The following is a 144,179-nucleotide window of genomic DNA, read 5'->3' as shown; positions in this document are numbered from 1 at the left end:
TGCGGTCCTGGCCAACAGGCTGTGATCTGGGGTGGCCTCCCCAGTTTTCCCTTCCCTGCTTGGGTGAACCTCTAGCCCTGCACTGAGATGGTGAAGCCTCCATCAGCTCCTCTCTGGCTGACCTTGTGGAGCAGAGCTCCCCCAACCTCCTCTGTAGCCGCCGCCCTTCTGAGGTTAACTTGTTCCCACCGCATAACCCTGCAGGTCCTGCCTAAGACACTCCCATCAAGGTGAGCTCCTTGAGTGTAGTCCACGCCATGACTGCCTGCTAGAGGAACACATAGCTGGGTGCGATCTTCCCTTCTGCTCTAGAACATCAGGAGACAGAGGGCATCAGCAACGCAACAGAGATGGAAGCCTTCTATGGCTCGAGACTTTGCCTTTCAGTTTATCATTTGGGAGAGACTCTGATTACATTTTTTTGGTTTTGTTTGGGTTTTTTTGTTTGTGTGTTTGTTTTGAGACAGAGTCTCACTCTGTCACCCAAGCTGGAGTGCAGAAATGCGATCTCGGCTCACTGCAACCTCCACCTCCTAGGTTCAAGCGATTCTCCTGCCTCAACCTCCCGAGTAGCTGGATTACAGGCGCCCACCACCACACCCGGCTAATTTTTGTATTTTAGTAGAGATGGGAGTTTCACCATGTTGGTCAGGCTGGTCTCAAACTCCTGACCTCAAATGATCTGCCCACCTCAGCCTCCCAAAGTGCTGGGATTACATACATTTTTTTTTTTTAATCTGAGAATCTAAACACCAGGAGCCACCAATGGACTCAACAATGGCGTGCTATGGCTGTGGCTCCTCGGCAGAAGTAGGTCCCCTTCTGTGTACCGTGCACAGGGTGGCATGGATTGCAATGTGCAACCCAGAAATGTCACCTGCTCTTCTTGGTGACACGGGAGTTGTGATTATCCTTGGTCTTTATGTTTTGGACAATAGCAATTGTGTGGAAAGGTTGAATCATAATTGGGCAAATAATTTTTTTTTTCCAGCCCATTCCTTAATCCATGTCATAGAAAGAAAAAACAGCAGATGAAATCATGGTGTTGGGACTACACCAATTTTTTTAAATTGCTGTTTTATTTTAAATTGAGATCTAACTTGGAAATAGACTTAGTTCAGAAAAGTTCAGACTTGGGACGTTATGAATAAATAGGTAATACTGTAAATTGTAAGTGTCGTACTAACAACACATAGAAAAGGAGATGGAAGAGGACGAAAAGAAGAGGAAGAGGATAAAGAAGTGATTATGATTCTCACCCATCTGCTCTAATTCTTCAGTTTGGAAAATGCAGATAATGTCCTTGGAAACCCTCAGCTTTCTCTCCTCCATTCTAAATGTTTCCAACTCCGTCAACAGCTCCTGATGCAAGGTTTTGAGGAGCGTCTGTGATGTCAGAGAAGACCAGATGCCCCAGAGCTGTGGCACCTGTGGCTGGCACCCGGAGACCTGGGCTAGTGACACTGCTTCCTGAACCTCAGGTTCCTAATCTATAAATGAGGTCAGTGTGGTGACTCACGCCTGTAATCTCAGCACTTTGGGAGGCTTAGGTAGGTGGATCAATTGAGGCCAGGAGTTCAAGACCAGCCTGGGCAACATAGTGAAACTCTGTCTCTACAAAAATTTAAAAATTAGCTGGGAATGGTGGTGCACACCTGTAGTCCCAGCTACTGGGGAGATTGAGTGGGGAGAATTGCTTAAGCCCAGGAGTTTGAGGCTACAGTGAGCCGTGTTTACACCGCTGTACTCCAGCAACAGAAATCTGAAGGGGTGGCCAGCCCCTCCACAACTGTGGGCGTTTCTCGTCAGGTGGGACTAGAGACTGAGAAAAGAAAGAGACAGAGACAAAGTATAGAGAAAGAAAAGTGGGCCCAGGGGACCGGCGCTCAGGAGGACCCGCGCCCCACCGGCACTGGTCTCTGAGTTCTCTCAGTATTTATTGATCATTATGTCTACCATCTTGGAGAGGGGGATGTGGCAGGACAATAGGGTAATAGTGGGGAGAGGGTCAGCAGGAAAACATGGGAACAAAGACCTCTGTGTCATAAATAAGTTTAAGGAAAGGTGCTGTGCCTTGATGTGCATGTACACAAACATCCCTGGCATTAAAGAGCAGGATTGCCGCTAGCATGTCTCACCTCCAGCCCTAAGGTGATTTTTCTCCTATCTCAGTAAATAGAACATACAATCGGGTTTTACACCAAGACATTCTATTCCCAGGGACGAGCAGGAGACAGATGCCTTCCTCTTATCTCAACTGCAAAGAGGCCGTCCTCTTTTACTTCCTCAGCACAGACCCTTTATGGGTGTCAGGCTGGGGGAAGGTCAGGTCTTTCCCTTCCCCAGAGACCATATCTCAGGCTATCACGTGGGGAGAAACCCTGGACAATACCTGGCTTTCCTAGGCAGAGGTCCCTGCGGCCTTCCGCAGTGTATTGTGTCCCTGAGTACTTGAGATTAGAGAATGGTGATGACTTTCCCCACAAGATCCTGTCTGTAAAATAAAAAATAAAAGTAAATAAATTTTAACAAATGGGCTCACACCCTCACTGCACAGGGCCATTGTGGGGTGAAGGTGAAGGTGAGAAGGTAGCGTGTGCCAGCCAAGCCTTCCTCTTCCTCCCACCTTCAGCTGGGGACAGCTGTCATTTATCAGAGCATTGCCTGTGGGGCCCTTACCTGGGATGTGTGAGGACAACAGGACACACTGTCTTTGATTAGGATGTTGTCTTTGTGGTTAATATGGTTTAAAATCTCTGGGCTGTTTTATCTGACAGTGGGATCCTATGAAGCTTGTTGTCATCTAAAATCAGGTAATTTCAGGCTGGGCACAGTGGCTCATGCCTATAATCCCAGCATTTTAGGAGGCCAAGGTGAGTGGATCATTTGAGGTCAGGAGTTCGAGACCAGCCTGGCCAACATGGTGAAACCCTGCCTCTACTAAAAATACAAAAATTAGCCTGACGTGGTGGTGGGCACCTGTAGTCCCAGCTACTCGGGAGGCTGAGGCAGGAGAATTGCTGAACTCGGGAGGTGGAGGTTGCAGTAAGCCAAGATCGCACTACTGCACTCCAGTCTGGGTGACAGAGCAAGCGAGAGTCTGTCTCAAAATAAATAAATAAATAATAAAATCAGGTAATATCAGATGAGATGATGGTGTGGGGTTGGGGGGATTTAGGGCAACAAAACACCAATGATGTCTTTGAAACTCACTCATTCTTTCATTTACTAAACAAATACTTACACAGCACCTTCTATGTATAGGCCACTGCTCTAGCCTCTAGAGATCTAGAGTGAATACAATGGACAAAGGTCAGCACTTGTCTTGAGTGGGTAAAGACAGGCAATAAACAGATGCACAGACAAGACAAAGACTAAGGCAGGTGAGTGAGAGTGAATAGAGAAAGGAGATGAGGTTTGAGCTGGCAGAGGCTGATGAGAAGGATCCAGGAGAAGGATCCAGGAGAAGAAGCAACAGTCCTGAGGAAGGGAAAGGCTTACAGGAGGCCGTGAGTGTTGAACCAGGAAGTTCGTGGCAGAAGTCAGAGAGTAAGGCAGGGCCCAGAGCACATGACGCTTTGCAAGGCAATTTACAGATCCTCAAGTGCAATGGGAAGCCATCATAACATTTTATTTATTTGTTTATTTATTTGTTTTTAGAGCTGGAGTCTCACTCTGTCGCCTGTGCTGCAGTGCAGTGGCATGATCATAGCTCACTGCAGCCTTGACCTCCTGGGCTCAAGTGATCCCCTTGCCTCAGCCTCCTAAGTTATGACTATAGGTGTGCACCATCATGCCTGGTTAATTTTCTCATATTTTGTAGAGCTGGGGTTTCACCATGTTGCCTGGGCTGATCTTGAACTCCTGGCTTCAAATGATGCTACCACTTTGGCTTCCTAACGTGCTAGGATTGCAGGTGTAAGCCACTGTGCCTGAGCTGCTAATTGACTCTATCCAGAAAACAAATCTCTCATATCTTTATGACAGAAGGTAATTTTGCAACTTGGACAGATATGCCCACTGGAAATTAGGCTTCTTCCCTGTCACAGGAATTAGAATTTGGGGGTGCATTTCAAAGAGATGACACCCCAGCCCTTGAGAAAGATGTCTGGCTCATAAAGCTGACAAGAGTCTTATTTATTATAGCTCCTGAAAAGACTTACACACATTTCAAAGAGACAGAACTTATAATGACATGTTTTCCAAAGTAGGTGCTCTAAGACAAAGGAGGGGAGAGAAATCTTTTATTTTCAACAGAGAGAATTAAGGCTCTTTTTTCTATTTTTTGAGATAGAGTCTTGTTCTGTTGCCCAGGCTGGAGTGCAGTCGTATCAAAACAGCTCACTGGGAGGGCGCGGTGGCTCAAGCCTATAATCCCAGCACTTTGGGAGGCCGAGACGGGCGGATCACGAGGTCAGGAGATCGAGACCATCCTGGCTAACATGGTGAAACCCCATCTCTACTAAAAAATACCAAAAACTAGCCGGGTGAGGTGGCGGGCGCCTGTAGCCCCAGCTACTCGGGAGGCTGAGGCAGGAGAATGGCGTGAACCCGGGAGGCGGAGCTTGTAGTGAGCTGAGATCCGGCCACTGCATTCCAGCCTGGGCGACAGAGTGAGACTCCGTCTCAAAAAAAAAAAAAAAAAAAAACAGCTCACTGCAGCCTCAAACTCCTGGGCTTAAGCGATCCACCCACCTCAGCCTCCAAAGTAGCTGGGACCACAAGCATGTACCACCATGACCAGCTAATTTTCATATATTTATAAAATATAAGATGGCATCTCTCTCTGTTGCTCAGGCTGGTCTTGAACTCCTGGATTCAAGTGGTCCTCCTGCCTTGGCCTCCCAAAGCACTGGGATTAGAGGCATGCGCCACTGTGCCTGGCATGCCTCTTATTTTTGCATTTCTAACTTTGCCCTAACGGAGATTTTTGTATTGGGAATATCATCTGGGTGCACAGTGAAGAATGAACCACAGGGAAGCAAGAGTGGAGGAAAGAAGGCCACCTAGGAGGCATTTGCTGGTGCTCAGGCCAGGGACGTGCGGGTGAAAATGCAGAGTTGGACACATTTTTGTGATAGTTGAAGGTGTTCCCCTGGGGGCTTGCGGAAGTCTTGGACATGAAGGAAAGCCGGGGAGTAAAGGCTGACTCCTAGGTTTTGGCCTCAGCCACTCTGCAGGGTGACACGCATTGGGAAAGAATGGCTTAAGCCAGGCACGGTGGCTCACGCCTGTAATCCCAACACTTTGAGAGGCCGAGGCAGGCAGATCACGAGGTCAGGAGTTTGAGACCAGCCTGGTCAATATGGTGAAACCCCGTCTCTACTAAAAATATAAAAATTAGTTGGGCATGCTGGCACGCTCCTGTAGTCCCAGCTACTAGGGAGGCTGAGGCAGGAGAATCACTTGAAACCAGGAGGCAAAGGTTGCAGTGAGCCGAGATCACGCCACTGCACTCCAGCTTGGGCGACAGAGAGGGAACACAAGAACTGGAGCTTGTGGGGTCCAGGAACCCGGAGAACAGAGTGCTCGAGGGAGGGTGGGGTCAGATGGAAGGAGGTGGCAGGGCAGCAGAGACACCCAAAGTGGCTGTGAGACCCTGGGGGTCTGCCCACACGAAATTGTGCCTGCCTGGTGGAGAGCCAGGGGTTCCCCATAGGACAGAGGTGAGGGAGGGTCAGCTGGTCAGGCGGAAGTGAGTGGGGGCAGGAAACGCTGTTTGAGAACACCCATTCAGATGAGTCTTGCTGGGAAGGAGCGTAGAGGGATGAGGCAGTCGCCGCAGGAGGAGCTGGTTAGGAGAAAATATTATTTTGTTTTGTTCTTGGCTTTGGGTTTAAAAATTTTTTTTTTTTTTTTTTTTTTTTTTTTTGAGACGGAGTCTCGCTCTGTCACCCAAGCTGGAGTGCACTGGCCAGATCTCAGCTCACTGCAAGCTCCGCCTCCTGGGTTCACGCCATTCTCCTGCCTCAGCCTCCCGAGTAGCTGGGACTACAGGCGCCCGCCACCTCGCCCGGCTAGTTTTTTGTATTTTTTAGTAGAGACGGGGTTTCACTGTGTTAGCCAGGATGGTCTTGATCTCCTGACCTTGTGATCCGCCCGCCTCGGCCTCCCAAAGTGCTGGGATTACAGGCTTGAGCCACCGCGCCCGGCCGGGTTTTAAAATTTTTTTAGAAACAGAGTCTCACTCTGGCACCCAGGCTGGAGTGCAGTGGCACCTCATAACTCACTACAGCCTCGAACTCCTGGGCTCAAGTGATCCTCCTGCCTCGGCCTCTCTAGCAGCTGAGACTACAGGCACACACCATCGCACCCAGCTAATTTTTTATTTTTAGTAGAGACAGGGTCTCTATTGCCTAGGCTGGTATTGAACTCCTGGACTCAAGGGATCCTCCCACTTTGACCTCCCAAAGTACTGGGATTATAGGCATGAGCCACCACTCCCAGCCAAGATTTAGTTCGGCTCAATTCTCTGCGTATACTATAAGTCACAGGTCCACGCGGGAAACATCCAAACAAAACAAAAGAAAAGTTTCCTCTCTGACCCTGTTCCCACCCCCTCGCTGGAGGGAAGGAAGCACAGGTAACAGTTAACGACTTTTCTGGTTGCATTTGGGGTCTGGGGGACTTGGAATAAGGCGCAAGACACTAGAGAATAGGAATGGTCCAGGACAGAAGGGAAGACTGAAGATGCAGGAGAGAGAGGAAGGTCAGGAGTGGAAAGCGGGTGGTGGTGGCAGGGCACCGACCAGGTGGAGGGTGGGCTTTTATTGGGAGCAGCCAAGTGGCTGGCGGCAGGCGAGGGTCCCAGGCGGGGCCGGGCACACCTGGTGGTGACAGCACAAAACTCTATGTTTTCACAAGGAAATCTCAGCAAACGCTGGGAAGGTGTTGCTGCATGACACCAGAAGAGTCTGTGTAAAGGACCCAGAGGGACCGGCTCAGCCTCAGCAGGTCTCCCCCAGCAGCCTCTCCTTACCTGCCAGGCCCAGGCTGGGAAGCTTCCTGGCTCTGGGTCTAACCAGCCCCCAGAACACCCAGCTTCAGACTCCCCTTGCCGGACCCTGTCCTGGCTCCTCAGGCCTCTGGGACGGGACTCTGGGCCAGCTGCTGCCCAACGCCACACCGTGGAGGCACCGTGGGTGCTGGTGCTGCCTGGCCTGGGGTCCTTTGCCCCCATGAGCAGCACTATGCCATAACCAAGGCGTTTTGTGTTGACTACTGCATCGTCTCACAAAGTGATCCCTGCCCGAGATAGTGAAGCTAGTCTGGGAAGAGTGAGCATCAGCTCTCCGTATCTGAACCACTGTGCCAACAAGGCTCAGCCTCCTCAGGCTCTCCTTGGCTGGACACACCAGAGATGGAGCTGACCTCCCCAAGTCTAAAAGGAAGATGAGTGTCACCCTGACACTGTACATGGTCTCCTGGCACAAGGCCCCACCAGCTGATGAGAGGCCTTTGCTGGCACGTCAGTGACCACACTGCGTGGGGCAGTGGGATCAGGCAGGACAGGTCGGTGGGTTCAGTGCTGCATAAGAAGCGCCATGTGCCTGCATTTGCTGAGTTAGAAAATTGTATTCATCTCTTTATTGGTCTAGAATGGGGTGGGGACTTGGAGTGGTGAGGCCCAGGCCCATGTGGGAGTGGGGTATGCACAGGACAGCAGGTCAGCAGAAGAATGGGGCTGGGCTGGGGCTGCAGGAGCGACTCTCCCAGGGCCAGGAGAGCCAGCGACAGTGGTCTGCACTCCAATGGGACACAGTGTGGCCAGGCCAGGCGGAGCAGCCCCTCCTCAGTGCCAGGTCATCTGTGAAAGGGACACGGAGCAGGCAGTGATCCCCAGGCCCTGGTCCCACACAGCCTGATCTCCCCCCACGCACAGCCCCTTCCCCCTCTCACCTTGGCCGGGCTCGGGGGGTATCTGACTTTCAGGGCTTCATCATTCATCAGAGACCTCACCAGGCAAGAGCGGCGGTGAGAGAAGGTCTCAAAGCTCTTCTTGCCGTGGTAGGACCCCATGCCACTGTTCCCTGCGGAGGAGAAGTCGGCTCAGGGCTCAGCATCCTGCCCCCAGGATGCCCCAGGCTTCCCTCTCCACCTTGTTGGGTGTATCCCAGAACCACAGGGACAGAGAGGCAGAGCCCCGACCATCATCACCCATCCTTCCCTCAAATCCTGGGGCCCTCAGCACCCAGCCCCAGGTTGTGGCCCTTTTCTGGGCCTCCTGAAGGTGGCCAATGTCCAGGGTGTCCCCAGGGCATCCACGCTGGGGACAACAGTGGGAGTGCCCAGCAAGGGTCTAATCCCAGCTCTGCCACTAAATGGCTGTGTGACCTTTGGCCTGGGTCACCTTTCTCAGGCCTCCATGAAACAGGCCGGTGCACCAGGTGACCTCTAGGACCCTCTAGACTCCCAGGTTAAGTGTGTCTGATGGATGGCAGGCAGAGGCCAAGGCCCAAATGGAAGAGGTTAGCGGGAAGCTGCGGCCTGGGCCACAGGACGCGGCCCCTCCCGAATTTGCTGAGTGAGGGTGCCCAGCCCTGGGGGCCCCAGAGGGAGGCAGGGAGGCAGCAAGCTCAGCCCGACTCACCCACTCCCCCGAAGGGCAGAGAGTGCAAGGTGATGTGGACGATGACATCGTTGGCCGTCACCCCACCGCTGGATGTCTCTGCAATCATCTTCTTAATCACCTGCACCAGGACCCAGCCACTGACCTCAGTCTCCTGTCCACAGGATGCCCCAGCCCCCCACCCCACCCTGCCTGGGTACAGCCTGGAGCCACAGGGACAGGAGCAGGTGGAGGCAGAGCCCTAGCTGCCGTCTCCTGCTCTTCCCGCAGACCGCGTGGCCCTCAGCACCACACGAGCAAAGAGTGACAGCAGCCACCCCCAAGCCTGTGTGCAGGGCCCTGGGCAAGGATCACTCATTCAATGTCCTCAGGTGATGCTGCTGTCCTGATCTTAGAGACGAGGTGAAAGGAGCTCAGAAAGATCCAGTGACTTGCCCAAGGTCACACAGCCAGAGAACAGTGAAGCTGCAGTTTGAACCCAGGTCTGTGGGCCCCAGGACCCTGGAGGAGGGCATCCCAGGCCCACTGCCCACCTTGTCGTTGCTGGAGAACACGTAGAGAGCCAGGGGCTTCTCGCGCTGGTTGATGAACTGGATGGCCTCCTCCAGGCTGCGCACGCACACGATGGGCAGCACAGGCCCAAAGATCTCCTCCTGCATCACTGGGGACTGGGGGTCCACGTCCGTGAGGATGGTGGGGGCTGAGGCAGGAAACAAGCCAGAGTTGGATGGCATAGAGACCCCCACGCAGTCGGAAAGTGCAAGCACCTAGACCCCTGCTCCAACCCTATTCCAGGCGAAGATGCCCAGGCTTGGAAAAGGGCAGGGACGAGGCCCCAGAGAGGTGCCCCAGGCACCTGCGTCCGGGTGCCATCTGGGCAGACCACTGGGGACAACTACAGGTTAACCTGTATGGAAGGACCCGAGATCTGTCTCCGAGAGCAGGCACTGCACCCGCCGGCCACCTGATACCTTGCCAGAATTCTCTTGTCTCCTTGACAAACTCGGAGCCAAGTGGGCCCCATCTGGTGACCCACAGCCTGGGCACTGGGGGCCCCTCATGGCTTGGCACACCTGGGGCTCCTATGGCCTCTGCTGTCCCTGCTCCTGCTGCTACAGAGGGGTGGGGAGATGAGGCCCCTCTTTCTGGGCCTTTGTTGGGAGAGGGGATTCTGAGGCTGGAGCAGGGGCTGTCCTCAGCCCCTGCCTGCTAGAGTCTACCCCAGGCTCCCTGGTGAAAGCTATTTATACCTAACCCGAGGTCATGTCTGCTTATCAAGTATCTGTGCCCACTTGCTGTGAACTTGCTGGGGACCCCTGCGGCCTGGGCAGGTGGGCTGTGCTGTTCAGGGGTCACGCACCTATGTAGCGAGTGGCCGCATCTCCGGTGCCCCCATAAGCCACCTTCTGGCCCTCAATCAGGCCCATCACCCTCTGGAAGTGTCGCGCACTAATGATTCTTCCATAGTCCCGGGACTTCTTGGCATCTTCCCCATAGAACTCCTGTGGAGAAGAGGTGGGGGCTTCGGGTAAGGACGCAGACCTTCGTCATGGCCAAAAGCTGCACAGACACAGGCCAGCAGTGGCTGTCTTTGGGTGGTGGGATTCTGGGTGGAGATTTTTCTTCTTCTTTATGCTTTTTAATCTTTTCCAAATTATCTATAGTGAGTGTGCATTATCTTTTTTTTTTTTTTTTTTTTTCTTAGAGACAGGGTCTCACTCTGTTGCCCAGGCTAGAGTGCAGTGGTGCAATCATAGCTCACTGCCGCCTCGAACTCCTGGACCCAACCAATCCTCCAGCCTCACTGCAGCCTTCCAAGTCGCTGAGACAACAGGCATGCACCACCCATCCACCATGCTTGGCTAATTTAAAAACATTTTTTGTAAAGACGCGATCTTGCTATGTTACCCAGACTGGTCTCAAACTTCTGGCCTCAAGTGATCCTCCAGCCTCCACCTCCCAAAGTGCGGGATTATGGGTGTGAGCCACCATGCCTAGCTTGCATTATGTTTATATTAGAAGAAAATAAATCCAGTGTTTCCAAATCCCTAGAAGTTGGTTAAGGGGCCAGGCCCACCTTGTGCCTTACAGCCTCCCATCCTACCCTGCCAAGGGGCCAATACTCACTTTCAGTGACTTCTTGAGCTTCTCCACAATTTGGTTCTGGATCGAGGGGTCACAGAGGATGTAGTCCGGGGCCACGCAGGTCTGGCCACTGTTCATGAATTTCCCCCAGGCGATGCGTCTGTGAAAGTCCCAGACTGGACTAAATCCAAAAGGTTCCCCAAGAGCTGCATCTCGTTTTGTAGACCCTTGAGCTCTCTGGTCAGCAGAAGCCATCGGCTGTGACCTTGCCACCAGTGAGTCCTCCCAAGCGGTCTGCTTACTTCTAGACACTGGACCAGGAAGACCCACTGCCCCTGATCATGTTCACCGGGGACTGGTAGGGAATTTCTAGAGGACGTCTGTTGGGGGCAGCCTCCGTGCTCCCTGATCACGCCCTTGCCCTGCACAACCAGATGTCACTGCTACTCAGGCTCCCCTACATCTCTGGGGGCCACAGATGTGGGATAGGGAGGTGGCCAGAGACCTGGCTAGGGTCGGGAGGTGCAGATACGGGTTCTTCCCCTTACCTTGGGAAGGCAGAGGGGTGAGGACAAAGAAGACCCAGCCCCAGCTAGACGCCCTGACAGTAGGAAGGCTGGGCCTTCCTGAGCATTCTGACACTGAGTTCTTTTTCAGGCCAACAGTTGCTAGACAGACAGAAAAAAATATTTTTCTTTCTAGTTCTGCCGTGGCTCTTCTCCCCTCTGGGCCTGCTCTCCAGAACTCAGATTGCCCTGCCCCAGCAGAGGGCTGGACCCAGTGCAGTTCCTTGTGTCCTGAACATCCCACAGTTGCTTTTTCTGCAGCCTCTGCTTGGAGTACCACTTCCCCAGTGATGCCCACTCAGTGAACAGAGCTCAGCCTGGACCTCTCCCCCTCCAGGAAGCCTTCTGGGACTCCCCACGCGTCTTCTGTGCACGTGGTCCCCACCCCTATCCCCATGTGAGTTTCTGCCAGGACCACTGCTCCGTAAGGCAGGGGGTGTCTGTGCTACTCAGAGTGGACCCACAGCGTGAGGTGCAGTCATGTGTGCTGGAAGGCAGAGTAAGGGCTGCTGCAGCCAGCAGGCCCGAGCCTCTCACCGGCAGGCCACGTCCAGGCCACAGTTCTTGTCCACGTAGCAGGGGCTCTTCCCTCCCAGCTCCAGCGTGACAGGGGTCAGGTGCTGGGCAGCAGCCGTCATGACGATCTTCCCCACCCCCGTGCTGCCTGTGTACAGGATGTGGTCGAACCTCTCCTTGAGCAGCTCTGTGGTCTCAGGGACACCCCCATTGATGACTGGGTACAGATCCTTCCAAGCAAGGAGAGAGGGGGGCTCAGCGAACACCAAGCCCCTCCTCGCTCTCGCAAGTGTAGATGGGCAGTGGCCGAGACCAGCAGCCCCAAAGCCCAGCACCCCACCTTGGGGGCAGGGGGCGGGAACCGGCAGTAGACCCCCTTTCCTGGCCCAGGGGCTCTGTTCACCCCAATGAGAGAAGGCAGCTGCTAAGGACCATCTTCAGGGCCACCAGCTTGGTCCCTTGCTGCAAGAATTCACTATTTCTCATCCCCCAAAGACCTGGCCCCAGCTCAGTCATGAGGCCATGGAGTTATGAGGCCCCGGAGGGCACCTCACCTTGTCCAGGTACTGGGGGATGATGGTAGCCAGCAGGCTCGCCATGTTCTCACTCAGCTCCGAGGGCTTGAGGACCACCGCGTTCCCTGCAGAGCACACAGAGCCAGGCCTATGCCCAGGGTGTCTCACCCAGAGCCTCTGCCCTCCCAAGGACCACACCTGAAGCCTCCCCTCCATCGTGTGTCCTCGGGAGAGTGGATGGGAGAGTTATTGGCACACAAGCACATGCCACGGGGCACACCCAGGAGCACACACGGGCACATGACAGAGGGACACGCACAGGCACATGCTGGCCAGAGTTGCAACATCTGGCCCTCTGAGTTGCTGAGATGTTGGAGGAAAAGCAGAAAGGGGAGAGAGGCTCTGGGGGCCTGGATGGTAGAATAGCGCTGGCCCCTTCTAGGAAGGAAGCCCTGGTGCATATTAGGTGACAGAAGCTCCAGGTCCCCAAGCGTAGGGGAAGGCAGGCCCTCTCTCCATCATCAGGTGTGAACACCTGAGCCTGACTGGACCTCAGGCACCAAGAGGCCTGGCTAAATAGCGTGGTCCCCACAGCCTCCTGTGACAGACCCAGCAAACCCTTATCTGACCCCAGGACTCTTCACACAGGCCTGAGCCCGTCCTGGCTCGGCTCCGTGGTGGTGGACGGTGCTCCCCCAGCTTCCCTTCCCACAGGGCCATGCACCTGCAGCAATGGCGCCCACCATGGGCTGGATGGTGAGGTTGAAGGGGTAGTTCCAGGTGCCGATGACGAGGACCACGCCCAGAGGCTCCGAGTGGATGTAGAGCTCGTCCTGCTGAGTCTGGGGCGTCTTCTCCACCGGCTCATCCGCAGCCCACTCAGGGAGCTTCTGGATCATGTACTCTATCTCCTCCAGGACGTACACCACCTCCTCATAGTAGGCGTTCCATTCGTTCTGCAGGGACACAGCCCCCGTGAGCTTCCAGGGGCAGGGCCTGCCTGCAGCTGGGGCCAGTGGGGAGCCCCACTGCTCAGCTGCCAGGGTGACAGGAGGCCGCTCACTCAGCCCAGCGTGGGGGCAGCCGCAGAAGGACCCCGGGGGAAGCAGAGTCAGGATTACCCCCTTGGACCTGTGGGTCTGAGAAGACCCCTTTCTGCCAGAGGGGGGCCCAGGTAGGTTTGGATGTGTGGGGCCCCAGGGGAGAGAGCGGGTGAAGGGGCCAGGCATGGGCAAGGGGATGGATCCAGGTAGGGGGAATAGAGCTGGGCAGGGGAGAGTAGATCCAGGCAGTGGGGATGGATCTGGGGAGGCGGGGATGGATCCGGGGACGGGGGATAGATCCGGGCACTGGGAGATGGATCCGGGCAGGGTGGACGGAGCCAGGCCCTTCAGATGTCTGGAGGGGGATGCAGGACCAAGGGCTGCTGGGCGCTCAGGGCCTCCTGCGGGGAGCAGGGGTGAGAAGAGGGGATACAGACGGCGGAAAACGCGTCTCTTTTATAAACTTGGGCTGTGAGGAGCAACACAGAAGCTGTAAAGTCAACGGAGTGGGTTTCCTTATTGTTTCTGGTTTAAGATGAGAAGTCCTGGGCGATTTCTTTAGAAGTGCAGGAGCAGGCCTGGCGCTGTGGCTCACGCCTGTAATCCCAGCACTTGGAGAGGCCGAGAACTCCTCCTGAGGAACTCCTGAGGGCAGGAGTTCAAGACCAGCCTGTCCAACATGGCGAAACCCCGTCTCTACTAAAAATACAAAATTAGCCGGGCACTGTGGTGCACGCATCTGTAGTCCCAGCTACTCGGGAGGCTGAGGCAGGAGAATTGCCTGAACCAGGGAGGCGGAGATTGCAGTGAGCCGAGATCGCGCCATTACACTCCAGCCTGGGTGACAGAGTAAGACTCCATCTCAAATAAATAAATGAAATGAAATAAAAATAAAAGTGCAAAGTAAAGAGGGTAGTCGGTGGGAGGATGGTCTCCCGAGCGCCGGACCCCAGGCAGGATGTGGGGACAGCAGGGGTCTGCAGATGCGGAGGCGTCTGATCTTGCTCAGGGCGAGGGACGTAACAGCCCCTGTGAGGACTGGGAGGGAGGGAAGAGTCCCCCACGCCCTCTGGGGTGCCAAGCTGCTCTGGTTCCTGGTGTGGAGAACCAGGTGGTCCTGCGTGGGGCTGAGGAATGGGGGGACCAAAAGTTCGGGGTGTCGGGACAGCAGGAGAGTTGAAATGGGGGACGCTGCGGGCGGGACGCGAAGGTCGGGCCAGGAGGAAAAGGCCAGAGGGTGAAAGAAGCAGCGGGGAGTGGGAGGGGCGCTGGGCCCGGCGGCGGGGAGGGCAGTGTGCCCCTTCTCCGCGACCGAGAGGCCAGGTGGCCCCAAGTTCTTCCTTAACCTCTCCGGGCCGCACTGCCCCCAGCCCCCCGCCCCACCGCGAGGCCCCGACACTGGCAGAGGGCGGCCGCCCAGCTCGAGCACCTTGTGCAGGTCTGCGGCCAGCGCGCCCACCAGCTCCTGCTCGCGCTCCTGGATCAGGCGCCGCAGCGCCTCCAGCTGCTGGATCCGGAACTGCAGCGGGCGGGTCCTCCCCGAGCTGAAGGCGGCGCGGGCGCGCTTCACGGTCTCGCTGATCTTGCTCATGGTGCCTGGGGACAGAGAGCACCTGCAGCTGACGGAGGGGCACAAGCGCGCCCCGCCTCCCACCCCGCCTGAATGCTATAGGAAAGGACTTCCCTGGGCCCGGGCTCGGCCTTGGGGAAAACGGCCTTCCCGCTGGAAGGTCCGCTTTCTGCCTGGCCTCCTCTCCCGCCGCTCACTCAGACGCCTGGTCCCCTGGCTGCCTTGCTGGCCCCTGAGAAGGTGACACCCGCAGCAACACGCATCCTAAGCAGAACTGCTTCTGGGGGCTCTTGGCAGCGTGCTGGGGCAGGGCCTTTCCCGGCCTCTCCCGCTCCGATACTTGCTTGCGAAGCTGGTGGCACCATCCCAGATCAACACCCCCAGAGCTCTGCACACACAGTCAGCCACTCTCCAGATCAGATCGGAGGGGCACAGTACGCGATTCCACACCCAAGCCGATAAAGGAAAACCCAGCACCACCCTCCTGGCTAAGCCATTGTTCTAAAAAGCGCTGGTTTCTTGGCAGAGCTGAACCAGGCTTGGTGTGTAAACTCATGTGTGCCACACCTGGGAGACGCACGCCCATGCCCGCCAAGGATTCACAGAGCTGCAGATTTCCACAAAGAGGTGTGAAGGTGATTCCTGCTACCAATACACGAAACCATAGTGGCAAATTGGGATGGCCCTTCCGGGGGCAATTTGGCAATATGTGGCAAAAGTTTTTCAAACGTTTTTCTCTGTGACAAAGAAGTCCTACAGCCTTTCCTAAACATTCACGAATAAGAAAGTCATCACTGTTTTCTATAACAGGGAAATATTGGAAACAACCCAAAGGTCCAAAAGAGGAGACGGTTTAAATGACTCCTGTCACACCCACGTGAGGGATTCCTGTGCAGTATTTAGGGATTAGGTGGAGCAGGCTATTCAGAGCATGTTTGTAGGGGCTCTCTCTTCACCAGGGGTGTCCCAGGCACTGAGGATAAGAAAGAAAACAGGTTACAGGCTGGGCGCGGTGGCTCATGCCTATAATCCTAGCAAACACTTTGGGAGGCTGAGGTGGGCGGGTCACCTGAGGTCAGAAGTTCAAAACCAGCCTGGCCAACATGGTGAAACCCCGTCTCTGCTAAAACTACAAAAATTAGCCAGGAGTGGTGGCAGGCGCCTGTAGTCCCAGCTACTTGGGAGGCTGAGGCAGGAGAAGTGCTTGAACCAAGCCGGGAGGAGGAGGTTGCAGTGGGCTTAGATTGGGCCGTTGTACTCCAGCATTTTGACCAGGAGAATGGAGCCATAATCACAGAGGTCTCCTGTTAGATTAGTGGTAGGAGGTAAGGCACGGTTAGGGAGATTTGCTAGAAGTCAAGAGGCTATCAGTGGAAGCGGTATTTGAATGCTTCGGGTAAGTAATATAATTACTTTTAGCGAGACTTCATCAAGAAAGAAAAGAAAAGAAAAGAGGTTATGGAACAACTCCATCAACAAAGAAAGAAAGGGGAGGGTAGGAGAGGGGAGGGGGGAGGGGAGGGGAGGGGAGGGAAAGGAAGGGAAGGGAAGGGAAGGGAAGGGAAGGGAAGGGAAGGGAAGGGAAGGGGTGGGGTTAGGGAACAACAGATGTACTAGGCGTGTGTGTGTGTGTGCACGCGCGTGTGTGTGTGTTCTAACATGCAAGAAAGGACTAGAACGGTAGCCCCCAACGTGATGGGACAACTGCTAGGGGTGGAATTATTGATGATCTGTTTTCCTCTTACGCAATGTTTGACTTTTTGCAATGAGCTTGTAGTTTTTAAATTTTGGTGCATTTTAAGATAGGCAATACATGCTCATGAAACAAAATGTAAAATATAGCAAATGGACACAGAAAAATGTCCACCACCCTCATCCCTGCTCCATCAGCTGTCAGGTGCTGCCCCACAGAGGGGCCACCGCTACCAGTTCCTGACTCCCCTTCCAGAGATACTCAGCCCACTTGCAGACCTGGCATAGCTTTTAACATCAGCAGAAATAGGGTATTTCCATTTTTTAAAAAAAAACCCTATATATCATAAGTAATATATAATTATATTGTATATAGATACATGGTCCTGCCTACATTCCAGCGAGTGGCTTCTGATCCTTTCTCTGCCTCCCCTCCTCATAGGCTGACCGCTAGCCCCAGGCTTTCTGCACAGGGAGGAGGGACCTGCTGGCTTCGAGGGTGCTCTAAGCCTGGCCCTTCCATGGCCCCTCCCTATGATCTGATAGGAGGCTGGGGAAGCCCCTTCTCTGGGACCTTCTCAGTTCCATGGGCCAGGCCCCTCCTGCTGACCACAACCCCAGCCCTGCAGGAAGGTCCTGCTTCTCTCCCGAGCCTTGTACGGTAAAAGCAGGGCAGCAGCCTTAGGGACCAGCCACCAAGGCAGGCCGCCCAGGTGGGAAAAGCCTGGTGAGCGTGGGACGGGACTGGTCTTGCACCCCAGCATCGCCACTCGGAACGGTGGTCTCTGGGCAGGACGGCCTTCCCAGGCCTTCCCCGAGAGACAGGTTAACAAAGATGCCACTTCACAGAGATGAGTGGAGACCATCACGTTGCAGCTGCACCCGAAAGGGAGCTGCTGCTGCATGCACTGGGGGCCTCCCCAGAACCCGTCGCCTCACACCCCACGTTCCTGCACCCCGCTCCTCTCGCCTGTGCCGGTGTTGACTTTGCCCCCCAGTGGCACCCCCTCCCTTCCTCACTGCCTTCTGTCCTCAGAAAAGCTCTATAGTGACGCCTATGAAAAAGGAACAATTATGAGTGCGTTTTACAGATGAGGAAAGGGAGACTGAGAAACGGTCAGTGCTCTGTCTGGTCTCATAGGTAGTAAATGGCATGTCAGGGCTTGAACCCACATCCATCTCTGTTGGCAGCTCATGCCTTTACCACTTGGCCCTGCTGCCTTCCCTCCAGTGATGGAGTCTGACGGCCCATCAAGGCCTCTCACCCCACGGCCACCTTAGTGTCTCTGCTCCGCGGATTCCTGGGACCTCCGCCTCCAGGTTTGGGGGATGGCAAAGCTGCCAGAGGTCCAGGAGGATGATCCAGAGATGATGGTCCCGGAGGCAGGGACCAGCCCCCTGGGAGATGATGTAGGACTCTTAACACTTAGGGCCCCCGCTCTGAGGGCGGGCTCCACCTAGACAAGAGAAAAAATAAGGTAAGCAGGGAAGAGGGTTACCTTTGACACAGCCTCTCCTGGTAACCCGGGCTCCTGGAACAGCAACAGCCAAGAGGGGACGTATTTAAGGACCCTCCTTCCTGCCCACTGAGCCCTTGGAGTTCCTGCCCAGGAAGTTTGCGTGACAAGAAAAAAAAAATATTCAAATGTGGGGTGTGGCATCCTCTGGACCTCTGCTCCCTACAGCCCTGGTTTTGGGGATTAGGCCCCGGGCTGTCTGCTTTTGTTTGCTTCTGAAATGCCAGAATGTTTCTGAAGGCTTGGGCGGGGCACACATCCAATCTTCAAAACAGTCTGTGTTTGCCCTGGGCATGGGGGCTGCTGATTGATTCAGCCTGGCGTGGAGCTCTTCCAGCTTTCCAGACTTGCCACCGCCAGATGCGATTCTCTGAGTTCTCTGGTTACATAAGATCGGCAGGGGTCAGCCACGAGCCACAGTGAGAGCATGGTCCCCTCCCAGCCAGCGCTGCCCCGGGCCCTTCACATCCCCCAGTGTGCACAGGGCCCCATTGAGGCAGAGACCCTAGCCCTGGGGAACCACAGGCTGGGGGCTTTTGATGGGCGTCTCCAATCCATAAATCTGCCTTCTCATTGAATAGCTGAGAAGAGGGCCAAGGAGGGTGAGAACTCTGTGTGGTCACCGAAAACCAGAGATGCTTGGGAAGGAAGGAGTCTGGAGAAGCCCTTCCCATGCCCTCTGATCAATGTTTGCTGGGCTCCTGCTCTGCACCACGCTGTGAGGAAGAGGCAGGTGTGGAACAGACTCTCACCAGGCACTTCCCGCCACCCTCACCTGTCCACAGGCTGCTTACCAGCATGGGGTCCCTGCTTCCCATTTCATTCGAGGCAAACACAAGGTCCCCGTCATGGCCTACGAGTCCTGAGGATGTGCTCTGGCCCTCCTGCTTCCCTCCACCTGGAGCCCCTTTCCCCTCCATCCACCCACGCAGCTCTCCTCCAATGTGCTGTGGAAAATAGCGCAATGCTGTCCTCTTCCTCCGTTATTTTTTCTCTGGAGCATTTATATCTTGTTTGCTACCTGTCCCTTAACTCCTGGCTGCTAGAATTTGGTTCATTCACTGCTGTGATCTCCATACAGCATCTATAGTAGATGCTCAATAAATATTTATTGACTGACAGAATAAACAGGAAATTTCAAAATCATGTGAACACTGCAATGACCAGGTAGTCAGAGGATGCTAGAGGGGCTGGGGTGAGAGTCCGTGGGAGGGGTCATCATCTGAGCTGAGTGAGAAGCATTTGAGCAAGGAAGAGCAAGGGGGCTGGAAGAGCAGAAGAAAGGCACAGAGGCATGGAACACTATGTCATGAGAAGGTGCGACGTGTCCACTGTTGCCAGCAGGAGGTGTGGAAGTGAATGACACTCCTGGGGTGGAGGCTCACAGAGGCCTGTAGTCCAGGCCGGCTGTGGGGATGCGGGGCACTGAGGAGCTTATCAGACAGACAAATGTCTGTTATTTTTGGTTTAGAGAACCCCCTGGACACGGCACAGTGTGAGACAGGTCTAGCCCTAAAGCCGCAGCTTCCAGCAATGCAGGCAGGAAATGACGAGACCCCCAATAAGAATGAGAAACATTCCAGAAACAGCAGAAGGAAGCATCTGCAGGACCTCACACCTGGTGGGGGGGCCTGGACTGGGTGGTAGGTGCAAAGTGGGGTGCCTCCTGAGAGGGGGAAGAACAGGCAGGGCCCAGGCCAGTGCCAGCCTCTCCCCTTTTCTGGTGGCAGCAGCTGATTCTTTGCAGGCAACCCCTTCCTACTTGGTGAGATGGCCAGTCAGGTGCCTGCTCCAGGCCAGCCATGGGTTGGGGTGGGCTCCCCACAAGGCCTCCCCAACTCCCCTGGGAATTTGGATCCTGAGTAGAGGGCAGAATGCAAGGCCGAAGGCCATTCGGAGCTGGCTCATCATGGCAGCGGCCCTCCCCTAGGAGAACCATGGAATCAACTAGCAAAAGCCAGCAATGCAGCAGTGAGTACACCAAGTGACCAGAACAGTGCCTGGCGGGCCGAGGGCATCCTGGAAAGTTTAGGTGGCATGCGTGTCGTCGAAAGTGGCAGCAGTAGCGGTGGAAGCGTCAGAGCAAGGAGCCTAGAAGCAGTTCAGATCTACAAAGAACAAAATCCTTGTTTGCGTGTTTGGGTTTTGGTTATAGTTTCAGTAGTGGCAAAAGTGTGGGTTGTGATAGAAACTTACAGATACTTGCTTTTCGGATTTTTTTTTTTTTTTTTTTTTTTTTTTTTTTTTTTTTTGAGACAGGGTGTTGCTCTGTTGCCCAGGCTAGAGTGCAGAGGTGCCATCATGGCTCACTGAGGCTTTGAATTCCGGTGCTCAAGCGATCCATGCCTGGCTAATTTTAAAATTTTTTGTAGAGATAGGTCTCTTTATGTTGCCCAGGCTGGTCTCAAACTCCTGGGCTCAGTTGATCTTTCCACCTCAGCCTCCCAAAGTGCTAGGATTGCAAGCATGATTTAATCTTTGCAAGTCCTAATACTCCATCCTCGCTGCCTCATCCTTGCCTGGGCTGTCACTCTCTCTCTCTCTCTCCCAGGCCACTGTTTTTGCCCTCTGCCTACTCTCCTTGAGTCCAGGCTCAGCTGCCCTCTCCAAGTGGCTGCCAGAGAGACGTGCGGACGATGAGGACCTGAGCATGTCTCTCCCCTGATTCACATCCTTGGGTGGCGCCCCCTTGCTGTCGGAAAGCTTCCTCCCACTGCCTGTGAGCCCCTGAGGGACCTGGCTCCTGGTTGCCTCACCGGCCTCACTTTGCACCACTTCCCACCATTCTCACTGCACTGCAGTCCACTGGCATTCCTTGACTGAACCAGGCAATTTCCTACCACAGGGCCTTTGCACATGCTGTTCTTGCTCCTTGGGACACTTTATCTTCCACTCTGCACCAGACTCTTACCCATGTTCAGATCTCAGCTTCCCTGACCTCTCCCACCCCCCAAATAAAACCTTCCTTGCTTCCAGGAACCTGTCACAACTTGCAAGCATATCTTTGCTTGTGTGACTATGTGTTGATTGTTTTTCTTCTCTCCTTGTCCCCCCCATGGACTGGAATGTCCACAAAGGCAGAGATCTCAGTTTTTGTTCAGTACCATATCCTGGCGCAAGGGAGACCTCGTAAGATATGGAAGCAGTCCACTATGCCAAACCATCCCTCGGACAGAAAAGCAATCATTTAGCAAGACAATTTTCAGCAAATTCACCCAAAGCTAACAAAAAAAGGGTTGAATGAATGAATGAATGAATTAATGAATGAAAAGTGAGTTTGCTTAAATTTCAAGGAACGTTTAGATTAGAAATAGTTTTTGGGAGGGGAAACCACTTCCTTTATATGAGTAGAAGGAGCCTGGGCATCATAGAGAGACCCATCTCTACAAAAAATAAAAAATTAGCTGGGCAGCTGGGCGCTGTGGCTCACGCCTGCAATCCTGGCACTTTGGGAGGCTAAGGTGGGTGGATCACTTGAGCTCAGGAGTTCGAGGCCAGCCTGGCCAACATGGCAAAACCCCATCTCTACTAAAATGCAAAAATTAGCTGGCCATGGTAGCGCATGCCTGTAATCCCAGCTACTCAGGAGGCTGAGGCAGGAGAATCAGTTGAACCTGGGAGGCGGAGGTTGCTGTGAGCCGAGATCCCGCCACTGCACTCCAACCTGGATGAGGGCAGAGCGAGACTCCATCTCAAAAAAAAAAAGAAAAAAAAAATATTAGCTGGGCATGGTGGCATGCACCCAGTTACTTGTGAGGCTGAGGTGGGAGAATTGCTTGAGCCCAGGAGGTTAAGGCTTCAGTGAGCTGTAATCGTGCCAGTGCACTCCAGCCTGGGGGACAGAGTGGAAGACCCTGTCTCAAAAAAAAAAAAAAGGAGGCCGGGCGCGGTGGCTCAAGCCTGTAATCCCAGCACTTTGGGAGGCCGAGACGGGCGGATCACGAGGTCAGGAGATCGAGACCGTCCTGGCTAACACGGTGAAACCCCGTCTCTACTAAAAATACAAAAACTAGCCGGGCGAGGTGGCGGGCGCCTATAGTCCCAGCTACTAGGGAGGCTGAGGCAGGAGAATGGCGTAAACCCAGGAGGCAGAGCTTGCAGTGAGCTGAGATCCGGCCACTGCACTCCAGTCCGGGCAACAGAGCCAGACTCCGCCTCAAAAAAAAAAAAAAAAAAAAAAAAAAAAAAAAAAAAAAAAAAAAAAAAAAAAAAAAAAAGGAATAGAAAGGAGAAAATTAGGCAGCGGGTCTCAGGGATCTCCCCATTGGTTAAAAGTGTTATGCCTCAGGAAGACAAATACCACGTGTTCTCCCTCACGTGTGTGAGCCAAACAAGTGGATCTCATGAAGATAGAGAATAGATTGGTAGTTACCAGGGCTGGGAAGGGTGGGGAGGTGGGGGAATGAAGAGAGCTTGCTTAATGGGTACAAATATATACTTAGATAGAAGGAATATGACTTAGTGTTCAGCCAGGCATGGTGGCTCACACCTGTAATCCCAGCACTTTGGGAGGACGAGGCGGGCAGATCACCTGAGTTCAGGAGTTCGAGACCAGCTTGGGTGACCAAGCAAGACCCTATCTCTACAAAAAATGTAAAACTCCTCTGGGCACGGTGGCGCACACCTGTAGTCCCAGCTACTCGGGAAAGTTGAGGTGGGAGGATCTCTTGAGCCCAGGAGTTGAAGGCCACAGAGAGCTGTAATCCAGTCACTGTGCCCAGCCAAGGGCAGTCAGTCAACTACTGTTACAGAGCCCCTCTTTGGAAAGGCACGAAGTCAGCAGAACTGGCTGTGTCCGGGACACTTTCCCCCACTGTGTCCGCACCTCCTGGGGACTTGTAAGAAAGGACTTCTGGGGCTTCTTCATCTCTTTATCTGCCGCTAGTCATAGTGCCTTGGGTCAGAGAAGCTGCAGGTTTGCAGCCTCGGGAGGTGAGTGCGAGCAATGGGGAGCCTCCCCTAAGATGCGGCAGAGGCCCCCAGTCCTCACCCCATCTCCCTTGGACTTTCCTGCTCCCAGGAAGCTGTGGCTCCCAGGCCCAGGCCCTGGCTCCCAGGAAGCCTCTGCCGAGGGCATCTTAGTGGGGCAGAAGGCATGAGTGCTGGCTGGGGGGGAAGTGGGCACTAGGGCCATCCTGGCTAAGTCAGCCTGCCAGGCAAGATGGCAGCAAAGTGCAAGTCATGGTGAGTTAGGCACAGGCAGCCTCACAGCAGGAATGCCCGGACCTCCCAGCCCAGGCGGAACCTGCCTGAGTCACCGCCTGGCTGCAGCCCCAGCTGCAGAGCCTCTGCAGACCAGCCCATGCCCCGGCTGTCCTGAAAGGGACACAGGAGGGGCACTCCAGGAGGACATGCCAGGGCACGCTTGGGTTGGTACTGCCAGTCTCTTGGGGCCTGGGAAGCCCCATCCTGCATCTCAACAGACATTGAATGCACCCTCATCACACAGGAAATATAATGTTTACTCGAAAAATGCAAACAAAATTTAAGTTTCATGTCTTCACAATAATCACACAAATGTAATTTTACAAACATAATACACATTGTTTAGCTCATTTTCTTTTGTGTGTACTTGGTTTGCCCCTTTCTCAATGTGAGTGTCTCATCAGTAATCCACAATATTTTCCCTAAGTTTTTCTCAGTGCTTATTTAACACACACAAAAATGTACAGACACATTGGGAGCTGTCAGCATTTTAAAAGCAGAGCCTCATCATGCACCCTCTTCTGCATCTTCTGACCCCACTCCCTCCAGGGCGACCGGGAGCTGGAGTCCGTTCCTCCTGGTGGCCGTGGGAAAGCAGTGGCAAGCATGTTGAATGTGCAAGTAACCACAGTGTTGCCTGTGGATGGAAGACCACCTTGCCTTCCACTTTGGATCAATGCTCCATGGGCCACTTTGCATGTCCTGGCGTGTGTATTTCTGTGTGTTAGATCCCGGGGATGCTGGCTTTGTCAGTCTTCACAGGTGTTGCCGGTGACTGTCCACCAAGGTGGCCCTAAGGGGCTGTTGTAGTTCCAGCTGGCCTGGCGGTGTGCAGGACTCTGCAGTTTCCCTGCCGTCTGGTGGCATTCCTCACCATGCAATGGCCATTGGCATTTGCCCATTTCTTGGAAGGCGTTTGTGTTTTCCTTGTCAGTATCTAGGAGCTCTTTGCTTTGTCCACAGACTTTATTTATGGTATCTTTTGTTATATAAAAGTTTTTTATAAAGCTAAATGGAACTCTCTTGTTTAGTTTAGATTAGGAGGGTTTCCTTGCCCCAGGATTAATTCCTAATTTTCTGTTAACATTTTTTTTTTTTTTTTTTTTTTTTTGAGACGGAGTCTTGCTCTGTCGCCCGGGCTGGAGTGCAGTGGCCGGATCTCAGCTCACTGCAAGCTCCGCCTCCCGGGTTTATGCCATTCTCCTGCCTCAGCCTCCAGAGTAGCTGGGACTACAGGCGCCCGCCACCTCGCCCGGCTAGTTTTTTGTATTTTTTTTAGTAGAGACGGGGTTTCACCGTGTTAGCCAGGATGGTCTCGATCTCCTGACCTCATGATCCGCCCGTCTCGGCCTCCCAAAGTGCTGGGATTACAGGCTTGAGCCACCGCGCCCGGCCTTTATATATATATTTTTTGAGAGGGAGTCTTGCTCTGCAACCTCTGCCTCCCAGGTTCAAGCAATTCCCTGCCTCAGCCTCCTGAGTATCTGGGATTACAGGCACCCATCACCATGCACAGCCAATTTTTGTATTTTTAGTAGAGATGGGGTTTCACAATCTTGGCCAAGCTAGTCTTGAACTCCTGACCTCGTGATCTACATGCCTCGGCCTCCCAAAGTGCTGGGATTACAGGTGTGAGCCACCATACCCAGCCCGCACATTGTATTTTCTTGCAGATGCACAGCCTGTGTGCCGATACCATTTAATAACAACTCCACCCCTTCCTGACCCTTTGTTGTGTGCCAGGTCTGAGCACTTATGAACTCCTTTAGTTCTCACAAGTACCCAAGAGGCAGGAACTATCATTATTTCCATCTGATAGATGATGAACTGAAGCACACAGGGGTTAAATGATTTGCATAAGGTCACACAGCTAGTGAGTGATCGAACCAGGTTTCACCCGAGAATCTGACCCAGCGTCCCCTTGAGGAGACTCATATCCTGGGGAGTCCATCCCCCCAGGTTTGCAAACATATTGCCAGAGTGTGGAATACAGTTTTCTCCAAATTCTGTTCTCATTTCTAGTCTTGAATGTGTCTGCTGCCCCCATCCCCCTTACCGGGGAAACTGCAAGTCACGATGTGCTCAGGTCTGTTTCATCAGCGCTTGCAGAGACCTCGTTGTCGTCCAGCCCATTGCGCATGCGTAGATGCGTGGGGTCGCTCATCCATTCTAATAAAAGTATGAATGGGATGCGTGTTGGTTTCCTAGCTCATTGATTTCTGTTTTAATCAATTCCTAGTTTCTTTTGGTGCTTAAACTATATAGGTCCCTTTATTTTTGTTTTCCTATTATAACACAGAAGGAACGAAAGTCTTTCCTTTTCTTCTGAATTTGCTGCTGGAGCTCAAGCGAGAGTTCGCCTTCGAAGATGCCCTCTGCATGCGTGAGGTCACCTGAAGTTCGCTGCCCCCTGATCCTCCTGAACATGAGGGAGAACAGGTTGGGTCCCGCAGCCAAGTGGCAGACACTGGTTTTGGTGGCCACGGGGCAGCCCGTGCGACAGGCACATGCTGAGGCCTGCCAGTGGAGGAGGTAGTACCTTTGAAGATGCCATTGACCACCTGGCCACAGCCAGCAGGGGGTGTCACCTGAGACGAGCCATCCTGGATGGCCTCCAGCAACTCAGGGATAACATGGGCTTCAGGAGGGATAACATGGGCTTCAGGAGGGACCCTCTGGTCTAGCTGCCCCACCCAACCACCCTTATTAGCTCCAAGTCCCTCTCCAAGCCTTTGCCAAACTTCCCACACCCACTGCTCTCCTCCTTTTCCCACCCTGATTCCCCATCTTCCTCATCTCCACCATCCAACCACGAGGTGTCTGCCCTGGTAACAAGGCTGTAGGCTCCCTCTTGATGCGAGAGGTAGGCTCCCAGAAAGACCCTGGAAAGTCCCTGCCACCCACAACACCAATGGGGCTGCCCCTACCCCAGGAGTCTGGCAGGGGAACCCATTTATGCTATTCCTCTGCCTGGCCCTCCTGCTGGAGCACCATATCATGAGCAATGGGCTGGGTGACGACGAGCTGGCCATGTGCTTTGACCGCCTCGGGCGACCTGGGGCATGTCTTGTGCTGAGCCGGGGCTCTCTTTGCAGATTACCTGCAGTCAGAGGTGGGGGACTTGGAGGAGGGGACTGAGGCCACAGTTGCATCTTGATCAGGCTTTCTCCAGCCCACCATCAGCCCCACTAGATCTCCATTCTTTGCGATGAGGGCCAACACATGAGAACCCACCTCCCTGCCTGCCAATCCTAGACCTGCTGGAGCATAGAGCCCTTTCTCTCCAGGTCTAAGTATGCAGGGCCCTGCTCCGGCACTGCCCCCCAGGGGCCACAGCCTCTTTACTCTGTTTCTGTTGTTTTAACAACTATACTTTACACACATGGAAAAAAAAAATCTCCACCTATTAAATCAAATGTATTGGTTATTCTTTGATATCATTCCTTTTTATTGATTGGCTTGAGAGCTGTGTATTGAAATCTCCCACTGTAACTGTATTTGGATCAAGCTCTCCTTACAATTCTAGTAACTTTGGCTTTGTGTATTTAACCAACATTTTGCTTAGTCCATACGGGTCTATGACTTTTTTCCTTTATAAGTTTTGCCTTTCATCATCACGTGTTCTAAGCTGAAGCTCCGCCTGTCTGTGGCTCACACTGCTGGCGCACCACATTTGTGTCTTGTCTGTCCACACACGGACCGTCCCCAGCCCTTCTCGACCTTACTGCTCCGCAAGTATCCCGTCAATCGTGCATAGCTAGGGCTTGTTTTCAAACAATATCCTGACAGCCTCTCTTTGTGTAATGGCTGAAATACTTGGGGTTATCCTCTCCATTTCCCCCTGTGTGGAGCAGTTTACTTCCCCTGGTTATTTCCTCTCGCCTCCAGTGCTGTTCCTTCCACTTTCCCTGGCTTGTCTGCGAGTTCTTCCTACCTTCCCACTGTGCTGATGGGTCCTCCCGTCTCTGCTCCCGTCATCACATGCGCATGTCTGTACCCAGTTTCCCACTCTGGGCTGCCCTCCTTTGCCAGGACATGAGCTTCAGACTCACCTCTGCTCCACTGCCACCCCAGGCCCTGGCTGTGGCATTTGGGATGGACACCCCTTCCCCTCCCCACCTCTGGGCCCCAAGGTTTTTGCCCCCCACTTAAAACTAAAAGTACAGAGCCCTCCTGTACTTTCAGTTTTACACTATTATTTGGCCCAAGTGTGAATACAAAATGACTTCTTTCCCAATTACTGCCTCCCACCGTCCCTTGTCCAACCTTTATTTTCCATCCCTGAGACACCCCAACAGATCCCATCCCTTCCTGGCTGGTGTCCCACATCAAAACGCCAGGTCCAGAAGAATTTAAGCAGACCTTAGTGAATGCGCTTCTGCCCAGCCAGGGTTGGGCCTATGGCCCTGAGGAAGGGGTCAAGGCCTCACTACCCCTCCCACCCTGGGTCTAGCTTTCCCTCTGGAATATCGGCTGGTAGGAGAAAAATGGGCAAGAGCGAAGGACTTCAGACTTAACTGGCGCTCCTGGGAGGTGCGGCTCTCAGCAGCCTCTGCAGTGCTTACCCGCCACTGGGTTCCTGGAGAGGGAGAGAGATTCCTGCTGCCCCCCACACCCTCCGCCAACTACCTTCCATGGGGCCCCTCACCTCGCCAGCAGGTCCCTGGCCATGGCATTGGCAAGGCAGCCCACCCAGCAAGCCTCTGGAGGTGTAGCTGGCCCAGAGGGAGTGAACGTGTCATCCCCATGCAAGACGCGTGTGCAGGCGCCGCGCTCAGCCCCTCTCTGCCCAGCCATCTCTGTCTCATTCTTTTTTCTTGCTCAACCAGCTCCAATGACACAGAGGGTGGCTCAGCTAGTCTTTTGTATGAGAAGACATCCCAATGGGCAATGAAACGCCACCCCTTTCCTTGCAGGTACCTCCATCTCCATCAGGGAGTCCCTTGGAGCCCCATGGTTGGCACAGAGTGGTGGGGAGCCCATCTGTGTGTGAGGGAGGTTCCAGGGAAGGAAGGAAAAAGGTCCCATTTCTCTCCCCTTAGGTTCATGATTCGTTCAACTCTCACCAGCTCTCCAATGTCTAGTTTTCTGTTTACATGGCAGAGATGCTGGAAGATATGGAAGGGCTGGCTCTGCTCCCTCATCCTTGGGAGAGGTCTCCATGGGGCAAAGGGCCCAGAGCACACGAAGGAAGTACAGAGCCCAAGAAGATGGCATTTCAGGCCTTGGGACCCCTGGTGATGGGTGGAGAGTGGGTGAGTCCCCAGTGCCTCCCAAACTGGAGCATGCTCCATTCCAGCTGTGTCTATCCACCCATAATCACTGAGACAACCACAGAGCCCCCAGAGTCATTCAAAACCATCCACACAATTCACATACAATGGAATATTACTCACCCTTAAAAAGGAAGGAAGGCCAGGCACTGTGGCTCATGCCTGTCATCCCAGCGACCCAAGAGACTGAGGTGGAGGATCACTTAAGACCGGGAGCACAAGACCAGCCTGGGCAACATAGTGAGACCCCCATCTCTACAAAAAAGAAAATTAGCCAGGCATAGTGGCACACGCTACCAGGGTTGCTTGAGCCCAGGAATTTGAGGCTGCAGTGAGCTATGATCGAACCACTGCACTCCAGTGGTGGGCAACAGAGCAAGACCTTGTCTCTGAAAAAAAAAAAGGAAGGAGGCTGGGCATGGTGGCTTACACCTGTAATCCCAGCACCTTGGAAGGCCAAGGCGGGCAGATCACTTGAGGTCAGAAGTTTGAGACCAGCTTGGCCAACATGGTGAAACCCTGTCTCTACTAAAAATACAAAATTAGCCGGGCATGGTGGCGGGTGCCTGTAATCCCAGCTACTCAGGAGGCTGAGGCAGGAGAATCACTTGATCCCGGGAGGCAGAGGTTGCAGTGAGCCGAGATTGTGCTACTACACTCCAGCCTGGACGACAGAGCAAGACTCCATCAAAAAAAAAAAAAGGGAGGAAATCCTGACGTGTGCTACAACGTGGATGAACCTTGAGTGAAATAAGCTGGTCACCAAAGGACAAATCCTGTCTGATTCCACTTACGCGAGGTACTGAGTGGTAAAATGTATAGAGACACAAAGTAGAACGGTTAGAATGATGGTTGTCAGGGGCCGACTGGAGGGGAATGGGGAGTGAGTGTTGAATGGGGACAGTTTCAGTGTGGGGAAGATAAAAGAGTCTGGGCCAAGTGCAGTGGTTCACACCTATAATCCCAGCACTTTGGGAGGCTGAGGCGGGCGGATCACCTGAGGTCAGGAGTTGGAGACCAGCCTTGACTAACAAGCACAAATGCGTTGCCTGACCAGGTCTGTTCATGGAGGCCTGAGAGGGTGCGATGGGTAGGGTGGAGCTGGGTCACCCTGAATGCAGGGCAGAGGTGCTTGGGCTCTGTTCTGGGGGCAGTAGGGAGCACAGAGTAAACTTCAGGTTTACGTGTATTAGTTGGCTTCTCCTGCAAATGACAAGCACCAAGAGAAGACACTGCTTCTGCCCGCTGGGAGGAGCCCGGGCTTCTGCTGCGATGCAGGTGTAGAAGCAAGAGCTAGGGGCCTGAGACCTGCTGCAGGAGGGTGTGGTCTGTCTCTCTTCCTCTCCCTCTGCCCTCCCTGCCCTCTGCCTGTCTCTGCACATCTGCCTCATTCCTCCTGCCTGCTGGAGGAGAAGCGGGAAGGAGACAGGGAGTGTCCATGAACTCCCATGCCTGGGCTCAGTGAGGCCCCACACTCACACACACAGCCCTAGCCCTGAGGCCTGCTTGCCACCAAAAGCAAGCATCTCAACACGTAGCCTAATGCCTTCTGTGTGAATCCATGGGGCCTCACGCCCCACTCACCTGTCATTCCGAGATTTCCGCGCTCCCGTTCCTTGGCTGCCCTGCCCCTCACCCCACCCTTCCGTTCTGCCACCCCTTTGTCCACCCATCCCTCCAAACCCTGCCTCTGGGCCCTCCGGAAAGCACAGTCCTCCTCCTCCCTTCCTGAACCCCAAATCTGTTTGTCCAAAGGACCAGGGCGGCTTCCCTGCGGCCCTCCTTTCCACGGGTGCTGCCTTCCTCCAGGCCCCTCATGCCTCAGGACCTGGGGTGGAGAGGGCTCCTCCTACCCCCGTGGTGCATCCAGGCCACAGAGCGGAACTTTTCTCCACAAATCCCAGCTCCTCAGAAGCTCACACCATGACCCGAGGCCCCTCCTCTCTCCCTCTCCCTCAGGGAGGCCCGCGGGGCCCTCCTCCCAGAGATGCTCAGCCCCAGGGCCCTCGGCTTCTGATCTCATCTTCACGGATCTTTCCTTCCATGCGCCTTCAACTCGCGCTGCCAAGGTCTCACTGTGAGCGACGAGCTTTATGCTGTGACAGCCCTGGCCAAGAGAAAAGTGCTTTCTCAAAACTGATGATGCCTTTCTGGGACCAGCAGGATCAGAGCTGGAACTAAGGAACAAACACTGGCAAACAAGTACCTTACTCTTCTCTGTAGACCTATTTTTTTTTTCATATTTCTTTTGTAGTAAAAATACATAAAATAAATTCACCATTTTAACTGTTTTCAAGTGTAGCGCTCAGTGGCATTAAGCACATTCACACTGCGTGCAGTCTTCAGCTCTATCCATCTCCAGGACTTTTTCATCTTCCTCAAACTGAAACTCTGTGTCCATTAAAAAAAAAAAACTCCCCATAGCCACTGGAAACCACCATTCCTCAGTCTCTATGAATCTGAGGACTCAGTGCCTCATGGAAGTGGAATCATAGAAAATTTGTCCTCTATGTCTGGATGCTTTCACTCAGCGTGATATCCTCAAGGTGCATCCTGTGTTGCAGCACGTCAGGATTCCCTTCCCTTTTCAGGCTGAATAACATTCCACCGTCTGTCTATGCCTCATTTTGCTCCTCCACTCACCAGCCTGTGGACACTTGGGTCACTCCCACCTTTTGGCTATTGCAAATCACGCTGAAATGAACATGCGGGTACGAGTATTTCCTCGAGACCCTCTGTAGCTTCTCTTGGGTTTATAATCAGAAGCAGAATTGCTGGATCATGTGGTAATCCCAGGTTTAATTTTCTGAGGAACTGCCAGACTGTTCTCCACAGCAGCTGCACCATTTTAACATCCCCAACTGCCATGCACAAGGGTTTCAATTTCTCCACATCCTCACAACACTTATTTTCATGGAGGTAACTTAGTCACCACAGTGAACCAGCAGGTCTCAGAATTTTGCTGTCAGAAAAACAACTCTCTTTTCTCCCCTCTGACCTCTGGAGCTAGTTCTTCCTGGACCTTGGGACGAGAACTGGGGCAAGTCCATGATGTTTCCAGTCCCTCTCCGATCATGAATAACACGATTTCAGTCAGTTTAAAAAAATGCCTATTGGGGCCGGGCGTGGTTGTTCACATCTGTAATCCCAGCATTTTGGGACGCCAAGGCGGGCAGATCACCTGAGGTCAGGAGTTGGAAACCAGCCTGGCCAACAGGGCAAAACCCTGTTTCTACTAAAAATACAAGAAAATTAGTTGGGCGTGGTGGCGGGCGCCTGTATTCCCAGATACTGGGGAGGCTGAGGCAGGAGAATCGCTTGAACATGGGAGGCGGAGGCTGCAATGAGCCGAGATCATGCCACTGCACTCCAGCCTGGGCAACAGAGCGAGACTCCGTCTCGAAAAAAAAAAAAAAGCCCATTGGGGTAATCCTTGGAGCCTCTTCCAGGCACCTCCCCCAGTGGACCCTGCAGCTGCAGGTGCTTTCAGGGGGCAGGAGGCCCTATAGGCTTCTCAGCCTCCCCACCTTGCTCCTCCTTCTCCTGCCCCTCCTCCTCCTCCTCGGCCTCAGTGAGCTCTGGCTCCACCAAGATCAGAGGGAAGGCAGGCAAAGGGGCCGCAGAGCAGCTTTCTCATCTGCGCCAGTCTCAGGTGGTTCCCTCTGAGGTTCGAGGCTTGCTCGCTCACACAGCAGCTTTTGACAGCCTCCCACACCCTCTGTCCCCAAGGACCACTGCCTTGGGCTCCCTTTGACAGAGGAGATACCGTCTCTGCAGATGGCTCATGTTCCTCCGCTGCCCCTTAGCCTCTGACAGACACCCCTTGCTTTCCTGCCAAGGCCCCCTTACCCCAAGCCCTGGAGCAGCCACGTGGGACAGGACCCCCAGCTCTCCCTGCCTGGGTCTCTGCCCTCATCGCCCCCTCGGCATTGCCACACACTCTTTGGCCTACAAAGTGTTTGAGAGCAGCTGGCCAGAAGTGAACTCTTGGCCGTTTGATTTTTCAGGCAGCAGACACCCACCTAGCATGTCTCCCAGGCTTCAGAAGATACATAGAAAAGCTCTTCCAAAGGTGCCACCAAGGAGGGGTGTCAGCAGCCTCAGCCCTCCATCAGAGACGGACACTCAAAGCAGTCTCACCTAGCATCCCTCAAAAGGAGGGCCGGGGAAGGAGAGCCAGCAAAAGGGCAACAGTGAGTTGGGTTCTGGCTACTTCCATGGGGACGCCTGAGCAATGGTCTGGCTGGTCTCCCCTGGCCATGGTGCACCTGGAGGACTCAGCACTGCTCTCTGCTGCTGGCAGGTTGGGCTTAGCAAAACCAGCCTGGTGGGCCCACGGGTAGCCTGCAACTCCATCACCATGGGGGGCTTATCATGGGCTCACAGTGCAAGCACCAGGGTGGCCAAGAACGGAGGCCGGTTGACCTCCACTAGACAAGTTGTCCACCTCCTGAATCTGGATTTGGCCATGGGGCTTTTGCTTTGGCCAATGGGACACTGGAAAATATGAGGCATGCAGACACATGTAGGGTGCTGGTGCTTGCGCCCTGGGACTTGCTCTCCTCCTACCACGGGACACCACCATGTAAACAAGGCTGAGCTGGCCTGCCAGATGATGGCAGACAGGAGGCCAAGTCATCCTTGATGTCCCAGCTAAACATCATGCAAGTCTACAAACCCAACTGAAGCTGTCTTAGACCACTGACCACCAGCCATGTTGACTCAGAACAGAACTGCCTAACTGGCCCATAAGCATGATAAGAAATAATACATACTTATTATTTTAAGCCATTAAGTTTTGGAGTGGTTTGTTATACAGCAAAAATTAACTCATACACTTTCTAGCAACTGAGAATACTGATAGATACCACATCCTATTAATCTCCAAAGCATTTTAAGTCCTACTCATCTATTGAAAACATCCATCATTCTCATGTGAGTAAGTTTCATCTGGTCTCCCTGAATCCATTTGTGCCCCTCTAATCTTTTCTGCAACCTGCCAATCTGATTAGGCCACATCCCATGCTTAAAAATGGCTGCAAGACAGGTGCAGTGGCTTACCTCTGTAATCCCAGCACTTTGGGAGGCCAAGGTGAGTGGATCACTTGAGGCCAAGAGTTCCTGACCAGCTGGCCAACATGGTAAAACCCCCTCTTTACTAGAAATACAAAAATTAGCCAAACATACTGATGTGCACCTGTTGTCCCAGCTACTCGGGAGGCTGACGCAGGAGAATTGCTTGAACCCAGGAGACAGAGGTTGGAGTGAACCAAGATCCCACCACTGCTCTCCAGCCTGGGCAACAGAGCCAGATTCTGTCTTAAAAAAAAAAAAAAAAAAAAAAAAGGCTGCAAGCTCATCAACATAACTCTCCCTCTCCCTCTTCCCACCCAGACTCTCTGACCTGCAGTCACACAGTGACAGTGCTGACAGCCTGTGTTCTGTCATGGGCTGAAATCCCCGACTTGCTCACATATACATAGATACGCTTAAAGCTGCACCTAAGCAGATCCATCTGCTTCATTTACATCTAGAGATGGGCTGTAAGAACATGAGCGCTGGAGGAAGCCTGCCTGAGTTAGAATCCTGGCTCAGGCACTCACCATCTTTGAGAAATTAAGCAAGTTACTTAACATCTCTAAGCTTCAGTTTCCTCATGGGCTGGCTGTGGGTTCATATGAAATGCTTAGAACTGTGACTGGCAGGCAGGGCGCAGTGGCTCACGCCTGTAATCCCAGCACTTTGGGAGGCTGAGGCAGGTGGTTCACGAGGTCAGGAGTTCAAGACCAGCCTGGCCAACATGGTGAAATCCTGTCCCTACTAAAACTACAAAAATTAGCCAGGTGCAGTGGCAGGCGCCTGTAATCCCAGCTACTTGGGAGACTTAGGCAGGATAATCACTTGAACCTGGGTGGCAGAGAGCCAGAGGTTGCAGTGAACCGGATCATGCCACTGCACTTCAGACTGGGCAACAGAGTGAGACTCTGTCTCAAAAACAAAACAAAACAAAACAAAACTGTGACTGGCACAGGGAAGACATGCAGGATATGTCAGCCATTATTATCATTTTCCACAAATATCAAACATATGTTGAGAACCTACTATCTCCCAGGTACTGTCCTAGGAGCTAGAGACACAGTAAGACAGTAAGGTTCCTGGCTTTAGAAAGCTGACATTTTAGTGAGGTGATAATAATAATAAACAAGTAAAAATACATACAAGATAATTTCCGAAAGTGATTACTGCACTGCAGAAAGCAAACCTGCTGGCCTTTGCCCATGCTGGTCTCTCCCTCAGAACACTCCCCTATCTGCCGGCTACATGCTCCCTTCTTTCCTGACTTCCTTGGCTGGTCAGGTTCCCCTACCACAAGTCTGCATAACAACATCACCCACCTCTCTTTTGTGGCATTAGTCACAATTGTCATGTTGTCTTTACCAACGTCCTGTCTACAGTGTGTGCCCCATGAGGACAGGCCATGTCCTTTCTCCCCTGTGTCATAATATAGCGCCAACTCACAGCAGGTTCTTAATAAACAACTTCAAGGGAATGAATGAAGCAGGAAAAAAGACCCAATATCAAGCCAAACATCACAATTTCTCAAAATTTGTCCATTAGCCTCCAGCATAGGAAACATCCAGGGAAGGGAACTCCTTCCTACCCTAGACCTTGCCTACCCCACACCACAGCCCTGCAAGCTTCTCCCGGCAGCAGGCTTTTTTTTTTTTTTTTTTTTTCTGACATGGAGTTTTGCTCCCATTGCCCAGGCTGGAGTGCAATGGTGTGATCTCGGCTCATTGCAACCTCCGCCTTCTGGATTCAAGCAGTTCTCCTACCTCAGCCTCCAGAGTAGCTGGGATTACAGGCGCCAGGCACCACACCCAGCTAATTTTTATATTTTTAGTAGAGACAGGGTTTCACCATGTTGGCCAGGCTAGTCTCGAACTCCTGACCTCAGGTGATCTGCCTTCCTTGGCCTCCCAAAGTGCTGGGATTACAGGCGTGAGCCACCAAGCCCGGCCGGGATTTTTTTCTTCTATGCGCTAGTAGGCCTGAGGTCTTACCTTTCTCACCTACAAAAGCCCATCTAGAGCAGTCCTCCACATGGGGCACCCCCGCCCTGCCAAGCAGAGGCAGGCCCCAGGAGGGATATGTGGCGAGGGCAGCCCTTCCCTCCTGCGGGTGGCCCTGAGTTCTGCTGGTCTGAGTCTCCTTCGGGGCAAGCTCACTCCCCAGCCTCCTCTCAAGGCAAGGGCAGATCTGACCAGACCCAAGAGGGGATCGAGGAATCTTTGGGGCAAGACAGCAGAACTTCTTTGGGGAAAGGGGACTTGAAAACACACCTCACTGCTTCCCTTAAGGGAGATGGGCTTCCGGGGAGCTGGGAGTCCCCATCATCTAGTGACAAGGGGGAACCAAGGGGGCAGCTCTCACATTTTCTGAGTTTGTGCCTTTTCTGAGGTTTTCCTCAGACTTTCAAAGGGGTCCCTGATGGCGACCCCTTGGGAAGAAGTTATCTCACTGTCCCTTCTCCCCTCCCCATGCAAGATACTGTCCTTTCTCAGGGAGCAGCCCTAGAAGCCTCACTGCCTAGGGGCGGGCGCCCTCTGCCGGTTGAGGGCGGGCCCGGGTCTGGCTCAGTGCACAGGGTGCTGCTGTCAGTGGGGCTGGTCAGGGAGACACATGGGGCTGGACAGGTGTGTGGGGTCTGACCTAAGCTCCTTCTCCAAGGGCAGAGAAGGCACTGAGGTGGGGACATGACTCCCAGGGGTGGGGCCTGCCGCTGATAGTGCGTGGCTGTGAGGGTCCAGAGGCACATGACCTCAGAAGAGTTTGTTCCAATGCAGACAGGCAAGGCCTAGAGTATACACTTCGTATGTAAAAAACAGAGGACAGAGCTAAAATATTTATAGAAGATCGGCCCCATGTTTTTTTTGTCAGCCCCACAGCAAGGAACCAGAACTTGGTTTTGCAAAAATCAATATGCTCACATAGCCCTACTGAGACAGGGCAACAGCCCAAGGCCCGGCTCCCTGACACTGTAGGCAGCTCTTTCTAGGAACAGGGGCATCAAATCCCAGCACGGCAGGAACAGCCTCACTTTGCTTACTGCCATCATTTATTGAGCACTTGCTAAATGCCAGGCACTGTGCAAAGAGCATTTTCACCACACAAGCAGGATTAGAAGGTAGTAGTCCTCCTATCTTTTCTAATGGATGGAAAAATTGAGGCTCAGGATGGGAAGGTAACTTGTCCAAATAACACACAGGAAGATTAAAAGTAGAACACCCCATTTCTCAAAGAAGCAGAAAAATATGTTCCAAAACTACCAATGGAGAAAAATTTGCATGCTGTAAACTAACAGTTCATTAAATTCTGTTTAAGGCTGGATGCAGTGGCTCACGCCGGTAATCCCAGCACTTCAGGAGGCGGAGACGGGCAGCTCACCGGAGGTCAGTAGTTCAAGACCAGCCTGGCCAACATGGCGAAACCCCGTCTCTAATAAAAATGCAAAAATTAGCTGGGCATGGTGGCACAAGGCCTGTAATCCCAGCTAATGGGGAGGCTGAGGCAGAAGAATTGCTTGAACTCAGGAGGCGGAAGTTGCAGTGAGTCAAGATCATGCCACTGTACTCCAGCGACAGAGACTGTAGAGAGAAAGAAAGAGGAGGGGAGGGGAGGGGAGGAGAAAGAAAAAAAAAACAATGGAAAATTCCAGAAATAAACAATTCCTAAGTTTTAAGTTACACACCATTCTGAGCAGTGTGATGTAGTCTCCTACCATCCCACTTGGGACACAAATCATTCCTTTTGTCTAGCGTGTCCATGCCGCATATGTGATCCACCCTATACTATGTGATTGTATAGGGAAAAACAGCATACATATATGGTTTGGCACTTTCCAAGGTTTCAGATGTCCACTCGGGGGTCTTGGAGCATAACCTCATGAATACGGTGGGACTCCTGCAGTTGTGACAGAGACCAGTCTTCAAAACCTAAAATATTTGCATTTTTCTGTACAAGAAAAGCTTGCCAACCCCTGCTCTACACACCTGGTATCTTGGACCATCCTGCCCCAGACTTCCTCTGTAACAACGCTTATAATGTTTCTATGACCATAGAAGTAAAAGGAAACTGTGACCCTTACCAATAAGCAACTTATTTTTACAAATTACTTACGTAATAAGCATCCTGTTTCCAAAACAGACCTCAGTTTTCATGTCCGTTTTGAATTAACATTTGTCACACTGCTGGCTCCTTTGTTACTGAGTTAACGGTATATTCTTGAGATCAACTTTTCTAAGAAATGTTATTTTAGCACATGTCCCATGGAAAGGAGGGTTTATGGCTCCACAATACAGATGTGACAAAGAGGAAGCAGCATGTGACTGCCAAAGAGGAGAAACAACAGAGTGGGTCCTGAGGCCTCCCATGTCCTTTCAGCCTTGCTCTGCTCCACCCGCTGCTGGCCACGCCAGCCTCACCCAGGGGCTGCCATGGCAGCTCATTTGACTCTCACAGGAAACCTGAGAGGCAGGTTGTGTTTCTATCTCTGCTTTACTGACAAGGACAGGGAAGCCCAGGGAGTGAGGCGTCTCACCCAGGTCAGTGTCGGCACACACAGGAGGCAACTGGATCGTGTGGCAGGACCCCACAGGACACCAGGGCCTCTCAAACCCACTACCCTTTCAGGCCCCTCTGCTGCTCACCATTGGTGACATGAGGCTATCAGGAGCAAAGGGAATTTCTGGATTTTCTCCTAACATTTTCTCCCACTTTAACCTCCCTTCATCTGTTGAATTTACTGCAAATCTTTCCTAGTCTTTTAGTTTTCCTATACTTAAAAAACCTTGTTTCTAAAAATTACATAATTAGGCTGGGCACAGTGGCTCACGCCTATAATCCTAGCACTTTGGGAGGCCGAGGTGAGTTGATCACCTGAGGTCAGGAGTTCGAGACCAGCCTGGCCAACATGGTGAAACCCTGTCTCTACTAAAAATACAAAAATTAGCTGGACATGGTGACAGGCACCTGTAATCCCAGCTACTCAGGAGGCTGAGGCAGGAGAATCATTTGAACCCGGGAGGCGGAGGTTGCAGTGAGCCGAGATCACACCACTGCACTCCAGCCTAGGTGACAAAGTGAGACTGTCTGAAAAATACACACACACACACAAATTAGCCAGGTAGGCCGGGCGCGGTGGCTCACGCTTGTAATCGCAGCACTTTGGGAGGCTGAGGCGGGCGGATCACGAGGTCAGGAGGTCGAGACCATCCTGGCTAACACAGTGAATCCCCGTCTCTACTAAAATTACAAAAAAAAAAAAATTAGCCGGGAGAGGTGGCGGGCGCCTGTAGTCCCAGCTACTCGGGAGGCTGAGGCAGGAGAACGGCGTTAACCTGGGAGGCGGAGCTTGCAGTGAGCCGAGATGGCGCCACTGCACTCCAGCCTGGGCGACAGAGCGAGACTCCGTCTCAAAAAAAAAAAAAAAAAAATTAGCCAGGTGTGGTGGCACACACTTGTAATCCCAGTTACTTGGGAGGCTTAGATGGGAGAATAGCTTGAACCCAGGAAGCAGAGGTTGCAGTGAGCCAAGATCGCGCCATTGCACTCCAGCCTGGGTAACAGAGCGAGACTCTGTCTTAAAAAAAATATATATATATTAATTATGTAAGCTCATGGTTTAAAATATTAGCATTATGGAATATAAAATTAAATGTCTCTTATAATCCCAGCATTTTGGGAGGCCAAGGCAGTGGATCACCTAATGCCAGAAGTTTGAGACTAGCCTGGCCAACATGCTGAAACCCTGTCCCTACTAAAAATACAAAAAAATTAGCCAGGCGTAGTGGCGGGTGCCTGTTATCCCAACAACGTGGGAGGCTGAGGCAGGAGAATCACTTGAACCTGGGAGGCAGAGGTCACAGTGGACTGAGATCGCACCACTGCACTCTAGCCCGGGTGACTGAACAAGAATCCGCTTCAAACAAACAAACAAAAGTCTCTAAAATAATTCCCATTTTCCAGGTCCATCAGACACTACAGATAGGGAAGGAAAACTTAATTCCATTGGACACCCACAGATATATCTTTATCATCTTATAAACACTTAAAATATATTCAAACCTTTTGTGCATATTTTCATCATATTGTAGAAAAGTTCTCCCCAAGAGACAGGTGTATGGGGGTGCTGTTTTCTTTCTCAGAATGTAAAAGGGATTTATGAAAAAACTGTTCATGCTCAAAATATTCTGGGTTTCTACTAAATCCATTTTCCAATCACAAGGCATTCCATATCAAAGCCTGCACTCTTTCTGCTCCTTATGAGAATTCCTACCTAAATCAGCCATCTTTGGTTTAGCTCCAAAATGTATCAACTCACCTTCATCTTCACTGAAATCTTCCAGAGGGAGCGGAGCAATAGCCTCTAGCCAGGGCCCCTCAGAAGCCCTGGCTGTAGGTTTCCCATCACTGCTTTTGAAGGGAATCTATGTGCTAGACAGGAAGTCACTTTATTGTCCGTGAGACTTGGGAGAGGCCTTCCAGAGATCCAGCCAGACTCAGGCCACTATCTTCTTCCCCACCCTCTCCCTGTAGTAGCGGATGGGGGTGCCAACGTAAACAAGGGCCCTCATGTGGGCTGAGACGGGAACAATAGGACAGAAGGTAGGAGAAGGCAGCAACTGGGTGGACTTGGTGGCTGGAGACGGGGTTCTACACGCTGTCCTCCTCTTGCGTAAGCCAAAGGGGACTGGCAGTGAACGCTAGGCTGGGCAGGCCGAGGTGAGAATGGGAGTGCACGCAGCCTCGGCGGGGCAGCCTCTAAAGAGCGTTCCTGGAGAAAGGAGAAATGGGCTATGTCTACTGCCATCAGTGAAGGAACTGGTCCCAGGAGGCTGGCAGGGCCTGTGGCGGGGGAAGTTCCTCTGGGCACACCTAGAATTGAGGGTCCTCCCACTTCCCACTGAAACAATTCCCTGCTGCTCAATCTCACTGCCATATGCAAAAACAAGCAAGCAAACAGGAAAACTTAAAAGTGGGTTGATCGAATGCTTGAGTTTATTAACATGTCTCCGAAGTCTTTTTTACTGGGAGTTTCAGGGTAGTCTCTGAAATCCATTGCTGTTGAGCTCCAACTCCAGGCCCCGTGGGGTTGCACCAAGCTGCTCAACCTCACCTGTTTCTTGAAATTTTGCTGCCTTCCACTAGGCAGAAGATGGGTCCAGCAGGAGACATTGGAGCACCAAATGGAAAAGCTCTTCCTTCTTTCCCCTCTTCCTGCACATCAGAAAGAATGCATTAGAAAGACAAGGAGTGTGCATTTGGGTTTTCTAAGGATGAGACAGTGTGGGGCTCCTGTAGGGAGGTGGGTACTCCTGTGCCCAGTGTGGTCTCCTGCTCCCACCACTATTCAGCTGTGGGGTTTTTCCTTGGGGGAAATTACTTTCCAAGTTTGATTTTTCCACCTGTAAAAGGAGGCAAGTAAGGGTTGGTATGAGGATCAAATGAATTAACAACTATCAGACTGACAAAAACATTCCACTTCAACAGCCAAATTGACTTAAAAGGGCAACATAGATGTCTGAAGTTAGACTGCCTGGTGGGTAAGCTGGAGAAAGGAACTTCTTTTTTTTTTTTTTTTTTTTTTTTTTTTTTTTTTTTTTTTTTTTTTTTTTTTTTAGACGGAGTCTCGCTCTGTCACCCAGGCTGGAGTGCAGTGGCCGGATCTCAGCTCACTGCAAGCTCCGTCTCCCGGGTTCACGCCATTCTCCTGCCTCAGCCTCCCGAGTAGCTGGGACTACAGGCGCCCGCCATCTCGCCCGGCTAGTTTTTTGTATTTTTTAGTAGAGACGGGGTTTCACCGTGTAGACCAGGATGGTCTCGATCTCCTGACCTCGTGTTCCGCCCGTCTCGGCCTCCCAAAGTGCTGGGATTACAGGCTTGAGCCACCGCGCCCGGCCGAGAAAGGAACTTCTATGCAAGAACTGTGTCCTTTCAGAAGCTCCAGCCAGAACGCACATGGTTTAAGAGAGCCCTGAAGACAGGCATTGCCCCACACAAACACAGAACAAATTGTTCTCCACCCTCTCTCAAAACAAAACAAGAGCAGTGAAGAGCCACAGACTGATGACCAGTACAACGGATACAGTATTGCTGAGCCCTTCCATGTGCCAGGGGCTGGGCAAAGAATTTCATATTCATTAACTTATTTCTCACTTCAATTCTGTGAGACATGCACTCTTCCCCCACTGACAGATGCGGGGGAGGGGAGGAACTTTGCCAAAGAACACACAACTGCACATGGTAAAGCTGGAGTTTGAGACCAAGTGGACCACTAAGCTACCTGCCAAATTCAGTTGCAGAAACCCTAAAGGAGGTATACAACACAGTTTCCAATAAACAAGAGCTCATGTGGGCACTTCATAATGATAGAAGCTAACTGTCCAAGAGCACGACTGTCTTGGGACAGGAGGTCATGCTGCAGAGCCCAGGGCGTCCGCCCTGCACAGAGAGGGAGTGCAGACCTAAGGAGAGGCACACTCTGTGAAAAGAGGAAAAACCTACAGATTGATTCCACCTGTTCAGAGCAACAGGCACGGCTTCACTTGGGACCACATGTACCCAGGGCCTCCACAGGGCTAGGTCCTGGCTCTGTGGCCATCTCTACACAGCCTCTGCTGGGCTACTCTGTGAGAGGTCACACTGGCAGCAGGATCTCAGCCTCTGCTCCTTTCCCTAGTACAGTTTAATCTCTGAGTTCACTTTGATCTTTTACCAGTTCGGCTTCACCACTTGCACCAAGGCTGTGATTTCTCAGGGCAAGTTGTCAGTTTTCCCGTATGCAGTGTTTTTCTAGGTGGATTGTTTCTGATGTGGTTTCCTCTGATGCACATGAGGGAAGTATCATCTTGACTCCTCCCCCAATACAATTATTCTCACAGGGCTCTGCTAAACATGAGACTTGGGAGGGACCCAAGAGCTTGCTTGGCTGCAGATTCAAGGGTCTAGAACTCAGAAGAAAGTGGTCTGAGGTGTCTAGAAACAGGCACAGATGCTTCCAGAATGCACTTAATACCAAGTTCTCTGAGCAGTAGCTACTCCCTGCCAAGTAATCCTCCTTGAGAAACACTGATCAACCTTGCTTTATTCCAGAAAGAATTTAAGACTGCCTACAGAAAACACAAGGGAGCATAGTTAAAATGTGTGAAGTCCTCCTCCAAAACATGTACTAACCACTAATATCAACATTAAGGATTTTGGCCAGGCACGGGGGTTCATGCCTGTAATCCCAGCACTTTGGGAGGCCGAGGCAGGTGTTCAAGACCAGCCTAATACGGTGAAACCCCATCTCTACCAAAAATACAAAAATTAGCTGGGCATGGTGGCACATGTCTGTAATCCCAGCTACTTGGGAGGCTGAGGCAGGAGAATCACTGGAACCCAGGAGGCAGAGGTTGCAGTGAGCCAAGATCGCACCATTGCACTCCAGCCTGGGCAATAGGGTGAGACTCCGTCTCAAAACAAACAAACAAACAAACAAACAAATAATAAGGATTCTTCAGATATCTAAGTCCAGGTCCTCATATCCACTGTGTCCAACTCAACTTCTCCTTATTACTATGCAGACTGAGGCAGTCCAGCCCTAAAAATCCCCTCCTCTCAAGCTCCTAGACGGGACTCTAGTGAGGGGAGAACTGCTGCCCTGGTAATTCCTCTTGTGGGGACAAAGGAACATGGGCAATAAGTTACTTATCAGTCTTCACTGGAGGTTGTTTCTCTCAACTAAAATTATCAAAATTGGGTGTTACAATTTTTAATTTGATATTCCCAGACAAGTGCCAGGAGAGAAGCTGTTGCAAATAGCTAGCTGAGTAGAGAGGAGAAAGCCTCAGCAGAGAGGCAAGCTGGAGGGAGGGATGGATACTATCCTTCTCTGAACTGAAGCAGTCACAGGATGGCTGCACAGAGCACTCCTGGCATGCAGAAGGGGGCGTGAGGACTCAGACACTCTGAGATGCATGGGTTTGGGGTACCCACTCGAGGCCTCATGTCCACTGTGTCCAACTCAATTTCCTCCTTATTACTGTGGAGACTGAGGCAGCTTGATCCTAAGAGTCCCCTCCTCCCAGCTCCTATTCACCACTCCAGCGAGGAAAAACAACTGTTGCTCTGGTTACTTCTGTCAGTGGAAGGAGGGGACAGGGACTATGGGAGACCAATTATCTAGAGCACAGGCCTCCAAGTCCAGTGGAGGGTACAGTTAAAGCAAATCTTTACAGTAGTAATAGCTGGTCAGCAATTTTCCAGGTTATCGCTTCAATACAGGTGTCAACCCATGAATGTATGAATGAACTGGTACATTTCCACTCTATGAAGCACGATATGAAATTAAAAAATACTCAGGGAAACATAAAGCATTTGTTTATTATTGCTATACTCAAGGCAATATCTCTTAAAACAATTAGCCTTGATAATGGAAGTATAACCAGAACCATTATTCATGAATTTACAGTTTGTTCTTTTCTGCTGTTGAGACTTCACTGTTTCACACACACCATCTACCCCAAGAACTTTATTATACAAGAACAAGAAGAATTAACTTGAAAGTCACAAAGCATGGCTTGACGGCTTGCCTAGTTCCTGACTTTAGGCCAATCACGTCCCCTCTCTGAACCTGTTTCATCCTGTATTAAAAAAGAAATGGGAGAGGAAGAGGAGAGGATAGAATAAACCTACAACTGAGATAACACAGGTGATAACTGAAAGAACATGAATGAAATTTCACTGTGAATAAAAAATATCATATACAATAAAGTATCACTAATAACAAATAGGGTTGGGGAGGTAAAACAGTCTATGTTCCTGGAAGCCTGGATGACAGCAGCTGAGAACTAAATCCTGGGGCAGGACAAAGGATATTCATGGCCAAGTCTCTAAACTCACTAAGGAAGTACCTGGCTCAACAAGTCACTTAATATGTACCCAGCTACACCCTAGAAACATTTTGTCAGTTTTATTTTACCTTAATATACATTTGTACAGGCAATAATAAAAAGGCTATTACACAACAATTCAGTGAGTTTTACCTAGTTTCAAGAATAATGCATGCAGTTACAAATGAGAGGTAGAAACACTGTATTAAAGACCTAAAAATACAAACGTCATATAAATAAATGTTCAAATTAACTACTGGAATTTCATACAGATAAATAAGGTAAAAATTACATTACTTTGTCAAAGTAAAGGAAAACCATGTTTGTTTTTATCAGTACATTAAAATTAGATTAATGCCAAAGAGCTCTGTGCAATTTGTCAGAGTTCAGATTATTTTAAGTAAAAGGATTAAAATAAAAGGATTAAAATTGGTGAATGGTTTATTCAAGTATTCAAGCAGGTAAGTAAAAGAAATCAAATAATATACAACGTAGGAACCATTCCTGGAGGGATATTAAGTTAACTGCCTGCATTCTCCATGACTAGCTATTTGGTGAACTGTCAGGATTAACATGAAAAATACACATTAGGCAGAAGAGAGCTGCCCATTTTCCTAAGAGAAAACGAACTTCATTTTCCACTCACTTCGTGTAGGAACTCCACATCACTAACAAGCCTTTAGGTCACCAACTTTGTTTTGGCCCTATTCAAATTCTCAAGAGTATCTCTTGATCCATGATTTTTTTTCCTAATACTGCCCAAATAAACCTAGCCTTTAGTAAACCTAAGGTCACAGGCATCAATGTACATTCTGCATGCACAATAAAAAATGGAACCAAAAGCTAACAAAAACATTACTGAGAAAATCTGTAGGTGTAGATGAAGAAAAAAAAATTGCAAAGGTTCACATGAATACGTTTTAACCACTTAAAAGTTCACTGGAGATTACATGTGAATTCTGGGAAGGGTATATGTATACAATGAAGTAAAATATTTTAAACAAGTCCATTGTGCCTCAGTTAAGTTACAAAATCCAATACACAGTTGTTTTAATAAATTAGTGCAATATGAAAGATTTTGGAAGATTAACATGTGTCCATATTAGGATCAAATTGAAGATTTCAAAATTTCTTCCAAGATCCACGTTTCACTTCTTAAGCTATTTCTTCCTGAGCTGTTTAAAGATACATGCTCAGAGTTAAACAAACTTACTCCAAATATCAAACTCCCTGGATGAGGGGTGAATACTTTTACCTTTATACCTCAGCAAACACATGGAATTTCACACACTGCTCTGATGAACTGAGTGATGAGCACTCACTCTGTTACATTTTTAATTACCTTTAAGAATAACTGTACCGGTTATCCTAGTTCTAAGGTACATTTATTCACCAAGTCCAAACTGGGAGCCAAACACTCTTGCTCCTGCTTCTACAAAGAAAAAGGGAAAGGGTGACTTTCTCCAATAAGGCAGATTTCCTACAAATATGTAGTTTTTGGATTGTTTTTCCTTTTTGAAATCACTGTTTGTTCTTTGGTAGTCACCAGTTAAGAAGCTACAGTTTCCTGGGGATGGGGTGACAGAACTCAAGCTGTAATCCCAAAGGAATCACCTCAGGTTCCCACCACCGGTCCATGGGATGAGCCTGCTGCTCACACGGTTGCAGTGCTATGGCAGAGCGCCGACAGTCTTCTCTCAATACTACATTTATCTAGAAATAAAATAACAAAAATGAAGAACTAATGAAAAAAATCACTAATTATATTGTCATCTCTATTCTATCTTTGCCCCAAAGTTAACAGTTCTGAACATGTTTTCTTATTTCTGCTTGGTAATAGTTTAGATACAACTTCTAGCTTAGTGCTGCAAAGTGGTAAAATTTGGGTAAGCACGTCAGCTAGCTTGTTACATAACTAGCTTGCTCAAAACTGCAAATAGTCTTAGAACTGCCATCCTCTTGTGGCTACTCAAAATGTAACGTGACCACATACACTCCAACTCCAAAGAGTCTACCACCTCTGCCTAAAAAACCAGATTATGGCCAGGCGCGGTGGCTCAAGCCTGTAATCCCAGCACTTTGGGAGGCCGAGGCGGGCAGATCACAAGGTCAGGAGATCAAGACCATCCTGGCTAACACGGTGAAACCCCGTCTCTACTAAAAAATACAAAAAACTAGCCAGGCGAGGTGGCGGGCGCCTGTAGTCCCAGCTACTCGGGAGGCTGAGGCAGGAGAATGGCGTGAACCCAGGAGGCGGAGCTTGCAGTGAGCTGAGATCTGGCCAGTGCACTCCAGCTTGGGTGACAGAGCGAGACTCCATCTCAAAAAAAAAAAAAAAAAAAAAAAAAAAAACCAGATTACTGGGCTTGTATGTCGTAAGTAGTAACATCCTGGTATCCCATCAATCTCCACTCTGCTATCTATACCAAGTCTGCAGTACACAGAAGTTTCACAGGACTCTTCAGTCACTAAGCCCATGAGGCTTAAAATAGTTGCATTTAATAATAAAAATAAAGTCCTCCTACATATACAAACACTTGCCAACAAAGTAACACAGTGTAGAAATCTAAAGATGAATTACGCAGTCACCAGTGCTTTTCATGCATCACCTATAATCCTCACAACAACCCTGCAAGGCAGGCACTGCTGTATCTATCTATGTATCTATCTAGCTATGTATTTATTTATCTATATATATATATGTATCTATGTATCTTCCTATCTACCTACCTACCTACCTACCTACCTACCTACCTACCTAGGATGGAGTCTTGCTCTGTCGCCCAGACTGGAGTGCAGAAGCGCGATCTCAGCTCACTGCAACCTCTGCCTCCTGGGTTCAAGCGATTCTCCTGCCTCAGCCTCTCGAGTAGTGGGGCTTACAGGTATGCACCATGATGCCCAGCTAATTTTTGTATTTTTAGTAGAGACAGGGTTTCGCCACGTTGGCTAGGCTGGTCTCAAACTCCTGAACTCAAGTGATCCACCCACCTTGGTCTCCCAAAGTGTGCCTGGCCCTACTCCCATTTTATGAAAAAGAAGCTGAGACCACACAAAGGCTCAGTGATTTGCTCCAGGCTGGAAAGACACGATTCAAACCCAGGCAGGATTCCAAACTCCAAGCTCTTTGTACTATGCCTGTGGTAGACAATTAAAATGAAGTCAGTAAATACACTGCTTTGTAAGTCAACTTACATTTATGTACATTTTCAATATCTGCAGGGTCCTGTAGAATCTTAGTTAGGCCTTCCAAAAGAAGGGCTGCCTTATGATAGCGATAAACAATATCTTCGGTCTGCTGAAACATCTCATCAAGGGCTGCAGACTGAACCTGGAACCAGTCAACAAAAACACAATTCTCTCAATTTTTCCAGGAAAATACAAATCCATTTGGGCATTTAAGCTTTAAATGGAATCCACCTAAAATTAACACATTTTGGTAAAGTGATACAATCTGCAAAACTGCATAAAATTCAAAGATTCTTTGGGATGAGCAATACATAAGAGCAACTTCATAAAAAGTCATTCTGCTTTCAAACACAGTCTTCTGGTATTCAGAGGTATGCCTCAGATTTCATACTAGAACCCTTCTAAACTGGCTCTTTTATGACTTCACTATAAATTGATTTTAAACACACACTTCCACACAAGGGTAACCTGAAATTTCATTAAAGTAGATTCTGTTTCAATTATATAATTAAATGATGCTAACAGTCACTTACTGGCTTTATTGGCTTCTTTTTCTAGCCAAATAGTTTTTGGGTGTTGTCATTCATTCATTCAAATACACTTATTAAGCACCTACTAAGTGCCAGGCACTGTGCCTACAATGAAGGAGAGCTCGCAGTCTGGAGGGAGATACAGTCCTGCAAAAAATGCAATTCTAATTCCAAGGGACACCTGGTATTACAGAAGGAAGCACTGGATGGTACGGAATACAAAGGGGACGCCTCTAACCTATATTATGGAGGAAGATGATTAGGGGAAGCTTCCAGGAGGTGCTGTTTGTGCTGAATCATGAAGCAACAGCAGAAGTGAATTAGGTGAGGAAAATATGGGAAGGGGCTCTCCAGAAAGAGGGGATGGTAGCATTATTCACAGGGGTTTCCCCATCGACATTCTGATTTTCTCTTTGATCATTAAATACCAGAACTCTCAGTAATCCAGTATTCAAATTTACTTGTTAATATGCTGTATCTTTGTTTTTAATTTTAAAAATGTATTAATGTCTTCTTATACAGATGGGGTCTTGCTCTGTTGCCTAGACTGATCTCGAACTCCTGGGCTCAAGCAATCCTCTCGTCTCAGCCTCCTGAGTAGCTGGTACTACAGGTGCTTGCCACTGTACCTACCTATTCTCTCTCCTTCAAAAAAATAATTTCAAGTAGCTAACAACAAGCAAATAAAATGGATACAGAAAATCAGAGCCAGGACAAGTAAAAAGAAAAAAATAACTTAAGTGTTAATGCCTCTAAGCTCACTAAGCAGCCAGGATGAAAGGAGGAATTTATTAAGTTATAGATCTCTTTATTCTGAGAAGGAAAAACAGCATAATAATTCCTTATGGAGGACATTTTTCTGGTGCAAAATTCTAAAAATAATTTATCATATAAGGTCTCAATTCAGCATACAGTGATGCAGTGCGTATTATTCACCTCAACAGTTTACAGCAATATGATATATACTATTTTTGTCAAGAATTTATATTCCAAAGTTATTTTCCTATGGTTATTTTAATAAATTTCAAAATAAGGCCATGGAATATAACAGCACAGTTCAAAGTATAGACAAATGGGAAATGGAAATGGGGATCTATTATGTTAATGTGTTAGAAATACAATTAGCACGCCGAGCACGGTGGCTCATGCCTATAATCCCAACACTTTGGGAGGCCGAGGCGGGTGAATCATTTGAGGTGAAACATTTGAGGTCAAGAGTTCAAGACCAGCCTGGCCAACACGGTAAAATCCCGTCTCTACTAAAAATACAAAAATTAGATGGGCATGGTGGCAGGTGCCTAGAATCCCAGCTACATGGGAGGCGGGGGCAGCAGAATCACTTGAACCTGGGAAGCAGAGGTTGCAGTGAGCCAAGATTATGCTGCTGCACTTCAGCCTGGATGACAGAACAAAATTCCATCTCAAAAAAAAAAAAAAAAAAGATTGGCTAACGAATGAATTTTCCCCCACTTAACTACTTTTTCAACAGCCTCTATTTTTATTTCTACTTCAGAGCAATTTTTCCCCAAGAGAGGCAGAAAACAAATTTCCAATATTATAACCAGAAAATTGGAAAAGGAGGTTTTACTTTGTGTCTACACTACAATAATTATCAGTAAGTGGGACCTGAGCACATAAATTTGTGTGGATTGATTAATAAAGCAGTGTTTTTTCTAAGAGTTTTATCAAGCCTAACTTTCTTAAACAACAGAAAATGCAGGAACAGATCCTGCTAATGCTTTTAGATGCACACTATAAAAATATTAGATTGGCCGGGCACAGTGGCGCATGCCTGTAATCCCAGTACTTTGGGAGGCTGAGGAAGGTTGATCCCCTGAGGCCAGGAGTTCGAGACTACCCTGGCCAACATGGCGAAACCCCATCTCTACTAAAAATACAAAAATTAGCTGGGCATGGTGGCAGGTGCTTGTAATCTCAGCTACTCGGGAAGCTGAGGCAGGAGAATCACTTGAACCCGGGAAGCAGAGGTTGCAGTGAGCTGAAATCGTGCCACTGTACTCCAGCCTGGGTGACAGAGTGACTCCATCTCCAAAAAAAAAAAAAAAAAGAGAGTGATTAGATCATTCCTAATGCCAACAATGTTTAATAAGAGCTGTAATAAACTTTTAGCAAATGTGGTAACTTACAAATGTGGATTCGTAATACATTCAATAAATTACATTAAGAGTTGCTTAAATCCAATTACTTCTTTAGTAGAAGGCGATCCACAATACTTGGGACTTGAGACATTATCTTTTAAAATGATAGCTGGCAAATAGATATTCAATTAAAAAGACACTTAAAAGATAAGTAGTACTATACAATATTAAACCTTAGAAAGGGTTACCATTTCTACAGCACAATTATAGATGAGTTTCTCTGCAGTCACACTGTTGATTTCATCAATAAACCTCTGTTTGTCAGAGAAGAATCGATTCAGCTTTTCTGTAAGTTTCTTGCACATGGTGATGCAGAATTTATATCGTTCGTTCAGATTTTTGACAACTGAAAAAAAAATGAGATGGGAACTAATTTTAATTTTCCTCCAGAAATAAAGACACAGTGATATGTATCTTTCTTGCTGATATATAGGGAAGGTGTCACTAGTGATCATTCAAAAAACAGACCAGAAACAGGATTCATTCATATGTTATCTCTTTCAATATGAAAAGATTGAGAATAATGCACTTCTGATTTATATCAATTAAACTGCAAAAAGTTAATAACCCAGCATCTTTTCCCTTTAAGAATATTGAAAAATAAAAATAACAGTGAGTACTCATAAGACACTCTCACGGTGTGATGGGAAAGAGCAACTTAAGGACCCCTGGAGTCACACGCTGCCTTCTCCCATACCTTGTTTCACCGCTGTGGATGGGCTCAGTTTCCCGGACTTGATCTGGGCTTTGGCAAGATGCAGAGAAGCCGCAAGCAGCTGTGCTGCTTTCATGTACAACACCAGCTGCTCCACCCGCCTGCACCCAAAAGACAGTAGCAGAGGGTTATCTAGTGAACTAATCTAAGATGTGGCACTTTACACAACAGGTCAACATTAAAATTGCCTTTCTATAAAGGAATAGCATCCTCTTTGATTTCTTTTTTTCTTTTTTTTGACAGAGTCTTGCTCTGTTCTCCAAGCCGAAGTGTAGTGGCTTGATCGTGGCTTACTGTATCCTCTACTTCCTGGGCTCAAGGGATCCTCCCACCTCAGCCTCCCGTGTACTAACAGCTGGGACCACAGGGGCGCGCCACCATGCCTGGCTAATTTTTGTATTTTTTGTAGAGACAGGGATTCATCATATTGCCCAGGCTGGTCTTGAATCCATGGGCTCATGCAATCCTTCTGCCCCATCCTCCCAAAGTGCTGGAATTACATATAGGCGTGAGCCACTGCGATCAGTCCTCCTTAATTTCTTAATGCACAAGTAAACTCTCGAGGGACAAGGCATAAAGATGTGTGTACTTTGAAAACAACGGATACACTCAGATAAAAATCAATACAATCTATTTACATAAATAGTAAAATTTATGTAATTTTTATGTAATTATCAACAGTATAATTTACAAGGAAAGGCAGCACTAAGGTTGTATAATCTCCAGGTCTTGGCTCATATAGTGAAATCTAGTATAATGAAATAATTGAGACTCCTAGCTTTTAGTAGTGAGATACGATCTTCAGTGGATGACAATACCTATGACTTAGACACAAGTTTAGAGAAAGCATGAAAAGTCTGGAAATGAATGACGGGGGGTACCTACCCCCAGTCTTTGCTCAGCTGACTGATCTGGTCCACCACCACACTCTCCTGGATCTGGTACAAGGACACAGCAGATGTGCATAGCTCAGGGTTTCCTCCCCTCACGGCTGTCAGGTCCAGCACACATTCAGTGAACATCAGCATCACATTCAGATGGCGTAAGGTGTCCGTGTGTTCCCGCTGCAGCAAAGTCAATTTGTCTTAGAAAATTTCAGATTAAAAATAGGTACATACTCATTTCTGTACATAAACCATGGCCACTGATCACGTTTTCTATACTTAGGAGTATCAGAATGACAAAAGGAGATTGAAATTTTTAAACTTCAGAAAGCTGGTAAGAAAATGAACACAAATGAAACCAAATGTAGGTATATGCATGTGTTTGTGTATATATATATCAGAGTACCCACATAAGTAAACTCTCAGGATGGGTCGCTGTGCTTTTACCAGAAAAAGAAAAGAAAGCTGAATGATTAAACCAATATACATGAGACAAAAACATGACAAGTTAGACACCAAGATTATAAGGATACTATAGGTGCTAAATTACACTTCTTGATACTGTAGTGAATTCTGTTGACTTCTTATAATTTCAGAGTTGCTTTACTTAATTTCTGGTGGTTTTTCAGTTAACAGTGATTACTAATACCAAAGCTCTAAATTTCTGTGATCTTTTCAGTTAAAGAGGGGAGTGTTGGTAGACATAACAACATTCAGAGGGCTGTCATTTAAAAATGGGTATTCTAGGCCAGGTATGGTGGCTCACGCCTGTAATCCCAGCACTTTGGGAGGCTGAGGCAGGTGGATCATCTGAGGTCAGGAGTTTGAGACCAGCCTGGGCATCATGGCGAAACCTCATCTCTACTAAAAATACAAAAATTAGCCACTGTGGTGGCATGTGTCTGTAGTCGCAGCTACTCAGGAAGCTGAGGCAGGAGACTGGCTTGATCCCAGGAGGTGGAGGTTGGAGTGAGCTGAGATCGCGCCACTGCACTACAGCCTGGGTGACAGAGCGAGACTGTCTCAAATAAACAAACAAATAAATAAATAAATGGGTATTCTAGAATGTTGTTTTGAGATTTGTTTTTAGTTATAAATGCATCCTGAAATCTCAAATAAGCCTAAAAGTTTCCCACTCTATTATGGTTAAAGAAAGATGAGAATCATTTTCCTGGTGACAGAATAAGCCAATTGACTTCTAAGTCTTTCTGCTCTGTGACAGCATATTGGACTATATGTTTCAATATACTGGAACATGTACTGGAATGTACTAGAATGCTCATGCCTGTAATCCCAGCACTTTGGGAGGCAGAGGCAGGTGGACCACGAGGTCAGGAGTTCAAGACCAGCTTGGCCAACATGGTGAAACCCCGTGTCTGCTAAAGATACAAAAATTAGCCGGGCATGGTGGCACGTGCCTGTAATCCCAGCTACTCGGGGAACTGAGGCAGGAGAACTGTTTGAACCCAGGAGGCGGAGGTTGTGGTGAGCCAAGATCGCGACACTGCACTCCAGCCTGGGCGACACAGCGAGGCTCCATCTCAAAAAAAAAAGAAAGAAAAACACAGAATCTATGCGTTTCTTCCTATAAACCAAAGCTTATTATGGATGAGTGTCACTGTCAACATTAATCTAAAAAGACATCAGCAATACTTTTCAAACAGAAAAGGCACGTTAAAGAGAACATAATTTAGTAACTATTTAATGTATTTTGTTCTTGTCATCACTAGAATGTTCTCATAACAAATCAACATTACATTCACACCACTATAGTCTCTTCTCTACCTCCATCAGCGTCTCCTCTGGCAGTTCAGGGGCTTCAAAGGTGATGAGCCCCTCCAGGCTGGGGGGTGAAGCACCGTAAGGCACGTATCTCAGGTTGGGAGCTGCCTCTGCTCCTGGAGGGGAAGAGCCGAAGCCCGGGCCAGGCGGGGACCCCACACACACGCGGCCACTCACGGCACACAGAGAGCCCCCCGAGTTGCTGGGCCCCACTACGAGGAAACAGAGGATACATGGCAGTGTCCAGAGTCAGGACTTTCACACCCACTCCTACTCTTATGTACTGAATAAACCTGCTGAGGTGATAAAGGAAATGTTAAAAGAAACTCACTGACCCCTATGTACTATTTGAGGATATTAATAGTTTTTACCCATCCATGTTCATTGTTATTCCTTGTCTATGTATTTTATATTAGACATCATCACAGCTGGTTTTTTTAATACTCTGTTTTAAACAAATTTAGATCATATTCATTTCTCCTTGCTGTTCCACAGGGCCTCATAATTATAAAACTCAATGGATGCATAGTGATTCATTAAGTTTATATATAATGTTTATCTGGAGTTATTTATACTATTTCTGATTTTATTCATATTACAAATAGCACTGTAATGAAATGCAGTTATTCCTTCTTTTGAATAATTTCTTTGTGATAAACACTCTGAAGTGGTATAAGAAGGAATGGAATTAGCATAGATCAATACATATTTTTACAGCTCTTCCTAAGAACTGCTATATTACTCTTTAACACAGGCATGAGTAAGCACATAGATCTTATTTAAACCTCAATAACACTGGACATGATACTTTTTTTTTTTTTTGAGACAGGGTCTTGCTGTTGCCCAGGCGGGATTGCAGTGGCGTGCTCACAGCTCACTGCAGCCTTGATTTCCCAGGCTCAGGTAATTCTTTCATCTCAGCCTCACAAGTAGCTGGGACTATAGGCGTATGCCACCATGTCTGGCTAATTTCTGTATTTTTTTTTGTAGAGACGGGGTTTCATCATGTTGCCCAGGCTGGCCTCGAACTCCTGACCTCAAGTGATCCTCCTGCCTCGGCCTCCCAAAGTGCTGGGATTACAGGCGTGAACCACCATGCCCAGTCTTGGACATTATACTTTTTAAAATGTAGTTAGAGGCCGGGCGCGGTGGCTCAAGCCTGTAATCCCAGCACTTTGGGAGGCCAAGATGGGCGGATCACGAGGTCAGGAGATCGAGACCATCCTGGCTAACACGGTGAAACCCCGTCTCTACTAAAAAATACAAAAAACTAGCTGGGAGAGGTGGTGGCGCCTGTAGTCCCAGCTCCTCGGGAGGCTGAGGCAGGAGAATGGCGTGAACCCGGGAGGCGGAGCTTGCAGTGAGCTGAGATCCGGCCACAGCACTCCAGCCTGGGTGACAGAGCGAGACTCCGTCTCAAAAAAAAAAATAAATAAAAATAAAAATAAATAAAAAAAATAAAATGTAGTTAAGAGTTAACAGATACAAATGTTACTTTCTTAAAATGGTATTTTCTTATTATTCAAGGTTTTTAATCGTCTTAAAAATATGATTTTAGGTCTATTTTCTCTTATTATCTATTCCTGTCCTTTGCTTATTAATCTGGTATCTTGATTAGCAACTTATTTAGAATAAGATAACTTGACTCATGGTACAACAGAGAAGATGTCAAATTATTGATTTCAAGACCAATCTAAATACTTTCTTAATTTTTGGTATTAACCAATTTACAGATTATAAATGATAAAACAAATCTATTAGCCTTCTAACTGTATATGGGATTAAGTGCAAAGATTGAGACCCAGAGTACAAAAAATTAAAAAAATAAATAAAACAAGTTTCTTTGCTTTTTTTTTTGAGACAGAGTTTTGCTCGTTACCCAGGCTAGAGTGCAATGGCGTGATCTCGGCTCACTGCAACCTCCACTTTCCAGGTTCAAGCGATTCTCCTGCCTCAGCCTCCTGAGTAGCTGGGATTACAGGCACCTGCCACCACATCTGGCTAAATTTTTATATTTTTAGTATAGATGGGGTTTCACCATGTTGGCCAGGCTGGTCTTGAACTCCTGGCATCAAGTGATCTGCCTGTCTCAGCCTCCCAAAGTGCTGGGATTACAGGCATGAGCCACCGCACCTGGCCAAAACAAGTTTCTTTAAAACAAATAAACAAACAAAAAACCTATAATTTTCAAATAATTTATTGGATCTACTAAAGTAACCCTTTAATATATAAGCTGAGAAGAACTATATTTGATTTGCTTCTTCATGAATAAGTCATATTTATACTAGTCATTTTGTAATATATTATATAGAACATACAATATTTTAATATATAATATAGCACTTTACAAAGTTTTTTTTCCCACAAATAATGCCTCATTTACTTCTTATAATCCATTAAGATAAAGAAAATAGTAATCTCCAGTTCACTGGTAAAGAAACTGAAGCCCAGAGAATTAAGTGACTTGTCCAAGTTACAACACTGAGTCATTTGTCAAAACACTACATTCCAAATACTAGCCAAAGACTGTAATATAACAAATGCTCCTTACCTGAGGTTGTTCTTGTTCGAAGGAGCATGTGGGTACAAGTGGGGGCCACTGCACTGTGTGGAGGAGACCCTACAGTGAAGAGGACAGCCCTGGAACTTGCTGCTATACCTGCAGGAGGTGCCAGAACAATACCACAGGCTCCTGCTGGAGCTACAACAAAAAGTTTACAGAAGGTCATGTTACCCTGATAGTGTTTATATCTGGGAGATGGGATTGCAGGTGGATACTGACTTTTATATCATGAGTCCAGTTTTTTTTTTCTCTCTCTTCTTACAAAAAGTACTTATTGCTCTTAAAATCAGAAAATATAATACAATATTTTCATTAAAATAATTTATAGTAATCTCAAGTGTGAATCTTCTTCACACCAAAATCTAGCATTTGGAGTTACATTTGTATACTTCTAAAATACATGAACTGTAAGTTATACATGTTGAAGACAGTCCTAAAAGGTGAAGGCCAAGAAATGGGAATAAAAACATGTTAAGCTAGGGTGGGTGTAGTGGCTCATGCATGTAACCCTAGCACTTTGGGAGGCCAAAAGGTGGGTGGATCACCTGAGGTCAGAAGTTCGAGACCAGCCTGGCCAACGTGGTGAAACCCTGTTTCTACTAAAAATTCAAAAAATTGCCAGGCGTGGTGATGCGTGCCTGTAATCATAGGCCTGACTCAAGAGCCTGAGTCAGGAGAATCTCTTGAACCCAGAAGGCAGAGGTTACAGTGAGCCGAGATCGTGCCACTGCACTCAGCCTGGGTGACAGGTCGAGACTTCGTCTCAAAAAAAAAAAAAGAAATCAAAATAAAGACATTCCCAAATAAACAAAAGCTGAGAGAATTCACTGCCAGCAGACCTGTCTTACAAGAAATACAAAGGACAAAGGATAGTTCTTCAGACCAAAAGTAACTAACTCCAAATAGTAATCCCAATCTGTAAAGATAATTATAAAACACAAACTGTATAGTTCTTCTGTTAACTGATTTAAAAAGCAACTGTATAAAACATGTATACAGTTGCATTGTCAGGTCTATAGCATATAGAAATGTAAAGTTCATTTAATTATTATTATTATTTTTTGGAGATGGAATCTCATTCTGTCGCCAGGCTGGAGTGCACTGGCGAGATCTTGGCTCACTGCAACCTCCGCCTCCTGATTCTCCTGCCTCAGCCTTCCGAGTAGCGGGGATTACAGGTGGGTGCCACCACGCCCAGCTGATTTTTGTATTTTTAGTAGAGCCGGAGTTTCATGATGTTGGCCAGGATGGTCTCGATCTCTTGACCTTGTAATCCACCCGCCTTGGCCTCTCAAACTGCTGGGATTACAGGCGTGAGCCCCCGCGCCTGGCCTTACTTTTTATTTTTTTAGAGACTGGGTCTCCACCTGTCACCCAGGCTGAAGGGCAGTGGTGTGTCCATAGCTCACTGCAGCCTCGAACTCCTGAGCTCAAGTGATCCTCCTGCTGCAGCCTTCCACAGTGTTGGGATTACAGGAGCGAGCCACTGCACCCAGCCAGAAATATATTTGATAATAATAACATAAAGGAGTCAGATGGGATTAAAACTGTATTAGGGTAAGGAAATGACACCAGATGGTAAATCAAATCCACAAAAACAAAAACAAATCAAGAGAACCAGAAATGATAAATAAGAAAGTTAATATAACAAACTATAAACACATACTTGCTTTCTTTTGTTATCTCAGCTTCTTTTCAAAGACATAAAATTACAAACCAGAGTAAGATGGCAAAATAGAAGCCTCCACCAATTGTACAACACACCCCCCCAAAATTTGCACACATAAAGCACCTTTATAAGAACCAAAACTCAGGTGAGTAATCACAGTACCTGGTTTTAACTTCGTATCACTGAAAGCAGCACTGAGGAGGGTAGGAAAGGTAGTCTTGAATTGCCAGCACCACCCTCTGCCACTCCCCTGGCAGTGGCTGTGTGTGGTGAAGAAATAATCTGTGTACTTGGGGGAGGGAGAGTGCAGCAATTTGGGGACTGCACATTGAACTCAGTGCTGCCCTGTCATAGCGCAAAACAAAATCATTCTGAACTCAGCTGGTATCCGCCCACAGAGGGAGCACTTAGACCAGCTGTAGCTAGAGGGAAAGTGCCCATCTGAGTGGCCAGAATGTGAGTTTCTGCAAGCCTCGCCACCACAAGCTGAAGCGCTCTGGGTTCAAAGTGAACTTGAAAGGCAGTCTAGGATTGAACTTGAAAGGCAGTCAAGGAATGTAATTCCTAGCCAAATCCTGGTTCTGTGCTGGGCTTAGAGTCAGTGGATTGGGGCACGACTTAGGGAGACATCAGACAGGGCTTCTAAGTGAGGTTTTGTGCCATTCCTCCTCCCAAACCCAGGCAGCGCAGCTCACAGCAACAAAAGTGACTCCTTCCTTCTGCTTGAGGACAAGAGAGAAAGGTAAAAAGGGCTTTCTCTTGCGTCTTGGATACTAGGCTCAGCCACAGTAGGACTGACTCCGTGCAGAGTCGTGAGACCCCCATCCCAGGCCCGAGTTCCTGTTGACATTTCTAGACACACCCTGAGCCAGAAGGGAACTCACTGGCCTTGAAAAAAAAAGACCCAGTCTTGGCAAGATTCATCACCTACTGACTGAAGAGTCCTCAGGCCCTGAGTAAGCAATAACCACTACCCAGGGAGCATGCTTGGGCCTTGGGTGAGACTCTAGACATGCTGGCTTCAGGTAGTAGCTTGATCACAATGGGATAGAGCACTAAGCAGGCTCTTGGGGTTCCCAAATCTAGGCCTAGGCTCTTGGACATTTATGGACCTGCCCTGAAGGGTGGGGTCCTAGGCCTAGTAGCACTCAGTACACGCTGACTGAAGAGCCCTTTGGGCCTTAAGTTAACATCAGTGGTGGCCTGGCAGAACTCCTTGTGGGCCAGTGGTGGTTATGGCCACAGGGATAGGTTCCTCTGCCTGTGGTAAGGGCGGGAAAGACTGGGAAGGACTTTGTCTTGTGGTTTTGAGTGGCAGCTTCGCTACAGTAGGATAGGACACCAGGTAGATTTTTAAGGTTTTTAAATTCCTATCCCTGACTCCCAGATAGCATCTCTGGACACGCCTGGAGCCTGGGGAACTTGTTGCCCTGAAAGGAAGGACACAAACCTGGCTGGTTTCACCACCTGCTGATTTTAAGTCCTGGGGCTTGAGCGAACATAGGTGGTAGCCAGGCAGTGGTTATAAAGGGCCTTGGGCAAGACCCAGGGCTGTGCTGGCTTCAGGTCTGAACCAGGTGGTTCCAGTGGTGGTGGCCACAGGGGTGTTTACATCACCCCACCCCCACTTCCAAGCAGCTCAGCATAGAAAGAGACACGCCATTAGTTGCTCACCTTTTGATAAAAAGTTAGGGAACAGAACAAAAGTCTCTACCTGGTAATCCATAGAATTCTTCTGGATCTTATCCAAGTCTACAAGTCTGCAAGAACTACAGCATTATTGGGCTTAGAGCCCAAGTCCCGTCAAATACCTGGAAAGTCTCCCCAAGAAGGATGGGTACAGATTGCAAAGCCCAGATTGTAAAGACAACAGTAAATACCTAACATGTCAATGCCCAGACATGGACAAAAATCTACATCAAGACCAGTCAGGAAAACATGAACCTACCAAGTAAACTAAATAAGGCACCAGGGACCAATCATGGAGAAACAGAGATATATAACCTTTCAGACAGAGAATTCAAAATAGCTGTTTTGAGAAAACTCAAGGAAATTTAAGATAACATAGAGAAGAAATTCAAAATTCTATCAGATAAATCTAACACAGATTGAAATAATTAAAAGAATCAAGTAAAAATTCCAGAGGTGAAAAATGCAACTGACATACTGAAGAATGCACTGGAGTCTCTTAATAGCAGAATTGATCAAGCAGAAGAAAGAATTAGTGAGCTATGAAAATAGGCTATTTGAAAATACAGAGGAAACAAAAGAAAAAAATGAAAAAGAATGAAGGAAGCCTACAAGATCTAAAAAAATAGCTGCAAAAGGACAAGTCTAAGGGTTCTTGGCCTTAAGTAGAAAGACTAAACAATGACCTGATCAAAAATAATAACTACAACTTTTCAAAAGGTAGACAGTACAATAACATGTAGAGAGAAACAACAAAAAGTTAAGAAGGAGATAAAATTACAGTATTTTTAGTTTTCTTATTGCTTGTTTATGCAATCAGTGTTGTCATCACTTTAAAATAATGCACTGGGGCCAGGAGCAGTGGCTCACGCCTATAATCCTAGCAATTTGGGAGGCCAAGACAGGTGAATCACCTGAGGTCAGGAGTTTGAGACTATCCTGGCAAACATGGTGAAACTCCGTCTCTACTAAATACACAAAAATTTGCCGGGTGTGGTGGCAGGCGCCTGTAATCCCAGCTACTTGGGAGGCTGAGGCAGGATAATCACTTGAACCCAGGAGGCAGAGGTTGCAGTGAGCCAAGATCGTGCCATTGCACTCCAGTCTGGGTGACAACAGCAAAACTCCATCTCAAAAATAAAAAAATTAAATTAAATCGAATTAATGGATAATATTTGCAAGCTCATGGTAACCTCAAATAAAAAAACATATACTGGATACACAAAAAATAGAAAGCAAGAAATTCAGTGATACCACCAGAGAAAATCACCTTCACTAAAAGCAAGGAGGGCGGGAGGAAGGAAGGAAGGAAAAAGAAGACCAGAAAACAAATAACGAAATGGCAGGATTAAGTCCTTAGTTACCAATACAAACATTGAATATAAATGAACTAAACTCTTCAGTATGAGTTAAAAGACATTGAGTGGCTGAATGGATTAAAAAAATAAGCCCCACCTATCTGGTGCCTATAAGAAACACACTTCACCTATAGAGAGACACACATAGACTGATAATAAAAGAATGGAAAAGGATATTCCACACAATGGAAACTAAACAAGACCAGGAGTAGCTATACTTACATCAGACAAAATAGATTTCAAGACAAAAACCATAAAAAAAGACAAAGGTCATTATATAATGACAAAGGGGTCAATTCAGCAAGAGGATATGACAACTGTAGATATATACGCACCCAACACTGGAGCATACAGATATATAAAGTAAATATTATTAGAGCTAAAGACAGAGATAGACCCCAATACAATAATAGCTGGAAACTTCAGGGCCCCACTTTCACACTTGGATAGATCATCCAGAAGAAAATCAACAAAGAAACATCAGACTTAATCTGCACTATAGGTCCTAATTGATATTTACAGAACGTTTCACCCAATGGCTGCAGAATATACATTCCACTCAGGATATGGATCATTCTCAATGATAGACCATATGTTAGGTCACAAAACAAGTCATAAAACATTAAACAACAACAACAATGGCCGGTGTAGTGGTTCACACCTATAGTTGCAGCACTGTGGGAGGCCGAGGCGGGCAGATCACTTGAGGCCAGGAGTTCGAAACCAGCTTTGCCAACATGGCAAAATCCTGTCTCTACTAAAATTACAAAAAGTAGGTGGGCACAGCGGCTCAAGCCTATAATCCCAGAACTTTGGGAGGCTGAGGCAGGCAATCACATGAGGCCAGGAGTTCCAGACCAGCTTGGCCAACATGGTGAAACCCCGTCTCTACTAAAAATACAAAAAAAGCTGGGTATGGTGGCACATACCCATGGTTCCAGTTACTCAAGAGGCTGAGGCAGGAGAATCACTTGGATCCAGGAGGAGGTTGCAGTGAGCCAAGATTGCAGCACTGTACTCCAGCCTGGGCAACAGAGTGAAACTCTCTAAAAAGAAAAAAAAAAAAAAAATTACAAAAATTAGCCAGGCATGGTGGTACACACCTGTAATCCCAGCAACAAGGGAGGCTGAGGCACAAGAATCGCTTGAATCTGGGAGGTGGAGATTGCAGTGCACCAAGATCATGCCACTGCACTCCAGCAATACCCCGTTTACACACACACACACAAAAAATTTTTTTGAAATAATATCAAGTATCTTCTCTGACCACCATGAAATAAAACTAGAAATTAATAAGAGGTATTTTGGAAACTATATACATCCACGGAAATTAAACAATATGCTCCTGAATGACCAGTGGGTCAATGAAGAAAGAAGGAAATTGAAAAATTTATTGAAACAAATAATAATGGAAACAACATACCAAACCTTTGGGATTACAGTGAAAGCAGTGGTAAGCGGGAAATTTATAGCTAAAAGTGCTTACACATCAAAAAAGAAGAAATCTTCAAACGACCTAACAATGCATCTTAAAGAACTAGAAAAGCAAGAGCAAACCAAACCTAAAATTACCAGAAGAAGAGAAATAATAAAAATCAGGACACAAACAAAATTGAAACTAAGAAAACAATACAAAAGATCAAGGAAATGAAAGTTGATTTATTGAAAAGATAAATAAAATTAACAAACCTTTGACCAGACTAAGAGGAAACAAGACCCAAAAGCCCTCATGAATGGATTAATGCCATTATAAAAGGACTTGAGGTTAAAGGACAAGCCCTCTCCCGCCCTTCTGCCTTCCACTATGTGACGAAGCAGCAAGACTCTCACCAGAGTAAGTGCCTTGATCTTGGACTTTCAGCCTACAGAATGGTAAGAAAGTAAATTTCTGTTCATTATAAATTATGTAGTCTCAGCTGTTCTGTTATAGCAGCACAAAATGGACTAAGAAAGATTTCAATATTCACTAAATTGATCTAATAATGCAATCTCCATCAAAAACCCAGCCAGTCTCTCTACAGAAACTGACAAGATCATGCAAAAATTCATATGGAAACTCAAAGACACCCCTAATAACCAAAACAATCTTGAAAAAGAACAAAAAAGAAAAACTCCTATTTCCTGATTTTGAAACTTAAGACGAAGCTACAGTAATCAAGGTAGTATGGTACCAGCATGAATTGACATATGTATCAATGAAATAGGTGAGTCCAGAGATAAACATATTTATGGTTGTATTAGTTCGTTTTCCTACTGCTATAAATAACGCCCGAGACTGGGAAATTTATAAAGGAAAGAGGTTTAATTGACTCACAGTTAAGCATGGCTGGAGAGGCCTCAGGAAACCTACAATTATGGTGGAAGGCAAAGGGGAAGCAAGGCACTTTCTTGGCAAGGCAGCAGGAAGGAGAAATGCCGAGCAAAGTGGGGAAGAGCCCCCTTATAAACCCATCATATCTCGTGAGAACTCACTATCACCAGAACATCATGGGGGAAACTGCCCCCATGATTCAATTACCTCCACCTGGTCTGTCCCTTGACACATGGAAATTAAGGGAATTACAATTCAAGATAAGATTTGGGTGGGGACGACCAGGCGCGGTGGCTCAACCCTGTAATCCCAGCACTTTGGGAGGCCGAGACGGGCGGATCACGAGGTCAGGAGATCGAGACCATCCTGGCTAACACGGTGAAACCCCCTCTCTACTAAAAAAAATACAAAAAACTAGCCGGGCGAGTTGGCGGGCGCCTGTAGTCCCAGCTACTCGGGAGGCTGAGGCAGGAGAATGGCGTAAACCCGGGAGGCAGAGCTTGCAGTGAGCTGAGATCCGGCCACTGCACTCCAGCCTGGGCAAGAGAGCCAGACTCCGTCTAAAAAAAAAAAAAAAAGATTTGGGTGGGGACACAAAACCTAACCCTATCAATGGTCAACCAATTTCTGACAAGGCTAGCAAAACAACACAACAGGGAAAGAATAATCTTCAATGGTGCTGCGACCACGGAATAGCCCATCCAAAAGAATAAAGCTGGATCCCTTTACCACATCATCCATAAGAATTAAGTCAAACTGGACCACAGACGTAAGTGTAAGAGCTACATCTTACACTTTTAAAAATAGAATTATAACGCTGTCAGAAGAAAATGCAGTTAGGCAAGGTCCAGATGCAATTTAAGGAATGTATAGGGAAACCCAAAGACAACAGGAGAGAAAAAAACAGGATACCAGAGAAAATTTTAGCCTCTGATACCCACAGCTACAGCAAACACTAAATAAAGCTTAACTCTGGGCCAGATAAACAAAAAACCTCATACTAAAGGCCTACTTAACTCAGTTTTTAAACAAAGTATATCATACTCAGCCTCAATTAAAAGGCATGCTAAAAGGCAAAAATACAGTTTGAAAAGAGAGAGCAAGTCAAACATCAGAACCAGACTCACATATGGCAGAGATACTGGAATTAATATCACACTGGGAATTTAAAGTAATGATAATTAATATACTAAGAGCTCTAATGGAAAAAGTGGACAACATGCAAGAACAGATAGGTAATATAGACTCAAAAAGAGTCTAAAAGAAATGTTAAAAATCAAAATCACGGTAACAGAAACAAAGAATGCCTTTGATGGGCTCATCAGTAGACTGGACTTTGCCAAGGAAAGAATCAGTGAGATTAAAGATATGTCAATATCTTTCTGAAACTTCCTCAACCAAAAAGCAAAGAGAAAGAAGAATGAAAAGAAGAAGAAGAAGAAAAAAGAACAGACTAAGAACAATGGAGCCAGTGCCCGGCTAGCTCAGTCAGCAGAGCATGAGACTCTTAAGAACAATGGGCCAACTCTAAGAGTGGAACATATACTTAATGGGAATACCAGAAGAATGAGAGAGAAAAGCAGAAGAAACATTCAAAGCAGTAATAATGGCTGAAAAACTTCCAAAATTAATGACAGAATCAAACCACAGACCTAGGAAACAGAAAACACCAAGCAGAATGAATATGAAAAAATCTGCATCTAAGCATATCATATTCAAACTTCAGAGAATTAAAGACAAAGAGAAAATTCCGAAATAAGCCAAAGACAAAAACACACCTCACCTATAGAGAACAAGGGTAAGAATTATATCAGACTTCTCTTTGGAAACTGAAGGGAAGAAGAGAGTACAGTGAAATATTAAATCCTACAGTATTCTCTTTGGGTTAGAAACCATGCTGGCTCAGATATTTCTTCCTTTGGATGCTAGTGGGGAAAATTAAAAAATCATAGAGAAAAAAAACAAGATTACAATAGTGATTCTCAAATTTGAGTGTCCACAATAATCACCTGGGAGTGTATTACATATATTGACTCCTAAAAACCCCCAGAAAATTTAAGCAAGCAAGTCTGGAATACGGAATTAAGAGTCTAGAACCTGCATTTTGTTTTTGTTTTTTGACACGCAGGCCAAGTAATCTAGATATGTATGGGTGGTTATGAACATACAGTCTCTGGAGCAACTCCGAAAGGTTCAGGGGTCTCAGTGACGTATGGGTCTTTACAAAATCCAGTTACTGTAAAGTAAATGCTCAGGAGTACATGTAGGTTTAGGCCAAACTTTGACCAGTATTATCCTACTGACAAAAAAAAAATAATCTCTGTCAGAACTCCTTCTATTAATAACTCACAGGCTGCTGCTCATCAAGATACTGAATAAGCTCCTGCTGTGAATGGGCTACTGAGAAGGAAGATGAGAGGATAGGTATGACATCCAGAACTGTAAAATAATACATTTGTGTTGTTTTATGCCACCAAGCACGTGGTGATTTGTTACAACAGCAGTAAGAAACTAATACATATGCTAGCAAATTATGTGCCTAAAAAGAAACTTCATTTTTCTTACCTATATCCATTGGTCGTTCTGTATTTAAACTGTCTGTGCTGCCCTGATGTCCACCTATAGGAGTCTTTCCTTGTTGATCTGATAACCTCCCAGTACTGACAGATCTAAAAAGAATGGTGATGTTTTTAATAAAGGAAAACTACACTTTTTAAAACTAGAAGGGTTAATAGGAAGTTAGAGAATGAGGAAACAAGAAATAGATACCAAACAATACAGGGTAGAGATAAACTTCAATAATAAAAATAAAGGACAGAAATAGAATATTCAAGAAGTTCAGGAAGAACTATGTACTTACACAGTTACAGGAAGCATCTATGGTTTTCAGAGATTCTAAATGTATGCAGTACATATCAATAACCATATGGCATAAATCACCTGCTATACTAATGTAGTCTTGCTGCTTTTATAATAGAAATCTATTTGTTTTACTATTACAGTTTTCATGTTTAAGGCTAGAATGGAAACAGTCTTTTACCTGCCAAACACTGCCTTGCTCTGCTGCTCAGCCCGCTGCCTCTCACTTCCTTGTACTAAGAGGCAATGGGCACATTCCCGTGGCTCATTCCCATCTTTGGATTGTTCTTCAGCAGGCCCATGATGAGTAACCAAGGCTAACAGGTTGGAAGATGCTTGCGTTTTAGGGATTTTGAAAGGAGCTGTGGTCTAAAGAGATATATATGTAAACTAGTTAATATGATGCATCAACTATTCAGTAATGGCAGGTTTGTGTGACCCAGTAGTCAAAAGTATTGGTCAGGGTGGTGGGAAAAATTGTAGAAAGATGCAAACCTTCTTGGAAGGCCGAGAGGTTTTACAAAAGCTAGGATTTGGCTGAAGGCAGCCAGCTTCTCTTATCCGGTGCCTGACAGGTTAGGTTAGCTAACAAGGGGATGAAAAAAAACTGATCTAGATAAGTTAGTTTACTTAGGCCTTGGAACCTGGCCTTTAATCATCTACACGCAATTACCCACAAGTATGTTGACTCAAGGCCTTTGTCATTAAATCTGTACTAAATAAATGCCTGCAGCACTAGCATGTCAGAGCCATGGCGGCTACAACTCTTTCTGTGAACGGCCCGGTCCCCTAGCCCACTCCTTCACTGGATGTCTGTGTTGGAGTGCATTTTTTCATCCACTGCTTCGTCAGGGTCTGCAAGTCAGACCTGGCAGGAGTATGGACTCTGGCATCAGTCAAACCCAGATTCAAACACTGGCAGCTCTATTTACAGCTTGAGTGACCTTGCACAGTTCATTTAAACTCTCTCAGCCTCAATTTCCTTTTATCAGGATTAAATGGGATCATACACAAAAAGAATTCTGCAAGTGAAGTACTTACATTGCATCTGGCACATAGAAAGTGTTCATTATATTATAGCTATTATTTGCCAGGAGCAGTGGCTCACACCTGTACTTCTAGCATTTTGGGAGACTGAGGCAGGCGGATTACTTGAGACCAGGAGTTCAAGACCAGACTGGCCAACATGGTGAAACCCCATCTCTACTAAAAATGCAAAAAAAATTAGCTGGGCAAGGTGGCACATGCCTGTAATCCCAGCTACTCAGGAGGTTGAGGTACCAGAATGGTTTGAACCTGGGAAGCAGAGGTTGTAGTGAGCTGAGCTTGCACCACTGTACTCCAGCCTGGACAACAAAGCAAGACTCTGTTTCAAAAAATGAAATAAATAAATTATAGCTCTTCTCATAATGAATCCTTTCCATAAAGTACTATACTAGTTCCTAACCTACAAAAGGGTTTAATAAACACACCTTAGTAGGAGAGCCAATGATTGTTGGCAAAGGAGTTTTAAAGAACCAGTCAGAACTCCGTGGAGAGGACCCCAAGTGCTTGGTGGGAGAAGTTCCAAGGCTGCCAGGCCGGCTGGGCTGAGGTGAGTAGCTGTACCCAGCCCCAGCATGGGTTGGGCACACGGGGTCGGAGTGCTGTTTTCTGAGCTTCTGCTTGTTCTGATAGATGTCAGTGAGGGTGGGGGCGCTCTGCAGTCTAGCACCCAATAAGAGGGACTGTGGTGACTGAGCTTGTGGCACTGGAGAACCTAACAAGAAAACAAATGTAACGTTAACCCAAAGTGAAGAAGTGCAGTGTAAAAATGTAAAAATTAAGAAAACAGCTTTTAAAATGAGAATTCTGATAAATATCTTATTTTTCATAAGACATTCTAAAAGTGATTTACTTGGCAAGAGACTATTTTTCTGCCATCCTTTGCAAAACAAATCCATTGTTCATATTCTCAGGAGACAGATTTTAATGATTATGGGTTACTCGCTGTTTTTAATCAGTAGCTAGTAAATAACTCAGATTAATGCAAGGTGTGATTAGCACCAAAGAGAGCAATATCGTTAGTGATTAAAGTTAATGAATACAACAAAAACCTACATTGAACAGGATGATTTTTACTCTATATGATTACATACCTTGGTAAATCTATGTAATTATTCTCTTTTCTCACACGGCAACTAAAAGAAAACTCAAACTAACCCAAAATAACTCCTTATTCAAAAAAAACAAAATAAACAAATATAATGTGTAGGAAAGAAGATCATAAGATAACAGACCTTTCCCAGATTTTACTTTGTGTAAAAATAACAAGCATGTGGATTTTCTGTACTTTGTCCATTAAATTACACACTAAAAACCCAAAGCATCCATACTCTCACAAAGAAAACACTTGCCTGCAGATATCCTTGCCTCTCAGGGGAAACCAAATCAAGAGTCTAGGAGATAAGGCCCCCTTTTCCCCCCTACAAACCTTGTTGTTGCCAACCCAAGGTCCACTAATCCTTGACTCCAGTTACACACTCTTTGGAGTTTCTTAGAAGCCAAACTATCAAGAATTAACATTAAGAGCATGCAAATATTCTTAGTGACCTAACCATCATTATTCTAAAAACAGAAACCAACAAAAGCTTTGCTGTTGACCACTCCTGGCTTCACCTCATTCCAAACTTGATATTTAATTTTACTGCGCTTTATAAAAATAAATTCGTGTTAAAATCTTATGGTCTGACTAAAGTTATTTAAGCTTCGTTAAAGAGTGCTTTTCTAAGTAACACAGGAGTCCTCTAACTGGTCAACTCCTCAAATATCCATACAATAGAATTTAACTTATAAAGCTGCGATTCACACATATATTTTCAGGCATATACATATAATAAAAAAAAACTATATTATTTTATCTGATGCTGACTCATGGCTCTTACCAAAAACAGTATTAATCATTCCGAAACGGTGGTTCACACCTGTAATTCTAGCACTTTGGGAGGCCAAGGCAGGAGGATCACAAGGTCAGGAGTTCAAGTCTAGCCTGGCCAATATGGTGAAACCCCACCTCTACTAAAAATACAAAAGTTAGCCGGGCATGGTGGCGCTCGCCTGTAGTCCCAGCTACTTGGGAGGTTGAGGTAGAAGAATCGCTTGAACCCAGGAGGCAGAGGTTGCAGTGAGCCAAGATCATGACACTGCATTCCAGTCTAGGCGACAGAGCGAGACTCCAATTAAAAAAAAAAAAAAAGGTATTAATCAATAGTATTAAAGTAATGAAATTTCACTTCGTAAATAATTTTCATTATCTATGTGAAAATAACCAAAACTTAGCCAAATTATTTAATTCCTAAGACTCACTTTCATTAAGGAATCTCATATTCAAAAGGAGGTATTAGATTAGCTTTATGATATGTTAAACCACATTAGACCAAGATTCTAAAAATCAGGATGGCAGAGGAGATAATTCACATCAATTCTGTTCTTTGATAAGACTAGAAAAACACAGCTCAAATCCATTTATAATACAATTCAAATTATTAATAAACCAAATACATTCTCCTACCTGAGGAGTTTCTACTCCTGGAGTCATGGCCCTGAGGATGCCCACAGCAGCACTGACTAAACTGCTCAGGAATGGTACCAACTACATAAAAAAAAAAAAAAAAAAAAAAAAACCAGATGGGGAAAGGAAGAAAAATATCCCAAACCAATAAAAGACAGCAACAGGCAACACATGCACAAATTACACAGTAAATTACTGGTTAGAAAATTTTAAGGAACAAAGGTTTGGTTCAACTAACATTTACCAGAGGACCAATCTGCTGGGCGCTGCACACTAGGATAAAAAGTATCGTATAATCTGCCTTGAAACAAGAACATTAGGGGAAGAAAAGCCACATAAACAAACAAATGCTCCTAACAAGTATGTCCATAAGACAGATAAGTACAAAGAGTTTGTACAAAGTGTCCGGGCTTGGGGAACTGCAGGGCACGGCTAACAGACAGCCCCAGCTGCAGTCCCTCTGGTCTACCACACTGGTGCCAAGGCTAGGCTTCCCCCAGGAGCTGTTCCCAGCCAGTGACTGCACATGGTGGGGCACTAATTCAGGCTTGTTGAAGCAGGTCAGGGAATTCCTCTAACAAGACAATCCAGTGCTTGGGGCTACTCCTTCAGTCTGGCTGAAACCTTCTTAGACCTACATCACAGTCTGAGACTCTTCCTGGCCAGCTCTTCCTCCTTCCTGCCCTCCTTTTCCAGGTGTTGGACCTATGTTTGGTCTGAGGGCCCTCCCTGCTTCCTCCTGCTCCTCCCCTTCATTCTTCACAGGAGTTTCCCCAAGTCACTCTCTTGTATATCTAGTATGTTCTATGCATCCATTTCTCTGAGAACTAAAACTAACATAGAGAGAGAGTTAGAGAAGGCTTCAGGGGAGTTTAAGCAGATGACAAACATATGTCTACAAAGATCAGGCAGCAGGCAGAGATCAGATCCTTAGGGAAGAGCTTTATTCTTGTGTGCAAGAATGAGATTTGGACCTTGTCTTTGGAGACCCTGAAGTACCTCAGGGGCTGCTGCATGGGTGAGAAAGGGCCAAAATTTTATTCAAAGATTTTTCGTCTAAAAACAGCTTTGAAACCATTGCAACAGGTAATGTGGCAATTTAAACTTTTTTCCTTTTTTAACACTATCATTGTGTGTTTTGTCTTGTTTTAAATAGGGCTCCTGAGGAAAGCCCTTCTCTTTCTGTCTCTTCAGATTTCTTCCTGTTCCATCTTAGTCTTACTTCAGCAGTTCTGACTGAAGGTGGGGTCCTCCCCTGGAAGTACTTTTTTTGCAGTTTTGAGATCTGCCACCCCTGGGCCCTGTGTGCACCACCTGTTCTTCCCACCACCTCAATGCCGCCTCTCATACAGCTGCTGTAGTCTCAGTGGCTTTGGCTCTCTTACACATATTTCTGGAGTTTGAGCTTTTATTTCTGTCTCTTGGTTTCACTGAAGATATGGTATACGGTTTGTTTCTCCTTTTGGTAGGGTTTTTGTTGTTGCTGGTGTTGTTTGTATTGGCATTCTCCTTATTACAGTACCAGGAGAAGTGGGAAGATCTGTAACGAAGCTGCCACCACATGCCTACTGGAACTGGAAGGTTTCTGGTAATTGTGACCCAGAGCTGCTATACAGTAATCCTTATAAGTATGAGTGATAAGTAGAAAAGGCATTTTATGCACTTCAACCTAGGGTTTCTGACTTTGCATTCAGATTCAGAGCCCAATCCCAAAGGAGATGCTTTTTATACATAAGTTACATTTATATTATTGTATTTTCAGTAGAGATCCTAACACTTTTATACAGAGATTCTCAAAAAGAAGTTGGGGCCGGATGCAGTGGCTCACACCTATAACCCCCGCACCTTGGAAGGCCAAGGCGAGTGGATCGCTTGAGCCCAGGAGCTCGAGACCAGCCTGGGTAACATAATGAAACTTTGCCTCTATAAAAATAAAAAAATAAAAATAATTAGCTGGGTGTGGTGGCATGCGCCTGTAGTTCCAGCTACTTGGGAGGCTGAGGTGGAAAGCTCCTTTGGACCCAGGAGGCAGAGGCTGCAGTGAGCCGAGATCATGCCCCTGCACTCCAGCCTGGGCAACAGAGTGAGACCTTGTCTCAAATAAAGAAAGAAAAAGAAAAAGAAAAAAAGAAAAGAGGGAGTTGGGATTGGGGTAAAGATGGAAGGATGGGGTATGGCCTCCAATCAGCTGAGAATCAACGCCATCATGAGCCAACGTTCCTAAAGAGAATGTGTAACGTCAGATTTATTACAGTGAAAAAAAGGTTGAAAACAACTGTTTTTAAACTCTCCTTACCCAAAGGGGAAGGTGAGTAAGGCCTAGAAGACCCAGTGGAGAGCCTTCGTCCAACTGTCTGTGCTGTGTCTGCTGGCACCGGGGAGCATGATCCCAGCCGGAGGAAGCCCATGGGGCTGGTGTTGGACCTTCGCACCACTGCAGATCTGAAAAGTAAATTATTCCTTTTATAAAAGGTTCTAGAACTCTCTCTTTATTCCTGCATTTTGTGAAACTTCCTAACAATATGCCATGGCGTAGTTTTCAGAAATATGTAATATAGTCACGTGGAACAATTATAAGATCCATAAAAAGAGTGAGGTCTCCCTCTCATTTTTCTATTTCTATTTGCCTAATTCCCAACACTTCCCCAATTCTATTCAAAAGGTTACCATGATTCTTAGTTTCTAGTGTATTCTTCCAGAGTTCCTTAATGCATACACAAAACAAACTAAATATATACTCTTATTTTCACCATGTTTTAACACCAAAGGTGATATATTACATACCAACCATTTGGAATCTTTTTGGTCTTAGGTCCTCTTTATACTCTTAAAAATTACTGAAGACCTCAGAGAGTTCTGTTTATGTAACTTTTATCTATTGATATTTACTGTATTCGAAATTAAGCTGAGAAATTTTAAGAATTATTAACTCATTAATAAGCTTATTCCATGTAATATAAGATTATGAAAAATAAGCATATTTTCCAAAACAAAATAAATTAGTGAGAAGCATGGCATTATTTTACACATTTTTATAAATTTCTAATGGCTCACAGAAGACATTTGGATTCTCAATTGCTTCTGCACTCAATCTGTTGTAAGACACGTTATTTTGAGTAAAGTATATAAGGAGGATCCAGCCTTCCACAGATGTGTAACTGTGAAAGGAAGGAATATTTTCGTAGCCTTTTCAGGTTAACTGTGACATGCTTCTTTGATACTACACCAAAATTCAGCAAGTGGTTGTTGCTAAAAGGTTGACTGCAACGTGGATCTGAAACCAGATTAATGAACTCATACTCCATTATGCGAGACTCCATTCTTTTGCAAAGAATCTTGCACTTTGAATGAAACTTTTACCTGTGCATGATTTTTTTTAACCATTTAGTAATTTGGAAAACATTGGTTCACTGAGTTATGCAGATAATTCCAATATTGATACATTAAACAATATCAAAAAGTAATATTCATAATAAAATATCACCCTCAATTTTAAAAGAAACACCTGTCAAGGTTTAACAGAAGCTGTCAAACTTGTATTGACCACTGAATTTCTCCAACATTCTAATTTTTGCTTAAAAGCTCAAGTTTTATCATTGACATTTATCATCGCTTGTATTCTTCAAAGTGGACTTACCATTTTTGACAAAATGGCTGCTTGATACCCATAACCATCGTTTGTCAGCCATTTTTTAAAGTAAAAAAGGTACTCTATGACAAAGTAGCTAGTTCAACTTGGAACCAGAACAATCATACCAGTGCTTTTCCTGAGAAAACTACTCTAATATGCGGCAAAAGTACTTTATGTGTACATCCTACTCAAGGATTGAGATTTTCAAAGAAATATATTACTTTTTACTGCCTCATTAAGGACATTCCTTTGTACCGCAAGTGTGTGGTGGTGAAGAATACAAAGACTAATAGCACTGTTTGGGTACCACCACCCTGATTCAGGCAAAGGTTCCAATAGCTTTATCCATCTTTGCTTTTTGTACTATCAGTGCATGTATCGATGCAATGAAAAAAGCAAATAATGTCCTAATTTGTATTATGAAAATAGTTTTGATCTCATGGACCCTCTGAAGGGATCCACAGAATAAACTTTGAGAACCACTGCATAATATACTGTTAATCACTTCACTTTTTTCATTTTATATTATAACTTGGAAATCTTTCCACTTTGGCACAGAGGGAGCTCCTTCACTCTTTGTGGAATGGAAGGTGTGTAATATTCCATTATCAGAGATGGATCATAATAAATTAGTTCATTACTGGCGGCCATTTGGCTTCTTTTTCATCCTTTGGTATCGTAACAGTTAACAACTTTGTGTAAATGCAATTTCATACACAGGAGAGGCCTGTATATGTAGAGTATGTCCATGACTATACATATATGTAGAATTAGTTACCAGAAGTCAAAGTGCTATTTCCTCCCTTCACTCTATCAAATTCTCTGAGATTTAGTACTCTCTGAGGATACTGTGGGTCACAGTGATTCTCGTTATATCAGAATCCCTGATTATATGCATACTTACGTCTGCCATGCTAAATCAAGTACCATTCTTCTATCCCCTTCTGTTTTCCAGAAATTTACTGAACTCTCTCTCTCACTGAATAGAATAAGAATAATCTATGCTTGGCCAGGCATGGTGGCTCACACCTGTAATCCCAGCACTTTGGGAGGCTGAGATGGGAGGATCGCTTGAGGCCATGAGTTCAAGACCAGCCTGGTCAACGTAGTGAGACCCCATCTCTAAAGCACAAAAAAAAAAAAGGAAAAGAAAAAGAAAAAAAAAAAGAATAATCTATTCTTATTTCATGTGTTTGTGTGGACTTGTGCCTTTGTCATTCCTTTAATATGATCTTAGTAAGGTCTCAGGATTGGGGAAAAAGTAAACAATACATAAATAATCTGCTACAACTGGTGAGATTTCATTTTTTTAATAAGTTCTTCCTCAATTCTTAAAACTAATTATACTTTATAAGTATATGTATCTATACACATGTATACCTAACATATATAAATAAAATATATATATACATATCATACTATATTATCAAGTTAAACTTAAATATCATTTAAATTATCAATTATAAAAGTTTTTTATTCAATTTTATGCATTTCCAGTATACACACATGTAAGAGACTAACTATGCCATGGAAACTAACAGATCTTCCAATAACAATAAATTTTTTTTTTAAAGAAGAAGAAAAATAATTAAGCAAGAAAAAAGTTACTAACTTACCTTGGAGAACCATGTACATTTGTGCCTGAGCTGGCAGTAGATGTAAGATTCTGCTCTATGCGCTGATAATTCCTTATTTGAGTAGGTACTGGAATTGGTGCTGTTTCACTGTGAGGTGACACAGTAGGCTGATACTGCCTGCAATCACAGTTTATTGAAAAAGGAAAGAAACAGTGGTAGGACTGTTTTTCTTTCATTTGACCCATTAGTTACATTTAGAGAAAATTCTAGAAAGAGCCAAATGGTCACTCCACTACCTTAATAAGAAATGATCTTGTTAAAAAAATATATAAAGTCAAAAAACTCACATTTATTATCTAAAAAACTCCTGGCATTCATATGCATATTGAGGACTAAGAATTACAACAACCTGAAAAAAAGTTCCTTTACAACAACAGGAAAAGTCCACAGGTCAGCAAAACTCTCATCCACTCACATTCTGCTATTCATTACTATGTGAGAGAAAAAATAGGAAAATATGCTGGGGAAAAGAACAGGAAGTTCAATAGCAAAGATGACTGGAATGTTTGCAAAAGTCATGAATGCTGTAAGCATTCCCAAAGAGCTCTGACTTTATGAAGAAGGAGAATACATTGCGCAAATTTTCAAAGCATGCAACTCATCTGACGTCCACATTTTGTAGTGTCAGTCTTTGGTTTCTTTAATAACCTCTTTCCTCACTTTTCATAAATTCAGAAATAGAATGTCCTTATATCACTTTCAATTCACTTTACAATATATCCTAAAACATATCAGAGATAACACTGGGCCCTAAGAGAGATGACTTATTTCAAAGTAAAAAGAAATATAAAACACTTCTGTAGTGGAGATGTTAGCTGCTTTCCCAATATCCATTCAGCCTTTATGTCTTACTAAAAAATAACTTAAATTTTATTAGTAGCAATAATATGCCCAATTAATTGTAGCATATCCCAGACTCCCTTGCAGCCAAGGATAGCCATATGTCTTTCTTGGTCAGTGAGATATAAACAGAAGTCTTCTACTCATTCTTCCTGCTCAAAACGTGAGCATACTTGCTGGAGCTTCAGCAGGTACCTTTGAACCACAAAAAAAAGGGCAAAAGACCTGAAGACATATAACTTCCTTGAACCACAGAAACCAAGGAAACACCTATTTATCGTGACTTTTTTCATGTGAGAAAACCTTTAGCATTCAACCACACTACAGTTAGGACCCTGTGGTTTACAGCCGAGTGGAATTCCTAATGATACACCATTTAGTGTGCTTCTATGAGCTCTCTCTACACATTTTTTATTTAGGTATTTCCATTTAGTATCTTTAAATACAATAATGAATTTTTTAATATCTATACATCTGATTCTTCAGTTTATCTACATCCTAAAAACAAATGAAAGCCCAAAAACACAAACCCTCTACTACCACTAAAACAGCTTAACAGTACTTCACTAATCAGCTCTGGTGTCTGCAAGCCAGTGCACTCACAGGTCTGACAACCCAAGTTCCTTAAGAACAACACAGCCATCAAATATCAGAATGTGAATGAATAAAGGCCATTTTTCTATTGTTTCAATTTAGTAAGTAAACAGTGTTTTTGAAGCATTCATTCCCTGCTGAAGCACATCAGGGAATTTTTTTTTTAAATACACATTACCAAGCTCTAAAATTTTTCCTGTACTGGTTAATCTCCAAAGGGAAGAAGCTAAATAAAGATACCCAAAGAAGTAAACTTAGCAACCTCATAATTCTAAGCACCTCTCTCAGGTAATCTCAGCTGGCTTCTCTAACACCTCTGGTTCCGCCCACCACCAGCATGAGGACATGAACAACCATGGACCGTGTTCTGCAAATGTTATCTCAGATAGTCTCTGGACAGGACCTGCAAGCAGACTTGCTCAGAGTTTAGAAAGTCTTCCCTGGACAAATTCCAGACCTCCAGCTAGGTAAGACAACTGCAGCCATTTTCCTGTACAACTTAGTATTAACACCAATATTTAACCATCACTCAACTCCCTGAGTCCAAGGTAAGGAGAGGGAAAGTCTATGTATGTCCTGAGTCTCCAGCACATCTTCCTCACCTCCACTAGGGCCTGCAATTCACAACATTCTCTGTGTGGAACGTCATCTGGGACCCATATGAAATACTTGAAAGATGAGGCAGCCTGGCCACATGGTGGCACAATCACGTTATTCTACTTGTGCTGAGAGGAAAGCACAAATGCAAAAGGACAAATAAACACTAGGTGATAGCATGATAACTTCCTCAAATTCATAATCTTCACATCAGGAGATCCCTAGTTGCGTCTCTGTTTCAGAAGACTCCATGAGTAAATCCTGAAAGGCTGATAAGTAATCAGGAAAGTAAGGGTTCAGCTGGAAGTAATACCAAGGGACACAGGGAAAGAAGGAAGGATCTATGCATATAAGAGCTTCTGTGAAACACAATCTAGCACACTAATGCTAAGCCACAGCTGTGAGCTCACACTCATGGGGCTGTGTAAGCGATGGGGAGCCAAGTGGAGATAACCTGCTCATTACCCAGAGGCCAAAGCAGCATCAGAAAAGGGCCTAGTCAGGCACACAGCTTGCAAGGTTCCAGTGAGAAAGGGGTTACTTCATGTAAAGGGAAGCAATCAGAAAGTTAGAAATCCACTCAGATGGTACACTCGAATGCACCATGGGCTGTGTACGCAGCTGGCCTCCATCAATGTCTGGCAACAACCAGTTTTCAGAATTCTGATATCCTAATTCCCATGGCTGTGCCTATTTTTTGTCCGGATGCGCAAGGAATAGATATTCCCTACATGTACTGAAAACTGCCGTGTAGCTAATGGAGGCACTGTTACTAGGAAGTGCTGCTTTAGAGAAAAATGCTATCACTGGCAAAGGAAAGTTCAAGAATTAGACCATAGGAAGAGAAGCCAAAAAGGAGCCAAAGATGACTCAAGAAGAAAAAAAGGCAGCAAATCAAAAGAAGTGAAAATCTGGCAATATACAATTCCCGTATTTGAATTCCCATATCCTCAAAGAAAGGAAAGAAACAAGTTTGTACAAGATTTACTTATCCCCATGGCTCCCAAACTGTGCACTGAGGGACCCCAAGGTACCGGTGCTACTCAAGGGGTGCCTTAGAGTACATCAAATTGTTTAAAGTTTGGGAGGCCGAGGCAGGTGGATCACGAGGTCAGGAGTTCAAGACAGGCCTGACCAACATGGCGAAATGCCGTCTCTACTAAAAATACAAAAAATTAGCCAGTCGTGGTGGCGGGCACCTGTAATCCCAGCTACCCTGGAGGCTGACGCAGGAGACTTGTTTGAACCTGGGAGGCGGAGGCTGCAGTGAGCTGAAATTGCACCACTGCACTCCAGCCTGAGCAAACAAGAGCTAAACTCCGTCTCAAAAAAAAAAAAAAAAAAAAAAAGATACTCTTGCATATACAGTGAAATGAAATGATCTCAAACAAGAATGCTAAAACCACACAATGGGACAGGGACAGTCTCTTCAGCAAATAGTGCTGGGAAAACTGGATATCCACATGCAAAAGAGTAAAGCTGGAATCTTATCATACACCATATACAAAAATTAACTCAAAGGGGATTAAAGGCCTGAACATTATACCCAAAACTATAAAGCTCCTAGAAGAAAACATAGAGGAAAAACTGAATGGCATTAAGAGTAGGCAATGATTTCTTGAATATGATGCCAAAAGCACAGGCAACAAAACAAAAAATAGACAAATATGACCTCCTCAAACTTAAAAAAACTTTCATGTATCAAAGGACACAAAGAGTCAAAAGACAACCAACAGAATGGGAATAAATGCAAATCATACCTGACAAGAGGCTAACATCCAAAATATAGAGAGAACTCTTAAAACCCAACAACAAAAACCCAAATAACTCAGTTTAAAAATGGGCAAAGATCTTGACTGGACATTTCTCCAAAGATGACATACAAATGGCTAAGAAGTATAAGAAAAGATGCTCGCCGGGCGCGGTGGCTCAAGCCTGTATTCCCAGCACTTTGGGAGGCCGAGACGGGCGAATCACGAGGTCAGGAGATCGAGACCATCCTGGCTAACACGGTGAAACCCCGTCTCTACTAAAAATACAAAAACTAGCTGGGCGAGGTGGCGGGCGCCTGTAGTCCCAGCTACTCGGGAGGCTGAGGCAGGGGAATGGCGTAAACCCGGGAGGCGGAGCTTGCAGTGAGCTGAGATCTGGCCACCGCACTCCAGTCCGGGCGACAGAGCGAGACTCCGCCTCAAAAAAAAAAAAAAAAAAAAAAGAAAAGATGCTCAACATCACTGATCATTAGAGAAGTGCAAATCAAAATCACAATGAGGTATCACCTCACGCTCATTAATTAGGATGGCTACTATCAAAAAAACAGAAAATAACAAATGCTGGTGAGAATGTGGAGAAACGGGAACCCCTGTGCACTGTTGGTGGGATTGTAAAATGGCACAACTGCTATGGAAAATTTAGCCAATTCCTTAAAAAATTAAACACAAAATTACCATATGAGCCAGCAATCTCACTTCTCGGTACATATCCAAAGGTACTGAAAGCAGGATCTTAAGGAGATACACACTCATGTTCGTAACAGCATGCACAATAGCAAAGAGGTTGAAGTAACCCAAATGTTCATCAATGGATGAATGGAGAGACAAAATGCAACATATACACACCATGGAATATAATTCGGCTATAAAAAGGGAAGAGGCCTGTCACATGCCACAACATGGATGAACCTTACAGTCATTATGCTAAGTGAAATAAGCCAAGTCACAAAAAAGACAAATGCTATATGGTTTCACTTACATGAGGTATCTAAAGTAGTCAAATTCATAGAAACAGAGAGCAGAATGTGGTTATTATCAGGGACTTGAGGGGAAGGGGAAATGGGGAGGTAATGTTTAATGAGTATAGAGTTTCAGATTTGCAAAACGAAGAAGTCCTAGAAATTGGTTGCATAACAATATGAACATATTTAACACTAATGAACTATAAACGTTAAAATGGCTGAAATAGTACGTTTTATGTGTTTTTTATCACAATTAAAATTTCAGGCCGGGCACAGTGGTTCACACCTGTAATCCCAGCACTTTGGGAGGCGGAGGCGGGCGGATTACCTGAGGTCAGGAGTTCCAGACCAGCCTGGCCAACATGGTGAAACCCCATCTCTACTAAAGATACGAAAAATTAGCCGGGCATGGTGGTGCATACCTGTAATTCCATCTACTCAGGAGGCTGAAGCAGAAGAATCACTTTAACCTGGGAGGTAGAGGTTTCAGTGAGCTGAGATCCCGCCACTGCACTCCAGCCTGGATGACAGGACGAGACTCCGTCTCAAAAAAAAAAAAAAAAAAAAAAAAAAAAAAAAAAAATTAGCAGGGCGTGGTGGCACATGCCTATAATCCCAGCTACTCAGGAGGCTGAGACAGGAGAATCGCTTGAACCCAGGAGGTGGAGGTTGTAGTGAGCCAATATCCCACCAATGCACTCCAGCCTGGGCCACAGAGCAAGACTCCATCTCAAAGAAAAAAATAACTAAATAAAATTTCAAGAAAAGAAATAATGAGGCTGGGTGCGGTGGCTCACACCTGTAATCCCAACACTTTGGGAGGCTGAGGCGGGTGGATCATGAGGTCAGGAGATCGAGACCATCCTGGCTAACACAGTGAAACCCTGTCTCTATTAAAAATACAAAAAATTAGCCGGGCGTGGTGGCAGGCTGCCTACAGTCCCAGCTACTCGGGAGGCTGAGGCAGGAGAATAGCGTGAACCCGGAGGCGGCACTTGCAGTGAGCCGAGATCGCACCACTGCATTCCAGTCTGGGCGACAGAGCCAGACTCCGTCTCCAAAAAAAAAGAAGAAATAATGGACTATAAAACAAAATAAACCTTAAATCAAGAACACTAAGTTCTATAACCTTACAAAAATAAAATATAAAAAATATTTTAATAAGATAATGTAAATACACATACCCTCCACACACCAAGAACTCATTTGAAGCACGCCTGCCAGCAGTCCCCATTGGCATATCATCTAAAGGAGAAAAAAGTACAATCAGTTCCTGTTATACCGTCTGCTTAAAAAAACACAAATTTGTTCCAACATGATTATTAGGATTTCATGCACAATGCAAAATTACCATTGGCTTATGTTATGATTTCATCTATAAGAAATAATAGATAACCTCAGAAAACTACACATAGCTGAAGACATAGGCTGCAACTCTTTGGATGCCCACTTCTATAAGCAAATTTGAGGTCTTCTTCAAAATAAAATGCCATATTTATTGCAGTGTTTACATATTTCTTCACCATTAAACATGCAAAAACTGTGCTACTGTTTTTATCAGGTTCCATTTTCTGTGTCAATGACAAAGGTTCTGAGAGTTGTGCCCTTAATACCATTTTAAACATAAGTTTATTGCAAAATTTTGCAAAGAACATGTATATAACATAATAGAAGAACTAACCATAAAACAAAGTCTAGTTCAATAAAATGTCGGATTACCCCATCCTCCTGCATAACACTCTCTCAGGTCTTGCATGGGTTGTTGAACAACATGTCATGGAAGGCCAGATGTGGTAGCTCACGCCTGGAATCCCATCATTTAGAGAGGCAGAGGCGGGAGAATAGCTTGAGCCCAGGAGTTTGAGACCTGCCTGGGCAACACAGCAAGACCCCATTCTCAAAAAAAAAAAAAAAACACAATAATGTCAGGTAGCAATAAGCATTATAAAGGAAAATAAATCAGGGTAAAGGGACAAAGAGTAGCAGGGCAAAGGGGAAGTCCATTTTTATTTAAAGACAATGAATACTTGCCTATAGGAGAATTTAGAAAACAGGGAGAGGAGGCAGGGATAGAAGCTAGACTTCACTAAGTGTATTTTCTTTCATAGCTTTGAGTTTGAAACCATACATAATTTTCAAACGAAATTAAATCAAAAGAAAATAAAATCCCTAAAAATCAAAAGTAAAAGAATCTAATCATGTAGCAACCTGATAGCTTAATCACGAGAGGGAAATTATTTCAAGTAACTTTTTTTTTAATTTATGTATTTTTGAGACAGAGAGGAGCATGATCTCGGCTCACTGCAACCTCTGCCTCCAAGGTTCAAGCAATTCTCCTGCCTCAGTCTCCTAAGTAGCTGGGATTACAGGTGTGTGCCACCACACCCAGCTAATTTTTGTATTTTTAGTAGAGACGGGGTTTCCCCATGTTGGCTAGGCTGGTCTCGAACTCCTGACCTCAAGTGATCTGCCCACCTCGGCCTCCCAAAGTGCTGAGATTACAGGCGAGAGCCACTGAACCCGGCCTCAAGTAACTTTGATACTCAATAATTTGATTGCATATACCCAACGGGATTATCCTAAGGACAAAAAAGATTCACAAAAAGATCTTAAATGGCTTTCAATGACCACATTTACAAAAAATTTTAAGTCAGGACCAGTAAATAATCATATTTTAAGTAATATTCATAGAGTTTTGATACCATATTGTAATTCTGAAACTATAGAGGCAACGGAAGGACAGAAAAGAGAAGAGCCTAAACTCACAAGGACAAAAAAAAACCAGAAAAGTCCACAGCCACCAAAATTTGGAAGGTATAAAGTTGATGGACAAGTAGTATTTGACTTAGTTGACCCAAGAAGATAGAACCTTAGACAGCTGGAAAGCCCAGAAGTAAACCAATTTACATCACAGAACTCCAAAATGCTGAGTAATCAGCAGTACCAGATACCTTTCAGAGTGGCACTGAAGGTAGGACTAAAAGCAGGATTGACTGAAAGTCTGTTTAGAAGCAGTCAGAATATAGTTCATCATAGTGTATCGTACTCAGGATTTTTGGTAAGTAAATAGATTACAGCTGCTCATGGAGCGGGCGTGGGTAACTAATGTGAGTTGATGAATACATTAATTTATTTCACCGTAGTAACCATTTTACTATAGACACATGCCCCTCAACCTAAGATGGTGTCACTTTTGAATAAACCCATTGTAGGTTGAAATTGTCCTGAGTCAAAACGCATTTAATACACCTAACCTACCTAACATCATGGCTAAGCCCAGCTACCTTAAACACGCTCAGAATATTTACACTGGCCTACAATTGGGCACACAAAGCCTGTTTTATAAAGTGTTGAGTATCTCCAGCATCAGCTGTTTACTCTGGTGATCGCGGGCTGACTAGGAGCTGCAGCTCACTGCTTCCACCCAGCATCACAAGAGAGTTCTGTACCGCATATTGCTAATACAGAAAAATATCAAAATTCAAAATTTGAGGGATGGTTTCTACTGAATGTAAATCATTTTCCTATTCACATAAAGTCAAAAAATTGTAAGCCATTTGTATATCTCATAATATCACGTTGCATAGCTTAAACATACATAATACAACATATTTTTTTTATACAGAATTCTTTTTAAAAGAAACAGTTAGGGGCCAGGCGCGGTGGCTCAAGCCTGTAATCCCAGCACTTTGGGAGGCCGAGACGGGTGGATCACGAGGTCAGGAGATCGAGACCATCCTGGCTAACACGGTGAAACCTCGTCTCTACTAAAAAAAAAAATACAAAAAGCTAGCCGGGCAAGGTGGCGGGCGCCTGTAGTCCCAGCTACTCGGGAGGCTGAGGCAGGAGAATGGCGTAAACCCGGGAGGCGGAGCTTGCAGTGAGCTGAGATCCGGCCACTGCACTCCAGCCCGGGCGACAGAGCGAGACTCTGTCTCAAAAAAAAAAAAAAAAAAGAAGCAGTTAGAATTTTATATCCTGTCCCCAACCTTATGCAGGTAGGCAATGCCCATCTCCCACTGTACATTCACACTTGGGACAGAGTAAAACAGAGGGTCTCTGGACTGCAGAACAGCAGGAAAAATTAAAGGCAAGGGTACTACACTGACAAAAGATTAGTGGAAAAGAGTTATTAAATGAAATTTTACACTGACTATTGAGAACTATTGTCCTGAGTCAAAACGCATTTAATACACCTAACCTACCTAACATCATGGCTAAGCCCAGCTACCTTAAACACGCTCAGAATATTTACACTGGCCTACAATTGGGCACACAAAGCCTGTTTTATGTTATATTCGCAAAATATTCCCATTTTGCGAATCCAGATAGGTTCTCTTTAGGCAAAACATTGGATGAGTCTTTTGGGGGATCTGAGTAGCCCTCCAAAAGGGAAATAGTCCCAAGAACTGCCCTCACCATATCATTCATCAAAGAGGCTTGCTGTCAATGAGACGTTCTCATGTACAGAGCTCTCAAACAACTTTCAAATTCTCCATCCTCAAGAAGCATACAACAATATACTGCATGTTGAAATAAGAACAATACTCGGAGAAAAAACTTCTGAAAATTTAAAACATGAGGGCATAAAATAAAAACTCCCTAAAAGGGTAAGAAGAAACATTAATGAAATTAAATTAGAGCAATAAGACAAAAAGATGGAAAATCAGGCCAAAAAAAAGATAAAAATCAGCTGGGCACTCAGGTATTTGTTATACATTACTTTTAAACTGTATAGTTGTTTTAAACATCTTGTATGTATGATACGTTTCACAATAGCACATTTTTAATCATTAAAAAGAAGGGCGAGATCAACTGTAACAAGTGTGTATACATCAGGATAATGAGGAATGAGAACTGACCCCTAGGATTTGGCAGCAGGAAGATCTTGACAGGAGCAGTTCTGAAACATTTACACCAGCACACACAAGAAAAAAGACAACTAGAATAAAACAAAAGATGTGAATGCTCTTTATATAGAAAAGTATAAAAATGTATCAAAACACATTAAAGAAACCTAAATAAGTGGAGAAATACACATTCCTAATTAGGTGACTTAATATTGTAAAGAACCTACCTGTCCCTGAATAGGTCATACTATACAGTCAATGCAATTCCCATCAAAATGCCAAAATGGTTTTCATAAAATTATCGAGCCGAAATTAAACTATATGTGGGGGGAAAGGGCCAAGAATAGCCAGAGTGATTCTGAAGAACACTGAAATGCTCTCTGCCCCTCCTTCCCTCCCTGACCACACACACATACTGACACACACAAATTTAAAAATTATTATAATATAGACAAAAAAAAGAAACCCCATCCTGTATTTCAAGCTGACATGACAAACGTGGCATGACAAACGTTGACACTGCATATCAGTGGAGAAAAGACAAATATTTAATAAATAGGACAACTGACCAATCTCTACCTTGCTCCATCTACAAAAATGAATTACAGGTAAAATTATATGTAAAAAAAAATCTTTAGAAGAAAATATAGAACACCATTATAACACTAGGGCTGCATGAAAAAATTAGTACAAGTTGTTTGTACCAATATATTACAAAGTTGTAGATATCTAGGTTTTCAGTTAGAAGAAGTTCTGGGACATGTACACAAGAATGTCTGTTATAATATATATGTATTTTTTGAGACAGCGTCTTGCTCTGTTGCCCAGGCTGGAGTGCAGTGGCACAATCATGGCTCACTGCAGCCTCAAACTCCCAAGCTGAGACTACAGGCATGCACCACCACACCCCGCTTTCTATTTTTGGTAAAGGTGGGGTCTCGCCATGATGCCTGGCTGGTCTTGAAATTGGGGGTTCATGCGATATCCTCCCACTTCAGCCCCCAGAGAAGCTCTGACTACAGGTGTGCACCACCACGCCTGGCTAACATTTCTATTTCTGTAGAGAAAAAATCTCACTATGTTGCCCAGACTGGCTTCAAATTCCTGGGTTCAAGCAATCCTTCCTCCTCAGCCTCCTAAACTACTGGGATTACAGGTTGTGAACCACAATGCCTGGCTCATTACATTTTGGATAGTGAAAAGGTAGAAATAACCCAACTATAAATCAGTAGGGAAATGGATAAACTGTGTTTTAGTTATACTATACAACTATACAATTCATATATTAGAATGAATTTCGCATTTAGAATATTTACAAAATGCAAAAAATCTAAAATCTGAAATGCTTCAGTGAGCATTTCCATTGAGCATCATGCTGGCACTCTAAAAGTTTCAGATTTGGGGGCATGTCAGATTTTCTAATTTGGCAGGCTCAACCTGTAACTGTAAAAACACAAAAATCTTAAGTATGGATACAATTACATGTAGAAATACAAAATCTACAGGAAGAATATACCCCTGGCAAGAGCAGAAAGAGAAAAGGCACTTTAGCTATACTTATAGCATTTTTTTGTTTTGTTTTTGTTTGTTTTTTGAGACAGAGTCGCTATCTGTCACCCAGGCTGGAGTGTAATGGCACAATCTCGGTTCACTGTAACCTCGGCCTGCCGGGGACCCCAGTACTCCTGGAGGAGGTTCAAGCAATTCTCCAGCCTCAGTCTCCTAAGTAGCTGGGATTACAGGTGCGTGCCACCATGCCTGGCTAATTTTTGTATTTTTAGTAGAGATGGGGTTTCACCATGTTGGTCAGGCTGGTCTCAAACTCCTGACCTCATGATCCCACCACCTCAGCCTCCCAAAGTGGTGGGATTACAGGCATGAGCCACTGCGTGGGCGACTTACAGCATTTTATATATTTTAAAAAGACATCTAAGACAAATACGGCAAAATACTGACCTATATAAAAGTAACACAGCCTAGTGGGTACTTTGTGTATATGCTCTATTATTTTGTTTAAAATGTTTCACGATTTTAAAAGTTTTAATTACCTTTGGTAAAGAAATAAAACCACTGTACTAGATGACTTTTAAAGGTAACTCTCAGTTCTCATAATGCTGGTTATAAACTGCCACAGCACTGCTGTTGTGGTCCACGTTTTCCCTTCCGCAGCCAGCTAATACTTAATTACATTCAGCCTAGGGATTATGGTCTTCACAACAACTAGCACAGTGCCTAGAATGAGCATCTACTAAATAAGTACTCATTCACTCATTTACTGGTTTCTCTGTTTCTGTTTGGATACAAATAGAATTTGAGATCATTTCCTATAAAGTTTTCATGTACCTTCAGAATCCAAACTTACTGTTTAATAGAAGATGATGATTGAGCAAATTTTAGAAAGGTAGGAATATAATTCTGAGAATTTAAACAACTAAATAAAATGCTCATTTGAAAAGATGCCCTATGCAAGAAAGTGTAATATACGGGTTAAAAAAAGATGCTAGTTTAGTAGATTAAATAATATAATGTGTACAAGTAGAAAAGATTCTCACATGAGTGGTCTGACGAGATGTTGTGTGGCACCAAAACAAAGTCATCCGTGTCACAAGAAGAATTCTTGCTACTAGTACTGGCAGAATCTTTGGAAACTTGTAGATAGTTGGGAGGACCCAATGGTGGGGAAGATAAGTTTTCTTCCTGAATATGCTGCATATCTGGAAGGGACTAAAATTAACAACATAAAATTAAAACTGGCCTAATAATCAAATACAAGTCAGAATAGTGACTAGACTAAGGAAATTTCTTTTTTTGTGATGGAGTCTCACTCTGTCGCCCAGGCTGGAGTCCAGTGGCATGAACTTGGCTCACTGCAAGCTCCGCCTCCCGGGTTCACGCCATTCTCCTGCCTCAGTCTCCCAAGTAGCTGGGACTACAGGGACCCACCAACACGCCCGACTAATTTTTTCTATTTTTTAGTAGAGACGGGGTTTCACCATGTTAGCCAGGATGGTCTTGATCTCCTGACCTCGTGATCTACCTGCCTCTGCCTTCCAAAGTGCTGGGATTACAGGCATGAGCCACCGTGCCCGGCCTAGACTAAGGAATTTTTTTTTCCCCCCACAAAAGTGGGCATAAACTCCAATTCCATCTAAGGTTTCAAAAAATCTCTCTGGAAAAGCTTTCCTTTAGAAAACCTTTCTTTCAAAAGTGTTTGCATAAAGACTTCTAAAATGTCTTCCAAAAATGGTACTTAAAAATATATCATACCACTTATCCACATGTACTTGCCTCCCTCTCCTGAAGTTTTTGAGAAAGTGAATTTTTATCATCACAGCATCCCCCAGTTCTAGCTCATGGACTAACAAAGCAGATACTTAATAACTCGACACTTAATGACTAAACACAAAATGTCCAGAGACTTTAAATTAATGACATCTTACACACACAAAAGTTTTAAATATATAATGAAGAAAAATTACAAGGAGGAAACCAAGAGACCACATTATGTAAAAAATTAGACGAATCAGGAAGGGTGCCTGCACTTAAGACCAGAAATATATTTATAGACTTGGAAAACCTTACAGGTGTGCGTGTGTTCCTCTTGTTTTTGTTTTATCAGGGGTAGTAGTTGATTTGTTAGTAGGAGATAGAATAGGAAGAGAAGAAAACCATGTAAATATATTTAAACAAATACTTAGAGCTAACTAGCTACGTATCTTTTGTCGTTTATCTAGTTCAAGGACCCTAGTTGACAACTCATTGAATATCTTGACTATACAATGGTTTTCTACAACAATGAACTTCATAGCTTATTGTGTTAAGCCCCTATTAACTTGTTTCATCTTTGCCTTTATTTAAGGAAAGGAAAAATACTATATTGTGCTCTTTAAACCCAAGCCTTAAATACCTGGTTCACTGCTGCTGCTCCTCTGAATGTCACTGTGCCATGGTATCAGTCACTGATACCAGTTATTTTCATGTGTGTGACATGCACTTGACACAATCTCTCCTTATCACTTTTTGAAGAAACTTTGTATCTCAAAGTAACAAAGGGAAAGAAGATGAAAGAACTAGCCCTACTGAGCCTCAACCATGGGCTAGGCACTGTTAAGAGCTTTCCATGTTATTTAACTTTAGACCTATTGTGAACTCCATTTCACACATAAATAAACAAAGTTCAGACAGGTAATTTGCTCTAGATCACACAACTAAAAAGGAGTCAGGCTGAGATGTGATTCTAAGTATCTAACTCCACAATTTCTTTCCAGTGGTTTAGGCAGGAACTTTCCCAGTTTCTTCTCCCGCTATTTACAAAATTACCTGCATCTCCAATCACCCTGGTCGTTCTTCCTCATAACAGTGGAAGAGATGCTTCTCTTCCATGGGAGCTTCTCTCTCCACCTGTGCTCTGCATTCCATGCTCCTCTACGTCCCCAGTAACCTAGAACAACTTCCCTCGGCTCCTGACATTTTCACACTCTCCCTTTATTATGGCATTTTTCCCCTCTGTAGATAACCATGTTTAACTTTCTCACATCTCAAATCCCTACAACCCTCTCGAATTACCATCTCTTCTCCATTTCTTTTTCTTCTTCTTCTTCTTCTTTTTTTTTTTTTGAGATAGAGTCTCAGTGTGTCACCCAGACTGGAGTGCAGTGGCATGATCTCAGCTCACTGCAACATCTGCCACCCAGGTTCAAGTGATTCTCCTGCCTCAGCCTCCCGAGTAGCTGGGATTACAAGCGTCTGCCACCATGCCTGGCTAATTTTTGTAGTTTTAGTAAAGATGGGGTTTCACCATCTTGGCCAGGCTGGTCTTGAACTCCTGACCTCATGATCCACATGCCTCAGCCTCCCAAAGTGTTGGGATTACAGGTGTGAGCCTGTAAACATTCCTTGAAATTATCATCTTCACTGACTCAAATTTGTCACATCCTATATATTCCTTAATTCAACACAACCCACTCTGTCTTCAATCCTTGAATAAAATTGCCTTTACTAAGATTATCAATAATTTCTATTGCCAAGTCCAGCAGGTACTTCCCATACTCCTTAAGGTATTTGAACTTTCTGCTCCATCTGTACTGTGGCCCATTCTTCTCAACACTCTGCCCCTTCATTCAGTGACCCTGCAATGTCTTGTTTTTCCTCCTACTTCTTGGGGACTCCTGAGTCTCTTTTGTGAGCACATACTTCTCATCTGCCCCTCAAAAAGGAGGAGCAGAAGAGTACAGAGTTCCCCATGAGCCACCCTGGGCTCCTCACGCTTCAGTTGTTGTATTTATCCGAGCGACCATGCTCACCGTCCCTCCTACCTTTAACTACCACTCACAGAATGATGGTTCCCACTTTTTGATCTCCAGCCAGGATTCTCTCTGACGAGCTCTAGATCCCTTTGTTCACTTGCCTATACAACACATCCATGCCTGTATGTTAACTCTCACCTTTATATTCCAAAGCACTGCTCCCCAAGTTCCCTCAGAGTGACCTTGCCAGTCAGCCATTGTCACCAGCAAAGTCTCACTCTTCCTCAGGTCCCAAGTTCAAGCAATCTTCAAGACCTGTGCGCTCTTTGCCTTTCTCTTACCTGACTCTTCTCCTTTCCTACTGCCGCCTTAGTTCAGGCTTTGTTCTCAAAACAGTAATGACAAAAACAACAATAATGATGATAAAAGGTGCAAGGGTCTCAAGGTGTTCTCCCTCCGCTAGTGGAGACCTCTGTATTTCCTCTCTCACTCCAACCTAGTCCTCCACCCTGCTTTTGGGAGAATCTAGCTAAAAAACACAGTGGATCACAGCACTCTTCACTTTAAAATCATTCCAATGGCTCACCACAACTTTTTTTTTTTTTTTTTTTCAGATGCAGTCTCGCTCTATCACCAGGCTGGAGTGCAGTGGGGTGATCTCAGCTCACTGCAACCTCTGCCTCCCAGGTTCAACCAATTCTCCTGCCTCAGCCTCCCGAGTAGCTGGAACTACAGGCGCACCCCACCATGCCCAGCTTAATTTTTGTATTTTTAGTAGAAATGGGGTTTCATCATGTTGGCCAGAATGGTCTCAATCTCTTGACCTCGTGATTCACCAGCCTAGGCCTCCCAAAGTGCTGGGATTACAGGTGTGAGCCATCGGCCTGGCTCACTACAACTTTCAAGAATGCAGCTGAAATTCATTTGCTTGACCTCCAAATACTGCCAGGGCTCTACCTCTCTAGCTGTCTTTTCCCTTCACCCATCACCAATGCTCTCTACATCCACCAAACTGATCTACTGAGTACATCCTTGTCCTTTCTGCAGTGATGGAAGAGGCCTATATTTGAGCTATGCACCATGGGAGCCACCAACTAGCTAAGGCTACTAAGCACTTGAAATGTGGCTGGTGTGAATAAGAAAGTGAATTTTAAAATTCACTTAATTTTAACAAATTTAAATGTAAGTGGCCATGGAGAGCTAGAGAGTTCCTTCAGTGGCTCACGCTTTTATGACTTCATGTACGGAAATTCTTCTGCTTACAATATCATTCTTTCACTAATTGATCTAGCAAACTTTCTTCAAAACTCAGCTCAAACAATCCCCTCTTCTGAGTAGCCTTCCTAAATCTTTAGCCTAATTTTGATTTCCCCAATCACATTACCATAGGCAATGAAGATACATATACATATGCTTCTAGCAATGATTGAGCTACCTACCTCTTCTCCATACAATTAAATTAAAACCCCCTTAATGTCAGGGACCTGACATTAGTATAAACCAGAACATCACACAAAGTAGGTAATCAATAAATGTTATAAAATGAATAAATAGGCTGGGCGAGGTGGCTCACACCTATAATCCTAGCACTCCGGGAGGCTGAGGCAGGCAGATCACCTGAAGTCAGGAGTTCGAGACCAGCCTGGCCAACATGGCGAAACCCTATCTCTACTAAAAATACAAAAATTACCTGGAAGTGGTGGTGCATGCCTGTAATCCCAGCTACTCAGGAGACTGAGACAGGAGAATTGCTTGAACCCAGGAGGTGGAGGTTGCAGTGAGCCGAGATCGCGCCACTGCACTCCAGCCTGGGTGACAGAGTGAGACTCCGTCTCAAATAAATAAATAAATAAATAAATAAATAAATAAATAAATAAATAAATAAATATTCAAGATTTACCATCTAAACAGCATTTAATCTCCAGTCAGTATCATAATTAAAAGAGTGATTTGGAGATTTTATTGTTTATAATTTTTTGTTTTGGGGGGGCCTAGAATTTTTCTAGAATAAAATAGCAGCTAGATATTTACATGAGAATGTAAAAACGACAATGCTATATCGCATGCCTGCGTATCTCAAGCCTCTGTATGAGTCTACACCAGTCCTAGAAAGAAGGAAAGGGATGCATATATGAAATCATCTTATTTTCGACACGTTATGTTAAATATAAGGTCTATAAAACCACCCCATTTTCCAATCCCAGTAACTGGAAACTATATACAAAGATTTGCACTTCCCTTTTTTCCCATTTTCTACTATATTTCCATTTTTTAAAAAGGCTTCCTAAAATGGTGTTTATTGGTTGGTTGGTTGGTTGGTTTTTGAGACAGGGTCTCTCTGTACCCACGGTGAAGTGCAGTGGAGCAATCATAGCTCACTGTAACCTTGAAGTCAGAGGCTCAAGCACCCAGCTAATTTTTAATTTTTTTGTAGCGATGGGATTTCACCATGTTGCCCAAGCTGGTCTCAAGCAGTCCTCCCACCTCGGCCTTCCAAAGTGCTAGGATTACAGGTGTGAGCAAGCACATCCAGCTGACCTTATCTGTGTGTTTTTTTTTTTTTTTTTTTTTTTTTTTGAGACGAAGTCACAAAGTCTCACTCTGCAGTGGCACAATCTCAGCTCACTGCAACCTCCGCCTCCTCGGTTCAAGCGATTCTCCCACCTCAGCCTCCCAAGTAGCTGGGATTACAGGTGCATACCACCACACCCGGCTAATTTTTTGTATTTTTAGTAGAGACAAACTTTCACCGTGTTGGCCAGGCAGGTCCCAAACTCCTGATCTCAAGCGATTTACTCATCTCGGCCTCCGAAAGTGCTGGACTACAGGCATGAGCCACTGAGCCCAGCCCAACCTTATGTTTTAAAGAACTCTAATGAATAAGACATAAAAAGGATATGTTTATGCCAGTGACCTATTTTATTGTTGGTTTTTTTTTTTTGAGATGTAGTCTCGCTGTTACCCAGGCTGCAGTGCAGTGGTGTGATCTCGGCTCACTGCAGCCTCTGCCTCCTGGGTTCAAGTGATTCTATTGCCTCAGCCTCCTGAGTATCTGGGATTACAGGTGCACGCCGCCATGCCTGGCTAATTTTTGTATTTGAAAAAACACAGAGACAGGGTTTTGGCATGTTGGCCAGGCTGGTCTCAAACTCCGGACCTCAAGTGGTCCACCCGCCTCAGACTCCCAAAGTGCTGGGATTATAGGCATGAACCACCACACCCGGCCATTTTACTGTTTTTCGTTTGGTTTTTTTTTTATTGAGACAGAGTCTTGCTCTGTTGCCCAGGCTGGAGTGCAGTGGCACGATCTTGGCTCACTGCAACCTCCACCTCCCAGGTTCAAGCAATTCTCCTGCCTCAGTCTCCTGAGTAGCTGGGACTACAGGTGCGTGCCACCACGCCCAGCTAATTTTTTGTGTTTTTAGTAGAGATGGGGTTTCACTATGTTAGCCAGGATGGTCCTGATCTCCTGATCCAGCCACCTCAGCCTCCCAAAGTGTTGGGATTACAGGCTTCCAGTCACCGCGCCCCGATGGATTTTTTTTTTTTTTTTTTCAGTAGAGGCAGGTTCTTACTATATTGCCCAGGCTGGCCTTGAACTCCTGGGATCAAGCAATCCTCCCATTTCAGAATCCCTTACAGCTGAGTCTACACTCATGCCCAGGCACACCTGGCTAATTTTTTTTTTTTTTTTTAGTAGAGATGGCTAGTCTTGAACTCCTGGGATCAGTCTTCCTGCCTCAGTAAAAATAGGTTTGTCCACCAGAGTTTCTAACACCTAAAAAAGGCCTTCTCTTTCTCCTGCCTCTCTTCACTCCTCCAGTTAGTTCTACATTCAGCTACTCCTTGGCAGCCCTAACCTGGCTGCTATTTTGTTCTCTTTCAACCAACAAAAACCCCAAAATGCTCTCTCCAGTCAAAGAAAATTTCCAGTTCAACGTCCTCCCTGCTGGCCTCTCATCCCTCAGTCACACTATCATCCCACAGGCTCCTTTATGTTTGCTCTCCCAAAATTAGATTCTTCCCTGTTCTTTTCTCTGGCACAAGCTTTGCTTTTCATATTACATTGTGTCAAATATATGGTTCATAATAATGGCCACAATTTATTGAGAATTTGCCATGGCCAGGCACTTCCCACACATTACTACCAGGACCCTGCAAGCAAAAGTTAATCAAGCCTATGGTCCAGATGAGGACACCATGGCCCACCTCTCTAACTGACCAGCCCAAAGTCACTGAGTGGGCAAGCAGCAGGGCTAGGATTGGTGCCAGCATGCCTGGCTCTTAATTTTTTTAGTTGACCAGAACGTAAGTCTTATTAACATAATCTGCTTTATCTGCTTGGTATGAATTTGCAGGGCTGCGTAAGAAACATTTATTGCCAGTTTTGAGACTTGTCTGTTTGCAACAGGCTACATCTGCATCTGCTTTACCTAACAGTTGCCACCTCCTGCATTATATACTATGTGTCAGACCCTGCATGCAGTAAGTGCTTGCACTCACTTATCCCTGAAGAACCCTACAAGGTAGGTAAATTACACTCACTTGATATACAAAAAAAGGTGTCCTCGTTAGTATAACAGGTAAGACACATGGAGGCTGCAAGTCTCATCCACTTAAACCTCTGAGTTGCCTCACTTTTATGGCTCCCCTACCTTTGTGCCAGAGGCATTCAAGAAATTGATGTCTGGGGCCGGGTGCTGTGGCTCACACTTTGGGAGGCCAAGGTGGGCAGATCACTGGAGGTCAGGAGTTTGAGACCAGCCTGGCCAACATAGTGAAACCCCATCTCTACTAAAGATACAAAAAAGGCTGGGCACGGTGGCTCACGCCTGTAATCCCAGTACTTTGGGAGTCCGAGGCGGGTGGATCACAAGCTCAGGTGTTCAACACCAGCCTGACCAAGATGGTGAAACCCTGTCTCTACTAAAAATACAAAATTAGCCGGGCGTGGTGGCACGTGCCTGTAATCCCTGCTACTCAGGAGACTGAGGCAGAGAACTGCTTGACCCCGGGAGGTGGAGGCTGCAGTGAGCCGAGATCGCGCCACTGCACTCCAGCCTGGGCAACACAGCGAGATTCTGTCTCAAAAAAAAAAAAAAAAAAAAGAGGTACAAAAAATTAGCTGGGTGTGGTGGTGTGCACCCGTAGTCCTTGCTACTTGGGAGGCTGAGGCTACAGAATCACTTAAACCCAGTAGGCGGAGGTTGCAGTGAGCCAAGATTGCGCCACTACACTCCAGCCTGGGTGACAGAGCGAGACTCCATCTCAAAAAAAAAAAAAAAGGAAAAAAAAACCTAAGAGGAAAGCTAGGTAAAACCCTGGGAGAGTGGAGTAGGAAGTGACAAGACTGACCAGAAGGCCTCAGGATTAGGAAGAAGTACTGAAATGGGAGGGAACACAGCCATGAAGAAAATGGCTTGGGAGCTTCAGCGAAAGGAAGAGGTTTGAGTAGAAGCCACCTTAAAGCGCCAAAAATCATGATTAAGAGAATCTTAAGTCAGTGAAATCTGGCTCAGAGGTGACTCCTCTATCAGTAGAAATTCCACATACAAAAAAAATCCAAGCTCATGTCTATAGCATTCATATAAAATAAATATTTATTGCCTATCCACCTGTAATGGGTACTCTTTGTAAGTATCATCACCAAAACACCATAGGGTATAAAAAGGTGATACTACTGTACTCACTGTTCAGAGGAAAATGGCCCAGAGAGGTGATATTTCTTTCTGGAGCTTACACAGTAACATATGGGCAGAGGTCCAAATACTGGTCCATTTGACCTACCTATAATGTTCTTTCTCCCAAACCTCAATTGCATTAGTAAACATCACACATAAAAAGAATATCCACAGTGTATGTTCATGCTCCATTTGAGAACAGAAGTAATAGCACTAACTCTGAAACTATTTTTAATAAAACCAGAACTTACTGGTGGAGAAGCAAAACGACAAGATGGAGAGCTGCCACAGGAGCTTCCAGAGACAGAACCAGAATACACGGGCACTGGAACTGGGCAAGCTAGAGGAAGAAACACAAATGAACTACATCATTTTGTAGTGCAGTCACATGACCTGTATAATAGAAACACCTGCCAAAACCGCTACACCTTTGTGTTCCCCGAAAATTTGCATTCACCTATTTATTACCACATCTGCTGATGAAACTAAAAATGCAGCAATTACTAAAACTATTTCAACTTTGTTTCAAAAGGAAAAATAGAACAGTTATTCAACAAACACAATCATAGGTATCTAAGAAAACCAGGCCAGGCACAGGGGTTCACTCCTATAATCCCACCACTTTGGAAGGCTGAGGCAGGAGGATCACTTGAGGTCAGGAGTTTGAGACCAGCCTGGCCAACATGGTGAACCCTCGTCTCTACTAAAAATACAAAAATTAGCCAGGTGTGGTGGTACTCGCCTGTAATCCCAGTTACTCCGGAGGCTGAGGCAGGAGAATCACTTGAAACCAGGAGGCAGAGGTTGCACCACTGCACTCCAGCCTGGGTGATAGAGCAAGACTCCATTTAAAAAAAAAAAAAAAAAAAGTAAATTCAATGAAATTTTAAGAGGCACAATAAAAGATTAATTTTGTAATAAAAATAATTAATTTTTCCTAAAGCTTGCATTCATTCTTTAAGTGAAAATACAAAAAATGGGTACTCACATTTTTTTACTGGAACTTGCTCAAGAAAAGGATGGCTAAAAAATGCTTCTGTAACAAGAAATGAGAATGTAACCTTTAAAGAGACAGTGACTAAAATATCAACCAGGTTATTTTTCTCAACGTATTCAACACAACGTCTTTGAGATCAGAATTTAACTTCTTTATATAGCCTCCATTTCCTTTAAATATAAAAGCATATTTTTTATAAATCCTCTATAAAAATTATTTTTATAATCATATAAAATAATGAATCAACAAATTTTAAGTAATTATGAATTTTCAAAACAGCTATCACCAACACAACATACTCTGATGCTACTTACACAGACATGTTCTCTAACATATGCCACCCCGCAGTGGACAGCCCCACAGGAGAACTGTGATCTCCAGGCCCGTGTAGAACCCATGTGAACTACAGCTGTTAATTGTCCTAAGAAGAAATTGAGGCAGCTGATTTATACAACAAACTATCCTTTGCCCCTAGATGTACTCCTAATGCTGGTTTCACATTAAAAAGAGAAAAAACTGGCCAGGCATGGTGGCTCACGCCTGTAAGCCCAGCACTTTGGGAGGCTGAGGCGGGCAGATCACCTAAGGTCAAGAGATTGAGACCATCCGGGCTAACACGGTGAAACCCCATCTCTACTAAAAATACAAAAAATTAGCCAGGCAAGGTGGCGGGGGCCTGTAGTCCCAGCTGCTCGGGAGGCTGAGGCAGGAGAATGGCATGAATCCCGGAGGCGGAGCTTGCAGTGAGCTGAGATCGCGCCACTGCACTCCAGCCTGGGCAAGAGTGAGACTCCGTCTCAAAAAAAAAAAAAAAAAAAACTACAAAAATAATACATTCAATAGTTGTTTCACTATTGACAATAATTCTCATGGTTAACTTCTCAGCAACTCTCAGCTTAACTTCTCCCTAATAGGTATAAATATTTCCAACTACATGAACTTAATTTTATTCCAACTTTACAAACATTAAGAAAACAGGTATTCAGACCATTTCATCTTTTCCCTGACATGGAAACAATTACAGCTATCCTCTACTGAGTATTCGACATTCACTAAGACAATGAACTGGGTGCTTCAAAAACCTTATCAGAGGAAATATATCCTCCTATCATGGGTAAGAAAATTAAAAGCACACAAAGACCACGTTTCTTGTCCAATGTCAAAGAGTTAGTAAGGTGAGGGACTAGAATTCAAATTCCAGTCCATCTTATTTAAATACCAATGCGGATTTCCATATTATACTATGCATTAGCAAACCAAAATCCTGGAGTATATTTCCACAAATCTCTGTTAGTATCACAACTATTACTACAGGAAAAGTCACTTTTTTCCCTAAAAACTACAAGATCAGGGTTAATTTGCTAAGTACTTTCATTAAACATGTCTTAATGATTTCTCTGGTCTGACATTTTCAAGTATTGCTGTTTGTATCTAAGATAAGAATTAGGTTGGGCCGGGCGTGGTGGCTCACGCCTATAATCCCAGCACTTTGGGAGGCGGAGGTGGGCGGATCAGCTGAGGTAGGGAGTTTGAGACCAGCCTGACCAACACGGAGAAACCCTGTCTCTACTGAAAATACAAAATTAGTGGGCATGGTGGCAAATACCTGTAATCCCAGCTACTCAGGAGGCTGAGGCAGGGGAATCGCTTGAACCTGGGAGGCAGAGGTTGCGGTGAGCCAAGATCCTGCCATTGCACTACAGCTTAGGCAACAAGGGAGAAACTCCGTCTCCAAAAAAAAAAAAGCAACTTCCAAAAACTCTAAGACAAACTGAGGAGACCCACACAGAGATACAGAATCAAACTTTCAAAAGACAGAGAGAATCTTGGAAATAGCAAGAGAGAAGCAACTTGTAATGTACAGGGATTCTTAATAAGAATATCACCCAATTTCCCATCAGAAATCTTGAGGCCAGAAGGCAGTGGGATATTATCTAAAGTGTTGAAAGAAAAAAAAAAAGTAAACTGAGAATTCTACATTCCACAAAACTGTCCTTCAAAACTCAGGAAGAAATTAAAATATCTCCAGAAAAACAAAAGCAAAGGGAATTCATTACCATAACAAGACCTCCCCTATAAGAAATGTTAAAGAGAGTACTTCAGGTTGAAATGAAAAGAGCTAGACGGTAAAGAAAAGCCACATGAAGACATAAAGATCTCTGGAAAAGATAAATGCAACAGAAATTTAAAATCTAATAGTACTGTAATTTTGGTTTGTAATTTTACTTTTCACTTTCTACAGAGTTCAAAAGACAAATGCATTAAAATTATTATAAAGACATAATTTGTGATATCAACATAAAGGGGGGACAGACCAATACAGAAGTAGTTTTTGTATGCAACTAGAGTTAACTTAATATGAATTCAGTAACTTTAGATGTTATATGTAATCCCCAGGTAACCACAAGGAAAATTATACACAAAAGGCAATGAGAAGGGAATCAAAACACATCACTATTAAAAAAAAAAAACAACACAAGAGAGCAGTAATGGAATAAATGTGGGACAAAAAAGCTGTAAGACATAAAAATAGTGAAATGGCAAAAATCTTTCCTTATCAGTAATTACTTTAAATGTAAATAGATCTCCCTAGGCAGAGATTGGCAAAGTAGATTAAAAGGAAATAATCCAACTATAAACTGTAAACAGAGACTCCCTTTAGGCCATGTGAGGTGGCTCACGCCTCTAATCCCAAACGGATCGCTTAAGCTCAGAAATTCAAGACCAGTGAAACCAAAAATACAAAAAACTTAGCCAGGCATAGTGCTGCACATCTGTGGAACCAGCTGAAGTGAGAGGATAGCTTGAATTTCGGACACCAAGGTCGCAGTGAGCTGAGATTGTGCCACTGCACTCCAGCTTGGGTGAAAGAGTGAGACTCCGTCTCAAGAAAAAAAGAAAAAAAAAAGAAAAAGAAAAAGAGACTCACTTTAAATTTAAAGACACAAATATATTGAAAGCAAAATGATGGAAAAAACTATTCCAAGCAAAAGAGAAGTGCAAGGTTGGCTATCAGACAAAATAGAATTTGAATTGAAAACTGTTATAAAAGACAAAAAGTACATTAAATAAGGCCAGGTACAGTGGCTTAAGCCTGTAATCCTAGCACTTTTGGAGGCTGGAGGCAGGTGGATCGTTTGAGCTCAAGAGTTCAAGATCAGCCTGGGAAACATGGTGAAACCCCTCTCTACAAAAAAATACAAAAATTAGCCAGGTATCGTGGCTTGCACCTGTAGTCCCAGCTACTTGGGGGGCAGACATGAGAGGATCGCTTGAGCCCAGGAGCAGAGGTTGCAGTGAGCCAAGATTGCACCACTGCGCTCCAGCCTAGGTGACAGAGTAAGACCCTGTCTCAAAGAAAAAAAAAAAAAAAAAAAGGGCTAGGCGCTGTAGCTCATGCCTGTAATCCCAGCACTTTGGGAGGCTGAGGAGGGCGGATCACAAGGTCAGGAGTTCAAGACCAGCCTGACCAAAATGGTGAAAACCCGTCTCTACTAAAATACAAAAATTAGCTGGGCGTGGTGGCAGGCACCTGTAGTCCCAGCTACTCGGGAGGCTGAGGCAGGAGACTTGCTTGAACCTGGGAGGTGGAGGTTGTTGCAGTGAGCCGAGATCACATCACTGCACTCCAGCCGAGGCAACAGAGACTCCGTCTCAAAAAAAAAAAAGACATTAAATAATGATAGAAGGGTCAATTAACCAAGCAAATTTAAGATTTATAAACATCAGAGCCCCAAAATACATGAAGCAAACATTGACAACTGAAGTGACAAGGAGATTTGTACAACAATAGTTGAAACTTCAATATCCCACCTTCAGTAATGCATAGGATAGCCAGATACAGCATCAATAAGGAAATGGAGGCACTTAACAATGCTATAAACTAACTGGACCTAACAGACACACACAAAGTACTCTAGTCTCCGAGAGCAGAGCATATATTTTTCTTAAGTGCACGTGAGACATTCTCCAAAACAGACCACACCTTAGGCCACAAAACAAGTCTTAATAAATTTTTTTTTTTAATCAGAGACAATGTCCCACTCTGTTTTTCAGGCTGGAATGCAGGGGTGCAATTAGCTCATTGCAGCATCAAACTCCTGGGCTGAAGCAATCCCTCTTACCTCAGGCTCCCAAGAAGCTGGAACTAAAGGTGCACACCACTACACCCAGCTAATTTTTAAAATTTTTTGTAGAGACAGGTTCTCACTATGTTGCCCTGGCTAATCTCAAACTCCTGGCCTCACGCAGTCCTCCTTCCTCAGCCTCTCAAAGCACTAAGGTTACAGATATGAGCCACCATGCCTGGCCTATAAATTTCAAAAGACTGTAATCATGGTGATTGATTATCTTTTCCAATCACAATGGAATAAAAGTAGGTATCGAGGGCTGGGCACAGTGGTTCATTCCTGTCCTTTTGAGATTCTGTTCAAAAAAAAAAAGAACCTAGAAATCAATAATAGAGGAAATAACGGGAAAACCCACAATATGTAGAAATTAAACAAAACACTCTTGTTTTAGTCTGTTTTCACACACTATAAAGAACTACTTGAGGCCGGGAGCAATGGCTCATGCCTGTAATCCCAGCACTTTGGGAGGCCCGGGCAGGCTGATCGCTTGAGAACAGAAGTTCAAGACCAGCTGCACAACATGGTGAAACTCGGTCTCTACTAAAAATACAAAAATTAGCCAGGCGTGGCAGCACGCAGCTGTAATTCCAGCTATTCAGGAGCCTGAGGCAGAAGAATCGCTTGAACCCAGGAAGTGGAGGTTGCAGTGAGCCAAGATTGCTCCACTGCACTCCAGCCTGGGTGACAGAGCTCTGTCCCTAAAAAAAACAAAACAAAACAACTACCTGAGACTGGCCAGTTTATGAAGAAAAGAGGTTTAATTTAGTTCTCCATGGCAGGGGAGGTTTCAAAAACTTACAATCATGGCAGAAGGCGAAGGGGAAGCAAGCATGTCTTACGATTGCAGAGCAGGAAGGAGATGTACCACACTTTCAAACCATTAGATCTTGTGAGAACTCACTATCGCGAGAACAGCATGGAGGAAATCCGCGCCCTTGATTCACTCACCTCCCACCACGCCCCTCCCCAGACACATGGGGATTACAACTCAAGATGAGATCTGGGTGGGACACAGAGCCAAATAATACTAACTCTGAAGCAACCATTGAGTCAAAGAAGTCATCAAGGGAAATGAGAAAATATCTTGAGACAAATGAAAATGAAAACACAACATACTAAACTTACGGGATGTAGCAAAAGCAGTAGTAAGAGGGAAAAATATACCTGTAAACACCTCCTTTAAAAAAGAAGAAATGGAGCCACATGCAGTGCCCCACACCTACACTCCCAGCACTTTGGGAGGCCAAGGCGGACAGATAACTTGAGGTCGGGAGTTCAAGACCAGCCTGGCCAACATGGTGAAAGCCCGTCTCTACTAAAAATACAAAAAAATTAGCCAGGTGTGGTGGCGGGCACCTGTAATCTCAGCTGCTCCGGAGGCTGAGGCAGAAGAATTGCTTTAGCCCAGGCGGCGGGGGTTGTAGTGAGCCCAGATTGTGCTGCTGCACTCCAGCCTGGGTGACAGAGCAAGACTCTATCTCAAAAAAAAGAAGAAATAGGCCAGGCATGCTGGCTCACACTTGTAATCCCAGTATTTTAGGAGGCTGAGACGGGTGGATCACCTGAGATCAGGAGCTTGAGACCAGCCTAGCTAACATGATGAAACCCTGTCTCCACTAAAAGTACAAAATATTAGCCAGGCATGGTGACGTGAGCCTGCAGTCCCAGCTACTCTGGACGCTGAGGCAGGAGTATCGCTTGAACCCAGAAGCTGGATGGAGGTCGCAGTGAGCTGAGATGGCGCCACTGCACTCCAGCCTGGGTGACAGAGCAAAACTCCGTCTCAAAAAAAAAGAAACATCTAATCAATAAGCTAACTGCATGCTTATGGAACTAGAAAAACAGCAAACTAAGTCCAAAACTAGTAGAAGGAAAGAAATAATAAAGATTGGAGTCAAGATAAATAAAACATTTTCTTTTTTTTTCCTCTTTTTAGAGAGGGTCTCACTCTGTCATCAAGGCTGGGGACGCTGGCATGATCACAGCTCACTGTAGCCTTGACCTCCAAGGCTTAAGCAATCCTCCCAGCTCAGCCTCCTGAGTAGCTGGGACTACAGGCCCACACCACAACACCAGCTAATTTTTTTATTTTTAGTAGTAGGGTTTCACCATGTTGTCCAGGCTGGTCTCAAACGCCTGAGTTCAAGTGATCTGCCCACCTCAGCCTCCCAAACTGCTGGGATTACACATGTGAGCCACCATATCCAGCTGTGCTTGAACTTTTAATGCATTCCCCAAGTCACACAGAGATCAATGGACAAAGGATGGTAACTTACTGTCTCGAAGCACCACTTTTGACCAATCACTGGCTGACCACTAAAAACTGTAGACACAGGGGTGATCCCTAGGAAACTGGGCTTTACAATTTTTTTAACTGAAAAAAATACAAAAACAACTTTGGAGATAAATCAATGTTAAAAAACTGCAAGGAAAACAATATTCCACGGACTTGGTCCAGGCAAATTACTAAACAAATAGAACAATCCGACGAGGCATCATGCCTCATGCCTGTGATCCTAGCACTTTGGGAGGCCGAGGCAGGCAGATCACTTAAGGTCAGGAGTTCATGACTAACCTGGCCAACATGGTGAAACCCATCTCTACTAAAAATACAAAAATTCGCCAGGCGTAGTGGTGTGCACCTGTAATCCCAGCTACTTGGGAGGCTGAGGCAGGAGAATCGTTTGAACTCAGGAGGTGGAGGTTGCAGTGAGCTGAGTTGTGTCCTTGCACTCTGGCCTGGGCAACACAGTAAGACTTTGGCTCAAAAAAAAAAAAAAAAAAAAAAAAAAGAACAACCCCCAATTGGGAGAGGGGGAGGCTGCAAATCTAAAGTTGCTATTTGTATTGTACAAAATGTTTGATTTTCAGCAAAAAACTGCAAGGCATGCAAAGCAACAAAGAAGTATGACCCATACACAGGGGTATGAAGCAATCAACAGAAACTGTCGTGAGAGGGCCAAATGCTGGACTTAGCAAAGACTTTAAAGCAGTTATTTTATTTATTTATTTTTTTGAGACGGAGTCTCGCTCTGTCGCCTGGGCTGGAGTGCAGTGGCCGGATCTCAGCTCACTGCAAGCTCCGCCTCCCAGGTTTACGCCATTCTCCTGCCTCAGTCTCCTGAGTAGCTGGGACTACAGGCGCCCGCCACCTCGCCCGGCTAGATTTTTGTATTTTTTAGTAGAGAGGGGGTTTCACTGTGTTACCCAGGATGGTCTCGATCTCCTGACCTCATGATCCGCCCGTCTCGGCCTCCCAAAGTGCTGGGATTACAGGCTTGCGCCACCGCACCTGGCCTGAAGCAATTATTATAAATACATTTCTAAAAATAGAGAAAGCCAGCCGGGTATAGTGGTTCATGCTTGTAATCCCAGCACTTTAGGAGGCCGAGGTGGGTGGATCATGTGAATCCAGGAGTTCGAGACCAGCCTGGCCCACATGGTGAAACCCCGACTCTACTAAAAATACAAAAAATTAGCTGGGCATGGTGGAGGGTGCCTGTAGTCCCACCTATGCAGGAGACTCAGGCAGGAGACAGTGACTCATCAAATAAAGAATATCAAGAAAAAGACGGAAATTATAAAAAAGAACCAAACGGAAATTCTGGAGTTAAAAAGTACAATAACTGAATAAAATAATCAGCAAACCTGAGAACAGATCAATAGATATTTCCAATCTGAAAAACTCTAAGGAAAAAACAATATGGAAAAATGAACAGACTCAGATGTGGGATATTATCAAGCACAGACCATTAAGTGCACGTAATGGGAGTCTCAGAGAAGAGAAAGAGAAAGGGACAGATGAATATTTTAAGAAATGATGGGCCGGGCGCGGTGGCTCAAGCCTGTAATCCCAGCACTTTGGGAGGCCGAGGTGGGCGGATCACGAGGTCAGGAGATCGAGACCATCCTGGCTAACACGGTGAAACCCCGTCTCGACTAAAAAAATACAAAAAACTAGCCGGGCGAGGTGGCGAGCGCCTGTAGTCCCAGCTACTCGGGAGGCTGAGGCAGGAGAATGGCGTAAACCCGGGAGGCGGAGTTTGCAGTGAGCTGAGATCTGGCCACTGCACTCCAGCCTGGGTGACAGAGCGAGACTCCTTCTCAAAAAAAAAAAAAAGAAAAAAAGAAAAAAAGAAATGATGGTTGACAACTCCCCCAAATTCGGTGAAAAACATTTATTTATATATCAAAAAAGATCAATAAACTCCAAGCAGGATAAACACAGAGATACACATCCAGACAGATCACAGTTAAAATTGTTGAAAATCTAAGAGAAAAATCTCAAAAGCACTAAGAGAAAAATGACTCATCATCCACTAGGGAGACTAGTAAGATTAACAGGTGACTTCTCATCAGAAACAATGGAGGCCAGAAAGCAGTAAGATGACATAGTCAAAGTACTGGCTGGAGAAAATCCTAACAACCAAGAATTCAGTATCTACCAAAAAAACACTTTTCCAAAGTGAAGGCAAATAAAGGGAAATAATGACATTCCCAGATAAATGAAGATTCTGAGAATCTGTATAAAGAGCATTGGTAATTATGCAGATAATTATAGAAGAGTACATTATATATTTTTCTCTTAACCAATTTAAAGGACAACTGTATAAAATAATTATAAAATTGTACGACTGGGTTTTGCTTGTAACATACAAAAATTAATATATATGACAACACAAAAGAGGAAAGGAATAGAATTATATGAGCTAAAAAAAAATGACACCAAACAAAAAAGAGATACAAAAAAATACAAAAAGAAAAAAAAAAGACACCAAACAGTAACTTGAGTCCATAAGAATAAATGAAGAGTGCCAGAAATGATAAATGTATAGGCTAAAATAGTACTCTAAGGCGGGGCATGATGGCTCACACCTGTAATCCCAGCACTCTGGGAGGCTGAGGCAGGATGTTTGCTTGAACCCAGGAGTTGGCAACCAGCCTGGGCAATATGGCAAAAACCTCTCTACAAAAAATTTAAAAATTAGCTGGGCGGGTGCAGCACACCAACATGGCACGAGTATACATATGTAACAAACCTGCACATTATGCACATGTACCCTAGAACTTAAAGTATAATAAAAAAAAAAAAAAAAATTAGCTGGGCATGGTGCTGTGCACTTGTAGTCCCAGCTACATAGAAGTTTCAGGCAGGAGGATCACTTGAGCCCAAGAGGTCAAGGCTGCAGCGAGGCATGTTTGTACCACTCTACTTAGGCCTGGATGCAGAGTAAGACTCTGTCTCAGAAAAAAAAAAGAGAAACACACAAAAAGATACTATACATGTTTTTCACCTTTCTTCTCCTCACTTCTTTAAAAGAGGTAAGACTGTATAAAGCAATAGTTGTAACACTGCACTGCTGAGATTACAACATAGACATAATATGTGAGACAATAATAGCACAAAGGGAAGAGCAAATGAAGCCATATTAACGGAACAAAGCTTCTATATTTTAATGGAATTCAACTAGTTTTCTGTTTTGCTTTTGTTTTTGTTTTTTTTGGAGACAGAGTCTCACTCTGTCAACCAGGCTGGAGGAGTGCAGTGGCGAGATCTTGGCTCACTCCAAGTTCCGCCTCCCGGGTTCATGCCATTCTCCCGCCTCAGCCTCCCGAGTAGCTGGGACTACAGGCACCTGCCACCATGCCCAGCTAATTTTTTTGGTACTTTTAGTAAAGATGGGGTTTCACCGTGTTAGCCAGGATGGTCTTGATCTCCTAACCTCATATCCGCCCACCTCAGCCTCCCAAAGTGGTGGGATTACAAATGTGAGCCACCATGCCCTGCCTCAACTAGTATTTACATAAAGTAGATTGTGATAAATTAAGATGCATACTGTAATCCCTAGATCAATCATTTAAAAAAATAACAAATAGCACAAAAAAGCCAGAAGACTCAATGAAAGAATTTAAACGGTACACTAGAAAATAATCTATTTTGACTAGGCACAGTGGCTCATACCTGTAATCCCAGCACTTTGGGAGGCTGAGGCAAGAAGATTGCTTGGAGCCAGGAGTTCGAGAATAGCGCTGACAATATTGTGAGACCCTATCCCTACAAAAGGGTAAAAAAATTAGCCGACTGGACTGGGCCCGGTGGCTCACGCCTGCAATCTCAGCACTTTGGGAGGCCAAGGCAGGTGGATCCCCTGAGGCCGGGAGTTCGAGACACACCTAAACAACATGGCAAAACCCCATCTCTACTAAAAAAAAAAAATACAAAAATTAGGCCAGGCATAGTGGTTCACGCCTGTAATCTTAGCACTTTGGGAGGCTGAGGCAGGCCGGATCATGAGGTCAGGAGTTCGAGACCAGCCTGGCCAACATGGTGAAACCCCATCTCTACTAAAAATACAAAAATTAGCTGGGTATAGGGGCGTGCTCCTGTAATCCCAGTTACTCAGGAGGCTGAGGAAGGAGAATCGCTTGAACCCAGGAGACAGAGGTTGCAGTGAGCAGAGATCGCGTCTCTGCACTCCAGCCTGGGTGACAGAGCGAGACTCCGTCTCAAAAGAACAAACAAGCAAACAAAATTAGCAGGGCATGGTGGCAGGCACTTGTAATCCCAGCTACTTGGGAGGCTAAGGCAGGAGAATCGCTTGAACCTGGGAGGCAGAAGTTGCAGTGAGTCAAGATCGTGCCACTGTACTCCAGCCTGGGCAACAAGAGCAAAACTTCGTCTCAAAAACCAAACAAAACAGGCCGGGCATGGTGGCTCACGCCTGCAATCCCAGCACTTTGGGAGGCTGAGGTGGGCAGATCACAAGGTCAGGAGTTCAACACCAGCCTGGCCAAGATGGTGAAAAACCCTGTCACTACTAAAAATATAAAAAATTAGCCGGGCGTGGTGGCGGGTGCCTGTAATCCCAGCTACTCGGGACGCTGAGGCGGAGAACTGCCTGAACCCAGGAGGCGGAAGTTGCAGCGAGCCAACATCGTGCCACTGCACTCCAGCCTGGATGACAGAGCGACACTCCGTTTCAAAAACAAAACAAAGCCGGGCGCCGTGGCTGACGCCTGTAATCCCAGCACTTTAGGAGGCTGAGACAGGTGGATCACGAGGTCAAGAGATCCAGACCATCCTGGCTAACACGCTGAAACCCTGTCTCTACTAAAAATACAAAACAATTAGCCAGGCATAGTGGCGGGCACCTGTAGTCCCAGCTACTCAGGAGGCTGAGGCAGGAGAATGGCATGAACCCGGGAGGCAGAGCTTGCAGTGAGCTGAAATCGCGCCACTGCACTCCAGCCTAGGCGACTGAGTGAGACACCGTCTCAAAACAAATAAATTAATTAAATTAACAAAACAAAAAATTAGCCGACTGTGGTGATGCAGGCTTGTGGTCCCAGCTATTAAGGAAGCGGAGGTGGGAGAATCACTTGGGCCGAGGAGTTCAAGGTTACAGTGAGCTACGATCACACCACTGCATTCCCAGTCCAGCCTGGGTAATACAGTGAGGCCTTTTCTCAAATAAAGGGGAAAAAAAAGAGAAAATAATCTATTTAATAAATATTGCTGGGCATGTTGGCTCACATCTGTAATCTCAGCATTTTGGCAGGCCAAAGTGGGTAGATCGCTTGAGCCCAGGAGTTTGAGACCAGCCTGGACAACATAACGAAACCCTGTCTCTACAAAAAAATACAAAAATTAGCCAGGGGTGGTGTTGTACACCTGTAGTCCCAGGTACTGGGGAGGCTGAGGTTGGAGGATCACCTGAGCCTGCGGAAGTCGAGGCTGCAGTGAGCCATGATCATACCACTGCACTCCAGCCTGGGTGACAGATTAAAATCCTGTCTCAAAAAAAATTTTTTTTAAAAATATCAACCACAGGCTGACAACTCCCCAATCTGCCCCCAGTCTAGACTTTTCTGAAATTCAAGTGCACTTCTGACATCCACCCTTAGACATCCAATGGTTATCTTAAATGTAACATATCCAACAGAAACTCATCTTGTCCCCATTGCCTGTTCTATCCACACAGTCTTTCCCATCACTGTAACTGACAACATCCTTTCAGCTGATCAGGCCAAAAACTTTGGAGTCATCCTTGAGTCTTCTCTCTCACACCCTCAGATTCAATCCTTCAGTGAATGCCGTAGCCTCTACCTCCAGAAAGACTTCTTACCACCTCCACTGCTATTATCCTAGTCGAAGCTACACTCATCTCTCACCTGGGTAACGACAAGAGTCTCCTGATTAGTCTCCCAGCTTCTGCTCTTCCCCTTATATGCACACAGTCTATTCTCAAGCAGCAGCCAGCTTGATCCTTTCTAAAAACATTCGTCAGATCACTTTTCCTCCACTCAGAACTCTCTAATGGCTCCCATCACACTTTGTGGAAAAACCCAAGTCTTCAACTGGCTTTCTAGTTGTTCCTCAAGCTTACAGGCATGTTCCCAGCCCTAAGCATTTGTATTGGCTGTTCACTCTGCTTGAAAAGCTCTTCCCACAGATATCCCATGGCTCACTCTCATTTCAAGTCAAGTCTTTGTTCAAATGTCACTTTCTCAATAAGGTCTTCACTGACTATCTTATTTAAAATTTCAATCCCCACCCCCACCCCACCCCCACTTCTTTATTCCCACAATACTTAGCAACTTCTAATATAATATCTAACTATGGTTTTTAATTTGTTTCTTGTCTCTCTCTACCACTAGAATATATGCTACATGAGGACAGTGATTTTATTACTCTATCTCCCGTACCTAGAACATAGTAATAAACACTCAATAAATATTTACAAAACTGGTGAAGAAAATAAACAAAAAGAAAAGCGAAACTGACTTCAATTTTCTTCTGAAATCTCTATTTTTTAAATCTTTCAGCACATAAAACAATGAAGTCAGAAAGCATGCAAAAGTTGAAACTATTTCTTACCAAAGTCCATTCTATCTTTTTGGTTTCTCTGAAGCAAACCCAAAAGGAGATTAGCCAAATAAGGTGATGTTTCTCTGGGAATACTGGGGGAAAGGAAAAACACAACCACCTAAGTGATAAGTTTATATATATAAACAACATTAATTTTTGCCTTCCATATAGTAAACTAAAACATATATGTGGTTTCACAAATACCAATACATTTATACGAAGAAGACCATGTAAGAGTCATCTAAAGAAGGAAAAAAAAGTGCTACTAAACTGCCTTTGAGAAATAGCATCAAATTGAGAAGATTCCTGTACTGTGCTTGTTGTTATCTGAGTATCTGCAGGAGTAAGGCACCTCACAAGCCCAATGTGGAGTTTTACCATGACTTCAATCTTGCACTAATAGTTGCTATAATGTTCTCTATTACAAAATAGCCACCTCCATTTCCATCTGGAAAAGGGCAGCACTTAAACACAAGTGAGAACTAATACAACTTCCTAACATCCAATATGAAAACAACAAGCAATAGGAAAATGAGTGAAGTAATAGAAGTACACAATTCAAAGAATAAGAATTACAAAAATATATTAAACAGGCTGGGCACGGTGTCTTATGCCTGTAATCCTAGCACTTTGGGAGGTCAAGGCGGGTGGATCACTTGAGGTCAGGAGTTCAAGACCAGCCTGAACAACATGGTGAAATCCTGTCTCCACTAAAAATACAAAAATCAGCCGGGCGTGGTAGCCTGCCTGTAGTCCCAGCTACCTGGGAGGTTGAGGCAGGAAAATGGCTTGAAATCGGGAGGTGGACGCTGCAGGGAGCCAAGATCATGCCATTGTACTCCACCCTGGCAATAGAACAAGACTCTATCTCAAAAAAAAAAAAAAAAAAAAAGAAAAAGATATTAAACAAATACAAAGGAGCCAAACTCACTAATGAAGAGAACAATCCAAATTAAATTAATAGCTAACTGGTCCTCACGCATTTGTGCAGCATCAAATCCGCTAACATTCTGTGTTGGTAAAAATGAGGGAAAAGGGGCAGTCTTCTATCTTGCTGTATTCACTGGGATAGCCTATTTGGAAAGTGTATCTTTTGGTCTGACAATTCCATTTCTAGGAATCCAAACTAACAAAATGCACACAAAGGTGTACACACACACACACACACACACACACACACATATACATACACACTTCACTAGAGCCTGTTTGTAGTGACCAAAAAATGAAAACAGGGATCTGATTAAATAAAATAATGTACATCTATGGAACTCTCTGTGGCATTTAAAAGCATACAGTGGCAGGTGCAGTTGTGCCCTGGGTCACCAAGATGTCGTTTCCAAAGTATACTCCATCGCGCCTGGCCACTCTGCCCCCAGCCCTCGACCCAGCCAAATACGACATATCTCCAGAAACCCAATGGGTGCAAGTTGAGCTGTTGGCCATAAGAGTCCGGCTGAAACGAGAGTACCTGCTTCAGTACAACCACCCCAACTGCAGAGGGCTCATCGAAGATCCTGCCTTGATTCGTTGGACCTATGCGAGATCAGCAAATACCTACCCTAATTTCAGACCCACTCCTAAAAACTAACTCTTGGGAGCTCTGTGTGGACTTGGACCCCTCTTCTTCTGCTATTATGTTTTCAAAACTGAAAGGGACAGGAAAGAAAAGCTCATCCGGAGAGGAAAATTGGGTCAGACATTTAATCTCTCATGTTAAGTCTGTCGATGACTATATGTACTCCTGCCTAAATAGTCTATTAATCATTAAAAAACAAACAAAAAAAAAGCATACAGTTGGCCAGGTATGGTGGCTCACACCTATAATCCCAGCACTTTAGGAGGCCAAGGTGGGAGGATCACTTGAGGTCAGGAGTTCAAGACCAGCCTGGCCAACATGGCGAAACCCCGTCTCTACTAATAAAAAAAAATACAAAATTAGCCAGGTGTGGTGGCGGGCACCTACAGTCCCAGCTACTAGGGAGGCTGAGGCAGGAGAATTGCTTGAACTAGGGAGGCGGAGGTTGCAGTGAGCCTAGATCGTGCCACTGCACTCCAGTCTGGGCGTCAGAGCAAGACTCTAGTCTCAAAATAAAAAAGCATACAGTGGCCTTCCACATCCTGTTGAGGAACATCATCTGTGATGTACTACAAAGTAAAAAACAAAAGGACACTGTAAACAACTCACAAAATATGACGTAATTTGTCTTAAACTATGTGTGTGTATAAATACATACATAAACAAGCACTCATCTCAAGATACAAGCTCAAGAGAAAACAAAAGGAAAACAAGCACTCAAACATGTATAAAGAACTCCCACAAAAACTATGTGGAAAGAGACACAGCAAACTCTTGTTACCCCTAAAGAAGAGAGCAAAGCTGTGGGGAATTCACTTTCTACTTTCTGCGTATCTATTCTGTCCATATTACCCTCCCCACAAGGAACACATGTAACTTCCGAATCTTTTTCTTTCAAATTTACATTTTAAAAAAGAAAGAAAAGAGTACAGTACTACACAGACACCTATGATGTGCCAGCAATTTTCCAATTTGCTATAACAAATGCTTTCACATTATCAACTGAAAAAGAATTCAAAAATGAGAATACATAAAACACAAACAGTTCAAATAAACAACACTGTGTTCACAAATAGTAAAACCCAGTGTAATCTAAACACATACCTAGGCATTAAGCTCCTGTTTTTTTCATAAAACATCCTTAAGTCTTGAGGACTATTGGCCTATTAAAAAAAAAAAGGTTTAATTTCCTAAACAATGGGGGCAAAACTTCCAAATCATATGATTGACGCTCATATTCTTTTTTTTAACGGATTGAGGGAGTGGGAGTTTCAAGGAAGGGATTCAGAGGAAAGGAGGGAAAGTATGAGGGAGGAGGAAAGGAAAGAGAGATGACGCTCATATTCTTGCTACAGAACATAGATTCTCAACTTGAAAGCCATGGATTGCTGAAGGAGCCATAACTGGTCATTAGGAAGTCATAAAACCTATGACATTGTGTGAAAATTCTGTACATCTGAGTATAATGTACCTTTTCTGAGGTACCTTTTCTGAGGTCAGACTCTCAGAGAAGCCTGAAACTTAGAATAGATTAAGGGTCACTATTCTGAAGGTTACATGACCTGCCCAATAAGTACGTTATTGTGGGGTAAAATTCAGGTGTACTTTACCTTCGGACCCTAAAGGAATTCAAAGAAAAGAACTATGTATACTGCTACTATGCAGTCTCTCCACAGCAACAAGTAGCTGGTAACAACAACTGCTTAAATGTAGAAGCCTCCTCCACAATGCAAACTAGACTAAGAAATTAAAAGTGTTTAACCTGGCTGTGTCACTAATTTTCTTAATACTATCTTGGGCAAATATTTTCATTTTGTTCCAGTTTTCAAATTCAAAGATCTTCTTTATAACATAAGAAATTGGCCGGGCGCGGTGGCTCAAGCCTGTAATCCCAGCACTTTGGGAGGCCGAGACGGGCGGATCATGAGGTCAGGAGATCGAGACCATCCTGGCTAATACGATGAAACCCCGTCTCTACTAAAAAATACAAAAAACTAGCCGGGCGACGAGGCGGGCGCCTGTAGTCCCAGCTACTCGGGAGGCTGAGACAGGAGAATGGCGTGAACCCGGGAGGCGGAGCTTGCAGTGAGCTGAGAGCCGGCCACTGCACTCCAGCCTGGGTGGCAGAGCAAGACTCCGTCTCAAAAAAAAAAAAAAAAAAAAAAAAAAACATAAGAAATTATAACATGACAATATGAACTCAAGTGAAATCTTCGTGATTATACTCTACAGGGTCACTTTTTGACAGGATGTTGGGGGAGAGGAGAAGACAGACCCATAATAATTTCCATAAAGCGTACATAATTACCTCCCTCTCACCTAGCAGTGTCAGGAATAGAGAGCTAGAGATGGTTTCCAGAGATCTCCCCAGACAGCCCCAGCCCTCGTGTGGATTCCAGGATCTCAAAACCAGGCTAACCAGGAAGCTGTGGTGTCACCATTCACACCCATTTCCCACCAGGCTGTTAGCCCTGATCCCAACATACAACAGACTGCATGCCCAGTTCAACTACAAAGGGCAAGCAGATAAAAGGGGAAAACCAAAAGATGTTCTGACTCACTAAAGCAGTTTTTGCCTATAAAAGAATCAAAGTAAGTCACAGAGGAGCCAAAAACACTGCTTTCAAAGTATTCTTCATTTTACAAATCAAACGCAACTATAAAATGACAAGATCCCAAAACTGAGGACGTAAGAAAAAAGTCAGCCTACCTGAAAAGGTGGTTTTCCAACTAGGCATTGGTATATCACTGTTCCTATGCTCCACAAGTCAGCCTTAGCATCATAATGTTGAGACATAATAACCTCAGGAGCCTGGGGACAGAGAAATTTAAGGGGCATGCAGTATTTACATAATTAACATGCACATATTAATTAACTGCTAAAGGTGACACTCCTAACAAACTACCAGAATAAAACAACACCCTGTGATAGTTCCCTAACAAATAATAAGGCAATGAACTTACAACATATTATCATATATTTACTAGTAAATCTCAAAATCAATGCTGCATGAAAAGGGGCAAGTTATAGAAACAAATGTTCAACTGATTATAATGGACACATAAAGTACAATGAGAGGACCAAAATAATAACAAAGAAAAATACACACCATAGGCCATGGTGTATAAAATACATACACCATAGGACAGAGGTCCCCTCAGGTGTGTGAAAGGAGCAGAGGAGGAAATGGAATCAGGGAGAAGTACAAAAGGAACCTGGGCTGTCTCCAACATACATACATAAATAAATAAATATATATATATATATATATATATTTTTTTTTTTTTTTTTTTTTTTTTTGAGAACAAGTCTCACTGTGTCACCCAGGCTGGAGTATAGCGGCACGATCTCGGCTCACTGCAACCTCCACCTCCTGGGTTCAAGCAGTTTTCCTGCCTTATCCTCCCGAGTAGCTGGGATTACATGCGCCTGTCACCACACCCAGCTAATTCTTTGTATTTTTAGTAGAGACGGGGTTTCACCATGTTGTCCAGGCTGGTCTCGAACTCCTGACCTTATGATTCTCCTGCCTTGGCCTCCCAAAGTGTTGGGATTACAGGCATGAGCCACCATGCCCAGCCTATTTTATTTCTTTCAAAAACAAGATCAAGACAAACATGGCAAAATGCTAACCTTGTGAAATATGGATGGTGGGTACATAGGTGTTTGCTATATTATTCCCTATGTTTTTTGTAATCTGAACACTTTTACAGTAATAAAAACTATGACGCAAAACCCCACACAATAATAAAAATTGTCCTAAAAGCAAAACCATTTATATGCTGCTTTGTTACAGGTATTTTCCCACCTCTCACCAAATTTTGCTTTTTAAATACACCATTAATCAGGACAAATATTAAACAGAAATGGAAAATATACTTAAAGATAGTTTGATTTCCCACATGTAACATTTCTTTTTAACTTTAATTCTTTTTGGAAATGGGGTCTTGCTGTGTTCACAGGCTGGCCATGAACTCCTGGGCTTCAGAAGTCCTCCTGCCTCAGTCTCCCAAGTGGCTGGGACCAAAGGCATGCATCACTACATCCAGCTCAGAGATAACATTTTTATTTATTTTCCTTAGCAAATTTCTTATTAAGTCAATTTCCTTTAATAATCAGCCAAAGCGCCGGGCGCGGTAGCTCAAGCCTGTAATCCCAGCACTTTGGGAGGCCGAGACGGGCGGATCACGAGGTCAGGAGATCGAGACCATCCTGGCTAACACGGTGAAACCCCGTCTCTACTAAAAAATACAAAAAAAAAAACTAGCCGGGCGAGGTGGCGGGCGCCTGTAGTCCCAGCTGCTCGGAGGCTGAGGCAGGAGAATGGCGTAAACCCGGGAGGCGGAGCTTGCAGTGAGCTGAGAACCGGCCACTACACTTCAGCCTGGGCGACAGAGCGAGACTCTGTCTCAAAAAAAAATAATAATAATAATAATCAGCCAAAGCACTCTAACCTCAAGGCTAAACTCATTTTATACTCAGGAAGTACAAAGTAATTTTAAAATTTATATTTTTTACAAATTTAAAATATATAAAATTTATTATATATAAGCAGTAAAATTATCATCCACAGTAAATCTGATAAAATTTTTTTTGAAATTTGATTAATAGTTCAAAGTTGATTTTAGTTTAGAGAAATTCTGAATTTAATATAAACCCATTTTAAACTTAGAACTGAAATAGGTACATTTCACATAATTCTGAAGCTCTAGAATTAAGGTATTTCCAGACTTAACACTGCACATTAGTTTAGAAATTTCATAACCTAACCCTATAATACATGATGATATCTATATGAGAGGATAAAGGGGAAAGCTGAGATATTTCAGCTTTGAGTGTGAGGCTAATAGAAAAAACATCTACAATATAGGGATCCTGTCAAGAGAGTTAACATGCAAAAGATGAGCACATCCTACGGCTGAAGAAGTGCTCCCATAAGGTGTTTTCTAAGCATTCCTACTTTTATAGTTCACTATGCTAAGGCAAAAGATTTCTGCATTACAGCATTATCAGTAATATAATTAACATTAGTAATAACAACTTGGATTATATGTAAGATCACATCTTATTTGGAAGCAAGCATTATATTTAAATTCCAATGCTTATGGAGCCACGCTTTAAACACACAAGGATGCAAACACTCACTCACCATGTACATCGGGGATCCACACAGTGTTGCAGCCATCATGTTACTATGTAGGTAACGAGCAAAACCAAAATCCGCTATTTCACAAAATAGAAAGTAGAAAAGCAAATTATATCTTCGCTCATACCTAACATACATCATATGATTCTTCAAGACACAAGAAGGCACAAAGGACTGTGAAAAATAAACAGCTTACTGAATATCACTGTCCACCAAAGAAAAAAGTAGCTACCTCAATTTCAACAAGCTAAAAATAGTAGTAATCGTCAACTGTACAAGTCACTCCTCTGCCAGATTTGTAACCAAGGTGCATGAAACTTTGCAAGTGAAAAATGCTAATAATAATAAGTAGCTCATTAATACAGTTTTCATTAAATATCAATATCAGATGTAGAATGTGAACAATTATGTTTTTATTGTTTCAAATAATTTTGAGGTACTGCTAAAAAAAACCTGCGAAGGGCTAAACTAGATGGTCTCTGAGATTCCTATGTCAAAAGCCTAGGAACTGTAAAGAATCAGGGTTATGGCTGGGCGTGGCGGCTCACACCCATAATCCCAGCACTTTGGGAGGCCAAGGTGGGCGGATCACCTGAGGTCAGGGGTTTGAGACCAGCCTGGCCAACATGGTGAAACCCCATCTCCACTAAAAAAATATATACAGAAAAAAATTAGCTGGATGTGGTGGAACACGCCAGCTACTTCCGCATCCCAGCTACTTGGGAGGCTGAGGCAGGAGAATCTCTTGAACCTGGGAGGCGGAGGTTGTAGTGAGCCAAGATTATGCCTCACTCCAGCCTGGGTGACAGAATGAGACTCCATCTCAAAGAAAAAAAAAGAAACAGGGTTATTAATTTGCTGCCAGTAACTACACCACATCAATTTTCCTCTCGAGAGACACAGGTATTCATATTTAGAGCTCCTGATGAGGGCCTGTCAGCATTGCCTGAGACCTAGCAGACACTGTCAGTAATGTAAAGGATTCACCTAAGAGAACTCCACGATCTCAATAAAAATATCAAAATTGCATCAATAAAATCCATCATTTAGCCAGCTGTGGTGGCTCACACCTGTAATCCCAGCACTTTCAGAGGCTGAGGCGGGCAGATCACCTGAGGTTAGGAGTTCAAGACCAGCCTGGCCAACACGGTGAAACCCCGTCTCTACTAAAAATACAAAATTTAGCTAGGCATAGTGGTGCATGCCTGTAATCCCAGTTACTCAGGAAGCTGAGGCAGGAGAATCGCTCAAACCCAGGAGGCGTAGGTTGCAGTGAGCCGAGATCGTCCCACTACACTCCAGTCTGGGCAACAGAGCAAGACTCCATCTCAAAAAAAAAAATTCATCATTCAACAAAGCTAAAGTTGTCTAAAAATAGTTTCAAAAATGTCCTTTCCATAACACAATACATGGCCATTTACCTATTTTGATGCGAATACCACTGACACTTGATTTTCTGCGATTAGCATAGGACAGCAAGATGTTCTGTGGCTTGAGATCTCTGTGGATGATTCCTTTGCTGTGCAGGATTCGCATGGCAGCAGCAATCTGATGCAGAAACACTCTGATGGTGTCTTCACTGAGAGTTCCTTTTGCTGGTACAAAAGGAGTCACGTAAATATTTAAGCACAAAATATCAAATACCATCTGCACATTCCATCAACAGGATTGGGTTGTGAAGGACAGCATGAAGGGAATAAAGAATTTGTATTCACATTTATTCATTTTTAACTTTAATAATTGACGTTTATGAAGAGATACCAGATTTCTCAAAACTTGTAGTCAACCTGTTGTAAAGAGAACTGATGGGCACTTTCATCTTGTTTCACCTGTGTGTTTTGCTTTTCCCTTCATGTTTTTATTGCTGATGGTGCCCACATGACTCTGAACACCATAGGTACTCAATAAATACGAATGTCCTTCACAAGCCAAAAGCTAAGTTCCCCATATCAGTCAAATATCTGGAATAAGTGTCCATATTTAATTCCAATCATTATGTGAACACAAGTTACAAACAAGCAAAATCTTTGACCAGAGGGACCTGGATACTACTGCTACCTGTACCTCTGAGGCATCTGTGTTACTGTATCTACTCTGTCCTTTTATCTCCCATATCCCCCATTCCACTAGAATATCTTTCATAACTAAAGATACCTAAGAATAAATGTTTTAACCTATTTCACCACTATAAAGAGGTGATATGAACATTATTTGAAAGTAGTGAGTCATTATTCAGTAAATTTTTTTTTTTTGAGACAGAGTTTCACTCTGTCCCCTAGGCTGGAGTGCAGTGGCACAATCTCGGCTTATTGCAAGCTCCGCCTCCTGGGTTCAAGAGATTCTCCTGCTTCAGCCTCCCAAGTAGCTGGGACTACAGGCATGTTTCACCATGCCCAACTAATTTTTCTATTTTTGTAGAGACAGGGTTTTGCCATGTTGGCCAGGCTGGTCTTGAACTCCTGACCTAAGTGATCCACTCGCCTCGGCCACCCACAGTGCTGGGATTACAGTGAGAAACATCGTGACCAGCTTATTCAGTAAATTCTACAGTATTTCTGTCTATGCCTGAGCATGTTGTAGTTAACAGCTTCATTTGGAGTCTGGCTGCCTTTGTTCAGCTCCTAGGTCTTCCACTGAATGTGTTACCCTAAAAGATGATCCCTCTGTGCCCACCTTCCTCATGTATAAAAGTTGATGAGACTACATGAGGTTGACATGATTAAATAAAACCCATTTAATAATGAAAACTTCTGTTCGTTTCAGCAGCACATATAATAAAATTGGTACAGAGAAGATTAGCAAAAAAAATTTACATTAAAAAGAAGACAGGTGCGGTGGCTCACGCCTGTAATCCCAGCACTTTGGGAGGCCGAGGCAGGCGGATCACGAGGTCAGGAGATCAAGACCATCCTGGCTAACATGGTGAAACCCCGTCTCTACTAATAATACAAAAATATTAGCCGGGCTTGCTGGTGAGCGCCTGTAGTCGCAGCTTCTCTGCAGGCTGAGGCAGGAGAATGGCGTGAACCCGGGAGGCGGACCTTGCAGTGAGCCGAGATCGCGCCATTGCACTCCAGCCTGGGTGACAGAGCAAGACTCCATCTCAAAAAAAAAAAAGAAAAAAATTATGAAATCTTTAGAAAAGGGCTTTGCACATAATATTTCAATGTAGTAAGTATGCAAATAAGCTTATTACAATGAGTCTAAAAGTCACAAGTGTAATTCCTTATCTCCACTGAGGATTTAGTATCCATGTACCTATTTAAATTATCTGTGATGCATGTCTGTCCATGTAATTCTTAGAATATGTTCTATATAACCTTTCCATTTGTAAATAAGAGAGAAATAACATTAATACTTGGAACAAGTGAAATAGTATGGTTTTAAAATCATTTTAATGACCTGTCAAGTTTTACATGTCCTTAACATCTTCAAATAAAATAAAACTTTATGATTTAAAAATTATCAAATATGGCCCAGTGTGTGGCTCATGCTTGTAATCCCAGCACTTTGGGAGGCCATGGCAGAGGGATTGCTTGAGCCCAGGAGTTTGGGACCAGCCTAGACAACATGGTAAGACTCTGCCTCTACAAAAAAATTAAAAATTAAGGCTGGGTATGGTGGCTCACACCTGTAACCCCAGCACTTTGGGAGGCCAATGTGAGCGAATCTCCTGAGCTCAGGAGTCTGAGACCACCCTGGGTAACATGATGAAACCCCACCTCTACTAAAATGCAAAAAATTAGCCAGGCATGGTGGCACACGTCTACAGTCCAGCTACTTGGGAGGCTGAGGCACGAGAATCGCTTGAGCCTGGGAGGCAGAAGTTGCAGTGAGCCGAGATCATGCCACTGCACTCCAGCTTGGACTACACAGATGCCATCTCAAAAATTAATAAATACAATTAAAAATTAAAATTAAAAAAATTTTCGGGGGGCTGGGTGTGGTGGCTCACGCCTGTAATCCCAGCACTTTGGGAGGCCAAGGCAGGTGGATCATGAGGTCAGGAGTTTGGGACCAGCCTGGCCAACACGGTGAAATGCTGTCTCTACTAAAAATACAAAAATTAGCTCAGCATGGTGGTGCACACCTGTAGTCCCAGCTACTCGGGAAGCTGAGACAGGAGAATAGTCTGAACCCAGGAAGTGGAGCTTGCAATGAACCGAGATCCTGCCACTGCACTCCAGCCTGGGCAATAAAGCAAGTCTCCATCTCAAAAAAAAAAAAAAAAAAAAAATTCATCCTTTGGAGATGAACACTGTTAACAATTTGATGTGCATTTTTCCAGATCTACTTTCTTGCAGATACTAATATATTATTGCATAATAGTGGGGAGGTCAAATCAACAACCAGAACTTTATTTTTGTAATGTTTTACTTAAATTACATTGTGACAACTGAAATGGATGGTATATTTAAAATTCATTTTGGCCGGGCACGGTGGCTCACGCCTGTATTCCCAACACTTTCGGAGGCCGAGGAGGGTGGATCACCTGAGGTCAGGAGTTCAAGAACCGCCTGGCCAACATGGCGAAACCCCGTCTCTACTAAAAAAACAAAATTAGCCAGGCACAGTGGTAGGTGCCTGTAGCATACTTGGGAGGTTGAGGCAGGAGAATGGCTCGAACCTAGGTAGCAGAGGTTGCAGTGAGCCGAGATCGCACCACTGCACTCCCGCCTGGGCGATGGAGTGAGACTCTTGTCTCAAAAAGACAAAAAAAAGAAAAAAGAAAGAAAATGTAAAAGGTGTTTGTTTCAAAGAGCAAATTAAAGGACTAAATGATCCTATTGTGACACAATGGCATTCAACCTTCTAGACATTCCAGACCTTCTAAACATTCCAGACCTTCTAGACCAGTGCTCGCCAACATGAATATTAAGGTGGCCACACATCAAACTTTCCATTTTCTTGTGGCCAGATTTTAAAAGGTGAAAAGAAAGAGATATAATTAATATATTTAACTCAATATATCCAAAATATTACCATTTCAACTCGTAATAAATATTTTTAAATTAATGAGATTTAATTATTCTTTCCTTCTGATGAAGTATTCAAATTCTGTTGTGCATTTTACACTTAATAGCACATCTTGATTCTGACTAGCCACATTTCAAGAGCCCAATGTGGTCAGTGGCTACTATATTGGACAGTGCAGCTCTCAATAATTCCTCTAAGGACCAGAATTTCTTTCACGTGTCTTTAAAGTGCTTTCATACTACAAGGGATTCCCTTACAGACTGTGACAGAGAAAGACCACGGAGAAGTTATAAAACCAAAATCATACAGCAGTATGAGTAAACACTGGTGCTAGAACCATGCTTGCCTGACTGACTCCAACATTCAAGCTCTTAAGCGCTTCACTATTGAGTCTCCTAACAATACTGCTTTAGAGCATCTAACACAAGAGTTCAACGAAACTGTTGTAATAGTGCTTCTACGGGTGAATAATAGTTGTTAATGAGACTGATATTCTCTCTCTTTTTTTTTTTTAACAACATGCTCTCTAGAAAAGAAAAAACTGATATTCTTTTTTTGCTTTTTGAGATGGAGTCTTGCTCTGTCACCCAGGATGGAGTGCAGTGGCCGGATCTCAGCTCACTGCAAGCTCCGCCTCCCGGGTTCACGCCATTCTCCCGCCTCTCCCTCCCGAGTAGCTGGGACTACAGGCGTCGTCCGCCACAACGCCTGGCTAATTTTTTGTATTTTTAGTAGAGATGGGGTTTCACCATGTCAGTCAGGATGGTCTCGATCTCCTGACCTCGTGATCCGCCCGTCTGGGCCTCCCAAAGTGCTGGGATTACAGGCATGAGCCACAGGGCTCAAAAAAAAAAACTGGTATTCTAATGAGGGCTGTAAGCTGGTGTCAACTGACATTCTAATGCGGGCTGTAAGCTGGTGTCACTCAGTCTGACCCCAAGTAGAAAAGCGCTTCATCAGGAACACCAAGGACGTGAAGAAAGGCAGAGCAAGGTGCTTTCCAGCTTCAACTCCTTTCCAACAGCAGTGAATGAAAGTGTCTGTCTCACTGCGTTCTATCTATGAATAACATTTTGAAATGTGTTTACTAAATTGACAGTTTTTTTTTTTTTAAACTACCAAATTCAGGACAATGGCTGCCTCTAGGGAAAGGACAGGAATGGGACTGCAGAAGGGCTTACAGGGAGCTTCAACTGTATTTATAATTTCTTTCTTCTATTTTTGGGGGTTTTTTTTGAGACAGAGTCTTGCTCTGTAGCCCAGGCTGGAGTAAAATGGCTTGATCTCAGCTCACCGCAACCTCCGCCACCCAGGTCCAAGAGATTCTCCTGCCTCAGCCTCCCAAGCAGCTAGGACTACAGGCATGCACCACCATGCCCAGCTACGTTTTATATTTTTAGTAGAGACAGGGTTTCACCATGTTGAACAGGCTGGTCTCAAACTCCTGGCCTCAAGTGATCCGCCCACCTTGGCCTCCCAAAGTGCTGGGATTACACGTGTGAGCCACCATGCCCAGCCTGTAATTCCCTTGTAAATGGTGGTAGCGGGTGCAAGTACCAGTATTCTTTACATTTTTCTCTACACAGCTTCTGAATGTTAGCAATATTCTATATTATCCTATATATCTATGTTATATTTTGTAAATTGTCCACAGTGCTTTACCATCAACTGCAGTAATCTATTTTTTTTTTTTTTTCTGAGATGGGAGTTTCTATCTTGTTGCCCAGGCTGGAGTGCAATGTCGTGATCTCGGCTCACTGCAACTTCCACCTCCTGGGTTCAAGTGATTCTCCTGCCTCAGCCTCCCAAGTAGCTGGGATCACAGGCATGTGCCACCACCCCCAGCTAATTTTGTATTCTTAGTAGAGATGAGTTTTCTCCATGTTGGTCAGGCTGGTCTCGAACTCCCGACCTCAGGTGATCCACCCGCCTCGGCCTCCCAAAGTGCTGGGATTACAGGCGTGAGCCACCGCACTCAGACGCCATAATCTATTTATAGGTTGAATGTGTTAACCTTTTACTGTCTTTTTGCATATTGCCCTTGCATCTTTTAAGGGGTGAACAAGTAGGTACTGGCTTCACTGGCCAGGTGTGGCAGCTCACCCTATAATCCCAGCACTTTGGGAGGCCTAGGCCGGCGGATCACGAGGTCAGGAGTTTGGGACCAGCCTGATCAACACAGTGAAACCCTGTCTCTACTAAAAATACAAAAATTAGCTGGGCGTGGTGGCATGCACCTGTAATCCCAGCTACTCGGGAGGCTGAGGCAGGAGAATCACTTGAACCCAGGAGGCGGAGGTTGCAGTGAGCCGAGAATGCACCACTGCACTCCAGCCTGGGTGACAGAGCAAGACTTTATCTCTAAAAAAAAAAAGAAAGAAAGAAAAAGAAAATACTCTGGAGGCACACAATTTGATCTGAATGCTTCATATCCTACATGTATGCATTTTGGGTTCAAAATTTCAAGCATCATCTAATACTAAAATCTTACTTCTGTATCACAAAATAATTTCAATGTTACTTTTAATGCCTTATAATGTTTTTTGTTGTCTTTTTTTAATTACAAGAAATGTTCACACAAATACATTCTTGGATACATTTTTCCACTATAATTTTTTTTATTTTGAAAGAAATGAAAAGGACTACAACTCAGTGAAGCCTTTTGAAGGAGAGGAATTCTATCGGGTTTCTCCTCTCCTGGGGATAGGACCATCTCTCAAACACTGTCAGAGAGAGACACACAAAAAGGTAAATACTTATATACAAGTAAAGCTTAGGAACAAAACCACAAACAACAACTGGTCTGCAAAGTGATCACAAGTCAAACAAATACACAAATATTTATTGAATGTTTCTATACAAGAGCAGAAAATGGGTAGTGTATTTCAAAAGTACCTCTTAGAATTAAACAGGTTGCAGCACTATCTTTACTGAACACTGACACACACAGTTACCTTGCAAATAATCTGCGAGGTCTCCACCATTGCAATACTGACATAGAAAAGAGAAAGTAATGAAAATAAACACAGTGATTCAAGATTAATTCAATCCATTCTCAATTGTGATTAAAAAATCATTTGTATATAATGTCATGTAAATATAGCCTAAAAACATTATAGATTCAAAATTTTTAAAATTTTATATTCCTTGAGTAGAATCTAGATCACCAAATCAACTTTATTAACACAAATATTCAAATAATTTACCTACTGTCAATCTTAAGGTTCATATTAATCAAAAGTGACTTGAAATATGAAGATTTATGCTAGAATCTAAAAAAAAAAAAGAAATTGGAAATAAATTAAACAGAAGTTTGTATACTACCTACCTCCATCACCAAAAAGACAGAGTTGGGTAATTCCTGAAAAGTAAACATATTAAATATAATTTAGAGAAAAATTAAACACAAAATTTAAGTATACTGATAGTTAAAAATACCACACTTGTTCATTATTAAAACTGGTCAAATGAAACCACAAAATCTATTAGAAGGTGAAATTAAAATTCGCAACACAATGATGTATCTCCTCTACAAAGCCAAATCAAGTTTTAGTAACACTAATGTAGTCATCAACAAGTAAAATTTTGTTTGCAGAAATAACTACATAAAGATTCATCTTTTGGTTATGACTGACCTAAAACAACAGATCTAGGACAAAAAGCATGGTAAATTTACAATGGGGAAAAAGGAAGGATTCTTTGATCCTTGGGGAAACACTTCGTCTATGAAAAGTTTATGATTTGGAGCAGCAAAATGGCATAATCCTCCCTAGCAACACTAAATGCACAATCTGATTTCTGGAATATATTACTCAGGATGTCTGGTTTTTTGTTTTTCTGTTTTTTATGCTTATTTGGGGCAATTGCATTATCAGCAATTGTTGGCAAAGGGAAATGTTTTATCACATTATCAACACATGTTCCAAAATGTTGAGGAAATGAATTGAGGGCTCTTAAAAAGTCTCTCAAATCCATATAACTCCAAGTCTGCTGTTGATTAAGTAACTCAAATATTGATTAGCTGGCTCTTATATAAAAAATGGCATATAAATGCCATTTATTAAAAAATGGCAATTTTTATAACGATAACTAAATTTCAGATTGAACTTCCCTGTGGCTTAACTCGAGCCAGTGTGCAAATGTGATTCAAAATATAGCTTTGGCCAGGCACGGTGGCTCACGCCTGTAATCCCAGCACTTTGGGAGGCCAAGGCAAGCAGATCACAAGGTCAGGAGATCGAGACCATCCTAATACAGTGAAACCCTGTCTCTACTAAAAATACAAAAAATGAGCCGAGTGTGGTGGCAGACAACTGCAGTCCCAGCTACTTGGGAGGCTGAGGCAGGAGAATGGCGTGAACCCAGGAGGCGGAGCTTGCAGTGAGCCAAGATCGTGTCACTGCACTCCAGCCTGGGCAACAGAGCCAGACTCCGTCTCAGAAAAAAAAAATATATATATATATACACACACACACACACACACACACATACACACATATATAACATACACGTAGCTTTTGGGCTGGCTGCAGTGGCTCATACCTGTAATCCCAACACTTTGGAAGGCCAAGGTGGCAGGATCACTTGAGCCCAAGAGTTCAAGACTAGCCTAGGTAACACATGGAGAACTCATCTCTACTAACAATTAAAAAATGGCTGGGCACAGTGGCTCATGCCTGTAATCCCAGCACTTTGGGAGGCTGAGACAGGTGGATCACCTAAGCTAGAGAGTTCGAGATCAGCTTGGCTAACATGGTGAAACCCCGTCTCTAATAAAAATACAAAAAAAAAAAACTAGCCGGGCGAAGTGGCGGGCGCCTGTAGTCCCAGCTACTCGGGAGGCTGAGGCAGGAGAATGGCGTAAACCCGGGAGGCGGAGCTTGCAGTGAGCTGAGATCCGGCCACTGCACTCCAGTCCGGGCGACAGAGCGAGACTCCGCTTCAAAAAAAAAAAAAAAAAAAAAAAAAAAAAAAAAATACCAAAAAAAAAAAAAAAAAAAAAATTAGCCGGGCGTGGTGGCGAGTGCCTGTAATCCCAGCTACTTGGGAGGCTGAGGCACGAGAATCACTTGAAGCCAGGAGGTAGAGGTTGCAGTGAGCCGAGACTGTACCACTGCACTCCAGCCTGGGCAATAGAGTGAGACTTTGTCTCAGGAAAAAAATAAATAAATTAGGCCGGGCACAGTGGCTCACACCTGTAATCCCAGCACTTTGGGAGGCTAAGGTGGGCAGATCACCTGAAGTCAGGAGTTCAAGACCAGCCTGGCTAACATGGTGAAACACCGTCTCTACTAAAAATACAAAAAAATTAGCCGGGCACAGTGATGCATGCCTGCAATCCCAGCTACTCCAGAGGCTGAGACATGAGAATCACTTGAGCCTGGGAGGTAGAGGCTGCAGTGAGCTGAGATCACGCCACTGTACTTCAGCCTAGGCAACAGAATGAGACTCCATCACAAAATAAATAAATAATAAAAATAAAAAAGTCTCGAAGGACACAAAACAGTATTTTCTTCTGGAAAGAGGAAATAAAGAGGTATAAGAATAGGGCATCTCAGCCGGGTGCGGTACCTCACACCTGTAATCTCAGCACTTTGGGAGGCCGAGGCGGGTGGATCAGAACGTCAGGAATTCAAGACCATGACGTCAGGAGTTCAAGATCAGCCTGGCCAATACGGTGAAACTCCATCCCTACTAAAAATACAAAAATCAGCTGGGCGTGGTGGCACGTGCCTGTAGTCCCAGCTACTCTGGAGGCAGAGGCAGGAAAATCGCTTGAACCCAGGAGACAGAGATTGCAGTGAACCAAGATCGCACCACTGCACTCCAGCCTGGCGACAGAACGAGACTCCATCTCAAAAAAAAATTTTTTTTAATACAAAAATTAGCTACGTGGGGTGGCGTGCACCTATAGTCCCAGCTGCCTGGGAGACTGAGGCAGGAGAATCACTTGAATCCAGGAGGCGGAGGTTGCAGTGAGCCGAGATCGCACCACTGCACTCCAGCCTGGGCGACAAAGCAAGACTCCATCTCAAAAAAAAAAAAAGCATAGGCGGTGGCTCACGCCTGTAATCCCAGCACTTGGGGAGGCTGAGGCAGGCGAACCACAAAGTCAGGAGATCAAGGCCATCCTGGCTAACACGGTGAAATCCCGTCTCTACTAAAAATACAAAAAATTAGCCAGGCATGGTGGCGGGCGCCTGTAGTCCCAGCTACTCAGGAGGCTGAGGCAGGAGAATGGTGTGAACCCGGGAGGCGGAGCTTACAGTGTGAGCCGAGATCACCACTGCACTCCAGCCTGGGCGACAGAACGTGACAGAGCGAGACTCTGTCTCAAAAACAAAAAAGAAGAGGGCATCTCTTTTTTACTTCATATATTGCTAGACTATTTTAAGTGTTTTTATACTGAAGCTCATTTACTTTTGTAATTTAAAAAAACAATAAATTCTTTTTAAAAGTCAAAATAACATGAGTAGGTGGTTCTCTCAAGTAAATTCAGACGCCTAGAAGCAGAAGTAAAGACAATGGCAGCATGATACAAAGCAACAGAAAAGAAGGAAATGACAAGCCAGACAATTCAAAGAAAAATTCCTGGTTTCTTTTTTATTTTAAAATATTTTTTTCTTTTCCTTTTTTTTTTTTTTTTTTTTTTTTTTAAGACAAGATCCTGCTCTATTACCCAGGCTGCAATTCGGTGGTGTGATGCTGGCTCACTGCAACCTCCGCCTCCAGGTTTCAAGCAAGTCTCCTGCTTCAGCGCCCCCGAGTAGCTAGGACTACAGGTGCGTACCACCACGCCCAGCTAATTTTTATGTAGTTTTTCTAGAGACGGGGTTTTGCCACATTGTCCAGCCTGGTCCCAAACTCCTGGATTCACGCGATCTGCCCACCTTGCCCTCCCAAAGTGCTGGGATTATAAGCATGAGCCACTGCACCTGGCCTAATTCCTGGTTACTAAAACCCAAATCCTCACATCTCTCTGCTATATTCTTAATTCATTCTCCACTCCTCAGGCAACTTCTGTGGTTTATCTCACAGGAAAAGAGGAAACAAACATTCCTACAATCCTTGCACTTATTTCCCTTGGGGTTACCTGGTACTACACTGTCTTACAGCATGACTAAGTAGGGTTGGAATTATCATCCATACTTTGGTGAGAGGGTGGTGTTAACATGGAAAAAGTGGTTTGCTCAAGATCCTAAGTTGAGTTTGCTAATAACAGTACTCTAAGCCCACGTTTCCTTATTCACATCTATGGCTCTTCCTCTTATGTCATTTCTTAGTCCATTTAGGCTGCTAAATTTTCGTAACAAACTACCATATACTGGGGGGTTGAAAACAGAAATGTACTTCTCACAATTCTGGAGGCTGGGAAGTCCATCAAGGCACAGGTAAATCTGGTGTCTGGTGAAGGCCTGCTTCTGGTTCAGACAGCCATCTTCTCACAATAAGCTCACACAGTTGAAAGAACAAGGGAGCTCCCTCTGTGGTCTCTTATAAAGGCACTAATATCTCATTCATGAAACCTCCACCCTCATGATCTAATGAGGTCCCACCTCCTAATACCATCACCTTGAGGGATAGGATTTTTTTTTTTTTTTTTTTTTTGAGACGGAGTCTTGCTCTGTCGCCCAGGCTGGAGTGCAGGGGCGCGATCTCCACTCACTGCAAGCTCCGCCTCCCGGGTTCACGCCATTCTCCTGCCTCAGCCTCCCGTGTAGCTGGGACTACAGGCACCCGCCACCGCAGCTGGCTAATTTTTGTATTTTCAGTAGAGACGGGGTTTCACCGTGTTAGTCAAGATGGTCTCGATCTCCTGACCTCGTGATCCGCCGGTCTCGGCCTCCCAAAGTGCTAGGATTACAGGCGTGAGCCACCGCGCCCGGCGGGGGATAGGATTTCAACACACGAATTTTGGAGGGACATGAACATTGACACCATAGCAAATCAAGTTCTACAAAACTTAGAGATGCAAAATACAGGCCGGGCGCGGTGGCTCAAGCCTGTAATCCCAGCACTTTGGGAGGCCGAGGTGGGCGGATCACGAGGTCAGGAGATCGAGACCATCCTGGCTAACACGGTGAAACCCCGTCTCTACTAAAAAAATACAAAAAACTAGCTGGGCGAGGTGGCGGGCGCCTGTAGTCCCAGGTACTCGGGAGGCTGAGGCAGGAGAATGGCGTAAACCCGGGAGGCGGAGTTTGCAGTGAGCTGAGATCTGGCCACTGCACTCCAGCCTGGGTGACAGAGCGAGACTCCTTCTCAAAAAAAAAAAAAAAAAAAAAAAAAGAGATGCAAAATACAATATATGAAAGCCAATTCTGGCCAGGCATGGTGGCTCACGCCTGTAATCCCAGCACTTTGGGAGGCCAAGGCGGACGAATCACCTGAGGTCAGGAGTTTGAGACCAGCCTGTCCAACACGGTGAAACTCGTCTCTACTAAAAATACAAAAATTAGCCGGGTGTGGTGGTGCATGCCTGTAATCCTCGGAAGGCTGAGGGAGGAGAATTGCTTGCTTGAACCCAGGAGACGAAGGTTGCAGTGAGCTGAGATTGTGCCACTGCACTCCAGCCTAGGCAACAGAGTAAGACTCCATCTCAAAAAAAAAAAAAAAAAAGCACAGAAAAAGAAGGCCAGTTCTAGCTTCCTTCTCTAACACAAACCCAACATAGGTTTGTGGAAAAACTCTCCCTCAATGTGTATCTCAGTAATATTAATTACACCAAAGGCTGCAAAAATACTCAGAATATATAATACTGATTTATAAATAAATTTATAAATTGATTGATACTCACCTACTCTGACCCTGATTTGCTACAATTCTTCAAATTCCCTAACTCCTAACTCTTTTTAACAGTCTTACAGAAGACTTCTTCTGTAGATATCCTCAAAAACAGGTTAAGAGTCTGGGATAGCTGGTTGTGCTTTCTGGATAATAAGTTGAATCCCTACATTATCCCTTTGTACATAACTAAGTTCCAGAGATCAAAAATATAAATATGAAAAAATGAAACCCTAAGTACTAGATGAAAACATGGAGAATCATTTTCATAAGCTCAGGGTAAAGAAATCTTCTATAATATGAAACCTAGGGGTCATTAAAGAACAGGTTGGATAAATTCTACCATGTAGGAACTTCTATATATTAAAGAGAGGCAGGCGGGGCACTGTGGCTTACGCCCGTAATCCCAGCACTTTGGGAGGCCGAGGCAAGTGGATCATGAGGTCAGGAGTTCAAGACCAGCCTGGCCAAGATGGTGAAACCCTGTCTCTACTAAAAACACAAAAAATTAGCTGGGCTTGGTGGCGGGTGCCTGTAATCCCAGCTACTCAGGAGGCTGAGGCAGGAGAATTGCTTGAACCCAGGAAGCGGAGGTTGCAGTGAGCTGATATCATACCACTGTATTCCAGACTGGGCAACAGAACAAGACTGTATCTCAAAAAAAAAAAAAAAAAAAGAGGCTAGGCCAGGTGCGGTGGCTCACGCCTGTAATCCCACCACTTTGGGAGGCTGAGGCAGGTGGATCACCTGAGGTCAGCAGCTCGAGAGCAGCCTGGCCAGCATGGTGAAACCCTGTCTCTACTAAAAATACAAAAGTTAGCCAGGTGTGGTGGTAGTCGCCTATAATCCCAGCTACCGGGGAAGCTGAGGCAGAATCACTTGAACCTGAGAGGCAGAGGCTGAAGTGAGCTGAGATTGTGCCATTGCATTCCAGCCTGGGCAACACAGTAAGCCTCCATCTCAAAAAAAAAAAAAGGCTAAAATAAGACTCCCCCAAAATACCAGACAAAATGGGAAAAATATATCAAAACATGACAAACAGCTATCAACTCTGATTCCCTCTTGTTTATCTCCTACAGTCCAAGTGCCCAAGTCCTATCAATTCTATCTCCTAAACATCTCACCAATCTGTCCAGGCCTCTGTCTCCATTGATACCACCATTGTTTCTCACCCAGATATAAATAACTCTTTCTTTTTAATAACGGTATACACTGAGCATGGTGGCTCAGGCCTGTAATCCCAGCTACTCAGGAGGCAAAGGCAGGAAGATCATTTGAGCCCAGGAGTTAGAGGCTGCAAGGAGATATGACGGCGCCACAGAAGAAATGCACTCCAGCCTGAGTAGCAGAGTAAGACCCCATTTCTAAATAAGTATTTAAAAATAAAAATAAATGTACAGTTCAATGTGTTGTGACAAATGTTTACACCTACGTATCTACCCTGCCACTCAAAATACATAACAATTCCATCACCCCAAAAAGTTCTCTCATGCCCCTTTCCCATCAGTCCCTGGGACCAAGAGACAACCTCTGTTCTGATTTCTATCACCCTAGCTGACTTCTGACTCTTCCCAAAATTCACAAAAACAGAATTATACTGTAGCAGTATATGGCACGCTTCTTTTTCTCAAAATAATGTTTGAGGCCAGGTGCGGTGGCTCATGCCTGTAATCTCAGCACTTTGGGTGGCCAAGGCAGGGGGATCACATGGTCAGGAGATCGAGACCATCCTGGCTAACAAGGTGAAACTCCATGTCTACTAAAAATACAAAAACGGCCGGGCGCGGTGGCTCAAGCCTGTAATCCCAGCACTTTGGGAGGCCGAGACGGGCGGATCACAAGGTCGGGAGATCGAGACCATCCTGGCTAACCCGGTGAAACCCCGTCTCTACTAAAAAATATAAAAAACTAGCCAGGCGAGGTGGCGGGCGCCTGTAGTCCCAGCTACTCGGGAGGCTGAGGCAGGAGAATGGCGTAAACCCGGGAGGCGGAGCTTGCAGTGAGCTGAGATCCGGCCACTGCACTCCAGCCTGGGCGACAGAGCGAGACTCCGTCTCAAAAAAAAAAAAAAAAAAAAAATACAAAAACAAAATTAGCCAGGCATGGGGGTGGGCGCCTGTAGTCCCAGCTACCTGGGAGGCTGAGGCGGGAGAATGGCGTGAACCTGGGAGGTGGAGCTTGCAGTGAGCTGAGATCCGGCCACTGCACTCCAGCCTGGGCAACAGACTCCGTCTCAAAAAAAAAAAAAAAAAAAAAAAAAATAAGTTTTAAAATTTTTTATGGTCAGGCACAGTGGCTCACTTTGGGAGGCCAAGACGGGCAGATCACCTGAGGTCAGGAGTTCAAGACCAGGTGGACCAAATATGGTGAAACCTCCTCTTTACTAAAAATATAGAAATTAGCCAGGCGTGGTAGTGGGGCACCTGTAATCCCAGCTACTTAGGAGGCTGAGGCAGGAGAATCGCTTGAACCTGGGAGGCAGAGGTTGCACTGGGCAAAGATCATGGCATTGCACTCCAGCCTGGGCAACAGAGTGAGACTCTGTCTCAAAAAAAAAAAAAAAAAAAACAAACTTTTTTTATATGTTCCTACTACAGCTTCTGATACAACATCTTCTGAATTTCTTATCTTGATTTAAAATGTCTTCCATCCCTTGGATTATATAGTCATCTAAATATTATTCTGAGACTGTTATTGTTTACTTTATATATTTAAGCCTTTAATTCATTTGGAAATTATTTTTGAAAATGATGAGAATGGTGTTCCAATTCTATTTTTTTTTTTTTTTTTTTTTTTTTTTGAGACGGAGTCTTGCTCTGTCACCCAGGCTGGAGTGCAGTGGCCGGATCTCAGCTCACTGCAAGCTCCGCCTCCTGGGTTCACGCCATTCTCCTGCCTCAGCCTCCCGAGTAGCTGGGACTACAGGCGCCCGCCACCTCGCCCGGCTAGTTTTTTGTATTTTTAGTAGAGACGGGGTTTCACCGGGTTAGCCAGGATGGTCTTGATCTCCTGACCTCGTGATCCGCCCGTCTCGGCCTCCCAAAGTGCTGGGATTACAGGCTTGAGCCACTTTTTTTTTTTTTTTGAGACGGAGTCTCGCTCTGTCGCCCGGACTGGAGTGCAGTGGCCAGATCTCAGCTCACTTCATGCTCCGCCTCCCGGGTTTACGCCATTCTCCTGCCTCAGCCTCCCCAGTAGCTGGGACTACAGGCGCCCACCACCTCGCCCGGCTAGCTTTTTGTATTTTTTTAGTAGAGACAGGGTTTCGCCATGTTAACCAGGATGGTCTCGATCTCCTGACCTCGTGATCCGCCCATCTCGGCCTCCCAAAGTGCTGGGATTACAGGCTTGAGCCACCACGCCCGGCCCCAATTCTATTTTTTGTCAGATGTCTCAGTTTTATGAACACCACCTATTAAATGAATCATCTTTTTCTTGAGATACTAAAAATTACTAAGAGGTAGATATTTAACCAGACCACTGACAATCACACAGTTAAATATTCCTAAGTGAAAGTACTTATCTCATGCTCGGAGTGCTCTAGAAGATTTATCTTTTGAAAAACAAAAATGGTATCTCTCTTGCTTTTAAAACTCTTCAGTGGCTTTGCACTGTCCTTAAGATAAAGATCAGATTTGGCTCCTGCTAACCTCTCCAGTATCACCTAACACTATGCTCTCGCTCTCATTACTGTACTCCAGACACACTAACCTCCTTCCAGCTCCTCAAACTCAGTGATCTCTCCTGTCAGTGGTCTTTACAGAAGGTTTCACCTCCTTGGGAAACTTACTTTTTTCTCCCATTAACCTCCACCTAGCCTTCTCCAACCCATCCCTCAATCTCTATAGACATCATTTCCCCAGGAAGCCTTCCCTTGTCCCACTTCCCTAGTCCCCATATTGTCCAAACCTCGCCAACAGTTCTCCCTTACAGCACTTGGCACACTTGGAAACAGTAACTATCGGCCCGGGTGTGGTGACTCATGCCTGTAATCCCAGCACTTTGGGAAGCCAAGGGGGGCAGGTGGCTTAAGCTCAGAAGTTTGAGACCAGCCTGAGCAACATGGTAAAACCACATCTCTACAAAAAAAACAGAAAAATTAGCCACGCATGGTGGTGCCTGCCTGTAGTCCCAGATACTTTGAAGGCTGAGGTGAGAGGATGGCTTAAGCCCGGAAGGTGGAGGTTGCAGTGAGGCATGATCATGCCACTGTACTCCAGCCTGGGTAAGAGAGCCAGACCCTGTCTCAAAAAAGAAAAAAAAAAAAGAAAAAGAAATAGCAACTATTTGCTTAATGTCATCTTCCCTAATATACTGTAAGAGTTCCACAATGACAAGGACCATTTCTACTTTGTTCATGACTATACTCCTGTACCTCTCATTAACTAGCTCAAGAAATTTGAGTCATAAATAGTAAGAAAAATGAACACAACCGATGTATCACGGAACAGCAATGGGAATGTCACAGAATAAATGTAAAAAGATAAATGCAGCAAAAAGATGATTGATACTCTAATGATTTAAGAAAAAAAAATATATCAGCTGGGCACAGTGGCTCACATCTGTAATTCCAGAACTTTGGGAAGCTGAGGCAGGTGGATCACCTGAGGTCAGGAGTTCGAGGCCAGCCTGGCCCATTTCTACTAAAAATACAAAAATTAGCCAGGCGTGGTGGTCGGTGCCTGTAATCCTAGCTACTTGGGAGGCTGAGGCAAGAGAATTGCTTGAGCCCAGGAGGCAGAGGTTGCAGCGAGCTGAGATCATGCCACTGCACTCTAGCTTGGGCAACAGAGTGAAACTCTGTCACACACACAAAAAAGAAAAGAAATAAAGAAATAAAAAAATTAGGCTGGGCATGGTGGCTCACACCTGTAATCCCAGCACTTTAGGAAGCAGAGGCAGGAGGATAACTTTAGGAGTTCGAGACCAGCCTGGGCAACATAGTGACCTCATCTCTATTCATGAAATAAATATAATTTAAAAATTTTTTTAAATATATTTTCCTAGTGTGAGATCGTAAAGATTTTTTTTTCTTTTTTTTTTTTTTTTTTGAGACGGAGTCTGGCTCTGTCGCCCAGGCTGGAGCGCAGTGGCCGGATCTCAGCTCACTGCAAACTCCGCCTCCCAGGTTCACGCCATTCTCCTGCCTCAGCCTCCTGAGTAGCTGGGATTACAGGCGCCGGCCACCTTGCCCGGATAGTTTTTTGTATTTTTTAGTAGAGACGGGGTTTCACCGTGTTAGCCAGCATGGTCTCGATCTCCTGACCTCGTGATCCACCCGACTCGGCCTCCCAAAGTGCTGGGATTACAGGCTTGAGCCACCGTGCCCGGCCAGATTTTTTTTTAAAAAAAGGTCACTACTGGTGAAAAAGAACCGGTGGCTGGGTGTGATGGCTCACGCCTGTAATCCCAGCACTTTGGGAGGCCAAGGCCGGCGGATCACAAGGTCAGGAAATTGAGATCATCCTGGCTAACACGGTGAAACCCCATCTCTACTAGAAATACAAAAAATTAGCCAGGCATGGTGGCGGGCGCCTGTAGTTCCAGTTACTAGGCAGGCTGAGGCAGGAGAATGGTATGGACCCTAGAGGCGGAGCCTGCAGTGAGCCGAGATCCTGCCACTGCACTCCAGCCTGGGCGACAGAGAGAGACTCTGTCTCAAAAAAAAAATAAAAAAATAAAAAATAAAAAGAACTGGTATAGGCCGGGCCGCGGTGGCTCAAGCCTGTAATCCCAGCACTTTGGGAGGCCGAGATGGGCGGATCACGAGGTCAGGAGATCGAGACCATCCTGGCTAACACGGTGAAACCCCGTCTCTACTAAAAATACAAAAACTAGCCGGGTGAGGTGGCGGGTGCCTGTAGTCCCAGCTACTCGGGAGGCTGACGCAGGAGAATGGCATAAACCCGGGAGGCGGAGCTTGCAGTGAGCTGAGATCTGGCCACTGCACTCCAGTCGGGGCAACAGAGCGAGACTCCGCCTCAAAAAAAAAAAAAAAAAAAAAAGAAAACAAATACAAAGTATTAGGTCAAGACTCTGTTTAACAGCCAAATGCTTAAGACATCTGATTAATACTTCTTGTTTGTTTGTTTTGTTTTTGAGGCAGAGTTTCCCTCTTGTTACCCAGGCTGGAGTGCAATGGTGCGATCTCGGCTCATCGCAACCTCTGCCTCTTGGGTTCAAGAGATTCTCCTACCTCAGCCTCCCGAGTAGCTGGGATTAGAGGTATGTGCCACCATGCCCGACTAATTTTGTATTTTTAGTGGAGACAGGGTTTCTCCATGTTGGTCAGGCTGGTCTCGAACTCCTAACCTCAGGTGATCCGCCTGCCTTGGCCTCCCAAAGTGCTGGGATTACAGGTATGAGCCACCACGCTCAGCCTGATACTTCTTAAGTTTGTTTTTATAAATTAGTTTCAAAGCACTGGTGGTGCAACAATAGAAATTTCACAGCACTGGTGGTTCAGTGGTAGAATTCTCGCCTCCCATGCAGGAGACCCAGGTTCGATTCCTGGCCAATGCAGCTCCCACCTTAAGCCTAGCTACTCAGGAGACTGAGGTAGGAGAATCCCTTGAACCCAGGAGGCAGAGATGCAATGAGCTGAGATCATGCCATTACACTCCACCCTCGGTGACAAAAGTGAGACTTCTTCTCAAAAAAAAAAAAAAAAAAATTAGTTCTAATAGTATACCATGTACAAAATAAAACAATATTTTAATGCAGCCACTGTGAAATTCCTGATTGTTTAACAATTCAGTTTTTAGTATGTTCTCCCTAATGATACCTCATTCTATAATCAAAGCTGTTACTAAAAAATACTTTTCATTCTGATAGCAAATAATCTAAGTATACTTTCAAAACGAAACCTACTCTGCAATTGCCAGGGTTTTCTGTATCTTTCCAAGATTGGGAAACTAAAGAGTTAACATTATTTAACAGTTTTTGTACTAGGCACTGAGTTGTACCACTTGGTGCCCTCTGTCTACAGAGACTAAGACAAACTATACAAACAGCAGTGAGGAGAACCAACATTTCAACTAGGGACTGAGAGAAGAGATGAGTTTAGTTTTGACTTGAAAGGTTTCTCCCCTTTTTATGCTGCTTTGAATTTCTCAGATGAAGAAACGAATTACAGCTCTCTGAATAGGTAATAAAATATACCCACTGCATTCACATATTCCACAAATGGAAGTTTAAATTGTAAAGTTTTTGTAAAGCAATCATACTGTACAATCAAAAACTTTAACACTGTGCATGCTATTTTACTTCGTCTTTCCAATTCTAGAAATTGAAGTTAAATAATCAAAAATATGTTCAGAAGGTATACACAATTCTTTCAGCATTTTTCTTTTTAGGAAAAACTTAAACATCCTTTTTCTTTTTCTTTTTCCCCAACATGGAGTCTGGCTCTGTCACCCAGGCTGGAGTGCAGTGGCACGATCTTAGCTCACTGCAACCTCCGCCTCCCTGGTTCAAGCAATTCTTCCGCCTCAGCCTCCTGAGTAACTGGGATTACAGGTGCCCGCCACCACGCCCAGCTAATTTTTGTATTTTTAGCAGAGACAGAGTTTCGCCATGTTGGCCAGACTGGTCTTGAACTCCTGACCTCCGGTGATCCGCTTGCCTCAGCCTCCCAAAGTGCAGATTACAGGCGTGAGCCATTGCACCTGGCCAAAAAAAATTTTTTTTTTTTTTTTGAGACGGAGTCTCGCTCTGTCACCCAGGCTGGAGTGCAGTGGCCGGATCTCAGCTCACTGCAAGCTCCGCCTCCCGGGTTTATGCCATTCTCCTGCCTCAGCCTCCTGAGTAGCTGGGACTACAGGCGCCCGCCACTGTGCCCGGCTAGTTTTTTGTTATTTTTTAGTAGAGCCGGGGTTTCTCCATGTTAGCCAGTATGGTCTTGATCTCCTGACCTCGTGATCCGCCCGTCTCGGCCTCCCAAAGTGCCAGGATTACAGGCTTGAGCCACCACACCAGGCCCCAAAAAAATTTAAACATCTTATAACATGAGTTTAATTACTTTGTTTATGATATGACCACATGAAAAAAAATTTTTTTTTTTTTTTGAGACGGAGTTTCGCTCGTTACCCAGGCTGGAGTGCAATGGTGCAATCTCAGCTTACTGCAACCTCTGCCTCCTGGGCTTAAGTAATTCTCCTGCCTCAGGCTCCTGAGTAGCTGGGTTTACAGGCACCCACCACCACACCTGGCTAATTTTTGTATTTTTAGTAGAAATGGGGTTTCTCCATGTTGGTCAGGCTGGTCTTGAATTCCCAACCTCAGGTGACCCGCCTGCCTCGGCTTTCCAAAGTCCTGGAATTACAGGTATGAGCCACAGTGCCCAGCAGAAAAATGACAATATTTTTTTTTTTTTTTTTTTTTTTTTTTTTTTTTTTTTGAGACGGAGTCCCACTCTGTCGCCGGGGCTGGAGTGCAGTGGCCGGATCTCAGCTCGCTGCAAGCTCCGCCTCCCGGGTTCACGCCATTCTCCTGCCTCAGCCTCCCAAGTAGCTGGGACTACAGGCGCCCGCCACCTCGCCCGGCTAGTGTTTTGTATTTTTTAGTAGAGACGGGGTTTCACAGTGTTAGCCAGGATGGTCTCGATCTCCTGACCTCGTGATCCGCCTGTCTCGGCCTCCCAAAGTGCTGGGATTACAGGCTTGAGCCACCGCGCCCGGCCGACAATATTTTTTAAAAAGTAAATATACAACAGTCCATTTGTCTCACCCCCCTAAAACTAAACATATTGAAAGCAAAGACTTTGTTTTATTCACTGCTTGATTCCTAGCACTCAGAACAATGCCTGGCACATAATAGTCACTCAAAAACTTGCAAAATAGGCCAGGAGTGGTGGCTCACATCTGTAATCCCAGCACTTTGGGAGGCAGAGGTGGGCAGATCACCTGAGGTCAGGAGTTCGAGACTAGCATGGCCAACATGGTGAAATCCTGTCTTTACCAAAAACACAAAAATTAGCTGGACATGGTGGCAGGCGCCTATAATCCCAGCTACTTGGGAGACTGAGGCACAAGAATTGCTTGAACCCGGCGGGCAGAGGTTGCAATGAGCCAAGCTAATACCACTGCACTCCAACCTGGGCGACAGAGTGAGACTGTCTCAAAAAAAAAAAAAAAAAAATTGTCAAATGAATGAATATGAGTAATACAAGTGAATACAGAAGAGGTTTTAGCTAGAAATATATATGTAATAGGATCACATAACATATACATTTACCTTACCCGAATTCAACTGTCCAGACTAAGCCAAAGAAAGAACTTATGTAAATCATGCATGCTGACTTGCCCTGGAGTGACAGTGGAGAGAAAACCAGAATCTGCTGTCCCCTCTGAGAGTCTCTGGTCCCCACAGCTCTCACATGGTATCACACTAGCTACACGTGATTCTAGTTTTTTGGGTTTTTTTTTTTTTAAGAGACGATCTTGCTCTGTTGTCCAGGCGGGACTGCAGTGGCACGATCACAGCCCACTGCAGCCCTGAACTCCTGTGCTCAAGTGATCTTCCTGCCTCAGCCTCCTGAGTAACAAGAATTACAGGCTCAAGCCACCACTCCCAGCCCGATTCTAGCATTTAAAAGATTTTTTAACATAAGATGGCCCTAAATATAAGCCAGCTGCTTCATCTGGTGCTATACCCAGAAAACAGCAATTTTCTACAATGCTGAGATCTGAAAAGGATTTCCAAGAGTAATTTTGACTATACGGAAATTTTGCCTTAGAGGATGACTTTAGAACCTACTTCCCATTCCAAATAAAATGCAACTCTATTTCATGCCATAGCATACACAAATGTATCTATAACCTATAATCATAGATATAATTGGGTAATGAATATGCATAGTGTCTTTGTTTTTATTTTCTAATATTTCTTCAATTTACAAATAGTGCTTTCATAATAAGAAAAAGCTCTATTTAGGCCATGTGTGGTGGCTCACATTTGTAATCCCAGCACTTTGAGAGGTTGAGGCAGAAGGATCCTTGAGCCCAGGAGTTCAAGACCAACCTGAACAACAGAGAGAGACCCTATCTCCACAAAATAAAAAAATGTTAAAAAAAAAAATTTCTATATAGGCGGGGCGCAGTGGCTCATGCCTGTAATCCCAGCACTCTGGGAGACCAAGATGGGAGGATGACTTGAGGTCAGGAGTTCGAGACAAGCCTGGCCAACATGGTGAAACTCCATCTCTACTAAAAATACAAAAAAAAAAAAAAATTAGCCGGGCGTAGTGGTGCGCACCTGTAGTCCCAGCTACTCGGGAGGCTGAGGCAGGAGAATCGCTTGAACCCAGGAGGTGGCAGTTGCAGTGAGCCGAGATCAAGCCACTGCACTCCAGCCCAAGAGACAGAGTGCAACTCCATAAAAAAAAAAAAAGAAAAAAAAAAGGTCTGTTTTTAATAGTCCTTTCAACATTCATCAGAGAATGCTAGATTTGGTATCAATATTCCTCTACCTCACCTAAAACAATGCCACCTCTATAGTATATTATCAATAGTTAATAAACTTACTCATGCAGCATATTCTTTCAGTCTATTACTCTGTTCTGTTTTAAACAATTTCTTAATTCAGAAACATGTAACTCAAGCTACGTATCTTTTCAACAAGAATCAAGGTCATTTTTATTTCTATTAAGAGTCACTTAAATCTGTACGAAATAGAAAAAAAAATTTAATTTTTAAAAATTTTCAAAATAAGGTACCTGAACATCATAGAGTGCTACAATATTTTCATGCTGAAGTTCCTATTAAGAAAATTGAGAATGAAAAATATGTAAGTATTCTAATAATTTTACTATATTTTAATATGTAAATAAAATTAAAGTATATACTTACATACTACTTCTAGTATTACACTTCTATTAATAGACTAGAAAAATTCAATTGAAGAATAAGAAATGTGCCTGATCAAACAAAAAGCACATTATCTCACTAAAAGAAAATATGATTTTTAGCTCAAAGTGCTACAATTCTTAGCAAAGAGCTCTCCACAGGAAGCAGTTCTGAAGAAATCGGGTGTTAAATGAGGGTTCCACACTTGTATTAGTTTGGAAAACGCTACGTTAAGTACTTTGAAACCAGTTTCTTCATTGTAGAATTTTTCAGACTTTCTTTAATGAGCCATAGGCTTTGAGACTCTCCAAGAAGTATTTAGCAAATGGGGTTTTCCAAATTTACTTAACCATCTTCTCAAACCATCTCACTTAGATAACACTGGTTGTGAGTGATCTAAAAAAGCCACCTCCAAGGAATATAACTTTCTTCAATTTAAAGACCCCCAGTGCCCTACTCTCCCCAAAAAACTTAGTAGTAACATGAAAGGGGACAACCGGAGAGGTAAAAACAGTGTACAAGATGGGTCTGCCTGGCCCTCTTCTCAAACAACATAGTCACCAGGAAAAAGGAGAAATGATGAGAAGCTAAACTCAGTCTTCACAGAATCTCTCTGAGCTTTGGTTCTTAAAAATAGCTTCTGAGTATTCAATGTTTTAAAAAAGTGAGCATGCAAAAAGGAGAGCAACAGTTGAAAATTCTCAAACTTGGACCCAACTACCAAAATTGCAAAGGATGGCAGCATGCATTCATTTAAATTAAATTTTAACTTTGTATGAATACTACTATATAAAGTAACATACCTTTAAGATTTTAATTTCCTTTCCAAGCAGTATTTGTGATTTTGACAAGTTCTTTTTATTAATACTTTTAATAGCTACCTCCCAATCAGTTTTCTGAAAAAGAAAAACAGTGTTACTCCTAGATATCATTCCACAGAAATAACAGAAAAAAAATTACAAGCGCGAAGATGTTTTTAGCAAATAAATGTGCGGCATTGGGGAAAAATGGAAAAGAACCTGTATTTTCAATCATGGGAAAGTGACTTCATAAATTATAGTGTAATATGCCAAGGTCCTACAACACAACTACTAAAAATAACAAATATGAAGTCCACATAGTAACTAACATTGAATGAAAAAAGAACTGTTCACAACCACTTCAAAGTTACGGACAAATGTAGAAATAAACTTGGAAGGTGATATGGTTAATTGAAAACTTATTTGTTAGTTTGGAATGATGACATCTTGTTTTTCTTGAGTTCTAAATTATTTTCCTAATAAATGAAAAGTAGGTCGGGCGCAGTGACTCACACGTATAATCCCAGCACTTTGGAAGGCCGGGGGCAGGCGGATCGGATCACCTGAGGTCAGGAGTTCAAGACCACCCTGGCCAACGTGGTGAAACACCGTCTCTAGTAAAAATACAGAAACAAAAATCAGGCGGGCGTGGTGGCAGGCTCCTGTAATCCCACCTACTCAGGAGGCTGAGGCAGGAGAATCGCTTGAGCCCGGGAGGCGGTGGTTGCAGTGAGCAGAGAGATCTCGCCACTGCACTCCAGGCTGGGCGACAAAGCAAGTGTCTCATAAATAAATAAATAAATAAATAAGAAAAGTAGCATTACTTTATCCGATAAGCAATAAAGTCAGACCACTTTTAACACACCCCTTGGCAACCATCAGAACTGCCACACCCTTTAAGATTATTTTCACTCCCGATATGCCTTTGCAAATTCTTTAGATTCTAAAACCTCTTGTAACTGTACTTGCGAAATAGCAAAGGCTAAAAAAAAAAAAAAATTTAAGGCTTAAACATGATTTCACGTTGTGATTGAAAATGAATTGTCCAACCACCTTTCTCACCCGGAGCTCGTCTACCTGACTCCGGGGGAGAAAAGGGTGCCGGGACTCTTCGGGGTGCAGGGGACCAGTGCTGAGAAAGGTGACACCTCCCAGGCTGAGAAAGCCTGAAGCTAATGGGACATCGCCCATTTTCCGCTGGGTCTGTAATTATCAACCTCAAAGGTGACCAGCCCTGGGCACGGAGAAAAAAACCAGAGGTCCATTCACGCCCAAGCCTCGAGTCTGCACGGGGCAGTACCGTCTATTTTGGGTCCAGGGCAACCTGGGTGCAAAGGCTCCTGCGATCCGCCCGCGGGGTGGGTCCCGGGCACACAGGAGGGTCAGCAGCAGCCGGTCGGTAGGCGGAGCGCTGCCAGAGGCTTGGGCCTCTCAACAACCCTCAAAGGAGCAAAACAAACCGCGAAACGGGCTGCGCGCACAATAGCATCCCCAGGCGGCTAGCCGTGGGGGGGGGCTCGGCCCGCGGCTGCGCCAAGTTTCAGAACCACCTAGCCCCGTGCCTGCCCCCCAGGGCCCGGCCTCGCCCCGACCGGCGCTCACCTGGCGGTGCCGCCCCCGGAAGACCACGGCGAAGGCCCCATGTCCTACGAGATCCCTCTTGCTGTATTCGAAGTCGCCCACCACCTCCATGGCCGCGCCCCCGGGGCACACAGCGGGCGGGCTGGCGGCGTAGCGCGGCGCAGGTATCAGCACCGCGGGTCTGCGGCCCCGGAACGCGCCAGCGGGCGGCGGGTCTGGGGCAGCCGCAGCCCCGGGCCCGGGCGGACTCTCATGCCGAGAGGCCGGAGCGGAAACGGGGGAGTCCGCCGCGCGGAGCCGGGGTCAGCGAGGCCCAGCCCAGCCCCGGCCGCTCCTCATAGCCCGGCGTGCCGCCGGTCGCGGGCTGTCTGGCGAAGCGGTCTCGGCGCTGCCGGGCCAGGGTCGCCGTCACCGTCACTGTGCGCGCCCGGAGCCGCACACGCGCTCTGAGGCAGTGAGGGGCCTGGTACTCTCCATCCCCAGCTCGTCCGGCCTCTTCGGCCCTCCCCGCCCGGGGCGCTGCTGCGGCGGCAGCAGCCGCCGCCCTAGAACCCGCACCGCCGCGGCCCCGCGCTTCCCCACCTCACGGCGGCGCCCAACGCCCTCACGCGCGCTACCCGCTCCCGCGCGACTGGCTGCCCTCCGCGACGTCCGCGCGCCTTGAAGGCCGCAGCGCCAGCCCGCTCCCTCCGCCGGGGAAAGGAGTGCGGCCCGGGCTGGGCGCCCGCAGCTGGGGAGATCCTCAGCTGCTCCTGAGGCGGGGACGGCGGGCGGGACCTGCTGCGGCCACAGCGGGTTACGGGCTGCAGGCTCTGTTCTGGGCCTGGGGAGCAGATTCCAGCCGACCACGCCCCGGGCTCCAGGCCGCTGGGAGGCGGACTTCAGAGAAGCGAGTCTTGAACCCTAGCTGCAGGCAG

General features: G+C 45.1%; 2 protein-coding genes, 1 non-coding gene and 2 pseudogenes across 9 annotated transcripts; 3 read left to right on the top strand and 2 right to left on the bottom strand.

Annotated features, from left to right (window-relative positions):
• Positions 1–7,555: 7,555 nt before the first annotated feature.
• On the bottom strand, positions 7,556–18,194 carry ALDH3A1 (aldehyde dehydrogenase 3 family member A1). 2 transcript variants are annotated; one of them, XM_010364396.2, is made up of 11 exons: positions 18,056–18,194; positions 14,724–14,890; positions 12,976–13,207; positions 12,291–12,376; positions 11,758–11,966; positions 10,697–10,814; positions 9,930–10,071; positions 9,103–9,269; positions 8,591–8,690; positions 7,900–8,030; positions 7,556–7,807 (listed from the first exon to the last, which is right to left on the bottom strand). In XM_010364396.2, exons 2-11 carry the CDS (start codon positions 14,883–14,885, stop codon positions 7,793–7,795), a joined length of 1,362 nt encoding a protein of 453 aa, XP_010362698.1. In that variant the 5' UTR covers positions 14,886–14,890; positions 18,056–18,194; the 3' UTR covers positions 7,556–7,792. The 2 variants fall into 2 exon arrangements, with proteins under 2 accessions (XP_010362698.1, XP_030779699.1); XM_030923839.1 differs by lacking the exon at positions 18,056–18,194 and adding an exon at positions 15,209–15,337.
• Positions 17,143–26,435, top strand: LOC104663277 (annotated as a pseudogene).
• Positions 26,436–40,589: 14,154 nt separating this feature from the next.
• On the bottom strand, positions 40,590–143,890 carry ULK2 (unc-51 like autophagy activating kinase 2). Of its 6 annotated transcripts, XM_030923443.1 has the most exons (29): positions 143,284–143,415; positions 141,685–141,777; positions 140,752–140,793; positions 124,582–124,614; positions 124,208–124,244; positions 117,698–117,871; positions 116,280–116,353; positions 113,840–113,941; positions 112,234–112,292; positions 109,560–109,642; positions 106,644–106,736; positions 96,543–96,590; positions 95,806–95,894; positions 87,180–87,351; positions 80,962–81,022; positions 74,992–75,129; positions 72,041–72,186; positions 69,745–69,825; positions 67,667–67,953; positions 66,376–66,563; positions 65,901–66,004; positions 56,297–56,446; positions 53,749–53,957; positions 51,965–52,143; positions 51,062–51,180; positions 50,553–50,710; positions 47,682–47,817; positions 46,101–46,199; positions 40,590–40,830 (listed from the first exon to the last, which is right to left on the bottom strand). In XM_030923443.1, exons 1-28 carry the CDS (start codon positions 143,371–143,373, stop codon positions 46,141–46,143), a joined length of 3,204 nt encoding a protein of 1,067 aa, XP_030779303.1. In that variant the 5' UTR covers positions 143,374–143,415; the 3' UTR covers positions 40,590–40,830; positions 46,101–46,140. The 6 variants fall into 6 exon arrangements, with proteins under 6 accessions (XP_030779303.1, XP_030779307.1, XP_030779302.1 ...); XM_030923447.1 differs by lacking the exon at positions 106,644–106,736 and having other exon boundaries at positions 143,284–143,890; XM_030923442.1 differs by lacking the exon at positions 40,590–40,830 and having other exon boundaries at positions 43,953–46,199.
• On the top strand, positions 110,881–111,270 carry LOC104680713 (annotated as a pseudogene).
• On the top strand, positions 136,489–136,559 carry TRNAG-CCC. The gene has a single exon. It is a non-coding gene; the product is annotated as a tRNA-Gly (tRNA).
• Positions 143,891–144,179: the final 289 nt, after the last annotated feature.

This window comes from Rhinopithecus roxellana, chromosome 19 (assembly GCF_007565055.1).
Source record: "Rhinopithecus roxellana isolate Shanxi Qingling chromosome 19, ASM756505v1, whole genome shotgun sequence".
Lineage (NCBI taxonomy): Eukaryota > Metazoa > Chordata > Mammalia > Primates > Cercopithecidae > Rhinopithecus > Rhinopithecus roxellana.
This window is presented reverse-complemented; position numbering and strand designations above follow the sequence as displayed.

Bases quoted from the DNA above. Each gene is read 5' to 3' on its own strand.
- ALDH3A1 (XM_010364396.2), bottom strand. From the start codon at position 14,885: ATGAGCAAGATCAGCGAGACCGTGAAGCGCGCCCGCGCCGCCTTCAGC. The intron at 9,270-9,929 runs GTGCGTGACCCC...TTCCTGCCTCAG, and splicing joins TGCGGCCACTCGCTACATAG to CCCCCACCATCCTCACGGAC. The intron at 8,031-8,590 runs GTGAGTCGGGCT...TCTCCTCCGCAG, and splicing joins TCTGCCCTTCGGGGGAGTGG to GGAACAGTGGCATGGGGTCC.
- ULK2 (XM_030923443.1), bottom strand. From the start codon at position 143,373: ATGGAGGTGGTGGGCGACTTCGAATACAGCAAGAGGGATCTCGTAGGA. The intron at 117,872-124,207 runs GTAACTGTGTGT...CTTTTGTACCAG, and splicing joins CCTCGCAGATTATTTGCAAG to CAAAAGGAACTCTCAGTGAA. The intron at 66,564-67,666 runs GTGTGTTTATTA...ATATCTCTTTAG, and splicing joins TCATTGGCTCTCCTACTAAG to ACCACAGCTCCTTTCAAAAT.